Source organism: Malaya genurostris, chromosome 1 (assembly GCF_030247185.1).
Source record: "Malaya genurostris strain Urasoe2022 chromosome 1, Malgen_1.1, whole genome shotgun sequence".
Lineage (NCBI taxonomy): Eukaryota > Metazoa > Arthropoda > Insecta > Diptera > Culicidae > Malaya > Malaya genurostris.
The window spans coordinates 65,613,476-65,757,654 of NC_080570.1; the positions used below are offsets into that span (position 1 = coordinate 65,613,476).

At 36.3% G+C, this 144,179-nt stretch overlaps 7 protein-coding genes across 12 annotated transcripts in view; 3 read left to right on the forward strand and 4 right to left on the reverse strand.

Annotated features, from left to right (window-relative positions):
* Window positions 1-263: 263 nt before the first annotated feature.
* On the reverse strand, window positions 264-47,532 carry LOC131440331 (V-type proton ATPase 116 kDa subunit a 1). Of its 4 annotated transcripts, XM_058611509.1 has the most exons (10): window positions 47,376-47,532; window positions 36,393-36,561; window positions 36,018-36,323; window positions 16,049-16,143; window positions 15,663-15,704; window positions 2,744-2,870; window positions 1,307-2,677; window positions 1,004-1,247; window positions 764-935; window positions 264-696 (listed from the first exon to the last, which is right to left on the reverse strand). In XM_058611509.1, the coding sequence occupies exons 2-10, from the start codon at window positions 36,507-36,509 to the stop codon at window positions 594-596; spliced, it is 2,577 nt and encodes an 858-aa protein (XP_058467492.1). In that variant the 5' UTR covers window positions 36,510-36,561; window positions 47,376-47,532; the 3' UTR covers window positions 264-593. The 4 variants fall into 4 exon arrangements, with proteins under 4 accessions (XP_058467492.1, XP_058467494.1, XP_058467493.1 ...); XM_058611511.1 differs by lacking the exon at window positions 15,663-15,704; XM_058611510.1 differs by lacking the exons at window positions 15,663-15,704; window positions 16,049-16,143 and adding an exon at window positions 25,152-25,252.
* Window positions 47,533-53,753: 6,221 nt separating this feature from the next.
* LOC131440334 (zinc finger protein 593 homolog) lies at window positions 53,754-54,556 on the forward strand. The gene has a single exon (XM_058611514.1). The coding sequence runs from the start codon at window positions 53,911-53,913 to the stop codon at window positions 54,415-54,417; it is 507 nt and encodes a 168-aa protein (XP_058467497.1). The 5' UTR covers window positions 53,754-53,910; the 3' UTR covers window positions 54,418-54,556.
* On the reverse strand, window positions 54,415-56,293 carry LOC131440333 (methionine aminopeptidase 1). Of its 2 annotated transcripts, none has more exons than XM_058611512.1 (5): window positions 56,150-56,293; window positions 55,851-56,071; window positions 55,168-55,756; window positions 54,972-55,111; window positions 54,415-54,899 (listed from the first exon to the last, which is right to left on the reverse strand). In XM_058611512.1, exons 2-5 carry the CDS (start codon window positions 56,017-56,019, stop codon window positions 54,667-54,669), a joined length of 1,131 nt encoding a protein of 376 aa, XP_058467495.1. In that variant the 5' UTR covers window positions 56,020-56,071; window positions 56,150-56,293; the 3' UTR covers window positions 54,415-54,666. The 2 variants fall into 2 exon arrangements, with proteins under 2 accessions (XP_058467495.1, XP_058467496.1); XM_058611513.1 differs by having other exon boundaries at window positions 55,851-56,049; window positions 56,117-56,287.
* Window positions 56,294-61,410: 5,117 nt separating this feature from the next.
* LOC131440335 (putative mediator of RNA polymerase II transcription subunit 12) lies at window positions 61,411-84,308 on the reverse strand. Its single transcript, XM_058611516.1, has 7 exons — window positions 83,976-84,308; window positions 69,756-69,985; window positions 69,494-69,680; window positions 69,215-69,433; window positions 68,572-68,991; window positions 67,568-68,503; window positions 61,411-61,849 (listed from the first exon to the last, which is right to left on the reverse strand). The coding sequence occupies exons 1-7, from the start codon at window positions 84,069-84,071 to the stop codon at window positions 61,613-61,615; spliced, it is 2,325 nt and encodes a 774-aa protein (XP_058467499.1). The 5' UTR covers window positions 84,072-84,308; the 3' UTR covers window positions 61,411-61,612.
* Window positions 84,309-113,481: 29,173 nt separating this feature from the next.
* On the reverse strand, window positions 113,482-122,699 carry LOC131440336 (protoporphyrinogen oxidase). The gene is made up of 2 exons (XM_058611517.1): window positions 122,575-122,699; window positions 113,482-114,989 (listed from the first exon to the last, which is right to left on the reverse strand). Exon 2 carries the CDS (start codon window positions 114,935-114,937, stop codon window positions 113,501-113,503), a length of 1,437 nt encoding a protein of 478 aa, XP_058467500.1. The 5' UTR covers window positions 114,938-114,989; window positions 122,575-122,699; the 3' UTR covers window positions 113,482-113,500.
* Window positions 122,700-124,041: 1,342 nt separating this feature from the next.
* On the forward strand, window positions 124,042-125,592 carry LOC131437471 (uncharacterized). The gene has a single exon (XM_058606883.1). The coding sequence runs from the start codon at window positions 124,172-124,174 to the stop codon at window positions 125,366-125,368; it is 1,197 nt and encodes a 398-aa protein (XP_058462866.1). The 5' UTR covers window positions 124,042-124,171; the 3' UTR covers window positions 125,369-125,592.
* A 9,550-nt stretch (window positions 125,593-135,142) lies between these two features.
* The window catches only part of LOC131440337 (calcium-activated potassium channel slowpoke), a 190,524-nt gene continuing 181,487 nt past the window's right edge, over window positions 135,143-144,179 (forward strand). The window contains exon 1 of one of the 2 annotated variants that reach the window (XM_058611524.1): window positions 135,143-135,210. The gene's annotated coding sequence lies outside the window, so the exon portion shown is untranslated. Of the gene's footprint in view, window positions 135,223-144,179 lie in introns of both variants that reach the window. The other variant, XM_058611525.1, reaches the window with a different exon arrangement.

The following is a 144,179-nucleotide window of genomic DNA, read 5'->3' on the forward strand; positions in this document are numbered from 1 at the left end:
CAGCGACACCTACAATTCAGCTTCTAACGATATTTCCACCAACTACGAAAGCAGTCATTGCGTCGACAAATGCCTCGTTCGATGGTAAAAAGACTGAATTATAGCGGAATTACAAAAGCCTTGTATTTATCCTTTATCGCCTGGCGAATGACCGTAACTGTTTAAACCGGGGTTAAACTAAACCTATAACTCAACAGTTAAAATTTAAAAAAAATCGGAATCAAGACCTGTAAGACATTTCGAAAGAATTAACAAGTAGTCTCTTTGCAGTGCTGCTAAACTACATATATTTTGCTAGAATAGTTCGCCAAATATGTTGCTAATTTAGATGCTTTCACAAGTGAAGGTAGTTCTAATAGATTATAACCATACAATAAGCAGAGCTATGGAGGAATATTGTTTATAATAATTTAACATTTTGTCACATTTAACACTTTATCACGAATAACAGTTTAAGTTATTTTCAGGTGAACATGAATTTTTGAACGAACTACACTACATAAAAGCATTGTTATATTATTTGTTATTATTTCGAGTTGAAGTATCATGAGTCAATATATCAATTCAATCTATCATTTAGAACCATCATAAATTTATTCATCCGATGAACTAGAACTGGATTCCAGAATCTGCTCGAACGAGAAAGGTTGGAATGCATAACCGAGACCAGCATAAAACTTGCTCTGAAATTCAACCCTAAAAGAAGAAAACAAAAGAAATTGTTACACGCAAGATCCTCTGACGAACTTATTATTGTTAGTACCAGTGCAAACGAAGAGTATGCAGGAATGCGGATAATCCTTCCATAAGTACTAGAATACCAACAGTCAATACAGCCCAAACAGCAAAAATCAACCAGAGAGCGATTCCACCGATCCAGCCTCCTTGTTGAAGACCGTTTTTCAGCACCATGTTCCACAACACTTCTGCCAGTTCTGCAATTAAATTAAACCGAAAAATAAACCAAAGTATTCTCAAGTTGCAATAAATTAATGGTACATACGAGCATGAGCAAGTGACAAGGCCCACAGACGCAGGTACGAAGCCGTGTGGGAAACTGATCCGAGAACATACTCGATGGTGTGAATACCCTGGTGAATGAAAATTTCCGACATTTCTTCGTTCTCGTGTCCATGGGATGCACCAGCAGCTGGTTGAGCTTCTCCTGCTGACTGAGCCACATTGTTCTGAGTAAGCCCACCTTCGGCATCACCGTTCTCATTACTATAGGGAGCTATTGGTTGATGCTGAAAGGAGGAATATTGCATTAATATGATCCAACATAACTACAGTTCGCTCCACTTACTGCAGCTTCCTTGCGGCTACGCATAATCATGATCGGCTTGGCCAACAGCATCCATGGTACGCACAGTAATGCTATGATAACCAAAAACTTTTGCAAGCCAGCTTGACCAGCAAACATATACGGACTGCAATCCTTTGTTTCGTTCGGAGCTTTGAAAAGTACCATGTTGATGAAGGTAATTAAAATGGACGGTGCACAACCAGGCTTAAATTCGGGTTTCTCGCTATCAGCCGAATATTTGACCCATTTGATAAACATCATCAATGTCATATAGAAGAACAAAAACACCAGGAAGATAACTTGCGGTATGAATTCGCAGTATACGGCTAGTTTATTCTTGAAGTAGCGGTGATTGAACAGACCGACAAAAACACCGAACAGCATATGAATAACGCCGAAAATGATCGAAATCTTCATCTTGTACGCATTGAGAAAGATAATTTTGTTGTCCGAAACCTGCCAGACGGGATCCAAGCCGATGGGGTACGGCGTACCGGAATAATCCTTTCCCGGATCCAATTGCAGCGCTTTGTTTGTCATCACAGTGCTAACGTTGTAGTTGATAGTCCAAGCCGAACCAAACACGTTCAATGATTTGGAGAATATGTCATTATACACGAATCCCGTGTACATTGAAAAGACACCCATCAGGAAAATAATATAGCGCCCACCGAAAAAGATATTCCAAATTTCGTTGTCGGTTTTCTTGGCCGCAAGAGGTTTCTCCTTCAGCACCATCCATAAACCAAAGAGAGCCATAATTGCACCGTGTCCCAAATCACCAAACATGACCGAGAACAAGAAGGGGAACGTAATGATTGTGTATGGAGCCGGGTTCATTTCTCGATAACTGGCAACACCATAGGCGTTGATCAAAGCCTGAAAGGCGCTGGTAAACTTGTTCGTCCGATTGTACGTCGGTGGATCTTCGAACGTTTCCATTCGGTTCAAAATCGGAGGAACCGATGACCCGGAACGTTCCGTTCCCCGACGCAATGCGATCTGAATAGTTTCCATGTCCAACAACGGGACCCAGCACTCGGCAATCAAACATTTCTGGGTCACATCCAGATTGAACAGATTCAACGTATGATAGATGGCTTTGATTTTGCGTACTTTGACGAACCAGTTCATCAGATTCTTAGCCGCCGCAACCAGAACGCGATGACGGTGATCTTGCGTCTGGCCGAGAACGGTGTTCAAATCCTCTATGCGGGTCATAACACCCATCGCCATTTCGCGCCGGTCAGTGGGAGCCTCCGGGCAAGGATAGAGCGTTGCACGGAATCCCTCACATATTTTCTTGACGCGTGTCTTCAGCTGGTCACCTTGGAAGAAGATGATGAACACCGACTTGTAGACCTTGTCGCCCTGTGAACGAGAAATCGAATGTTAGATAATGCTGTTTGGTGCTGGCTTCCTGCAGCCAATACTTACATTTGATGGATCCTCCAGGGGCGATTCGATCATGGCCTGACGGAGAAAGACATTGCCACGGCAAGCACGCCACAGCATCCGCTCAAAAGCCGGGAGACGCTCTCGCAGAATGACACCGGCTACGAAACTGTTCGAGTAAGGCACCCATGGTAACGCACACACATACACATAAACAGGACGGAAACGAATTAGAATCGTTTAAAGAAAAACAGTGTATGATTGTTTTAACATAAGTAAACAAACTGTTACAATCTAGTTATGAATCATATCAACGATTAGCAGCGACCAAGTTTCAGGTTTAAAACTTATAACTCAATAATGGAATCTTGCGAAGCGCTGCAGCAAACTGAAACTGGTCATTCGATTGGTTGTATGGAACTGTTAGATGATTTATGTAAATATAATAATGAATCCAAACCAAGAAGTAGAAATGGGAACGGATAAATAACAGTTACGTCGTTTTAACGGGCGATGTCTAACTCGCAATTGTTGCAGAGTTGTCTAATACGAATGTGTACTACATTAAAATACTATTTTCGTGTTTTTAATCCTGTGTTTTTTCTCTTTTATCCTTTAAAAATGCACTTTCATAGAAGTTGAGTTTCTGAGTTAAGTATTGAGCACTGTATTTGTTGTAGAATGTAGAAATCATGGTAACACAATTATTTGTTTTTAAAGTTGAACGCATCACAAAAACAAATTCAAGCTCTAATAAAATTGTTCACCCAAAATCTATTGAAAATGAATGACAGTGCAGAAAATTTTCAAACAGTGCTGTGAGCGGTATTGCTAAAATACACTACGATAGAGGCTAATGACTACGAAAGTTACTATCTAAAATACTGCTAGAAAGACAATACGACTGAAAACATAAACGTTACACTATGAACAAGTAGGACAAACTTTCTTTAGTTTTATTTATCTTAAACAACTATTACATTATGAAACACGTAGGACGTAATACAATGATCCAATTTGTGGTTTGCGTTGAAATGTTTTTTTTTTCTTTTTTGGTTTCGTCGAGTGTGTGCATAAGACTGGCCAGAAATTTTAGTATTGAAATGTGGAATATTGCGAACTTTTTACCCGGTGTCAAATTTTACCCGTTCCAAACTTACAATTCCAAATGTGGAGATGGAGGTACACTGAAATTCTCCACACAGATAAAAATATTTTGTGAATTTACATCTATTTTCATGCACATATTTAGATCAGGTAATTAAACATAAATCTGCTTTACAATTCTGTAGGTTTCAATAGAATTTAATTGCAAATTAAGCGTTAATTGAAAGATACAGTTATATTCATTGAAAATTCAATGCAATCCAATTTAATTTTGCATCGATGAAGGTTTTCAATGAAAATCTCGATTCAACCCATGTCTATTACATGTTACTATTGATTTACATGTCGTGTAAATTTCATTATTTCTTTCTGTGCATGATATTTTTGCAAAAGATTGTATAACCAAGAGACAGTTTTTCTTGGTTAACTATCTCTTTTATTAATTACTAAGCCATTTCTAAAATTACGTCTCAATTCTTTATATGAAGTGATATCTGTCACCTTTAACTTTCAATCAGTAAGAGGAAAATTAATTGAAATCTTCATAATCGCATAATCACAATAATCGGAAGAAAAACTGTAACTTGCTTTACACGAACATGATATAACCTCACAAAATGAGGTTATTTAGGGATTTCAGTACCGCATGGGTACCGGTTTGTGCTAAGTGCACATAACTATTATGTTTTTGAACAGCCGTCACTTAGTTTCGTTCTTTTAGCACTTCAGTAAAGACATAAAAAAGTGTTAATTAACTTTACGTCTGCTTAGCGATTTATGTTAAACCGTTAGATGGCGCTAGCAGTTCAAAATACACTGCTAATGTACTGATGAGTCGAAGAGAAAACGTAAAAACAAGCTACAAGTGGTTTGTTTACATATTCTTTCCGATTTAAATGCGTGTAATAACCTATGTAAACAAACAACTGATTGTTTTCAACCATTCACTTTACTCATCACCAGTTCATTCGTAACGTCATCTTGTAAAACCTTAAACGGCCTTTTAAAAAATTACCGAGAATTATTCAACGTGGAAGTTAATTTTGTTCGTGGAGTTAATTTTGTTCAATTCGACTAATTTCTCAACCACACGGATAAAAATCTATTATCGGTACCATGATTTTTTAATCATGAAATCATGAACCATATCTTCTCATGAAATTTAATAAGCAAAATGATTGATATCATAAAAATTTTCATGAAAGATGTGTTGTTGTTCATGATTTCATGATTTTTATTCATGGTACCGGCAATGAATTTTTACCCGTGCAGCCGATCCCGATTCCTCTTAGCAAATAAACCAAATTTTGAAACGGTTAACTTACTTAAACCAAAAACTAAAATGACATGATTTTACAATTGATCTATCATTGCTTTTTATAAGTGCCAATTTGTTTTACTGCATGGTTAATAGAGGGTATGCAATTTCTTCAACCCAAACCTGACCCGTACCCGATCGAACATAAAAACTCTTTAACCGTACCCGACCCGAACTTGAGAATAAAGTTTTTTAGCAACCTGACTCGTACCCAATAAAAAAGTCTATTTCAGTCGGTGTTGAACAGTCGTTCGCACCGCACGCGTATAGCTCTTGGCTCCTGGAATTTTTTTTCTGGCTACCTAGAGTTTCATTGATTCAAGGCTTCAGTCTTTTTCAAGACTACCTGAATCACTAACTAAGTGACTAAGTGATACAAAGAGTGATATTAGAGTGACTAAGTGATACAAAGAGTGACTAAGAAATTAATCAGCCTTTTTTAAGGCTAGCTAGGAGTCTAATCGAAGACTAATTTAGCCTAGTTAATTTAATTTAAAATTTCATTCATTTCAAAAATGCCTGCGTCCAACCGGAAAGGCAACAAGCCTAAGGCTAAAAATAATTCAATACGGAATAAATCACAATCCGTTATTCAACATTTTTCTAATAACATTCACGATCTTATAGAATCTGAATGTAAAAATAAAAGACAACGGACGGATTTCCCTTCCGCTGATCCTATGCCGTCTAACAATATTTACGAGATTCTTCCTGAATCCGATTGTAGCGACATAGAAGAAAATTCTTCAAAAATTCCCAAAATGGACGCTTGTCGTTCTGGGAAGAAACATCAATCTATGCCACCAGTGACGGTGATGATTTCCGACTTCAAAGCATTCCGTACTGAGCTTTCTACTTTTCTTCCGGAAGTAAAAGTCTCATTTCAAATCGGACGAAGAGGAGAATGTCGAGTCTTGGTGGATGGATTGGAAGATTACGAACGTCTTATTCGATATTTGTCCGAGAAACTTCATAAATTTTATTCATATGATATAAAATCAGACAGACCCTTCAAGGCTGTCTTGAAAGGATTATCAAATGATCAAAGTATTGATGAAATTAAAAATGAACTAAAAGAATTGCTTGGTTTTGCCCCTTCCCAAGTAATACTTATGAAAAAAAGAGCGAATGGTACTTCTAAACCACGCTCTGGAATTTTCCATGAACTTTACCTAATACACTTCAATCGAAGTGATGTAAACAATTTGAAAACTTTAGAAAAAGTACGTTTCATTTCCCACATTAAAATTCATTGGGAACATTATAAACGGCATAATCGTATTGCAAACTTAACGCAATGTCGTCGTTGCCAAGGCTTCGGTCATGGAACCAAAAATTGTCATATGGATATACGGTGTTTGAATTGTGGTAAATCACATTCGAAAGACGTTTGTCCAATGAATGAAACCACCGATAAATTTTCATGTTCAAATTGCAATGGAAATCATAAATCCAATTATTTGAAATGTCCTGTCAGGGAAAAAATTTTAAACGCTCGTTCGCTTAGACAACAAGTCAAATCAACGACCTTAAATTTACAGAACATACCTGAAAATCAAAATACCGTTACAAATGCCACGCCTAATTCTTCTAAGGCACTGATTTCTTCGAATTTGAAACAAAAAACAGGTACTCCTGCAAATTCGTCTTCTAACGAAAACAATTTATTGACAGGTAGATCGACCTCGTCATCATCTTCTTCTAATGTCAGTTATGCTGGTAAATTAGGTAGAAAACTACCTCCTATTTCTTCTAATGTAAATAATTCTAACGAAAACAATTTATTAATAGGTAGACCGGCCAAATCACCTTCTTCTAATGGCAGTCTACCTACCAATATTCCTTCAATGCCATTCGCTTCTTTAAATGAAGTCGATTTAGGCGATATAACTGAAAATAAAATGATCTACCTACAAGATCAACTTTTTCAAATGATCATCCAAATGAATTCGACTTCATCTCTTTTTGAAGCATTTCAAATCGGATGGCAATTTGCAAATAATATTATAATGAATTTAAAATTTAACAGTGATGTTAAATAAATATTTGAATATTTTAAATTGGAATGCTCGATCTTTGAAATCGAGTGAAGATGAATTTTATAATTTTCTCGAAGTTCAAAAAATCCATATTGCCATTGTGACAGAAACTTTTCTTAAACCAAATGTCAAATTGGAAAGTAATCCACATTATGTGGTTCATCGATTTGACAGGTTTACTGGAATGGGTGGTGGAATTGCCATTTTTGTCCAACGGCAAATTAAACATCGAATTTTACCTTCTTTCAATACTAAAGTTATTGAAAGCTTGGGAATCGAAGTTGAAACCATTCATGGAATTTATTTCATCGCTGGAGCATATTTGCCATTCCAATGCACCGGCGAACAATTAAATTTCTTTAAAGGCGATTTGCAAAAACTTACAAGATATCGATCGATTTTTTTCGTAATAGGGGACTTAAATGCTAAGCATGTCCAGTGGAATTGTAGGCAAAATAACAGTAATGGTAAAATACTTCATAATCAACTCTTAGCTGGTTACTTCACAGTTCTTCATCCCAGTAATCCGACTTGTTTCTCTTCAGTGAAAAACCCGTCTACAATTGATTTGGTTCTAACAGATAAAAGTCACATTTTTAGTGAACCGATTACACATGCTGACTTTGACTCAGATCATCTTCCAGTAACATTCAGACTTTCCAACGAAGCTATAATTAATCCAATTAGTTCTATTTTCAACTATCATAGAGCTAATTGGTTGGATTACAGATCTCACATTGAAAATCATGTGGATCATGAAACTATTTTAGAAAATTCTGCGGACATCGACACAGCAATTGATCATTTGAATCATTATATTATCGAAGCTAGAAATCTTTCAGTTCCCAAAGCTCAAACTAAATTAAATTCTCCTATCATCGATGACAATCTTCAACTGCTCATTCGGTTGAAGAATGTTCGTCGACGACAATATCAACGTTCTCGTGATCCTGCTATGAAAAATATAGTTAAGGATTTACAAAAAGAAATTAAACATAGATTTACTCTTTTGCGAAATGAAAATTTCGCTAAAGAAGTTGAACAAATTAAACCATATTCTAAACCTTTCTGGAAACTTTCTAAGGTTCTTAAGAAACCTCAGAAACCAATTCCTGCTCTCAAGGAAGGACATCAAATACTTCTTACAAATGGCGAAAAAGCTCAAAAACTTGCTCAGCAGTTCGAGAGTGTCCACAATTTTAATTTGAACGTTGTGAGTCCTATTGAAAATGAAGTCTCACTGAAATATGATCATATTTCAACCCAAGTGTTATCACACGATGACATTATTGAGACGAATTTTGATGAAATTAAATCAATTATTAGAAAACTTAAAAACATGAAGGCTCCTGGTAATGATGGAATTTTTAATATTCTTATTAAAAATCTTCCCGATGTTGCCTTGAGACTCCTGGTTAAAATTTTCAACAAGTGTTTTTCATTAGCTTACTTCCCAAAAAGATGGAAAAACGCTAAAGTAATTCCTATCCTCAAACCTGATAAAAACCCAGCAGAAACATCAAGTTATCGACCAATTAGCTTACTTTCTTCTATCAGTAAACTTTTTGAAAAAATTATCTTGTTGAGAATGATGACTCATATAAATGAGAATTCAATTTTTTTACCAGAGCAGTTTGGATTTCGTCATGAACATTCAACTACTCATCAACTTGTCAGAGTTACGAACATGATAAAAGCAAATAAATCTTCTGGGTTATCCACTGGAGTTGCTCTTCTAGACATAGAAAAAGCATTCGACAGCACAAAGGTTTAATAGAAAAAATGTCTGATTTCCAGTTTCCTATTTATTTGATCAAAATGATTCAAAATTATTTAACTGATCGTACTCTTCAGGTTAGCTATCAGAATTGTAAATCTGAATTGCTACCCGTACGAGCCGGTGTTCCGCAGGGTTCGAGTGTAGCTCCAATCTTGTATAATATTTTCACTTCTGATCTTCCAAATCTACCCGTTGGTTGTCAGAAATCGCTATTCTGTGATGACACAAGTCTGTTAGCCACGGGTAGAAATCTAAGAGTGATCTGCAGTCGCCTACAAAGAAGTTTAAATATTTTCAGTGATTATCTGTCAAAATGGAAAATTAAACCAAATGCAGCAAAAACGCAATTAATTATCTTTCCTCATAAGCCAAGAGCTTCTTTTCTTAAACCAAACAATAATCACATTCTAAAATTGAATGGCTTGGAATTGACATGGTCTGATCAAGCGAAATACTTAGGTTTAACGTATGACAAAAAACTCACTTTCAAGGATCACATTGAAGGAATCCAGGCAAAGTGTAATAAATATATTAAATGTTTATATCCTCTTATAAACAGAAATTCTAAGCTCTGTCTAAAAAACAAATTGTTAATTTATAAACAAATTTTCAGACCAGCCATGCTTTATGCGGTACCAATTTGGTCAAGCTGCTGTTCCACCAGGAAAATATTCTGAAAATGGTTTTGAAGCGTCCTCCCTGGTTTAGTACAAATGAGTTACACAGACTCACAAATATAGAACCATTAGATGTAATGTCACATAATATTATAAGCAAATTCCGACAAAAATCGATGCAATCTTCAATTGAATCGATTCGCTCTCTGTATTAGTTAGTAAGTTAGTATATAAGTTCCTTTTCCCCATTACACAATACAAGTAGGTTTAGAATTTTCCCTACACAAAAATCTCAGAATTGCGGAAGCAAATAATGTCCTCATGGTAATAACCAAATCATATATATAATAGGGCTGAAAAGTCACCACTTGTGGCTGAACACCCAATTTAAATCTTAATAATTTAATTTTAACTCATATTCCAATAAATAGTTATTAAAAAAAAAAAAAGTCTATTTTCGTACCCAACCCGAACCCGACAATTTTTTTTCTAAGCCCGACCTGAGCCTGCCGGGATTATTTTTCGGGTCGGATATCGGGTTCAAATACCTGAAACCCGACCAAAATTGAACCCGAAATTTGACCATCTCGTATAAAATCTTATATCATTTATGTTTAATAGTGCACGGAACAGGAAAACCATTTTATTTTGAGTACTTTCCACCTAACTTCAGAGTTCTAATTGTTAGTAAAATGGTTCTAAGTAGTATCCATAAAGAGGTTATTATTGTATCTTTTCCGCCGATGAGGTACAAAAGAAATACAAACATTTATCAACAAATAGCATGCATAATCAATATTTGCATGTGCGTACACTAAGGTCAGATTTTTTCAATGCGACTTTTTAGACGAACGAATCCCGCTATTTTTTGTGTCACACTATTTTTCTGAAATTTTATTGTTCTGTTTCAACCCAGGGTATCATGAGCTCACAATTTTTACTCTAGCCATATTTTTGAATAGATCTTAAAAAAAAAGTCCTAGCAAATTTCAAAACAAATACTATATAAGAAATGGTTTGTTCGGTTTTTTAATATTGTTTTCAAAACAATACTTGAAATCAATTTTCTCAAAATGGAACATCTATTTTTTTAATTTGTTTATATGTTGTAGCTAACCGTTGATGAATTTTGTTCCACTGTTGACCAAGCTTAAGAAATGATGGAGCAAAAAGGCACAATACCTCAAGAATGGTGATATTCTGAAATTTATTGGAATTTTTTTATGTTCCTCGATACTATTTTTTAAAACAACGAATATTTTCAATAAAGAAGAAATACCTCAAAATTTTACTGAATGATACCGTATGCAAGAACTTGCAATTGCAAGATAAATAAATTTCATTGAGATCCCCATTTTTCGATTGTTTTTGAATCATTTTCGAGCAATTTTGCTGTTAGAATAGATAATTTTTAATTTAAATTCTACATGAACTTTCTGATACGGTAATTTGTTAAGACATAACGTAGTGTATAAATTAATATACATTGTATCAAATCTAATCTGTTCTTTCTTTCTGAAAACCGTGTCAAAAACAAAATAAAAATATCTGCATTGATCAAAAATCTAGTTTCCTTGAAAAAACGTACACTGAGGTCTCTTTTTACGCGGGGGATACGTACCGCGTGAAAAAACCGCGTAAAAAATGTGTAACTTCGGAAATCCGCGTAAAAATACCGCGTAACTTCGGAAATCGCCGCGTAAAAAAACCCGCGTAACTTCGGAAATCCGCGTAAAAAAATCCGCGTAAAAAAACCGCGCAAAAAATGTGTAACTTCGGAAATCCGCGTAAAAAAACCTTCAAACTAAAGAAAAAATTGTTTGATGCCAAATATCTTAGAAATGCATGAAACGTCCAGATCTGGTGTAATCTAAAAAAAATATTTGTGAAAATCGATGTGAATGTGAAAAATTTTGAGACTTCCAAAATCGAAATTTTTTTTTTGATGCCGAAAAAAAACCGCGTAACTTTGGAAATCCGCGTTAAAAAACGCGTAACTTCGGAAATCCGCGTAACTTCGGATATCCGCGTAAAAAAAACCGCATAACTTCGGTAATCCGCGTAAAAAAACCGCGTAACTTCGGAAATCCGCGTAAAAAAAGACCCCTGTGTAACTTCGTTGTTAGTCATATTCTCAATCTTCTCTAAAGGTGTAATAAGCTTCACAAGTTTTTAACTACTACGGGTCTAAAGATATTTTTACATAATGCCGATAATTACCTAAAATATGGCCTAAGACATCAACTCAATTAAAAATTTTCAACGAATTTTTGCTTAGGTCCTTCTCAAAAATAAAGCTAGAATGGTTCTTGTCGTGAAAAATACCTACGCTTTGAGAAATAATGAAGTATACAAAAGGCGTAATTTAAAAACACATTGTCATTTCCGCTCAAGTGAAACTTATCCCCTGGGTACAAAACTACAAAGGACAGCCTTATGGGGTTGGGGTTGGGTTCGAACTTTTGACGTAGAACTACACAACTATTGTAAAAATCAATACTTAAATTTGTTTTCATATAAAATTATTAATATCTTCAACTGTTTCTGTTTCTATATAGAAGTGCGAATTGAAAATACCAAAAAATACCAGTACAAACAGTGGTCAGGCGTTGAACATTCGAAGCTTAACTAATTTTCGATGACATTTCACCTACTGTTCTAAATACGAACACACATATTGAAAATCATTGCATCTCGTGCAAGGCGAACGGCGCATACAATAAATCCGTAGAAGATCCACTTGCTGATGTGCACAGTAATCTTTTCCCACGGCTTTAACGAATCGCAAGTCGGTTCGATACTGATTCATGTTTTGTGGAGGGGATTTCTTAAATTGAAGAGTGGAATCTCTATGAAAACCGAGAACTTATACGAAACTGTCGTCGGGAGGAAAACAGGTTTATGGCTAGGGAAAATTGAGAAAATGAGACATTGTTCGCTATTGATTGAAGTTTCGACCAATGATCTCAAATATAAAGTTTCATCTACTCGAATTGGTGCGTAGAAATATTTCCATGCAGTAAGTGCAATTATATCGAAAATCTGTTTAAAATTGATTGAACTGTAGATGTTTAAAATCTGACCACTCTTTATATGGTTTTATTTTCTGTATTTCAAATTCGCACCCTGATAGCAAAACAAATATGTAATCTGAAAATGATTATCGTTATCGTGAAGATAGAAAATTGACATACTGAGCGATTAAAATTTTATTCTCGAAATTTCTGGTATTTTGTATTGGAGAAAGATAGCGAAAAAAAATTTTACTCTCGAAATTTCTGGTTTTGATTTTGCAATCAAAGCCATTTTGCCAATTTTTTCACTAGATGCCAATATTGGCCTTCATGCCGATTGAAAATCCTTAACTTCCCGCGTTAAATTTTGTTATTATAATTTTGAGCGCTCATATGTCTGTTCTCGCCTAAAAACATGTACCCCTTCCTGCCTAAAATATATTTCATCGTCGCCTCTGGAATATAACAGCACTTGCAGATTTTTGTGTTAATCGCTTAAGGTATTCGGATCCACCAATAAAACGGTTCTCCCACTTTGTTAGGGAATTTTTTCCTTATATAAATCTTAATAACCATCGCTGAGTTCAAATAAATAACTGACCCCCCTGGACATGAACTCTTACTAACCCTCCAACAAATACCCCTAAAAGTACCTCTGAAATGCAAGAAATGTCAACACCAAGACTGGTGCCATTAATTTAATTCGTAATTGTATACTACTCATCTCCACATTTCAAGAATAGTTGGCAAAATGGGTGTAAAATTTGACTACTTGTGATTTATCGTGATCGTGTTTTTTTTAATACCAATATACAGGGTGCTCCATCGTTTATGTCGGTATGTAAACATTGAATAACTTTTAGAAAAAACAACCGATTTCAATAAGTGATGTATTTTCATTCAGTTTGGTTCCTTACAACTTTTTTGCACTAGATTTTGAAATCAATATCAATTAAGTGACCACCTTTATAAACAATTCAAAATGACAACTGTTTCTGCGTTTGCCATTACCTTTTCGAGCATCTCGGGTGTTATAGCGTCGATTTCAGCACGAATGTTTGCTTTGAGCTCGTCAATAGTTTGAGGCTGGTTGGCGTAAACCTTGCATTGAGTTATGACAAAAATTGTATTGAATTGACGTTTCCAAAACATATCCGATGCAATCGCTCGGTTGGTAAATGTGAGAGTTATTCAGCGTACACCTACCGACATAAAAGATGAAGCACCCTGTATCGACAAAAACAATCCCAGTTGCCTTACAAATGAATGAAACATCGAGATTTTGTATCCCTGTGGGACTTGAAATTGTGAACAACCCAGTGGCACATGTTCATGTCAATTTTTTGGTTATGTACGAACAGACAAACATACACACTTAATACCAATTCGCGAGCTCGGCCTAACGAAAGCCTTAAGAGCTGAAGACAGTACCGTAAAGTGGTAGTTCTCTGCTATTTTCCCGTTTCAAATTTAATTTTCTTGGAAATGGTGCAGAATGTAGAAAAACCCACCTGACAATGTCTTCGAAATTTAGTTGAGAATATTCTGTGAAATTTTCAGAATGATTCATTGAGTTTAGCGGTCGTGTTGTATTTTTTTCTGACTGAAGACCTGCTGAAAATTGGAACGCTCGGAAATGCATACCTCTACTTGTTCATCGAATATCTCGGCTTTGAAGGCTTGTATCATAAATCTACCGTGACAAAGTCTAGATAATTTAGTTTAGATGCGATTAGTACATAAAAACATATATGTTATCGCGATAAAAATAAAGTCTTGTATTTTTCTATGAAACAAAATCAGTTTCAATGCATCCGCCATTTTTTTCGCTTTGGTTTCCTGATAGCATTCTGAAAAAGGAGAGAAATAAAATTGACTCGACAAGGCTGCCAAACACACAGACATTCTATCTTTGTGAAAGTTGAATATTTTTTCATTGTTCATTGGAATCCATGTAATGTCCAACCCATACGATAGAATAATGTGGTTATACGCAACCTACTGGCCTCAGCCCTTAAGTAAAACGGCAACACGAATTGTGCGGATTGTCCAGTAATCCAAATGCTCTTTTCCTTCAAAATAACATTCGAATATGCTGCTTTTACCGAAATTCGATGAGGCATTTGTCATCAAATGTCACTTGTCAATTTCGCATGGGATTACGTCGACTTTTTTGTGGAACGGAAAAATATACAGAAATTTCACACATATCTTCAGATATTTGCTTATTTGCAGCTAGAAGCGTTGGAGAGTACTAAAAACAAATGTTTTCGACTGTGTTTTTTTGGGTTTGTTTATTTTTTTATTTTCAATTGAAATTAGGATCACTAAAAATTTTCTTCCTTTCAATCATACCTTTTAAGTTGTTCATTATTTTGTATAACAATAAAGCTCAATTATTTATTCATGATTTATTTCAGAACATCTTTGCTGGGCTTACAGTAAAATTTTTGCTAACAATTTCGGCTATTATTGACAGACACTCAGCGGTGCAAATATCGGCAATTTTTACACTGAGATTCGACAATAAAATTTAAGTGTGTACATTAACAAATAGTGTAAAAGTACTCAGGGCAAAAATGAGCTTCGGAAATCAATTAGGTTGTGTAGCAAAATGTAATTCTATATCCTTTTTGCTAAAAATAGAATAGAATAAAGATTGAATTTTTGTTTCAGCTAAAAACTAGTAGCATTCGATCGTCTCAAAAGTTTCCATATCATGCTCCCATGGTAGCCAATGATACCATTTTCCAAGAACTGAATTAATCGACTAATGAAACTTAGAAAATTGTTCGATTTAAATATGATTTGTGCTTCCTAATATGTATACAAATAGCAATAATAAACATTCCCTGAATACGAAAATTTTTCACAACCTATTCTGTCGATTCTATTTTTCTTATAATCTCGAACTCCAATCCGATATTCATTCATTCCTATTCTTACGACAGTTGAATGGATTTTGTGTTGGCAAAAACCAACATTTCCACACTCGTTTCTGGCCAGTCTATGTGTGAGGGGAGGTGTGTACGTGAACATAATTCTAGAACGATTATTAGTATTTGGTTTAGTGTTTGGCTACTGACCATGGGAGGTATTCTTCTGGTTCTTGTGACTTTTCCAGAAAACTGCGGTTGAAAATTAGTGTTTTGTTAATGAAAAGGCTTTTCTCCTTAATAGCATAGCGAAATAGAACGATAGTTATATATAAAAATAAATAAAAAAGAGAAACAGTAGTAAGAAGTCGAGAAAAAGGTGATCTTCCGATATTTATCAGCATCGAAATTTTCCATCCTTCTCCGGGATGATCGCACAATTCGTTTCGACCGTGATAGATTAGCGCTGATAAATGATGCGAAAGTCAAAAAAACCGTATGCCAATACAGAATGAATAGAGTGGAAAGAATTAGGGGAAAAATGCTAAAAATAACAGTTTCATCACTGAAACCGAGAACCAAACTAACAAACCTACCCCAATTGAACGGGACCCATCGCTTTGCCAGTGCGTGATTCGTCGGTGATCAACGCTCGGGTCATCGATTCAGTGGTATGCATGCCACCCTCTTGCTGCTCGTGTTTGTCGATTTTGTTCGTTTGTTAGGATATCATTCGATTTTTTGTTTTTGGTTTTCGTTTTGGTTTTCGATGAGCACGGAATGTATAGAACAGAAAATTAGGACACAAAGTCAAAAAAATAGCAATACACTACACTCTTGATAGGGAAAGTTATCGATAGTTAGGGGGGCGATCACTACCGAAAACAAAAGGATGGAACGATTGTCGTACGATTATACATCGAAAAAGGATGGTACTAATGTTTGTTTTTTTTCTTCTCTTCTCTGTTGCATTCGATGAGTCAACTAATTCCGAAATAGTGATGAATCAGATGTAAACAAAAATGACCAAAAGAAAGTCCAGAGCGAGTATGCGACGTTAAATACATACCATTATTTAAAACTAAAATGCTGATCATTGGACCCAAAATGTCCTGGCAAACGAACCCAGCGGTTTAGTTCAATCACCGGTATTTAGTTTGTCGTTCAGTTTTGTTAGTTTGTGTTAATTTGATTAGCTTTGTCCACAGTCCATCTCGCACTGTATGATTTTTTTTATCTCGTTTCAATTTAAATATTAAATACACTAAACTGCGTGTGGTTCATGCAAACAATGAAGTTCGTGCTAGAGTTTGGAAAACGAGGGCGTGTGCTCAATTGAAAGTAAAAGAAAAACCTCTGTGCAGAATGTTAAATGATAAAACAGCGAACTATTTGATACAGCCAAAATAATTAGATTTACAACATCAAACCACCTTCGTAGTCAGAATCAACTTATGGAAGAAATCTTGGAAAATAACATGCTTAGCAACTTTCGCCGAGACTAAAATTATCTTCGTAAACATCGCAAAATTTTCGGATTGAATGCTATCACAACCAGTGGGATAGCAATGGGGACGAACCCAACAAATGTATGTGAACAGTGAATAATAGAAATAATATGAGCAAAAAAAAATAACACAGCTTCCAATATTCATTCGTAACAGTTTTTTTTCTGAATTATTACTACTCAAATATTTTAATATTTTAACAACGAATGCTTTTGCACTGTCCTAGAAATGCATAGAAAATCAAAATTTCATGTTACTTCGAAAAAAAAATTGTCTCCGGGAGCTGCTATTTCAAACTCCAGTCTCAACTCAATCATGCATTTCAAAGACATTTCGATTTGGGCGATTTCACTTACCTCACCATTTGGTAACTTTTCAAGTATTAAACTTTCACCGCAGAGTGACACCACTTATCAATGTCCGAATGTTTTTGTGCACTACAGTGTAACAAAATTTCCGATATATGGGAAATTATCGTCGTATTTGAAAACAAAATGCAGTCACATTCTTAGTTGATTTTAAAAACTACAAGTAGAGTTGCAATTTGTCAGTCATGTCAAATGACCTTGACAGACTAATTAAAACCATCGTCAACTGTAATCGGTACAGTGAAAGTGACTATCAAATGAGATACTCGATAGTTCTATGACCAAGTAGAAGTACAAAGACAGGCGATTTTTTGTTTTCTCTCTTATTCTCCTATTCCCTGTTTTTCGGCTGCTCGGCCATCCATGGAAGTTGACCATCAATGTCAACTTCCCTCTCTGAGCAGCCAAGATAGCTGTGTAGTGTCGGTAGCGGTTTCCCAACTGACTAAGAATAACGCTACGGTCCACCTGTACCGGTGGTATAAGTCCACCAAACAGGTAAGCCGTGTGGCATCCGGCGGAATTATTTTTTACCAAGAATTGATCCACTGGTTTCCTGTTCCATGTCGTAAAAGGCCACAAAAATAGGAACTCCTAAGCCAAGGTGTATTTCCGTGCCGATGGCTGAATGGCTGAATGGCTGCAGGAGGTTAAACAATGCAGTCGTGAACGGAATATCTTGGGGTTTTTCCTTACTGTGTTAAGCGAAGCTCTGACACAGTGGACGACTTCTTTCTTCGCAACTCGTGGGATGTCTGAGTGTCTGTGGGTGTCCTCAAGGTGGTGTACTATCCCAACTTTTATGGAACCTAGTCGCTGATGGTTTGTTAAGGAAACTTAATAACCTTGGATTTCCGACTTATGGTTTTGCCGACGATTATCATATATTGATGACCGGTATAAGCATTAACACTCTCTTTGATTTAATGCAGCAAGCCCTGCGATCTGTTGAACAATGGTGTTGTCAGGTTGGATTATCTGTAAATCCAGGCAAAACACCAATGGTGCTTTTCACTCATCGTAGGATAATCACAGGAGCTCGTCCGTTACAGTTCTTTCTTTCAGAGGTTATTGTGATTGATCAAGTTAAATACGTCGGGGTTATTCTTGGCTCAAAACTGAATTGGTCTGCTCACATTGACTTAAGGATTAAAAGAGCTTGCATGGCTTTCGGCCAATGCAGACGGGCTTTTGGAAAATCATGGGGACTCAAACTCAGATACATTCATTGGATCTACACAACTATTGTTAGACCAATTTTAGCATATGGATGTCTTGTATGGTGACAGAAAGGAGAAGTTGCGACAGTGCAGTCAAAGCTAAATCATCTCCAAAGGATGGTCCTAATGGCGATGACAGGAGCATTCACGACAACTCCTACTGCTGCTCTAGAGGCGCTACTGTGTATTAAACCACTACATGTGTTCCTAAAACATAAAGCATTATCTTGTGCATACAGTCTTAGGGTTACAGGGCTTTGGAACAGTAACCCATTAGATTATGCTACCAGCCACACTCGCTTGTGGTCTCAAATGGTTACGTGGGATGAGTATTTACTCGCTCCTAGTGACCTAACTCTCACATGCAGTTTTCCTTTCAAAACATTCAATGTGAGCTATCCTCTTCGTGAGGAATGGTTGTCTGGTTGTCTGGAACGACAACTTGATGAACACATAGTTTGTTATACGGACGGTTCTCTGTTGAATGGTCGTGCTGGTGCTGGTGTCTACTGCCGTGAAATGAGGCTGGAGCAGTCTCATTCACTTGGTAGATACTGTACTGTGTTTCAAGCAGAAATCTACGCGATTCTGTGTGGAGTACAATCGGCACATCAGCAGAGGATCTGTGGTAAGCGAATTTATTTTTGTTCCGACAGTCAGGCAGCCTTAAAAGCACTCAGTTCGAATGACTCACGGTCGAATCTAGTGATCGCATGTCGAACTCAAATTGAAGACCTCAGCATTTCAAATGCTGTTTACTTCTTATGGGTACCCGGCCATTCTGGTATTACTGGAAATGAATGGGCTGATGAGTTGGCTTGAGCTGGTGCAACGAATGATTTCGTTGGTCCTGAACCAGCTTTACCACTTTCAACTAGTTGGATAGAGCAAAGAGTCGCTCTTGGGCTGCATCCAAACATGCCAGCTACTGGCGCAGCTTGCAAACTTGCGCTCAGACAAAAGCATTTCTACCAGATTTAAATCTGAAAATGTCAAAGTGTCTACTGCATTTCTCCAAGCATCATTGCAGTATTCTGGTCTGAGCTCTGACTGGACATTGCAACACATGGCTACTATTCAACGTGCTGAGTATTATTCGTGTGATTTGTGTGAATGCGAATATGGTACTTCATATCATCTGATATGTAACTGTCCCGCATTGACGCAGCTACGTATCCGGGTTTTTGGTTCTCCATACATGGTTGAGTCTGTGTATGCGGAGCTAAAATTGAAGGATATTCTCTCGTTTCTCACCCAATGTGGTAAGGAGCTATAGTCAGAAGGGTTCATCGTTCTTCCTGGAGTGAATGAATCCCTTATGTATTCACCTTAAATAGGGTTTATCAGATTGTTTGGCATCCTTTAGGGGGTACCGAATTTACTTCTGCTCGTACATACTGCGAATCGTTCTGCATTCTTTCGGGAGTGCAGAATGGTGTCGCTTTTGTAAGATCTCTAAATCCTCTCGGGGGTTGGAGGTTTTATTAACAGCAGATTGTTCGGGACCTCGTAGAGGTTCAGAATTTACTTCTGCTTCCACTAAATGTGATCCTCAGCAGATTGTTCAGCATCCCTTAGGGGTGCAGAATTTACTTCTGCTTTTATGTGTTTTTTGTGTCGTCAATTTTTCCCATCCTCCTAGTCCAACCCTTACCATTTCCTTTCAATCCTTCCCTCTTATATATCGGGAAAATGATGCTAAAAACATATTGATGGCCAGGCACAAATCTCCAAATATCACGGGGAACGTGCCATTTGAGCCAATTTGTTCTGATTCCTGATTCCATGTCAAATGACCTTGACCTTAAAACCATCGTCAACTGTAATCGGTACAGTGAAAGTGACTATCAAATGAGATACTCGATAGTTCTATGACCAAGTAGAAGTACAAAGACAGGCGATTGATTTGAAAAAAATCAATGAGAGTCCTAACATAAACATAAAATGATAAAGTTCATTGTAAATGAATATAATTCAATGTTAATATTAAGTCACATCGTAATCAAGCAGTGACAGGAGAAATGAAGATAATATCAATCGCATCGGCAATCAATGAGCGTCCTGGTGAGTGAAATATGAAGAGAATTTAACACAACATGTTTTACTTTTGCGTTATTTCATATTCAGAAACGTCACATTAAAACATGTTTTCCCGAAAAAACATGATATAATTGTCAGTAAAGCACAACCCTGCTAGCATTTTCCTTCACTTTTCGACTATGTCAATTGACAAGCTGTTCAACAACAGCAATTTTCCATCAAAGTAGCCATGTAATCATAATAAAACAAAACTGGAAACTGGTACCAACGTTGCCAGGTATCACTTCCGGTGAAACCCTCAACGAGTGAACAAGTCGTATCGTGTTGATGCGGTGAAAATTCGAGTATTTCGCGAGAAAGAAAGGATTTTCATCCGTACTTCGGTGACTCCTCGTTGTCACATAGCGAGGGTTTCACTTGTAGTCCAGTGAAAAGAAAGTCCATTGGACTATAAACGAAAACTAACTGGTAATATAGTTAAATCGCTGTGCCATCAATCGGCGTCATCTCAAGTGAGGTGACGCCACCAGAAGTGAAGAAGAAGAAGTTGCCAGGTATGCCGATTTCTCGGTATTTATACAGATTTTTGCCGTCTATACCGCAATACAGATATGTACTCCCAAAATACCGATAACTCACGAATCATACAGATAAGTACCGATTTTGGTTTTTAGCTTGAATAGACATGAGAAAAGGTTGTCGCTGGACCTTTTTTTGCTCACCTCTTGGTGACATTTTCTACTACTTATGTAGAAGAAACTCTGATACCGATATGGTACAGATAGATTAATACATAACACATTGGTTAAAAAGTCCCGGGATTAAGCTTCATTGCAGTCACCTTTTTTCAGTTGATACTAACCTTTGAAAGACAGCTGCTAAAATTTCATGATATTCTATCCATTTATTTGTAGAACAATGGATAAAAAACAATTTCGTGTTTCAATTTTACACTGCTTCACTGAAAAAACCCGTTCTAGTGAAGCAACGGCTCGAAAAGTGTTATGGAGACTCCGCTCCATCAGAAATAACAATAAAACGTTGGTTTGCTAACTTCAAACGTAGAGACACCGATGATACAGAACGCAGTAAACGTCCAAATGAGGCGGTAACACCAGAAATCATTAAAAAAATCCATAACATCGTTTGAAGGATCGAAAAGTGAAGTGACATAGTAAAGATATCGAAAGAACGTGTTGGCTATATAGTGCATTTTACTATGAGAAAGCTCTGTTCAAAGTGGGTGTCGTGTTTGCTCACTGTTGACCAAACACAAGAACGTGTTGATGAACCAGAGCAGTGTTTGGCCATGTCGCAAACGGTTTTTGCGTCGATAAGTGACAATGGATGAAACATGGATTCATCATTTCACTTCCGGAATCAAAACGATCGTCACCTGAGTGGACAGCAACTGGTGAACCTCGTCCAAAGCGCCCGAAAGTACAACGATCGACTGGAAAGTTTATGGCCTCGGCATTTCAGGATGTGCGTAGTGTAATATTTATGGACTATCTTCAGAAAGGAAATATCATTAACAGTGAATATTTTATTTTATCAAGACAACGCACAAGTTAATCAAAACAATGGCAAAACTACATAAACTTCGAATTGCTCACACATCCACCGTATTCGCCAGATTTGGCTCCCAGCGACTATTAGCTGTTCGCAAACCTGAAAAAATGCTCACCGGTAAGAGATTCCGCACGAATGAAGAGATTATCGCTGAAAATTAGGCCTATTTTGAGGCAAAAGATAAATCATTTCACAAAAGTGGTATTGAAATGTTAGAGCGGCGCAGGAAAGATTGCGTTGCTATTGATGGAGATTACGTTGATTTTATTCATCGTGATCTCTTTATTAGGCCCGGGACTTTTCAGGCCATGTGTTATGTTTGTTTGGTATGTATGCAGAGTCAAAAAAGGTATTTACCTTTTCGGGATCACGGTGTTCGATAATTTAATCCCAGTTATTCGAGGACTCTTCAACAATTTTAGAGTGATTTTCCCATACTAGTGCAGCGGACAAACCATCCCGACTTGACACTTCATGACATAACCAAAACTACGTCTTCGCAAACTGCAATACGGACGTGAAGCAAAAGTGCTATTACACGATACAAAATAAAATCCATCCCTACGTTTCATGTTCCATGTACAAATTCGGTGGACAAATTACAAACGGAATTGTGACATTGCCAACCTAACACAATGTCGTCGTTGCTAGGGCTTCGACCAGACAGAAAATGTCATATGAATATACGCTATGTAAATTGCGATAATTCGCATTTAAGACTTATGTGCATTGAATGAAAACACAGAAAAATTATTATGGTTTAATTGTTGGCCATGCCCTGTTCTTTTCGACGATTAAATTAAATATATTTAAATTTACAAAATATTCCTAGAATTCAGCGAAACCGTTCTGTTTATACGATTTCTACCTGCTAGACTATAAACAATAGACACCACCACATCATCTTCTTCGTTTGTTGTGACATATCATTCATGCACAGATAAACATATTTTCCAAATTCACATCTTATTTCTCAATATACTTGACCAGCAAAACTAAGAGATAATTTGAAAATACAGGCCCATTAATTGAAAAGTCAATGCATTCCAATTTAGTTTTACACCGTTATTGGTTTGCTATCAAATTTCCGGTTCAACTGATATCTATTTGATATTATTATTGAACTACAAGGCGTAAAAATTTCATTATTTTTACTGTGTTGCATTTTTTTTTTCTGCGGCTTATTCACTATTTCAATGCACTTTTCTTTATGAAGGTGTGCTAACCATTTGTCGTGAAATAACAGTCAAAGTAACATTAATAGCCGAGTGCTTCATAATTGTCTCTCTGATGGTTACTAGTCAGTTTTATTTCCTAATAGCCTCATTTGATTTTCTACCTGAGAAACCCATCTACAATCGATCTGGTTCTATATTAGGATATATTGGAAATAATGTGAATCATAAATTATTTTACATTTTGCATTCAGCTCATCAGTGCATCAGCAGAATGTGAATCATGATTTTTTTTTAAATGATGGCATAATTTGATTTTTATTCCAGTGTTTTACCTTCCAAAAAAGTGTTGGAAAGCTACTGCCGTACAGTTTGAGAATCAGCATGTGTCATTTAGCTGAATAGTAAACAACAATACTTCTTTTTACTATGAAAGTGTCGAGTTTTGTGGCGAATAAAGTGTTTTTGCGGGGAGTAGTCATCGTATTTTGGTGGAAGTGTATGGTGAGCATACTCTAACTGAGGGAACGCGCCGGCACTCGTGTGCACAGTTTAAAAGTGACAAATTTTTATTTAGAAGACGAAAAACGAACCCGAGCGCCACCAAAGTTGGAAGATGAAAAATTGGAGGAATTGCTCAATCAAGAGCCGTCGCAAACGAAAAAAGAACTTGCAAAACTGCTTGGAATTAATCAGCCAGTCATCCGTCAACATTTAGAATCAATAGGAATCATCCGAATGGTAGGTAATTGGGTACCGTATGAATTGAAACCGCGGGACGTCGAACGCCGTTTCTTCACACGCGAACAACTGCTCCAACGGCACAAAATAAAAGGTTTTTTGCGTCTAATTGTTACTGGCGCTGAAAAGTAGATCCTTCACAATATTCCAGAATTGCAAAAAGAATTGTTATTCTCGTATCCAATATATAATCATTTTTTTATTAATGTTTTAAATTTATACATAATTTAATGTTTATTTTCTCTTTTTTTCATACAATGTTGACGAGATATATTTATTCTCCGGAAGAAGCGAAAAGTGAAGTATAAAACAATGAAGGTGCAGTAGAACACAAATACGTACAAATGAAACACAAACGAAGCATTGTGTTGGTGGGTGCATCTTTAATAGGTTTTCATTCATTGCTGGTATCTATCATGATCTGGTCTAGTATATCAATAAATACACAAAATTATGTTAACAAAATCACTCTCACACAAAACCAACTAAGTATCATTTTCGAATTTTTACACCGGTGCTACACTGGTATAGGACAGCAAAGGATGCTCTGGTGGCAGCCAAATTCAAGCGAGTTCTATACCGGTGTAGCATAGCATAAACATTAAACAAAAATGCTTAAAATCAAAAACAAAATCCATACAGAAATCAAGTTCACTGAAAGCAAAATAAAAGCTTGCCTGAGCTGTCGGCTGTAGTTAGGATTGAAGTCCGGAAAACGTTCATAGCGTTTCTTCGAAACAATAGAGAATAGCAAAGCAAAATAAACAGACTTTGGAAAATAAGATAATCGCAGTTTTGTATTTGATATACATTTACACTCAATGTACAGGTAAACCAATCGACAATCAACCCAAAAGAAAAACCAAACAAACAAACAAAAAACAAAATAATTCATTATTAGAGTTACATAAATCAGAACCGGCTCCATTAGATATTCGAAAGAACTGCTAGCGACTTGTTATAATGCGCTGTACTTGTTATAATGCGCTTATGATTAGAGAACAACAATTTGAAAAAAAAATAAAAACAAAAAGTGAAACGAATAAGTGTAATTAACAAGGTGGTTCATATTTACCCTAGTTTTAGGTTTTGTCCCTGTGCCCCGGCACCACCAGCTCGAATGCCCTCCTCACCGAGTAGGTTAACCTGTTCCTCTTCCCTGTGCGAATCCGCCATCTGTTGATAGCGGGTTCGTGACTTATTACGTACACTGATTGCGGGCGCTGCCTGTAGCTCGAGTGTTTGCATACATGGATGATTTGGTTTTAGGTTTGTTTTGTTTTTTTTTTAGTTGTTCGAATTTATGTTTCAATGCAACACAACAACCGACGGGAAAGCATGAACGGGTTCCGTTTTGTATAACGGATAAGAATCGGCAGCCGCCAACCGCCACCGGAAACGAATTCAGAAAAATTAGTTACCGCATCATAATGGAATTATTAGCTTGCATTTGGCAGTGAATGCGAAGTAGACTAGATGTACTTTGACTTTCCCAGTAAATGTAAATGTAACGAGAAGCGATTGTGTTCATAATCATAGCGAAGCGTGAAAAAAAGCAATGTAAGAAAAACAAATAACGATTATTTATGGTTACACTAAAAGCCGTAATAATATTGCAATAAATAGTTTTCCTGTCAGGCAATTGAACAACCACCCGTAAGTTACTGACGGTCAGATAAAATTGTCTACGTGATGGGATTGGCATCATTTATTTATTTATTTATTCATTAACCGACTCCGACCAATCCCGAACGTAGATAAGCTAAGGATTAGCCAAGAATGTTAGTGCAACACTTCGATCGTCACACAACAAAAGAGCCTAACTGCAAAAGAGAGCCTCGCTTTGCTTACTTTCTCTTTCGATTATTACGAAATCAAATATAGATATATTTTAATTTACAAAGTTAGTCGAAAGATTGTGGTTTTGGCTTGAAAATTATGCGATGAATTACGCATTAAGAAAGAAAAAGTAAACAAAGAGGAACTGTCTTTTGCAGATAAGCCCTTTTGTCGTGGGACGATAGACTGTTGTTGTTACTAAAATCTACTACTGTACACTTCACAAATGTCGCTCGAGAAGTATAGTTGCTAGCAGCGAAATAAAATTTCGTTCCACTACAGTCACGCATTTCACATACACCGCACGCACTGAATGAACAACACACACAGTTCAACAGTTGTACTTCCAAGTAAAACACAGATCATTAATCGAACTGTCAATTGATCTCATAGACAAAGAAATAGGGTAAGGGCTCCCTATTTCATCTCATTTGTAAGGACATTACCTTAAAAACCTGATTTAGCCACCAAAATCACTACGATTTTCTTCATATTTCTGCTTAATTCGCCTTGCTCCACATTGGGAATTGATTCACATTCCTTGGAAATTAAAATAATTATTTAAAAATCAGCTAAAAACACTTCTGATATGTTTACTACTGTGCTCCTAATTTCATCTCAAAAGTTTTGTATGCATCCTATCGTTGGTCCTTTATTCATCCCATAAATTAGCAATGGCGATATCAATCAAAACCAAAATATTGCACTATTACACTCTCAGGTTCAAAATGTCAGAATTTTCGTTAAAAAGGGCCTTATGCCAGCTATGGCACAACACACGATATTTAAAAAAAACAGCTAGGAATCAGTTCGACGTTTAAAATTTTTTTGATCGTTTTTATTACCCTTCGTTTCAAATTTAAAATTTTACTCTGCAGTTAATTTGGAGAACCTAAAAAAAAACAAAAAAAGAATTGTTACTATTTAGGCATTAGCCCTTCTAAAAACAAAACGTAGAACCAGAGATGCAATTCATACAGATTTATCTTTATTGTATAGATTTTTGCGTTCGCGTTCGTTAAATCAGATTATAGATTTTCTAAATTTAATACAGATTTGTAAAGGTTCATAAAAAGTGAGAAGTAAAACGTCAGACTTTTCTTTCTGAGTATCTATTAGTATTTCATTACAGTACTTCTTTAAAAGTTTATTAATCAACGGACAAATCACATGTTAAAATGGAAATCTTTTGTGCAAATATTTGATGATAAATATCAATGATATAATTAAATTAATGTCACGAATACCAAAAAATACTTGTTGATGATAATTTACAGAAGAAAAAATAAATTTTTTTATTTAACATTATGAGAAAACTTGGCAACCTTGCGATACGAAATGAGATGAAAACAAAGCGCAAACAAGTGAATTAAGTGCAATTTTTCATTGCTTTTATTGTTTATCAGGAAATTTCAGGAGTATTTAATCGTTGAATAAACAAGTGGCAAGAGAACAATACTAACTATAAAGTCATCCAACATTGAATAGTGGTGTAACTATGTGAAATAGTGATCATGTTTCGAGACGAACCGATTAGTAAATATTCAGGAACATGATGAATTGTGAAACTTCAGACGAAAGTGGTTTCTAAATCAAAAAGTGAGTTTATTTTAAATGAAAAAAGCGATCGTTGAAGGTTTTTTAACTATTTTTTTCAATTGGAAAGTGTGGCAAAACCTAGAATAAATGATTTAAAACGTTCCACAGTTTTGATTAATGTTCAAAGTTATGAAGTGAAGGAATGAGATGGAAATTGGAGCTGAGATGAAATAGGGAGCCCTTACCCTACAAGAATTGAGTTTTACATTAACATAATGAACAGAATCAACATCATTTGACAGATATCAGTGAACTTTTTTGATCCCACTCGCATAACATTGAAAGCTTATGCTTATGCGTACATCTACACACATCTTGCATAGAAGCAAAAGCATTGCTTTTCCTAGAATTTTTTTTAAATTCGCCAACAATTAACAACTCAGATCTGATGGACAAATGGTGTCACAAATTAAAAATACCTCTAAAGTTTAATTGATACATCTTCCAGATATCATCTGTCAAAATTTTATGACATTCGATTCATTGGTGTATAATTTAGTTTGCTTCCAGTGGTGCTATTTACGACATTAAAAATGCCTTACTCTTTACTAGACGGAGCCGGATGTGAATTAAAAGTTTCAAAAACAGGCGCGTAACTTTTTCCTGTCACAATTTTGAACGATAATAACTCAGTCATTTGTTGATGGATTGATATAATTCAACAACCAATCGATTCGGAAACATTTAACTTAAACATGTATGGCAATGTCGTTTCAGTATTTCCATAGTATACCATTGAAAAATTGGTTTGGTTTGAATTGACCTATGTTTTCACGAACCAATCACAGTCGCAGTCTCAGTGCCTCAATGATGTCATCCTCTCGTCCGATTTGCGCAGTATAAACTATCACACAAAAGGGAATCTATAAATATATGCTAGAACACATTTCTGCTTCAGTTAACCTCTGGCTGCCAGCGAAAAAGGTGTTTGAGTAGTGAGTGGATGTCAAAACTGAAAGTTACATACATTCGCTCGCTGGATAACCGCTTTTGTATGTGTGCGGTGACATTTTGATTCTCCGGTAACTAACAGGTCAATTCAGAAGTAGCTGCGATAGATTTTTCGGACCTAATTTGAAGCGCTTGTATCTCGGTATCTTGGATTTGTGGATGGATTTGGATTTAATCATTTAACTTGATTCGAAAGCTTCAATATTGCACGTTTAAAAATCTTCCATTTGTCAAAGGGTCGTGTGCATACTGAAATCTCCATTTACATACGAACAAAACAGTGGCGCGCAAATGGATCCAGTACAAAATTGTGTTATGATGATAATCATAGATACTTCTTTTTCATTAAATGTGGCTAAACACAATGAACTATCTCTCAGCATAATCCCTCTGACTCTATTATTGAACCAAACAATAATTGTGTACCCTAATTGAATAGTTAAAAATGGATCGTTCATGTATTAATAATATCAAGTTATAATATAAACAAAATTTATGCATTTGGTTGCGTATGCATTGGTTTCTAGTATGCAAAAGTGGAAATCAATGAAAGTAACAAATTATTTTGTGCGAACTGTTTAACATGTTTTCTTCCTTATTTTGTTGCCATTGTATTTTCAGACACTTTCCGAATGATTAATAAAACTACACTTTTACAGAGTTTATTGATTCACGATTAGCGATTTAACATTTTTCGATCAAAATATATAAAACCTTCTCTTGAATCGCATCAATACAATCGCATACAAATTAATAATTTTGTACGATCTCTTTCTTGAAAATAATCATTATGATATAAAATCGTTTCATTTGTCAAGGTTTATATCTTGAGGTTGTTCGTATCCAAAAATGATCTTTTAAGTAACTTTGAAATCATCATAATTGACTTTTATTTAAAGGATATTTTTAAAAATCTTCACAATGTAATAATTTGTGGAAGGCATCAAAATGGAATAGAATCAATTGTTCTGAAAGAATCTAATTGTCAATTTTATCATACGCAAATAATCTAAGCGCTTAAAGTAGAGTAAGTTTATAATTTGTCACAGTTTAATGCATCTACAATTATTTCTTTTTCATTGTAATCGTGCTCGGTCGTGTCTAGCATTCAACCATCTATTTTTTTTTTTCAAATTAGAAACAATGGAGAAAAAAGAAATTCGCATGTGCTGATAAAAAAAAAACTGTTTATTAATGGAAATTAATAGATACTGTGCAAGCAAAAAAATAGTATTATGCGGACTCTGCTCCAAGCAATTCAACCATTATTGACTGGTATGCTAAATTTAAACGTGTTCGTGCAAACACCGATGATGCAATCATACTCATTACTCCGGTCGCCCAAATGAGATGAGGCTGTTGTTCCGAGAATCGTCTCAAAAATATATTTTATCGATATGAAAAGTCGAAATGTCTAGTTGCAGAGGATAGCTGATATTGTAATGTAAAACATGGGCTGAAAAGTCCCAGGCCTAACACATAGATGGCGCTAGTTTTATTGCAGTCACATTTTTTCAGTTTTCCTGATATTCTTTTAATTAGTGTATTATTGTTATTGTGCAGTGGATGAAAAACAATTTCTTGTTTTAATTTTACATTGTTTCTTGATGGGAATAAATACCGTTCAAGCAAAGCATTGGATTGGAAAGTGTTGACCAAAAACGAGAATGTGTTGACGATTCTGAGCAGTGTTTGGCTTTGTTTAAACGTAAAAAAGCGCTCCCACGCCAGATTTGGCTTCCAGCGACTAATGGCTGTTCGCAGACCTGAAAAAACGCTCGCCGGTAAAAAATCGCACGAATGAAAATGTTATCGCTCAAACTGAGGCCTATTTTGATGCAAAATATAAATCGATCTGCAAAAGTGGCATTGAAATGTTAGAGCGGCGCTGGAATGATTGCGTTGCTCTTGATGGAAATTACGTTGATGAATAACGTTAATTTTGAACCAAAAATTCGTGCTCTCTTTGTTAGGCTCGGGACTTTTCAACCCATGTGTTATTCATAATTTTGTATTAGCATTTGAATACGAAAAAACTGTTTTCAAAGTTAATGCCGCATATTTTCATAGCGATCAAAAACAACTAATCGTTACGATGGCTACATTTGAATTGTTACCGCATTCTCCATGTCAGTGGCGTCTCGTCCTTATGTGCACCTCGTGCACTGCACAACCGGTCTAATTGAAAGAATTAACTGCATCCCCGTCTGCATTCTATTACTTTTTAGATTCTCTATTTATTAGATCAAATTGCGTGTATTTATACACATCTCATATGCATGCAACTTAAAATTTCAAGTATCTCTTGTCGCAGTATCTCTTTTCCGTGCACATAAGTTACTGCACAGATTCAAGCCGGGAGAGAATTATTTAGCTCAGCTCTGAACTTTAATGTTCTCTCTGTCACATTTGGCTCTGTGAAAACTTGTATGCACATCTTCAGGTTGGGAGCTTCAGTGGCTGATACCATGTTCACAGATTAATCTGAGTTTCTGAATATGCTGCACAGATTTGAAAAATGACACACAGATTTTTGAAATCAATCAGACTAACAACGAGCTCCTAAAAGTCTTCAAATTGCTTGGAAAAACAATGTCCTAGCGTTTAAAAGTGGTGGGAGCTGTTTTTCGCTCAGACTGATTTTTGATTCGAACAGATTTGAAAAAATTACCTGGCATCCTAGGCTGTCTCAGTCGAAGCGGTTTAATGATGACATCGAAGCGGTTTTAATGATGACATCATTGACAGATTTGTTCGAAGTGCAGCGTACGGATTTTTTTCTATTGTATCGATGATACGAAATAAGCATAATAAAAATCCCACCCATCCAAAAGTATATCGATAATTCATTCGAAACCCAAGCGAATATCAACTTCTAAACTTTTAGTTTTCACTTACAACGAACTGTTACATCTGATATAATCAGTGCACAACCCGTAAATTTTGCCACGAGACGCCACTGCTCCATATTGACCAGAATTAGCTCCCAACGACTATCTGTTCGACTGTTCTCAAGTTAAAAAAAAAAGCTTTCTACTACACAAAAGTGCTGTGGAAATATTGGCCGCCGCTGGAACACTTGCATTGTTGTACAAGGAGAATACATTGATGAATAAAATCGTAATTAGGAAAAAGTGTTGCTTTCTTTGTCAGTTTGGAGACTTTTGAACCGATGCGACTCGGTTGCTCAGTTGATTAACGTACGCACTTTTAGATCTAATAAAGTTCGGTTCAAGACGCAGTCATTACCAATATTTTGTTTCTATGTTCCGTTAAATTTCAAGCCATGTAATGCCTATATAGAATAATTTCACATGTATTTTAATGTGAATTTTACACAATATTTCATTCCGTTTGTAATGTCTAAATAAAGGGGCTAAACCGGACACGAGGTTAAATCGGACAGCTTAAATATCTTACAAACCAGCAATTATTCGATCCATGAATTGACTTTGTAAACGCGCTGTTATGTGACCGACAAACGTCAGTTAGTTGGATGACGCTGAGTCAATTCAGAATCAGAGCTTGTTGGCTCAAGTGTCACGTTCCCCACGTTTGATTTTTGTACGACGGTCTTATTACTGCTTTTAAAAGTGATTATTGAGAGCTTTCGATTACGTGGTATAATTATTATTGCATCTCACAAAAGAATTTTCTGTGCGGAGCTAATCCGGACAAAAAAGTGGGGCTGAACTGGACACATAATTTTCGACTTGAAGCTCCGAACGTATTCTCGAAATATATCTTAAGATTGATATCTATAATTCAGTTCTATTTTTTATTACTTGTTAAAACTAGGATTTTCTAAAAATGTAAGCAAACGAACATTATATGTAGCGAAACAATCAAATTTTCTTCAAAAAAGCCCAAGACAGTTTCGGAATTAATTATTTGGTACAGCAGGGCGTCAAGTTTCGAAACAGTACCTATATTTTCGACGAGCACGATTATGTCTCACGAAAAGTTGAAACCTACAAAGAATCCATTCGAACATGGTTTCATTTTCTTCGCCCTTATTACGGTATTGATACACTTATCTTGAGATTTTGCGCCCTTCTGTATTCGTTCTTAATTTTTGTGTGAAACTTTTTAGTCCGGTTTAGCCCGCGGTTCCTGAAATATTAGATTTTGGCAGACTCTGTCAGCTTGGAGTGAAATCAATCTTCAGTTCAGTAATGCCATCGCACGGCAACACATTCAACACATCATGTCAATTTTGGCATTTCTCTCCTCTATTTCTATGTACGAGATTCGATGCGGACTCGCCTGATGGCGCCATGCTCGCAAAAAAGGATGTTGCCAATGATTTGTTGGAAAAATGTGAGAGCTGGATATCTTGTTAATATGATGTCTTTGATTTTTGATTGGTCACTTCATTGCGACTTGATGCGATAGCTAATGCATATATTCCCAAATACCAATTTGGGAATTGTTGCTGAAGGTTGAAGTTTCACAAAGGTATGCATAACTTGAGTAAAAACTTAATTGCAATGGATGTTTTTTTACGATTTCCAAAAATTGTTCGGTTTAGCCCCGGTCTCCCCTACCATATGATGCAGGACTCGATTCCTTCAGACTTTCTCAAATGAATAAAAAGGGTCTCCCAAATAAACCATTCGGGATGTGATGGTACACATCTCAAAATTCCGTCTAAATACATATTTTGCACCTCTATACTTCATCGGGTAAAGACATGTGAGATTAGAATATACACACTAAACTTCGGTAAAGTTCGGTAAATTTGCATTTTTTGACGAGTTTTGAACAGTCGAACTACCGAACATTTTCATTCTACAGATATATCAGCACAAATAAACCTTTGATGACAGCAGTACCTCAAGGTACCGCTGCTGTGATGAAACGTTATTTTTACTGAAAAAGTTTCCTACCGAGATTTGAACAGATGAAATTGATAGTTCAATTCAAGTGTGTATACCAATTGGTTTATCGGTTTTTCGGACAATAGTTCATTCACGTTTAACAAGTATTATCGTGATTTCAATATCCAAACTTTCAAATTACTGAGACGTCGAAGATTGTATGAAAAAAGTTAAGATTAAACGATCACATCCTTTACTTAGAGCGATTGCCATAGCTAATATCCATTCTAATCCTTTATGGAAGATGACTCGTCGTCGTTCGAAAAAAAAATTCACTCATAATTGTTTTTTACTATTCATTCGTCAATGATCGCGTCCAAAACAAACGAAGAAAGACGAAACATTTTAGTATTTCCAAAGAGAGTATCAATGGTAACGTCTCTCGTATCTCTACGACAACACGAAACCAAAATATCATATGGAAATTCAGTCTAATTCAAATCATCATTCTTTCTTCGATATTTTCTGTGAAGCTTGACTATAAAGAGAACCTAAATATGATAAATTAAAACTATTTCACTCTAGAACCTTTTTGAAAACTAAAAACTACCGTAAATACCAACAGGTAAAAATCATTGTGTATTGTTTTCGGGCCTTATCGATTCTCGAAGCTACCTATATTTTCGACGTATACGATTTTCTGCGCAGTATACGATTTTCACTGAAATAGTAAGAAAGAACACAGTTTCGAAACTTCTGTTCCACTTTTATCGTTGAATGGACATGAATCTGGTTCTGAAAATTTAGAAGCGGAGCTGAAAGCATATATTTTTTATTTTCGTCTATTCTGAATAAATGAAAATGACTTTTATTAGCACTGTTTCGCACTCTCTTTCGTGTTATTTCGTATGATCATTCAAGTTGTCAAGTTGAATTTGATTCTGTTTAGCCTTAGTGTTTTGTTGTTACATGGCAAAGGAGCAAGTGAAAAATCCATCATTAAAAAGAAAGTTTCATTTGGTTTCGATGAAGGGGCATTCTCGATCCAAACAAATGATCAGAAGTTCATCAAGCTCCGCACATTGCAAATGCCTCTAATTACATTTGGAGAATCTCTTTTATGTTTGATAGTTCTTCAGCTGCACTGTAAAATAGAGATTATCTCATCGAAAAAAATAGCCATTGAAAGATACGATCGCTGAGAAGAGCGGTCATTCCGCAGTCAACAACATGGAAAACATTTCAACTTCAACTGTGGTCATTAAAAAACTCTTTAGAGGATCAGAAATGTTGAAGATGGAAAAGATCCAATCCACCATGTTAGTGCAACAAGTCCACCATCTGGCAAGTTCTCTAGACTTTAGGGGAAATTTTTGAAATCTAATATTTGAGGACTCCGAGATAGAAAACTTTTAAGAAAATCTTAAATAAATTGATAAAGTTTCTGAATACTAAGAAATCCGTGAAAAAAACTCAATAATTAGGACCATTTGTTATTGTCAACAATTATTTGTACAACATATGAACATATTGTTTACCATAGGCAAAGGGGATTCAAAATATCAGAAACACGTTTTTTTCCCACGCCCCACATCCAAGACGCCGACGAGACAGATTGTTCCACAACAAATCAAAATCATCGCCCACTTAACTTAACCTGACAGGACAAGACATACTATAACACCTGTGCGTAGAACAATTAACACGACACTGATAAAATGATAATTGCAACCCAATAAATAACATCCTCCGTTTAACAAGCGAGCGCTAAAATGACTGAACAAACAGAAAACAAGACGAAAAATAAACACAAACTAGGGAGACTGATCGGCATCTCCGCATCATCTAACACAAACTCGAGGAGGTGATAACAAAACGGCAGCGAACTTAAAAGCGCTATGATTCATGAAACACCTTCTTTTCAATGTACAAATGATGGAACAGTAACTGCCAGATGGACAGTAATCCAACCTCACGGATGTGTCAATGTGTCGGTTGACGATGATTGAATGATTTACCTGGACGAATAGCGGTCTTTCCAAAGGGACAGTACACAATACACTACCTTTTTTAAGTTGTCTTGTTATGGGAATGTGCATGGACCGTCATTTTTTTTATTATTTATAGCTCAGTGTTAGTTCAAAGTGTTAATCGCTCGGTTTGTGTTGCTTAAATATACTTTAACCACGTGCAAACATTCGCAGGCAATCGTCAGGCAACTCAGCAGCGAGGGTAAGTAGATATATCGATATTATTGTTATGGATTAAAATATCATATATGATTATTATAGCGTTAGGAAAAGCATTTCACATATTTCAGTATTAGAAATCAGAATTATTAGTTCGTTTCATCTATTGTAAATGATTGCTTTCCACTTCTAGTCATTGTTTCTGTACAGTTTTTCCAAAGTCGTTCGATTTTAAGTAGAAAACAACCATTTCTCAAACGTGTTAATACTCAAACATAAAAATGGCATGCATTATAACGTCTCAGAGAATCGTATTTTCGCACGGATTGTACTTTTTACAAAAATTTGTTTAAATAATGGTTGTACTTGTTTTTTTGTAGCGAAATAATAAATGAATATAAGTCGACTAACACAATCGAGGTGGAAAATCAATGATAAATGACTTGTTTTTTTCAGAAATCACACGTACAATCGGTTCATTTTTATATACAAGGACGGGTATTCAATCGATAACAAAACTACCAAGGTAACGATCCGACTTACCTCGTCGAAGAAAACTTGAGTCTTACGTAGAATGTGCTTCAGCTCGGTCAGCTCCAGAAAGTTGCGCTTGAGCGCCTCGGCGTTCTGGTTAACCTCGCGCAACTCGTTCTCCAGCTTCTCGAAGGTAGCCTCAAGATCGATCATTTCCCTCGGTTGGGGAGCTTCCGGGCTTTCGCCAGTATCCAGCATCGGAATGCCATCCTTCTTGATCTCCTTCTCCAAGTAGCGTAACTTACGTTCCATTTCGTCACACCGGCGCACCTCGTTCACAAATTTTCGCTGGAAGGCGTTCACATCCGGATTGAGCTGTGTGGCGATGAAATAATTAGTCAACGAGTTAGATGAATATTAACACAACACGACAGAGCTACTCACATCTCGAAATTGAACCAATCCAAGTTCTCCCAGTTCCGAAACGCAAGCGTACGCAGCTTCACTTTGTAGGAAGAGTTGACACAAGGTCATCTCTTCGCTGCGAAACAGCGAACCCATGGTTGTGTAGTGTCGTTTCCCTTAGGTCGACGTTGTCAATCAATTAGCCAAGCTGAAATGTAAACAAAGCATAATTCAATTGTAAAGAAATGTAGTAGATTGAAAAAAACAAAACTACAGATTTGTATACGAGACACGACCGATCACGATGACATTGAAAATGTAATTTTCAAACTCACTGATCAATAGATTTGAATTTGAAAAATAGGCTATAAATAGTAGCATATTATCTAGAATTCTGAAGTTTATTTTATGATTCACACACATAAACCCGATTCACGAGCTCGGCACAATGAAATGCCGAATTATATCGGCAACACAAAATTTTACTGATTGTTTTGTAACCTACATGCTCTTTTCCGAAATTTGATCAAATCAAATTTCAAAGAATAAATCAAATAAAAAACTATCTACTCTTCGTGAATGTTTCTAAATGTTTGTTTATTTACAGGTAGAGGCGTTGAGGAACACTAGAAACGAATATTTTTTTTGTCCTGTCCTTGCAAAAAAAAGATGAATTCAAACGATTTTTTCATTGCAAAACCTGTATTCGGATGTGACCGGCGTCGATATTTATTAGCATGCAGGGATCAATGCAGCTTACACATTGAAAAACTACGTGCTATGCACAATCAAAGATTCATATGAAAGGCCACTGATCCACTTTTTTGAAATTAAATTTTCATTCAGGCCTATTCTCGTACAACCTTTACGTGGCCGATTGAGCCATACTTTTGTTAGATATACATAATTTTTTATTGTTGAATCTCGTTGTCAGCCTCTTCTTTGGGGATGAGGAGCTTCCTTTTTTATCTAGCGAGAATTGAGGGGCACTTTATCCGTGGCTCATGTTATCATCCATTGTCGCATCGTCGGTGTTGTGGGTGGTTTCCGTTTTGCTTTCGTTTTTTTGTTATTCGCAGTCTTGGTCTCGTTGCTACTTGCTGTAGATGCGCCTTGTACATTGATTGCAAATTTGATGCTGAAAGTGTTTTTGAAGCAGAAGTACTGGGTTCACTAGTTCCTGTTGCTGAACGGTTGTCCTTGTCTTTGGTTGAAGATGTCCTTTTTGCAGTTTTAGTGCGCAGGTTTTTCACAAAACTGACATGGTATCAGCTGATTCTCATAAGTAACCAGTGATTTACAAGGAGGCCTCCACCCTGACCACAAATTACATAAGATGGAATGGTTATATGCAGTCGCATACGTACCAGTTGCACGCCATTGCGGATACCGAGGAAAAAAATCAAATAAGTTATAACCACACTTCCCGGTTCCGGAAGCACCAGTTAAAAAAATCAAAGCAGAGCTCATTTAATTTTTACAGTGATGACCGTACGGAATTCCAAATTCTTAGCTCTACATACTGCTATTGAATTTCATCCGGATCCTACCTCCGGTTACGAAGCTACAGGGTGAAATGTGTTCAAAATTTCATATCAACATCCCAAGTAGCAAGTTAAGTTGCTGTCCTGTTTTTTTCTACAGATTGTGCAATTTATCAAACTAGTTCATATCACTATTGTAGTAACTGTTGTGTTATGAAAAAAGCGCAATTTTTCTGTGTTGTGCAACATATCTTTAAGTTTCATCCGTTGTCACGAACAATTATTGTGCAACTGATACAAAAACTCATGCATCGATCTCATTACAAATGCAGCAATTAAATCAGCGAAAAAACAATTGTTAAACTCATGGGAACTACTACGTAATGTAAACAAGAATGGAATTGATGTTTACAAATACATAGCAAACATAATTTCTAATGAATAAGTTTCACATTTGATTTTCAATCCAACTGCCCGTAACACAAACATGGAACTTTAAAAATATTCTGCACATAAATAAATGATAATACTACATATTGTAGAAATGATCTTTTATGATTTAGTAAATAGAAAATCGACAACGAACTGCATTTTTATGGTGAAACATGTCTTCGTACGCCTTGTTTTGATGATTGCACATCAATTTCTATGAAAATAACAATCTATTCTTTTCAATGAATATGACCGGGAGAGTGTTTAAAATATATATTAGAAAGTTATCAAACATTCATACACATTTTCAGACGATTTTAATCATATTGATGTTTCAATTAGCTGAAAAATCTTGAAATGAATTTTACTTCAATATTTCCAATATGGCATCGAGGGCAACAGTGAGTTGAAAGGAAAATTGGTCACCCAACGTAATGATTTATTTTACCTAAATAAAAGGAAATATAAACATGTAAATATTGAAAAGAAAAATTTTTGTTTTTATTTTTATCAAAATAGTTGTTATTATTTTTATCAAACTAGTTGACTTAAACAACAATAAAGTTAAGTCATTTATGAACCCGACATTTGTGATACGCACTGTAAGTATTATTTTGGTGAGCCCATGTGCTTTAGTTGCAAAAACAAGTACAAGTAACAAGTAACTATGAGATTAACTATGATTAACTTAACTTTTCGTTCAATATCCTTGAAAAGTGATGTCAGGTCTGTTCATTTTTTCGCGATATGAAAACCGAATACGCGAGATGAAAACCGAATGATTTTTGTTTTCATTGCATATGTAATGTTGTATTTCTGAAACTTTTATCATAATATTCTCGGCAAGTTTTTCGTTCATTTCAAGCAGATAAATCTGACACAATTTATTTGCAAGTTTCGAATCGTGTTTCTAAAAATGAAAAAACTTCACACACTGACCTAAAATTTCATGAGGCAGTCAAGACAATGCGGACTCGGCAGCAAAATAGATTTTACTGCGAGGTTTTCAATTCGGCTTATCAGATTTTGCCTTGCGGAGAGCATAATTTTACTATGTTTTTCTTCACAACAGATATACAGCCTTTTCGGCATACATTGAAGTCTTTTTTATGCGAATTTACGTACCGCATAACTCTGAAAACTCGCATAAAAAAACCGCATAACTCTGAAACTTCGCATAAAAAAACCGCAGAAGGGAAACCGCATAACTCTGAAAATTCGCATAAAAAACGCATAACTCTGAAACTTCGCATAAAAAAACCGCATAACTCTGAAAATTTGCATAAAAAAGTCGCGTAAAAAAACGCATAAAAAAGGACCGCATAAAAAAAGACCTCAGTGTATATTGGCCCGATACAATTATGACAGCCATTTGGAAAATTTTTGATAAGTTGAACAATTGTTTTAGTCACTTCGTTTTCACATGACGAAGTGAAAATTTTGGCATAGGTTCTATAACTACTAGTGCAACGTGGGCAAGTTGGTGAATTTGCTGCACAATTATTTTGGATATACTTAAAATTGTTCTATAGCGATTTTTTCGGTAATATTGTAAAACTTAACAGTGATAAGTTGCACAACCGATTTTAATATATTTAAAAATCTTTTTGAACATATCTAACATAAAAAACAGTTCTAAATCAATTGTAGAACCTCTTGAAATTTTAATAAGTTACATTTGCTACTTGGGTATTTTGAGCGACAATGAAGAATTCGGGAGATATTCTTTTTTTCCGTGTAGTATCGAATTGAAGCGTAGTGCTGAAATTTTGTGAACCTTTTTTACGTTTTTTGAAAGTGTTATTTTTATTAAGACGACACCGAACTGTATTGGTTGTTTTCGGCAACCCATTCGTCGTTACTAGTTCTTGGAGTTTACATAAATAATTTGTTCGTTTGCTGGTTTTTTTGCTGTTTTTTGGTCGGCCGATCTCAAGTGTTTTTGGCGCTATAAGACTGCTAGCACCAACCACTACTAAAGTCCTTTATTGCCTTGCCAAGCGAGTTCCGTCAGTTCTGATTTGCGAATATTTGACCAAAACAAAGATGAATTCAAAACAATGTGGAGAATGCCATCATGATATAAACGACTTGGAGCCAGTGCGCTGTGGCTTATGTGAAACTCCTTTCCACATCAGCCAAAACTGCTGTGGCTTCAATCTCCGTTCCTGTAAGGATGTTTTTGCCCAAGGTAAAGCAGTATTTATTTGCACAAAATGCAAGAACGAGATGAACGGCAGAAGTATTCGTGCGTTTATTGAGGACCAAAATCAAAAAGCTGAATGTTCCGACTCTAGCAACAACAATATCAATACACAGATCCAGCAGCTATCTGGTATTGTTGAGGTGCTTCGTAAAAAAGTGGATTGCATTGTTAGTGCTTCCACTCAAAACTCCCGTGACGGAAGAATGCCAGTATGGCCTGCATTGAACGCTAAACGTCGTCGGGGCGAAGACGGTCTATCAGTGCGCCCAGCTTTTGACCGTGGCACAAATGATATCGATTTTGGAGATCTCTCTGTTCCATTCATCATGCCTGCTTCAGCACCTCCTAAGTTTTGGCTGTACTTGTCTGGATTTCAACCACTAATCAGCAATAATGACGTGCAGAAGATAGTGGCACAGACTAACAGACAGGACACTCAAATTAGATTCTTCAATCATTTTAACGGTCATTTCGAATATTCCTTTAGTTGGGACAGTACACGCATATGTCATGATGTCGCCACGTTACCCTATCAAAAACATCCTGTCTGTCATCTAGACTGTGTTTATTTTTTTCACTTACCAACAGAGTTGCCATTTATACAGAATTACCTGTAGTGTAATGCTAAAACTAGAGTGACTATAATCAGAGTGGCGACAGCTGTTCGTTTGGAATGACAGCTCCCAGTTCCAAACGAGCAAACGACCTGTCAATTCAATGTAAAGCTAATGGAATGTTTTGAATTGTTGCCAGCATTACGGATGAGATGTCGTCACTCTGGTTATAGGCACTCTAGCTAAAACTATATACATAATTGTGCTACTTCTCATCCTCCAACGCAATACAAAATCGAACCCGTTTTGTTACAATATTTACTTGCTTCTGGTCTACCGCCACTTAATTTCGGATGAAGAATACCAACACAATAAAAAATAATCTAGATGAGCAACGTTGAGAAAAACAAATGGTTACCTTCCAACATCGCTAAAAAAGTTAAATATATTATCAACGTAATCCAATAATTTATTGTGATGATTCATTTTCAAATATTATGATGAAATCAGGCATCCCTGCAAGCAGCTGATCGGTGTTGACAAACGAGGGGAAACCAACTAGTAAAAAAACTTTCACATAACACAAGGGGTGTACCGATAGTAAATAGTTCGCGCAGTTAAATATAGGTGGAACTAGTGCATCACGAAAAATTATTTTTATAAGAATTTACTCATACTGTCATGTCTGTTAGTCTGTGATAGTGGCTCGCTGCCTAAATTTGACTGGTTGTTTTGTGTCGCTGTATTTCAACTTTAGCTGAACCATTGAGCAATCGTTTGAGGATATGGAAACTCTCGTTCCCTCGTATATGGAAACAGTCGTTTATTTGTCCCATTTATAAAAGTGGTGATCGACGTAATGTAGCGAATTATCGTGGAATAACAAGCCTCTCGGCATCGTCGAAATTATTCGAGATAATTGTGAGTGTTGCAATTTTGGATCGCGCAAAGAATTATATCTCATTCGATCAGCATGGTTTTATGCCGGGGAGATCAGTTACAACGAATTTGTTGGCCTTCACATCCCAGTGCATAACTAGTATTATAGCTAAAACACCAATGGATGTTATCTATACCGATCTCAAAGCTGCTTTTGACAAAATAGATCATAAAATACTTCTTTGCAAATTATCTCGCCTTGGATTATCTTCGCAACTCGTATCTTGGTTGGACTCATATCTTTCCGATAGGAAATTACGCGTGAAAATAGACCACAGCACATCATCCGAGTTTTCGAATAAATCAGGTGTCCCACAAGGTAGTAACTTAGGACCCCTGTTGTTCGTATTATTCTTCAACGATGTGGCGTTGCTTTTGGGAGCTGGATGTAAATTAGTCTACGCAGATGATTTAAAACTGTATCTCACTGTTCGTAGTGTAGATGATTGCCAGCGACTACAATGTCTGCTTACATTGTTCAGCGATTGGTGCAGGAAAAACAAACTCATGATAAGTGTAGGCCAAGTGCCAAGTCATCACATTTCATAGGATTTCATCTCCAGTCATATTTGACTATAACATTGATGGTACAATTATCTCTAGAGTGGATCAAGTGTGTGATCTTGGTGTACAGTTGGATGCTAAACTGACGATCGATGCTCATCGTTCTCAAATCGTTTCGAAAGCAACACGTCAATTGGGTTTCATCGCTAAGATTGAAAAGGACTTTAAAGACCCGCATTGCCTTAAGGCTTTGTATTGCTCACTCGTTCGCCCAATTCTCGAAAACGCGTCGGTAATCTGGACTCCGTATCAAGTATCGTGGAGCCTTAGAATTGAACGAGTGCAGAAACGATTTGTTCGTATGGCATTACGAAATTTACCGTGGAGAGATCCAGTAAACTTGCCACCATATTCAGACATATGCCAATTGTTAGGAATCGACACGTTACAGCGACGTAGAAAAATTCAACAGGCGTTGATAATTGCTAAGTTGATCAACGGAGAGATTGATGCTCCTGAACTGCTTTATGACCTTAATTTTCGAATACCGAATAGATCACTGCGTAACACAAACCTGCTTCAGAACAGATTCCATAGGACTGTATTCGGATACAACGAGCCAATTACTGCATGCATAAGATCATTCACTACAGTAGAAGAGTTGTTTGAGTTTGGAGAGCCTTCCCGCCGCTTCATTGAAAAAATCAAGCGTTCTGAAATAATCTGACTATGGATAATTTAATTTGTTATAAGTTGTTTGTAATAGCTTTTAAGTAGTTGTGTAGATGTCATGTAATTTTTGTGATTGTTTTAAAAGATAGGAAGTATTTTTTTAAAAGGCTTTAGTAATATTTGTGAAAGTATGAGTAAAATGAGAAAGGTGTACCATCACACCACTAGCCGAATTAAAACAGGTTGTGTGGAATTTGCAGTATTTTTCAACGTCACTTGTAAAAAAACTTATAAAACTGAGAACTTATCACCCAGCAATTACGGAACAAGAAGTCGGGCTCGGATAGTATACACTGAGGTCTTTTTTACGTGGTTTTTATGCGATTTTTTTACACGGATTGGAAAATATAGATTTTTAATGGGATGAGAAAGAAGGTTTTGGGGGAATCTCGTACCTCGAGGAATACGATATACCAGGGAGGACGAAATTGAATTCGATCGAATAAAACTTTCGTAAATTAAAATCGACGAAAGTAAGGCTGATGCTACATTTATAATAGTGAACAGCATACAATGAATAAGAGCAAATCGCAGAACTACCCCACGGTCTAAAGGAATGTCTGAAAGGAAGGGTCTTTGCAATCCCGAATCGAAAGTTATGGGGGTTGATTTTGAACGGTTCCAAGAAATCTTTAACAGATACGCACGTACTTTTGGGAGGGCTAATGGATGCTTTTACAAACTTAAAAACATCCAAATCATTTCGTTCAGGAACTTGAAAAGAGCTCCTGAGTCCACGGCATTAGGGTTAGACTGGAGGATGAAACCGGGGTAAATAAATGACAGTAATAGTAATACATTAAATTTTACTGGACGACCGGAAAGAGAAAGTGCGCAAGCATGCCTAAGTTAAGTTAGATTCTGCAGATGAGAAAGGTATCCTGCTCCTGGATCCCGCACATACTTATTTAGGGCTAGAAAGACGAACGCAAGTGCACTTCGAGTACATGTTTGGCTGAATCACGACGTGGACCGAAGTCAGCACGAGTGTTTCGAAGCGGCACGAGTGCCTCGAACGGCGTCTTAATGGGACGGATAGATCATGGCGTCTTAATGGGACGGATAGATGTTGGTTTTCTGAGATCGACATAGTACACGTTTGGAAGACCCACGCTCACCTGATCTGTGCTCAAACGTTAATTTATCTCTAAAAAATTTATGTGAGTTTCGTTTTGAAATTTCAGATCACTACTTTCGGAGCCTGAATCTTAAACCAGTACAGCCAAAGTCAATTTTTATAACCATCTACTAATATGACCTATAAATACAGAAGATGTTTTCCATTCTCCACGAATCGGCTGTGCTACTCTATGCAGTGAACTGTCGTCATTTAAAGTAGGAATGTAAATGATTTCAGAATATACGGCATCATCACAAGTCTTGTGGATTGTTGTGCTATATAAATATTTAGAAGGTCTTAGACATGTGTTACAAAAATAACATGACAGTAAACGTAAAGAAATGTAATATAATAACCTTCTCTCAAGCACAGACACAAAATTTAATTTGAATGCTCCATAATGACAGTTGATTCTAGTGGAAAAGTTTAAAGTGTATGTTAAAAATGCCGGCAAAAGGCACACCGATCCACACATAGTGGATGACTTGACAAGCGTTACATTGACCGTGTTACATGGGGACGTTCGCTAGATACAGGAAGGAATACAAGAGTCTGTTCAAAAAACGATTCTTACAGCATTAGCATTGTCATTCTATATGAGAAAACCTGTTTCAATCCACTAGGTAGTGTAAGCTATCTTTCTCATGTTCATTATCTCGTATATATTACAGCATAATTTTCCCGTAATACAATTTAAAAAAGTTTAGAAAATAGTTTTGAAAATTTCTGTTGCATAATACTACTACATTGATTTACTACATTTGAGTTGAGTTAGTGAAAATCTACTCAATCATATGTGAGAAAGTGAAGTGAGCTCCATTTTATCACATTTGATAAATGACATAATGACATTCAGTTCATTCAATACCAATAAGACATACAATTTTTTTTTAATTCTCTATGGCGATTCGAATTTTGAAAAAAAGTGCCGGTAGTCGGACTTGGTTAAATTTAGCAAAACATTTGTGGTCATGATCTGCAAACTAGAGAAAATCGCTAGTCGATACAAAGAGGTAGCTTACGAAAAATAGATTCTTGAAACTGACATTTTTACACTAAGCACCCTACCTCCTGAACCAGGGGTTTGGTCCGAATGAAAATTGGAATATTCTTATAACATCTTAAGACCTTTAAGTAGAATCTAAGATGGTGAAAATCGGTTCAGCCATCTCCGAGAAAAATGAGTGACATTATTTTCACTTTTTGGTTGAAAATTACGGAACCTGAAGTCAGATCCAAATGAAATTCCACAAACACACAGACATTTGCTCGTAGAGCTGAGTCGAATGGTATATGACATCCGGCCCTCGGTTCAAATGTCGGTTTTCATAGTGATTGTATAACTTTTCTATATGATTAAGGAAATAGTAATTTTACGGTTTATTGACACTGATATCTCACAATTTCCTGAAGTGCCACTCTATTATTACTTGAAAAATTGACTACCTACAAGATTTACTAGAACACTATCACGCACCTATCTGGCGGTATTTGTGTAATGGTCCAATCTATTGACCATTTGTCACCAGTTTGATCTGAAACAATATCTATTATTGCAGTAAATAACCCTGATATTACTCAATCCAATGACAATCAACTATGGAAGGCTGAGATACGGGGTACAGAATGAAGTGTACAGGTAGCAAGGTATGTCTCTGATGTTTGCGTATCGTGTCATGCAAACACTCATCTCACCGACAAAGTATCTTATCTTAGGGAAAGCATGTCTGCTCCAATGTCAATGCTTTCCGGAATCGCAGAATCCACGAGAAATACTTTACATTGCATACACAACGTAGAGAACAATTATAGTTTTGTTATGAATCATAGCACAATAAACTTCTTGGTTTTTCAAACATTGAATTGGTTATGACGGTAAAAGAAATCCACAAACCGGCTAGTGACACAACTCAGTAATGAAACAGTGACTACAAAATTACTTGCTTCACAAGTGTGGGAATTTACCCTTTCCTTTCAGCCACGGTCAACGTCACCTGACCGTTCAAACAAGTCCAGGCGGATTAGGCATTCTTAATGTATTAGTCGATAACATTTCTTTGCTTTACGAGGTATAATTATGTTCTAAACGTTATCATTTGAAGACCGAAAAATCACTGCGTAACACTTAGCACTTACTGCTCTGGATATAGATAAAGCACGAGAGATACTGAACATTGATTTATTGGTAATCCCTTCCGTAATGCTTCGAGCTAATGATCATGTGGTGCACCTGGATGTATTTATATAACATACAATTGATTCCACAGAAACCAATACATTCTATAGCCTTGAAGTGAATATGAATTGTGCATCCCAATTAAGTCAACAGATGCCGTTGATTATCTACAATGCTAATTGTAATTTCAATCGCTTTAACGAATACATGTTCAGACTCATAGTTATAGCCGAAGCTAGAATATGTTTTCCAAAATATCTACAATCGAGTTACTCCCCAAAACCCTATCAATCGCGATGAGCAATCAAATATACAGCTTTTTTCAAGTTGACCTAGTCAGTACATTGACGCCAGATGCGCTAATCGAAATGCATGCGATTTTAATTTACCTCAGTAACACAGTCCTTATTGATTCAACAGCTCAAACTAAAATTTCCCCAAAGTTGTATAATCCGAAAAATGCGAAAGTACGATTCCGCAATTCATTTCGTGAAATTTAAACAACTTTACTAACCCTTCTGCATTGCCTTTATCGAAACAGGCCACACTGTTTCAGACAGTCAGACAACTTCCATAGCCCCTAGGGTGTCATCGTTTCCTTTAATTAGCGTTACGCCCCACCACTATCATTAGTCATAACTCGTCCATAGCCGTCAATTAGTATTTCAATTGATCGTATTTTTCTTCTATTCTAAATGATTCAATTGTTACGGGATCCAGATCAAATTTTCTTCTTAGCTGTTCATCGATTTAAGATCGAATTTTTTTCAATATGGCATATCAAAATATAAAACCTTATCTTTCAATGGTGATCGGGACCGAATTCCAATACAAAATGATTTCGTTAGAATTTACTAAACGCACTGATCACATACCTTAATAAAAGCCGAAGCTATAATCAAATCTTACTTCCTAAGAAGATATTCACGGATTATATAAATTGCACCAAATAACATCTAATGCACTGATGTACTGGCGAACGAAGACTGAAAAATTTTAAAGCACCATCAGCGCAAAGATCAATTTTCCACACGCTAATTCGCCGTTGCTAAATTTGGAGAGAGTTTTTACTCAAATTCAGACTATTTATTTCACACACTTCTTAAAAACTATGCAAAATAAGAAATTGTGAAATAAACGGCTACGTACTGGAAGTAGATTTTCACTATACCATTATTGTAATTTTTACTAGCGATCAACAAAGATTGCGATGCGACAAGATAGCGACAAAATGCCGCAAAGATAGAGAAACTGTCATTTGAATCGGTTCAATCGCTTCGAGACCACAAACCAGCCAAATATTTTTTAATTGACCGTTAAATGACAATGTTTTCATAACCAGAATAATTACACTATGATACGTGATATTAATCAACGTCTTTGTCTTCAAAACCTAGTGCTTCACTCGAAACATTATCAATACTAACTATAAAAATAAACTACACGCTCTTTGAACATAACTCATGGTTTGAGTTGCGATTACCCAAATTCATAAACTGGAACAATATGTCAAAATTTGAGTATGAATTTGAGTATGAATTTGAGTGAAGTAAAATCGTTGCCATGAGTTCTCTCGCATTTATCCATACATTAGAGTAAGAGTTGAGTTTTTGAACATTTGAGTGAAAAAAATACTTCTTCAGGTCAGAGCGTTTTCATTATCGGAATATTTTTATCGAAGTAAATAATGCAAGAATACGTCGTTTTCCGTTGCCGTTTCTAGATCCGGTTTTGAAAACATGAATCAACGTCAATCATCGATGTTTTGTGGTTTCAGTTATGCTTAGTGAAAAGCCCAACATAAGGATATCAAAATAATTCAATTTTTACTAAAATCCGTTCAAAGGGAAACGGTTTTGAATCACTATTTTGCGCATTCAAAAGAAAGAAGAATTACGAAAATAACGAAGAAAAGTTTCTTCATTTTGAGAGCAAGGAACTCAAATTTTGAGTTGAACTTACTCAAATTTTGAACAAAATATTGTTTACTTATTTTGAGTAGAAATTACTCAAGTTTTGACAATTTCGCCCCTTAACTCAAAAATGAGTAGATAGGTGGTAACTCAAGTTTAGAGTACGTGCACTTTTAATGTATTTGAGTGATGTGTCACTCATTTTTGAGTTATGTTCAATGAGGGTGTAGTATAAAAAAATTTAAATCATCCACTCTAAAAATTCAGTCGTCTTTGACAGAAACATATTTGTTGATGCTTTCAGTTCAAACAAATAATTCTTGTCGCTGGAGAAAAATACCGACGACACGACCAGGCACTCCGAAGAAAAATCTGAACAAAAAGTGTTCGTGAGTGATTTACCGCCAGTTACCATAAATATAGCGACCCCTCGATAATCATGAAAATAAACTTCTTGAGCAACACTGTTTAAGTTGCTATGAACTAGTAACCAAGGAGCGCTAAAATAAATAAACAAATCATTTGAGAAAGTTGTGAAACTTTTATATAAATTTAAATTTTGTTTCAACTTTCTTTTTAGATTTGCGCCGACCACAATAGTACAATAACCAAATCTGGTACTAGAAGTAGTGTTGCGACAGAAATGCGTCATCCTATCAAAGATAAGCTCAAGATTACATAGCCCCATACGATCCATCGAAAAATATTGGACCAGTAATCGTGAACCAGTGAACTTAGTAATAGTTTAATTTTGTTGACCCTTCGTAAATAAGCGTCGATAAACATTTGAAAACGACAGTAAAATTCCATAGCAGCAATACAAGTTTGGAGAGAAGTAAACATATGTAAACATACCGCACAAAATATGTTGTAACATCCATTCACTTTAATGCTTCGTAAAATAAGAATATTGCAAATTGAACAGATTCTTAGCAATAATTCTAATTGATTTTTGTTTTCCTGTTTCAAAATCCACTCGATATGCACAAAATACTACGATTTCTATCATATTGCAATTTAAGATTAATTCCACATAAACAAAAATTGTCATAGTTACGACGCATGTAGCTATTCGACGCTTGTTGTTTTGTTTTAAATAAGAATTGTACTGCAACTGACGGTGAACCGATTTCATCGAGGGGTCCTATTTGAATGCTATATGAAAAATCATAGAGTATTCCATCTTGAGTTTATCTTTGATCCTATATCATCCACAGCTACCCATTAGCTCTATCTTCAGTGTAGTCATCTAACTCATCCATGATTATGGTCTTTCTTTTTAGAAATAACCAGTCGAGTTTCCGAAACACGTCACTTTTACTTAACATACTGTCAACCAACCCGGAAGTTAGTACCAGTCTTCACGAAATGAAAATGAGACTTCATTGTTAAATTGTATCCGACACTGTTTACATTCGACTACTTCAACAAGTTCCAGCAGCCTTACGGTAGACCTTAGTTATAGTCTGTTTTCTGTTTGAGACACAAATAATCAAATTATTTGGAGGAGACCTGTTTGCACTCTCCAGCTTCCGATGTGCACTTCAAAACCTATAATTTCGATCAGATCTAATATACTGAGAAATTTGATTCCCGTGCTGTTCAAGTGCCTTTCATATTCATCAAAGTATACACGCACTTTGTGAAGACCTCAAATCACTGAGAGTAGAAGTAGAGGAGTTTCCAAAATATGACAGCGCATTGTTTCACAACATGTATGCTGATTAGCAACGAGGGTTGAACGATTTGGAACAAAGGGGGAATTGAAATGGTTTTACTTTAGAAAGTCATTAGAAAATAACAATGATGCTTTTAATACCAAATTCTCATGATAGGACTGATTAAAAAATTTGGCAATGACGGATTGAATGACTGCAAAACTTAACACCATTTATAAACTCATTTACATAACAGAGAGTCATTATAGATCTAAGTATGGTTACGTTGAACTATTTAACAAACATCCATGAATATTGAATTGTCTGGAAGTCATTTTTAATATGTTCGAGCACCAGCAAGCCTTAACGAAGACCTCTATCCGATTAAACTAAATAATAATTCCACTCGAGACAGTTTGTTTTGTTTACATTTCCCATGTCTCCAATATGCAGTAACCAAGGTTATGGTAACTGTTATTTAAAATCAATAATCTATCAACTTGTGTTGCCAGTTTCAATAGTTTTTCAGGCATTTTCGTTTTGACATTATCAGTTACTGAGGGGTAGTTAAATTTGCGATACAGTTTCGATAGACGAGTGGCAGGTCGTGTCGTCGAAAATACCTTTTAAATCTGTAGTTGCCTTTAATTCACCAGGCGATTCACTTCTTATTCCTTCTAATGTTTGATAAGACAAATGCTGTAAACTTGAGAACAATATGCAGTTTTTTAAAACCCTATAAAAAGTCTGCAAATGGCATCTGTGATTCTGGCGCTCATTATTTTGCTATTCTGCTGCGATTCCGTCGCATTCTATGCCCCGCTGAAAACTACAACATTGGTAACCTAACTCAAAGCTAATTTTACCTGACACGCCATCTAAGTTTCATTATTTGAACTTTTCTTAGGATGACGATTGAATTTTACACTGGCTGCTATGAAGAACTCATTTAATTTCAATTATATTGTAAAATTGTAGGATCTGTTACAAGAGCTGTTCATTTGAAAATGTGAGGAAATTAATTTTCTTTTTATTTCGTGTAATCATTTTTGATGATATCTAGACAAGAATCTAGATCCAGAATTTGTTTCGGTTCGGTTGAAGATATTATAATCGTCGTGGTCTTTTTGTCCTCGCTAAAGCAATTTAATGTTCAATTCTTTCCAGTACACATGAGACCGCACATGGTTAACATGATATATTTATTACCAAGTTTTATATGTGAGGACGAATCGAGAACGGGTAGAAAATTACCCATTTCAAAATTATTCAGAAATCAAACATGATGTATTTTTGGATTTCTTAGGAATTGACCAAGGAATAAAAGTTACTTGAAAAATTCATTGGAATATTTACCTATATAAAGCCTTTTATGATATCAGACCCTGTCAGCTTGGAGTGAAATCAATCTTCAGTTCAACAACGCCATCGCACCACAGACTAACAGACATGAGAGTATGAGTAAATTCTTATAAAAAATAATTTTTCGTGATGCACTAGCTCCACCTATATTGTACTGCGAGAACTATTTACTATCTGTACACCCCTTGTGTTATGTAAAAGTTTTTTTACTAGTTGGTTTCCCCTCGTTTGTCAACACCGATCAGCTGCTTGCATGGATGCCTGATTTCATCAAAATATTTGAAAATGAATCGTCACAATAAATTATTGGATTACGTTGATAAAATATTTAACTTTTTCGCGATGTTGGAAGGTAATCATTTATTTGACTCAACGTTGTTCATCTAGACTATTTTTTATTGTGTTGGTAGTTTTCACCAGAAATTAAGTGGCGGCAGACCAGAAGCAAGTAAATATTGTAACAGAACGGGATCGATTTTGTTTTGCGTTGGAGGATGAGAAATAGGCACAATTATGTATATAGTTTTGTATGTATTAAATCTGTATCCTGCATGAAATTCGCATGAACGTATACAAATCAATACATTACAGGTAATTCTGTATGAATGGCAACTCTGTTGGTAAATGAAAAAAATAAACACAGTCTAGATGACAGACAGGATGTTTTTGATAGGGTAACGTGGCGCCATCATGACACATGTGAGTACTGTCCCAAATTAAGGAATATTCGAAATGACCGTTAAAATGATTGAAGAATCTAATGTGAGTGTCCTGTCTGTTAGTCTGTGATCGCACGACATTATATTGAACATATCATGTCAATTGTATAGGTGCGCCGTGCTGCTCTTTTGGCGCGTACGAATTTAAAATTTATCTTCCTTACTTCTATGTATGTACGAGATTCGATGCAAACTCACCTGAGATGTTGCCAATGATTTGTTCGGGAGATGTGAGAGTTGGATATCTTGTAAATATGATGTCTTTGATGATATCAAATGTACAAGTAGTTAGGGCATATGCAGTAGTGTTTTAGTTCTAGATGCATAATTTACGTCAGTTACAAAATTTGAATCTGGACTTTATAACAAGAAAAAGTGGCAGCCCCAGCAGTGTTTTACTCGCGTTTCAAATATACAAAAAATAGAACGGCACCGTAACCAGATTTAAATTTGACAGAAGAACTGGTCGAATAAATAAAACTAGAACGGCTTGCTGGGGATATGTTTGTTCCAGTTTCTGTTTTATTATAGATCTTCCATATAGAACTTCTAGCTGCTGAGTTTACTCTTAGTAGATGCTAAATCCAAACGTACCCTGACCAGAGATGCCAGATATTTTCAGAGAAAATCTGTATTACCCTGAATAAAAAATCTGTATTTATCTGTATTCACTAATAAAATGAATTTTTACAATGAAATGATGTTGAACGCTTTCTCAGATTATGGTTGAAGAATGAGATTTTAAATGAGCTTTTATTTTTCATATCTTCGTAGTTCACAAAAATATGTAAGGACGAAATTTAATATGAATGTTTTTTCAACCACAATCAAATTTCAATTCCCTATACTTTTCTAGATTTACAAGTTGACTTAATATGCAACTTCAAGTCAGGTCTTACAACTCTCAGGCTGCAGACAGAATAAACACGAAAAACTGAATCGAGCTGATGGATGACATTAGCAGACCAAAAGAGGGGTATGCTTCCCTTTTTTGGTCTGCTAATTCAGCAAGCCAAAGGGGCCTTGTTAGAGTTCAAGCGATAAATCTGCTCAGCTTTCCTTCTGACAAGGTCCTTTTAATTTACTGTAAATGCATTACTCGCTTTGGTCAGTACCAAGTTTGGCTCTGCTTTCTCGTGCTCACTCTGTCTAAATGTTTTTTTTGTGTTGATCATCAAATATCTGCACACCAATTTTTACTTTAATTTGTGATTTGTCCGCTGATGTATTAACTTTCATCTCATCGGAATGCAAACAAATACTAAAAGCTAGCTCAGACGAAAACAGTTTAATTTTTCTTTATAACTTCTTGTGAAATCTGTTTAAATCTGTATTAAATTTAGGGAATCTGTATAAAATCTGTATTCTGTATTAGATCTGTATGAGGTTGTAAAAATCTGTATAATACAGATAAATCTGTATAAATGGCATCTCTGACCCTGACGTTTGACAGCTCCAATTAAAATAAAACGTGTATTTGTGAAACTCATAGATGGGTATTTTACTGTAAGCGTGCAAACTTTTTTCGAGTATACCGACTTTTTCAACCCTGATTGAAAATATTTGAAATTTTCGACCTGGCATCTCTGGTGTCACTTCAAAATTGTAGTCTGAAATTTTTGTAGCACATGTTTTGTTTGTTCACGAATCTGTGGTGGAGATTACTTGTTCTCCTGAACAACTGATTCGGAAACCTCGGTGCAATTTGTATGAAGTGAATTTTTTGCTGCGGTTCGTTTTCGGCTAAAATCGTCCATAATGCCGTACGCGCGTAAGAAAATGCACAGTGGTGACACACATTTACGCCGACGATGGAGACTTCGAAGTCGTAAGAAGGATTTAGATGAAATAGACGACGATTTAAAAACTAATTCTGAACAACTGTTGAATCAGGATGTAGACTTGGATAAGCCAGGTTTTGCTCAGTACTACTGCATTCATTGTGCTACTTATTACATCAACGAACGTGCCCTACAGGATCACTTTCGAACAAAAGTTCATAAACGTCGACTGAAAGCTCTTGAAATTGAACCCTACACCGTCGAAGATTCGTTGCGAGCAGCCGGACAGGGTAGTTTTGCCCAGCCACTTAAACGGAAAACAGAGACCCAGCCATCTAAGCGCGAGTACACCGAAGGAAAACGCATCAAGGTAGATGAGGTAATCGAAGAGGAAAAACCGGCGAAACAAAACTTATCAAAAGTGCCGAAATATGATGGGCAGTACGGGAAAATTTTGGGAGACCTTAAAACACCGGCATCGTAAGAGAACGTGAGAAAGCTATCAACAATTCTGGTTTATTAGTTTTACAAACATTTTGTACATTACAAAACAATGTTTCAAACAAAACAGTTGAAAAGAGTTTTATTCGCTGCGGATGTTGTGCAGCTAAACACGATGAAAATATTGATTCTATTATTTATCTGTAGAACGAAAAGAAACTACTAAAAAAATAAACTATGAAAAGTACGACGCAATTTCTCCAATTATTTTTTGGACTGCCAATAAAACAAGTTACAACTTATCCATGAAATGCGGTAATCCGTCGGCGTTCCTTCGTTTTGTGAGTATATCGCATCCCGTTTCGGTAACCAACAATGTTTGTTCGAACTGGGCAGAGAACAGTCCGTCGGCAGTAACAGCTGTCCAATCGTCCGGCCATGAAACATCGCGCCACGTGCCTTCCGATATCATCGGTTCGATAGTAAAGCAGTGGCCTGGCTTCATAACTCCAACCGCATTGTTTTCTGCAAAATGAATGCATGAATATTTCTCATTTATCTGTTTAACGGACCATTAGTAACGCTGCTATCACTTACTGGCATAATGGGGTACATTCGGTGCAGTATGGAATAATCGATGGATTCCGTGGCCGCAATAACTCTTAACAACGCTATAACCATGGGCATGAACATGCTTTTGAATAACGTTGCCGATTTCACGGTATCGTTCACCGGGTCTACAAAAACGAAAAACTTTAAAGAGCCATTATAAATCAATATTACCCATACGCACTTCACGATGGCGATCGCTTTCATTAGTGCCTCATAAGTGACCTGCACTAGTTTCTTGTGTTGATCCTTAACGTTGCCTACGAAAAATGTCTCGTTCAAATCCCCATGGAATTCTCTGAAATACACCGTTACATCCACATTGCAAATATCGCCGTCCTCCAAGGGGCGCATGTCCGGAATTCCATGACAAATAACCTCGTTCACTGAGGTACAGCATGACTTCGGGAAATTGTAATAATTTAGAGGGCTCGGATAGCACTCTCGTTCTATGCAAGCTTCGTGTACGATCCGATCGATTTCATCCGTAGTTACACCAACATCGCAAACCCTAGCCGCTTCATCCAAAACTTCTCGCCCTAACCGACATGCTACCCGCATGCCTTCCTTCTCTTCATCATCCAGTATTTTAATCGTGGTATTTCCACGCAACGCTTCTTCCGATTTGGATCGACCTTCCTTGTGATCGGCATAATCCGGACGTGGAATCTTTAAGGGCACTGCTCTTATTTCAGATTGCGGAAATGGTCGTAACTTGCCCGTAAATGTGTAATAAGGCCACGGATTGTAGGCGTTCTTATCGTTGTTTCCCTCTGAGGAAAAAAAACAAGTGATAATTGGATTATGTCACGACGCAAAATGCCGGCATATATTGGCATGCATCCAAAACCGTAGAACATGTCTCACTTGCTAACAGATGAATCACCTTGTGCGACTTCCAAGATCCCTTAAAACAGTCTTGACTGCAAAAATACGATCCTTGAATGCCCATTTTGAGACACACTGGGCATTGGAGGGTGGCCGCTTTTGTGCAATTCTCCGTCTCACAGCTATGCGCTACTTTTGCGTCGGTCATCGTGATGCCACAATGTATAACCTAATTTGTCTAAAAAACAGTTCAGTCAGACCTGAAACGATTGTAATACTCAACACAGTGTTCTATCTTTTCGTACATTTAAAACAACAAAATTGTTATTGAAACTAACGAAATCGAGCTGGAACACTGAATAATAAAAACTACGCAATGTGCCACAATAATGCGAAAAACTGATTACAACCACACAAGGAACTGTTTTGATTGGAAGAAGAAACAAAAATTCAGCTGCAAAAAGCTCCTCGCTCAGCTAAATGTCAAATCCAAAACCAACACGCCTAGAAAAAGTTATTTAAAACTGAATAAGCTCCTACTCATATTCAAAAATAGTATAACAACTCAAAAAAATCTTAATTACTCAAATTTGGCTTCTAGAATTGAAAATCTACTCAAGTTTAGAGTAGATGCACAGCAAACAGATATACAGGCTCACATATGAACCACAGAAAACAGATATACAGGCTCACATATGAACTGTGCGTAAAATTTAGCTCAATTTGCATGTTGAACACTTGCAGATGTCACCACGATCGACACGAGTTGCGACCACGATTTGGGTGCTGCTTTCACATGAGACACAATGTTGGAGGCAGGAGGATTTTGTTATCATTCTGGAACGTAGTGGAACGATATGAAATATCGCGGCGAATAGTCGAGTAGGTGGTGGTAATGTTTCCAACGTATAGCGAATTTAAAATTTACACAGGGTTTTGAAAAATTTAGTTGGAGCTGTATATCTGTTATCTGTGTTTTAACCAACAGCAAAACAAACATCTAGCGTGAAGCAAATCTAGCAGACGAGTCCGCATCGAATCTAGTACATTGAAGTAGGGGAGAGAAATGTCAAATTCGTGCGCGCAAAAATAGAAGCACTGCGCACTGACATGATATGTTGAACGTGATGCCGTGCGATGGCGTTACCAAGCTGAAGATTGTTTCCGCTTCAAGCTGACAGGGTCTGCGTGAAGTGAATGTTGCACCCAAAATTGTGTTTCGTGTGAAAGCAGCACCCAAATCGTGGTGGCACCTCGTGTCGATCGTGGTGACATCTGCAAGTGTTCACCATGCAGATTGAGCAAATTTTACACACAGTTCGTTTGTGAGCCTCTATATCTGTTTTCTGTAGTAAAATTATCTTCATATAACCAAACTTCTGTGAAAACTGTCAAACAGTTTTTAAAACTTTCAGTAAGTGTCTTTTTATTAACCAAACGAAAAAAATTGAAAGAAATTTACTCCTAATCATTAATGGCTGAGTAAAGATGTGGAGACGGCGTAGGAACCACGAATTGTAAAAGCTGTATAGTTAACCACCTGTCGTACGTATTATGAAAGTTTACGTAGTATTAAGGGCTGAGGCCAGTAGGTCGCGTATGACCACGTGACTCGCTCTGCGTATTATATTTTTCTCAATACTCTCTCTCGCAAATGTGCAAAATGACTCTCGATGTGGCCGAGTGGCCAAGAAAGTTTTGATATTTTCGGTTACAAGTTTGACTACATCACATAAAATCCAATGAAACCACCGCTTGTTTGGCAACCTTTTTGATCCGATTTTATTTCTCTCTCATGTTTTGTTACGTTACCAGGGAACTAAAATGGCGCCGACATAGAAATCGACTAACCTCCACAAAAATAACCTTCACATCATTTTTATCGCGACAACATATATGTTTTTATGCACTAGTCGCATCTAAATTAAATTATCTAGACATTGTCAGGTTAGATTTTTGATCCATGCTGTTGAAGGCGAGATATTCAATGAACACGTTGAAAGACGGCGTTTTCAGCTATGCAATTCTTCCTTCAGAAAAAAGATTTTCTCGTCAAGTCAAGGAATCATTCTGAAATTTTAACAGAATAATCTAATCTAATTTTCTAAGAGATTGTCGGTTGGGTTTTTGATATTCGTAACCGTTTCTGAGAAAATCAGACTTGAAGCGTGAAAACACCCTAAAACACACTGGCCTCAGCCCTTAATCGTCTAATCCACCCTGGTGGCACGACTGTCATCTGCATACAATTGGCTTGAAGCCGAAAATTTTGGTTCTTTGGTTCTAGTTCGCTGTCAAATGCTGTGTTCAAGCACATTTTTCTTCATGCGGTTGCACCAATATAAGGAAATATAATCAAACTATAATAAACCACAATTTCTTTTTCTTATTCAAAAGAGGTCAAATTACTTGTTTTTTTTAGAGAATACTAGAGTTATATTTATATAGGGTTTGAAGAAATTAACTTTTGACACCAGTGTGGTTTGATTGTATGGTATGAACGTAGCTTAACATATTGTGGATTAGACCACCCTTCTGCTATGGAAGCTGGTTCTTGAAACCGACGCATTTTGTTTTGGTGGCGTTGTTGTCAACAATATGTTAAGCAACGTTCATACCATTTTGATGCGCATAGTTATAGAAACTCGGCCTTATACTGAAAATCATAAAATTTTCAATACGGAACAGAGTAATCAAAAGTCGAAGAATTTTTATCGGCAACCGTTCGGTTATATTATGTTATTGTTTAGTATAAATTGTAAAATAAGAGTTTAGTTGCACTTATATCGTATAAATAGAAGTAAATTATGTCTCAAATCATCAGTCATTCCAATAAAGTTCCTGTTGTGCTTCGTTTGTATTTTTATCAAGTATAAGTGAATATAGAAAGAATGGAAAGAATATCAGGAAATAATTTTTAGGGCTTAAATATTTCAAAAACAAATGAATTATCCATTTCCATCTTGCTTCGAGAAGATTATCAATTTTCAAACTGTTTTCTTACATATGCATAGTAGTCATCTAATTAGTGTGTTATTTTGGGTATTACTCGACTTCCAATCAACGAATTGTGATGGAATCTAATAAAGTATCTTCTCTTCGGCACTAAGAAGCAATACCACAGAAAAAACAGTTCGACAATTGTGCAATACTACTGTTATAGCATTGCAAAAACTTGAATCGAACGCATCTATTTTCATCCTTCTCTTGGCTAGAATGGATTGAACAGAGACAGATGAGATGGTAAGTGAAGCTGAGATGAATTGTGTTATTGTTACTCAGAACGGTTCAAGAGATTCAAGAGATTAAACATTAGTGAAATAGTAACGATCAGTGTTGGAAAAAAATCAAATTTTCGGCAAGTGACTTTCAGACAAAAAAATTATCGATCAAAAAACTCACTAAAGAAAAGTTCACTACTGATTTTTTTGCAAACAAGATTTTCACTGAAACTGATCTCATCTGTCTCAGAATCAGTTGTGAAAAGTTCACTAGCGAACATTTTTCTAGATGATGTTTAAAAAATCGTTCGCACATTAAATCTAATCTTCTAATTTTGCATCATCACGAAACCTTCAAAATATTAATTTTATAGAGATTTTAATTTCAAACAATACTTTACAAAAAATGTGAACTATTTGAAACATTGAGACCAGTTTTGGAGCTATCACCTTAGCTAGGGAATAAAAGCTCGAGTTGTTCTCTGTCAATGTTCTCTAACGATTAGCAAGCGCCTTATGTTAATATCGACTAAAACATATGTTTCACAAGGATTCGTTTTAGAAAAAAACACTAGTATGGAATCATGACCAAACTTAGTTGATTTCCAACTACATTCTACCACAGACTAACAGACATGACAGTATGAGTAAATTCTTATAAAAAAATTTTTCGTTATGCACTAGCTCCACCTATATTGTACTGCGCGAACTATTTACTATTTGTACACCCCTTGTGTTATGTAAAAGTTTTTTTTACTAGTTGGTTTCCCCTCGTTTGTCAACACCGATCAGCTGCTTGCAGGGATGCATGATTTCATCAAAATATTTGAAAATGAATCGTCACAATAAATTATTGGATTACGTTGATAATATATTTAACTTTTTCGCGATGTTGGAAGGTAACCATTTATTTGACTCATTTTTATTTATTGTTGTGTTGGTAGTTATCACCCGAAATTAAGTGGCGGCAGACCAGAAGCAAGTAAATATTGTAACAAAACGGGTTCGATTTTGTCTTGCGTTGGAGGATGAGAAGTAGGCACAATTATGTATATAGTTTTGGCAATATGTATTAAACCTGTATCCTGCATGAAATTCACATGGACGTATACAAATCAATACATTATAGGTAATTCTGTATGAATGGCAACTCTGTTGGTAAATGAAAAAAATAAACACAGTCTAGATGACAGACAGGATGTTTTTGATAGGGTAACGTGGCGCCATCATGACACATGTGAGTACTGTCCCAAATAAAGGAATATTCGAAATGAACGTTAAAATGATTGAAGAATCTAATTTGAGTGTCCTGTCTGTTAGTCTGTGATTCTACTACATACTACTCTCACAAATCCTTCGTTTTGTATTGTTTGACCCGTAAATATTTGAATGGAGATTAACCATTTTTCCAACTCGCTTTGCTAGCAGAAATGGTTTGTTTATATTTACCTGTGGCTGGAAACGCCACATTTTGATTCAGGCTTCGAAAAATTTGCATCTCAACAGGCAATAAAACATTTCAATTTAGAAAATATTTGAACTGTCACTCTCAGCAATACTGTTATATCACTGGTATTCAGTACCATAATCACTGGAAACTCAGTTTTACCACACTTTCACTGACAATTCAAGCAAGAGGAAAAAAAACTCAAAGCAATCAAACCACACTGGTGTCAAAAGTGAATTTCGTTAAACCCATATATATGTATAACTCTAGTCTTGTATTTTCTATGAAACCAGTAATTTGAATTCTTTTTGAATAAGAAAATAAATTTATGGTTTATTACAGTTTGTTTATATTCCTTCGAAATCGTTTCCTGATGTTGGTGCAACCGTATGAAAAATGATATAAACACTGCTTAAACACAGCATTTGACAGCGAACTAGAATCAAAGAGCCAAAAATTTCGGCTTCAAGCCAATTGTATGCAGATGACAATCGTGTCACCTGTGGTCTAATCCATAGTTTTTTCGCATACTCCACATTTTCAATGACCTTCTTAATCCTCGGTTGATATTTCATTAGGGCGTATAAGCAAGTGACAGTTTCTCTTTGATCAGTTTCAAGAATCAGAATTAAAGAGAGTTTCGATTATTGTGATGTGATTAAAAAGATTTTCTTTGATATCACTATTCTGTTTGAAAGTCGAAAGTTTCGGGTATCATTTCACGCAAAGGGTTGAGTGATAAACGTGGAAGCCGCTTGGTAATTAATAGAAGAGAAAGTAAACAAAGAGAAACTGTCATTTGCTTATAAGCCCTTTTGAAAAGACAAGCGCGGAAGTTCTGGTCAATGGTTCGGATTGATAAAAACAAAGTCTAAAAAGTCAAGGTTTTATTTGGAGCAAAAAGTTTAGAATCGAAAATTTTTCACTTCATCCTCAATTAATAAATAAAATAAATAAATATAATAAAAATCATACATCAAAGTGGATGTCATCATTCGGAAAAGAATAAATGTTCCCTTTCCATAAAATTGTTTTGAGGCAGCCCGATTTTCACATCACCGTCAACCAGTCATCGCCAGAATTCTACTTAAAATTAAGTATGCTAGCACCTTAAAGGATCAATGCGATAGCCTTCAATATAACCTATGATTGCTGTAATGCTGATGTGCTTGACTATCGCCGTGTTCTTCTTCTAGACTACTTCCGGTTGATTCGATTTTGTCTTTCGATGAATCCCGTTCTTGTTCACTATCTACTTGTTTGTTACTTTCCTGTTGTTTGGCACTAGATTCCGTTGGATATACTTTAGTCCTCTCTTCACCGTCTGCATACTCGTAGTTCAGTTCATCCATGCGCGTTTGGGGATTAACCTGTTGGATTACAGAGCAATAGTAACGCCATTAAGTTTAATGTTATTAATGGTATGCATGTACCTATATAAATTTATTTCTACCTCGGTGTTAATTATTAAGTCTTTCGCCGATGGCAGATATTATTAAACATGTCATTAAATGAAGTTGTCACAAGTCATGAGGAAATCTCATGAGAAGATGAGACAAATCAGTCTCCTTCTTCGAATTCATACTAAGATCTAAAAGCGCTCCACACACGTTCAGTTTACCGGACAGTTTCATGTGTGTGACGTCATGACTGAACGATTAACTCAAGTTACTCAAGAGTTCATCCAGCTAAACGTCAAGTTTTCTGACTGAAGCTCTCGAGCTCAGTTTTATCAGATTAACTGACAGTTCATCAGTTAACCCACAGATAACAGATACACAGGCTCACATATAAACTGTGTGTAAAATTTTCTGAATCTGCATAGCAAAGACTTGCATATGTCATCACGATCGACACGAGGTGCCACCACGATTTGGGTGTCGCGTTCACATGAGACACAATTTTGGGTGCAACATTCACTTCACGCCAGATTTTTGTTTTGCTGTTGGTTAAAATTACAAGTTTGTTTTTGTTTTATTCCGATCGAACTTTCATGTGATTTATGCGACATGGGAAAAAGTTGTCTTTAACGTTTAGGAAAATCGTGTGACAGGTGTTAAAATTGTTGTAGTTGGAATATTTTTATAACAGGCAAGAGGATTTTGTTATCTTTCCGGAACGCACACACTTAAAACAGATTCTCGAGCTCGGCATATTGAAATGACGACCTACATCGGCAACACGACATTTTACTGATTTTTCAGTAGCCCATATGCTCTTTTTCGAAATTTATCGAAGTAATATTCGGATATCTCGGTGAAGCACCTTTTTAACTGTAGTTTTGCATAATATAAAGCTGAATTTGGCAGCAATCAACAAATATACCGAGATCTGCAAATCCGTTTGCCAAGTTTCGAACAGTATGTTAGCCTCTAATGAAACTCAGTAAGACACTTGTCATCTAATGTCTCTTGTCGGTTTCGCAAAGCACCACGTCCCCATTGTTCGTGGAGTTTGGAGGTGGAAAACATATAAATTGGAAAAAGATTTTTATATTTCATGAAAAGGTGAGTGAAATAAAAAACTCTTTTTATATATACTCACAAATATCTGCTTATTTCCAGGTACAGGTGTTGAGAAGCACTAAAAATAATGGTCTTTAGTCGTCATTTTATTAATGTCAATTAATAAAACACCAGCTCTCTGCAACTTAAGTTTTTGTGATATTAATGTCATTCAATAATAAAGAATAATCCTTTGTATGTTTAATTACTGATGACTCGGCAATTCATGATTCAATCCTGATCGCCTTTGCCGAGCTAACAGTAAAATTTCTGCTGACAAGCTCGGCAATAATTGACAGTTAACAAATTCAGAATTGCCGAGACTCTCAGTAATTATACATTTTGCCGAGACGATTACCGAGCACTCGGCTGTGCAAATCTCGGCATTTTTTTGCAGAGATTCAGCAATAAAATTTAAGTGTGTAGTGGAACGTTTTGAAATATCGCGGCAAATAGTGTAGTAGGTGGCAGTAGTGTTTCCGACATATAGCAAATTTGAAATTTACACAGGATTTTGAAAAAAATAGTTCGAGACTGTTTATCTGTTATCTGTGATCCAAGTAATTACTTTTGTCTCTAAAGCGGCTTCCGTAATAAAGACCTAAATTCACTTCTCTCGATTTTCACCGTTAAGTGATTAAAAATAATTCGAAATTAATGATTTCTGAAATGTACATTTTCAACGAAGACATGACACATAACAGGTGTTAAACGGAAAGACCAAAATCAGCATTTTGGCCAAAAAAATTAGTTGATTTTCTGATTTTAGTAAATTATTCTTGAGACAACTAAAAAAATCTTACTGTTGTTAATTTATAATTGTTAATTCTCATTATCCGAATAATGATAAAATATTAGTTGAAATGGAATTTTTTAGTTGAATTCACCGTGCTCATTTCTTAGCTAAGGAACACTTCATTTTCATTCATCCTGTTTTTTAGTTGAGTTAGAAAAATAAAATGTTGTTTTCAAGCAACATGAATGGTTGAATTGGTTTCTGCAATCTGCAGCTATATAGCGTACTGTCAGCGAGAATACGGTAACCCTGTAATGACCACTAGCCACTAGATGGCACACTACTACCGAAAAGAATTTTGCAGTCGCGGTTGTCTTTTAGATATTGCCAGGTTTAAATACGAAAGCGACTTCTCGTGTTGTATTTACGGAAAAGACATAAACGAAACATAAACTTCTTTTTCATATTTTTTTTTGTTCTGAATGACTGTTTTCTACATTCGACTCAGCGAAATCGATTCCCTCACTGAATACTTTGAGCACTCGGAAAGCAAAAACCGAATACAAGTAGTAAAATTTCATTTTCAATCGAATAATATAAGATGAAAATGAAATTTATGGCCGCTGACCGTCAGCATATCCCTACTAATTCATTTGACTTTTGCTGCCATTTTCAAGTGAAGCTCCCGGAATTCATCGTCAGTTGAATAATCGTACCTAGTCATTTGAAGTTTTGCTGGCTCATTTTCAAGTGCCAAGTAGTCTAGCTCTTTCATTGCCTTCGCTCTTGGTAGTAAGCAAGTTCGAACGAATAGAATTATAAATGGAGTAAAGTATCAAAAATGAAAACTGTAGGAGGAAACAATTAATTTATGTGTATTCTATGATTGATATTTCAGCTATCTGGTTTGTCTTTCATCTATTATCTCGAACCAATTCGAATGTTTACATGAACCTTATTTGAAGGCCGCTCTCACACTATTGAAAGAGATATTTTGTTACTTCAAGAGATCAACTGACGGTGGTTAAACTGAGCCTCGATTGAAGAGAAACGAGTGATGAACTGAATGCTGCCCGTTCGGGCCGTCAGCAAACATTGTGTGTGTCAGAGAGTGAAGTTTACTGCATTAGAGAGATCGTCAATGTGTTCTACATTCAGTTTCAATCGAATTGAATGAAGTTTTACAGCACTGACAAGTAGTACTCTGGACAGCGTAGTCCGAGCGAAACACACCATGAAATAACGAGAAGCCATAGAGAAGAGCAACCGCCTACTACGAGTATTCTGTACAAACTGTGAAGGATCTTATACCGTTTTCGTTTTTGAACCTACACGCGGGAGACTCTGACTCCGAGTAAAAATAACACGTGGTACGCGCTCCAAACAACAAATTATAAAAAAAAACAAACTCGCATTGATGCGTGGTGTGACCCGAGAAAATTTTCAAAGCGAAACTACGCGATTGGAGTCCGATCTAGAGCGTCCTCAGGTTGCTAAAACAAATATATCAAACGTTGTTTGGGCGACTCTGGGTAAGCTTTTGGGCTGCTCTGATCTATAAACGAAAACGGTATTAGTTTCTTGATTAAAACTATGTTTTGAACAAATATTAACCGACCTTTTTTTTTGTTTCGATATTGCCTTTAGCTGAAAAAACTCCAACCAGTTGCAATATAGGTTGGAAGATATAACGAACATCCTTTGACATACAATATAGACATTATTACGCACAATCGCATCAAATGCGCACAAATTATGAATATATACTTTCCACTAAGATTGCGTCATTTTTACATATCGGTTTAGAAATTCAAATGCGAAAAACATCATAAAAATTTGCAAGCAGTTTTTTAATGGATTGTTTTGCTTTGACACTTCTCATGAGTTTTTGGCTAAAAAACTTGTTAATAAAACCAATTTCATTTTTGTTTTCTTTGTGCTGTCTTTCAGCAGTGATGGTGACAGATAGATAGAGTTTTGACTCTGTTTTTTCTGATTTTATTCACAAAATTAGTTGCCAATAAGAATTTTGTGTTGGACTAAAATTTTGCTGGTTATTCATCAACTAAACACATTCTCCAAGAACAAGAGTTTTTGTTTCGGCAGTACATTCTGAATTTCAACTAATTTAACAGTTATTTTGGAAATTTTGTGGTTAAAATCAATTAATTCAAGAACATTAATGCGAATTAGGCGAAAAGTTAAGTTCGGTAGTTCCGTGTAGTGTTTCTCGTACCCGCGAATACGATTAAGAGGTAGTAAGCGACATTTCATTTCTGAGCTACCTACTGGGTATATATAAATTACAAAGATAATTTCTTCCTTTGGTATTAGTAAATCAATATTTTGCATATTGGTTTTGTATGTCATTCGCAGGGCTCGCTCTGGTGTGGGAAGAAATTACGGCGGGATTTATTTTATACGCCATTCATAGTGTGAGTTTCGCTTCAAATACGGGCAATTACATTAGCATTCAGCTGCTGATTGTTTGCATTGGAGCAAAATACACCCTAGGACAGGACCAGACAACTGGCTTCTTTTTCTAGAAAAATATTTCTCTTCTTTTTCCGGTTGCTCCCTGCTGTAAATAATAAATGCCTCGCGATCACTGTTGCCAATAGAGATAATTATTCATTCTGAAAACTTTCTCCCCTTATAACATGCAATTATTTATCATTTGAAAACACTTAGACAAATGTTATATCGGTCAAAAATATAGCTCTGGATTCATTTTGATCAGATGTTTGTTTTGAGCTTAATAAAAATTTTCTAAAACACTCAATTTTGGGTAATTAATTCTTGCAGCTTTATTAACTAAAGTATCCAAAGATTCGGTGCTATTCTCAACCAACATAATCAATATTCTCGTCCATATCACACTTCGTGATTTCAGGCTTTCTCTTTGTATCATCCAGTGATTGTTAAATGTACTCGTATACTTTCCGCATTGACAGGACTTAAAAACAAATTGAACTTAAATCCAATTGAAATTAATAATTTTGAAAAGATGACCCGAAAAATAAAATATCCAATATCAAGCTACATTGTTACCGACGATACTGACAACACTTTTTCTACCACACTGCAGTAATATTGATTTCAACAACTTGTACTTGCTTATGTCAATTTCAACCAATCACGAGCTGGTCCGAAATTGGTCCTAAAAGTGGATTAACAATTGTCAGGTCCTGTCCTAGAATACACCGAAAAATGAACAACGGTGAAAAAAATTCTTCAAATCAGCACTTTTAAGAGCTAAATATGTTTACCATGAAGAAACTGCTAGAATTATTCAACTGTTGAAATATGCCAATGTTTGGTGAAACGTTCGCAGTGCGTACTTCCCATCAAACGAGTACAAATAAAACTAACATTCAGCTGCATTGCTTTGGAGAAAAATATATTGTGCGTTTTGGTTCGAATGCGTTTTAGTGACTACTGGATATGCAAGTGGTGTCAGATTTCATCAAATTAAAGGAAATTATCCTTATTCACGACAATCCGTTTATGTTTCTGACATAACATAACTCACCTTTTCTGGTCTCAGATTTGAAAAAAGATGCTTGTTGGAAAGACTCGGGCAAAAGTTTTGAATACAAAAAAAATCGGATAAAATCATCTGTTATGGAAAAACCGGATAGATTTTTATCCGGTTATTGCATTCAAAATTTTTTGTCCAATTCTTACAACAAAATATGTTTATAAACGATTTTTACATTTCTAAACCCGTGTCCGGTTCTTGTTCTCAATGCTTTTATACGTTTTTGCGTTTGAAAAACAAAATAAACTTATACTTAATCATAATACTTAGTTGTTTTTTGTTACAAGTTTGTTGAAGTAATACTTACACTGTTGGGATAGTCGCTCTCGCTGTCTGGCACGAATATTCGAAGGGGGACGTGGGTAGTTTCGGGCTCTAACGTTGCTCGTTTGCTATTCTGGGAGTCGGTTCCAAGTTCGAGTGCATTGGCAACAGCTTGCTGATGTTGTTGGTAGGCTAGTAGGTAATCTGTACTTTGTGTCGCCTGTGTGGGCGGAAGCTGTTGCTGTTGTGGAGCTAACGTGTTTGCCTGGTAGGAAAGTTGTTGTTGTTGTTGTTGTTGTAGTAGATCCTGTTGGGCTTGTGCTAGGATTCGTTCGTTTTCCTGCTGGCGCTGGGAGAGTTCGTAAAGGGACTGTGGCTCTTCTTGTTGTTGATGTTGTAGGCGGTGGTGATGATGTGGGTACTGGTAAATATCTTGTTGTTGTTGCTGTTGTTGTTGTTGTTCCTGATCCACCTGGTAGTGGTAGTAGTCGTTGGGCGATAGCTGATTATGCAGATTTATGGTGCCGTAGTTTAGTAAGTTGGCAATTTCATTTTCTGTAAGTTGATGCGATGATTTTTCCTGCTGTTGGATGAGCTGCTGCTGCAACTGCTGCTCAAGCTGGTTCTGTTGTGGGATTTGTTGCTGATGAAGAGCCAGTTGTTCGTGTCCTACCAGTTGAGCGTATGTCGGAGCGTCATGCGAGTGCTGTTGTTGAAGATCGTTCAGCTGAATCTGACTAACAGCGGACTGCAGCTCGTGTAGTTGGTCCTGGGTGGCGGCAAGAATCTGACCGGCACTAGCGGCCGGTTCATGCTTATATGTGTACGAATTGAAAACCACATTTCCATCCGCAGGTTGAGGACTTGGGACGGTGCCGAGGAAGCTCGTCTCCGGCTTGAAAAGAGTCGTTTGTTGCTGATGTTGGTGATTGTTGAAGAGGTTATTGGACTGGGTCACGAGATAGGTTGGATTGTAGAGCTGTAATTAATAGGAACGGTGTTAGTAATTCGAGGGAAAATTTATCCGGCCGTCGTTGAAACACTAACAGGCATGCCCTGGAGCATAGATGTTTGCTGTAGAATGTGTTGTTGAAGCTGAGGCTGGACAGCCAGTGGTATGCCATAGCCCGGCTGTGGTGCTGTGTTCACGATTCCGTAGATTGGCTTCTGGTTCAACGGCATAGTACTGTGCTGGGGTAGATAATGAGTTTGGGCTTGCGTTTGAGCTTGAATCAATAGGTCATTGGGTGGATATTTCCCGTTGCTTGGTTCGCTCAGAGGATCTTGGGTGGGTGAAACACTCTTGCTCGGTAGAGATGGATCAGGATCCGGTGCGAAGTAGGTTTTCTGTCCCGAATATGGATTTTTAAGTGTTACGTCGTTAGTATGTTCCTCGGTTACTTGATACTGGTGTGCCCTCGCGGGCGGGTATGGTGCCTTATGAATGTATGGCGCAATCGGTTGTGGCTAAAAATAAGTAGTAAAAGTTGAGAGACAAAAGAGAACGAAGAGAAGTGTTTGAAAAATTCAATTATTTACTGCAACATAATGTTTCACTTTCATTGCCGCTGTCGGAGGCGCACGCTAAGCAAATCGTTAAGTGTGCTTATGAGTGTGATTTCATGCACCACTGAAGAGACTAATGCTCCTTTCTACCATTATATAGCAGCACATTCAAATCGCTACTTACCGTCGATGGAGCGACATATGTGGGTTTAGGGGCAAACGTGCTTTTGGCTGGCTTAGTCGTTTTATGAATATCGATTTCCAAATGATTATTGTTGTCAAATGAGGATATTTGTAGTTGGTGAGCTGCCTTTCCTGCTGTGCCGGCTAGGTTCGGAGCGGGAATAGTGTGGATCGCGCCATCTTTGGCAGAAGTTAGCTGTCCGTTAGACTGCGGAACTATCTGAAATTTGCAAACCATTATTAATGGTATAGTGGCTACAGCACAGTGAACCCCACTTACAGGTTTTAATTTCTCGAAAACAATTCCACCCGTTTTCAGCCCTGCAGGTGAACTCGGGAATTTGTGTTTCAAATTCAGGTTCAATACAAATGGCGTGTGGGATGATCCCAGGATGGGTCGTTTAAGGTACTGCTGCTTCAGTAGTGGATACGCTGGAGAATAGACTGACTTCACGGGGCGTTTAAGGCTATAATTAATCGGCCAAAACGGAATGGTCCTGAAAAGTTGGTTTATGAGGTAGAAAAAAAAACAACAAACAAACCTCATCATGATTGCCGGTGCCGGCCGGACTGCCACTGGAGCTAGTCGGCTACCACTGTGCAGCTGGACCATGTACTGCTTCAAAGCCGTCGATCCAAAGCCGTGTTTCGGTGGCCAATGGGTGTGCACCAAAGGTGGTTTACCATAGGCGCTAGCCATCAATGGCTTCAATTGTGCTGCGTAATCGCCGTATGCTGCAGTAACGACGAGGAACAACACACATATTGGGAGCTGGAAAGATTTTTCGTAGCCAACAGGACATGGAATACTACTTTTCATTATTGAATTTAATTGCATTTTGGGAAACTATGTGAATTAGAAAGCAGAGAGATGCATTTTTCATATTAACACGAATTAATTGATACTTTCAATGCCAAGGTAGAGTGAAACAGCAACTCGTTTTCACTGGCCATATCTAATATGTTAGTTAAACTACAGTTGCTTGACGGATCATAACACAAACCAAAACAAAGCTCAAAGTGAACATAATTTCTATTAGCATGATATTCTAAAATTCAAATTCCTTCGGAATTTGTCCAGCTTAGGAATTAACGCATAAAAAGCTTCTTTTATTGCATTTATTGTCAAGCAAATGTAGACTATATTGGTATTTACAATATTCATTGCGAATTAATTTAATTCCGCTCCAGATAAAATTGGAACAAATACAATTGCCTGTATTTCAGTTATTTATTATTGAATTCAAAATCTTATTTATACAAATGTAGCGTTTTCTTCATACTTTTGAGAAAAACTACGGATAAAATTATTCGCACGGTTTCGAAGGAATTCTCTATCTTATTCCACCAGGTCATCATCTGATTGATGTCTTTGACAACCTTTCCCTTTGCCTTGAGTCTCCTCTTCATGATTGCCCAGTATTTCTCAATAGGGCGGAACTGGGGGCAGTTGGGTGGGTTAAGGTTTTTCGGGACAAACTGGACCTCTTTCTCTGCATACCATTCATGAACGACTTTGCTGTAATGACAGCTTGCCAAATTTGGCCAAAACATTACGGGGTGGTTGTGGGATCGAATGAACGTAACGAAAATTCGTTTTTTTTGCCACAGCTGCAAATGCCCTGCCAAATCATAAATTTTCTTGCAAATTTGTCGGCAAAAACAAATTTAAATTTGGCTGGAACATCCCCCCGAGCCGTTGCCAAGTAAAATTGTTGACCTGGGATTTGCCCGAAGTCAGCCTTGACATGGGTTTCATCGTCCATCAGAAGACACCCGTCGAACTTGGTCAGCACCTGGTCATATAGTTTCCGAGCACGAATTTTGCCCACACTATTCTGTTTTATGGTACGATTTGGCTGTTTGCTAGCTCGATACGACTTGATTCCTCCCCGGAGTCGAGTTCTCCTCACGGTACTATTTGCAGCACCGAATTTTCTGGCCAAATCACGGTCCGACAGATTAGGATTCCTCTTAATCGTCTTCAAAATCTTACCACGCAGTTTTCGGTCGACAGTTCCACTCCGGCTTGGCTTGAGGCTTCCGAATCGTCGTCAATGTTTCCTTATACCGTTTGATAACGCGCCATACGGTATTTCTGGGCGATTTCAACTGTTTAGCTAGCCTAGATTCAGACCACAATGGATTTTCCAAATAACTGTGCACAATTTTTTCCCTTCTTTCGGCTACCATGTTGATTGTTTACAAAGTACAGTCGATTTGCGGAATGTCAAAAATCATACGTGAAGCTGACAAAATTCCCGACACGTGGGCGCCAAGAACTACCAATTCTAAATGATGCAAGCTTTGGTAAGGTTAGGATGTTCGCAGCATTGAACATAGTGACGAATTGTTTCATTGACCGGACTGTTTTCGTATAATTTCTACTAGTACGATTTTCTGAAAATAGTTTTCGTATTCGTAATTGATTGCAAGGCATTATTTCGGTTTTGATAAAGACGATTCAAGGCGTTGCGAAAAAATATTGGTAATAAAATATAGAAAACGTTTTGCCTTTCCCTACAGAAAGGAGATAAAATTGAAGAAGAAAACAATTTTTGATCGGAGCTCCGGGTACCCCGCATAATTTTCTCGGAGATGGCTGGGCCGGTTTCAATAACCTTAAACTCGTTTGAAAGTTACTATTGGTTTGTGAATCGAGTTCGAATAACAAGTAGCTGTCACTTCTGGCTCCGGGAATACACTGGCTTAAGGGGCAGGTAGGGTCTCACACTTTTGAAAAATCATTTAGTTTTTTGTTTGTATTTTCTTATAGTAAGAATATTCTGTAAAATTTTCAAACCTATCGGAATAAAACTCAGCAAGTTATGAGCCTTTATCATTGCTTATCTCATACTCCGAAGAAGTAAGAGCTCGGCGCACAGACCCAAGATTCCTGCTTCGATTGACATAAAAGCTGGACAAAACATTTTTGAAATGTATCATTATAACAAAATACAAAAGAAAAAATATGATTTTTTGAATATGTTAGACCGTACGGGCTCCCTAGAGTAATACATTGTTTTCTTCGATTTTATAGACAAGCCCTTTAAACCTTATACGCGTTTTCCTCGAAAGCAGGTTTTAAAAGCTCGCATCCATCTTCATTAAAAAACTACTGTTCCAATTTTTTTTGAAATTTTGCACATACTTTCTACGTGTTAAATATCACACCCCAACGTTTTCCTTTTCGCTGTTTTTTACTTTGGGGAGGTATTACAGTTTTTTTTTGAGAAAAATCGTAGCTTTGACTTTAAACATCCACCAAAAATTCAAAAAAAAAATCAAACAGAAATAAAAAAAAAAACCTGTTTTAATCCACCTAGTGGTGTAATGATGCCTTTCTCATATCAATCATACTATCATATATAATACTGTGGTATTCTTCAAAATAATTTTCTTCGATTCTTGAAAGAATAACCGAAATCGGTTTGTTTGACCGTCTACTGATAAAAACTATCAATTGGAAAAGATTTGAGGTAGATTTAAAATTTTTTTTAAGGTTTTTCTCCATTTTCAGTGATGGTATACAATTTTTAACCCACTTTACCCTATATTTCCGGATCCGGAAGTCGGATCCGCATGAAATACAGAAATTACGCATGGGACCACAGGACCTTTCATTTGAACCTAAGTTTATGAAAATCGTTCGCGCCATCTGTGAGAAAAGTTAGAACCCATATTTTCTTTTGTCGTGAATACGACTTACTTTACTATGGGGTGCCTTTTCAAAATTTACCCTCTGAGAGAGTGATAAGTTTTTGATCGTGAATATCTCTTGTTGTATCTAACGAATCAACATAATTTTTGCTACATGCCATCGGAAATATGATCACAATTTTATGATAAAATTTTCAGTTGTGTGACATAATCTCAAATAGTTCAAAATTAAACTTTTCTGAAATGTTTGGTATAAACGAGTATCGAAGAGGATAATTCATATGGCGCGTTTGCCTTTCTCGTATTTTTAAAGCTCATAGCTCAGTGGTCTGTGAAAGGATTTATAAAATCTAACTACCAATAGAATCGAAATTTTTCAACTTAAACGTGTATAGCAAGAGCATTGAAGTATTTCAATAGTACACTATTGAAAAACCTATCTCATTTGACCCATGTCAACACCAGCCAATCAGAACGCGTTCTGAGGAAGAGAAGAAAATAGCTGCTGCTGTACAACAAATCGTTCAAGAAAAATGTTTCCAAAAGTGGTGAATATCGTAGTGAGTTCCTCAATTTGGTCCTTCTGAATGCTAGAAACGAATCCCTACAGCATATTGATAGTCTCTTTCAATAAATTATGCAAATCCGAAATGAAATAATCGACATTGAAATTCTATATGCGGCTATTTTTATAGCCGTTAGGACCGCCCATTAGTGAAAAAGCTACAAACGAAATCACATAAAAGGAAATCTCTTAACAAAAATTGAATCAGTTTGGATTCTATCGCCACTGCGAGCAGATGTGTTTTGTGTCGTCTGCACAGCTAGTTTCGCTTTCGACAAGAGCGATTACGTCACAGCTGCCAGTCATTTCGATGGATGAAAAAGCAACGTTGGAGAGCATTATAAAAAATCAGCCGTTCTAATGGCTCTAAAATTTTGTCGTGAATACGACTTACTTTACTATGGGGTGCCTTTTCAAAATTTACCCTCTGAGAGAGTGATAAGTTTTTGATCGTGAATATCTCTTGTTGTATCTAACGAATCAACATAATTTTTGCTACATGCCATCGGAAATATGATCACAATTTTATGATAAAATTTTCAGTTGTGTGACATAATCTCAAATAGTTCAAAATTAAACTTTTCTGAAATGTTTGGTATAAACGAGTATCAAAGAGGATAATTCATATGGCGCGTTTGCCTTTCTCGTATTTTGAAAGCTCATAGCTCAGTGATCTGTGGAAGGATTTATATAATCTAACTACCAATAGAATCGAAATTTTTCAACTTAAACGTGTATAGCAAGAGCATTGAAGTATTTCAATAGTACACTATTGAAAAACCTATCTCATTTGACCCATGTCAACACCAGCCAATCAGAACGCGTTCTGAGGAAGAGAAGAAAATAGCTGCTGCTGTACAACAAATCGTTCAAGAAAAATGTTTCCAAAAGTGGTGAATATCGTAGTGAGTTCCTCAATTTGGTCCTTCTGAATGCTAGAAACGAATCCCTACAGCATATTGATAGTCTCTTTCAATAAATTATGCAAATCCGAAATGAAATAATCGACATTGAAATTCTATATGCGGCTATTTTTATAGCCGTTAGGACCGCCCATTAGTAAAAAAGCTACAAACGAAATCACATAAAAGGAAATCTCTTAACAAAAATTGAATCAGTTTGGATTCTATCGCCACTGCGAGCAGATGTGTTTTGTGTCGTCTGCACAGCTAGTTTCGCTTTCGACAAGAGCGATTACGTCACAGCTGCCAGTCATTTCGATGGATGAAAAAGCAACGTTGGAGAGCATTATAAAAAATCAGCCGTTCTAATGGCTCTAAAATTTTGTCGTGAATACGACTTACTTTACTATGGGGTGCCTTTTCAAAATTTACCCTCTGAGAGAGTGATAAGTTTTTGATCGTGAATATCTCTTGTTGTATCTAACGAATCAACATAATTTTTGCTACATGCCATCGGAAATATGATCACAATTTTATGATAAAATTTTCAGTTGTGTGACATAATCTCAAATAGTTCAAAATTAAACTTTTCTGAAATGTTTGGTATAAACGAGTATCAAAGAGGATAATTCATATGGCGCGTTTGCCTTTCTCGTATTTTGAAAGCTCATAGCTCAGTGATCTGTGGAAGGATTTATATAATCTAACTACCAATAGAATCGAAATTTTTCAACTTAAACGTGTATAGCAAGAGCATTGAAGTATTTCAATAGTACACTATTGAAAAACCTATCTCATTTGACCCATGTCAACACCAGCCAATCAGAACGCGTTCTGAGGAAGAGAAGAAAATAGCTGCTGCTGTACAACAAATCGTTCAAGAAAAATGTTTCCAAAAGTGGTGAATATCGTAGTGAGTTCCTCAATTTGGTCCTTCTGAATGCTAGAAACGAATCCCTACAGCATATTGATAGTCTCTTTCAATAAATTATGCAAATCCGAAATGAAATAATCGACATTGAAATTCTATATGCGGCTATTTTTATAGCCGTTAGGACCGCCCATTAGTAAAAAAGCTACAAACGAAATCACATAAAAGGAAATCTCTTAACAAAAATTGAATCAGTTTGGATTCTATCGCCACTGCGAGCAGATGTGTTTTGTGTCGTCTGCACAGCTAGTTTCGCTTTCGACAAGAGCGATTACGTCACAGCTGCCAGTCATTTCGATGGATGAAAAAGCAACGTTGGAGAGCATTATAAAAAATCAGCCGTTCTAATGGCTCTAAAATTTTTCTGAAGAACTATTAGGATGTGTTGTTCGCAAATCGAAAGAAAATATCCTCAGTTTAGTGCAAATGTAGAACAGTTTGGTTAGATTCTTGCACTTTTCGCTGTGTGAAATTCACAGTAATCGAGATCAAGTGAAGCCTTCTTTGTTTTTGCGAAAAATGTGGAAAAGGGGAATGCTTGCATAATTCATACAATTGATCAACTATTTGATATTCGGAAGTGTTAAGGAACATGTCATTTGTTTTCGTATTCACGACATCCAGTTATGTCTCTGACATTACCCACCCGCCTTTTTTTTTTGCACATTTTACCCCATAACTCCCGAACCGGAAGTCGGATCCAAATAATATTCAGGAATGTGCACTGGCAATAATTTCATCTAAAGAATTAATATTAGAATTTTCATTGCAAGATTTTTTTTCAGTGTCGGAAAATAACCATCGATCTGTCAAACATAACCATGCTTTCGAGCAGGGTTATTTTTGACAACATCAAATTAATTGAAAATCAGCTTGAAGAAGACGCCGACGGGGGGCTGTCAAAGATAAGTATTATGTGGACAAGCCAGAGACAATTCAAGCCTTGAAGGACAACATTCGTGCAGCCATAGCTGAAATAAAGCTGCATACAATCGAAAATGTACTAAAAAACTGGACGTATGGCGTACTGCAAGGCCAGCCGAGGCAGCCATTTAAATGAAATTATATTCCACAATTAACCGGAAGGGTTGTACTTTAATATGAAAAAATAAATTTTGAAATCGGATGAACCGTTTGTGTTTTATTGCATGTTTTAAAAAAAATTACATGGCGGACCCTGTATGTGCAAAATACTTGATTCGATCAACCATGTTTCAATTGAAATCTATATGGAAAACAATGTGACATTCGTATGCAATTCATATAAAATCTAAAGGTAACGATATATCTTATCGTTTTGATGTGCATTTAAAATAAATGTAGGATGAACACCCATTTTATGAGGTTAGTATATATTTTCATGAAGGTCATGTGTTCTACATGTAGTGATAGTTGAAATGCTTTGCGCATGATGCTAGCGTGCAAATTATTTTCAGTGTACTGTTGAGTTGTGAATCAAGTTCAAAGATCAATTGGCTGTCTTTTTCAGTTCCGGAGATATAACGGTATAAGCAACGTAACCGTCAATATATTCGCACTGTTTTTTTCAGAAAGTTATCAATGATCAAGTTCAAAAGTATTATTACTGATACTTTTGGTTTTCATGATGTAGTCAAGTATGCGACGTAAGCGTTAAGTCACACTTTTCTGAACTGACCGAAACAATCTGAATGAATGGCATACAGCGCCGCATTGGAAACATGTTAAGTTTAGCAAATTCATAAACAAATTACCGAGATACAAGCGCTTTAAATTAGGTTCAAAATATATACCACCATTCTGAATTGGCCTACTAGTTCCCGTAGAATCAACAAATTCATATACTCGAGCGAACACGGTGCGCAGCAGATGGAAGAAAATGACACATCACAAATCGCAGCAAGCATCTTGCGAACGACAAGCTGCCTACTTCGTTGGCGGTGCCGAATAAAGTTGGGTACCGAATAAAGTTAAAATTGTTTGCACGAACGTTAATGTGGTGCATAAGGGAGCGATACTTTTTCTTGCATGACGTATACCGAACGAAGCAGATCTACTACTATATGAAAATTCTAGGCGCAGACCAACGATCGAAACCGTCGGCCGTGCACGAAAAATCAACAGGATGACATCATTTGCTCTGCTGTGAACTTTTAAATGAAAACATATGTCGATTCTAACCAATTTTTAAATAGTATGCTATTGAAATACTGAAATGACGTTGCCATACATGTTCAAGTAAAATGTTTCCGAATCGATCAGAAGTCAAATTATTTAAATCCATCCACAGATCTCTGATTTATTAGCGTTATGTTTTAGGTGGATCTGATACCGCAAACCCGGTAATGGAGTGGTGTGAAGCTAACGAAGTCTTAGAAATAGATAGTTTCAAGATATAGGATAGATAATTTGAAAAATGTGCTTCATGGAACTTACTAATTTTTTAGTATTTACTTAAAAACACTGACATGTCTTCCCGTTCAATAATATTCAAACCGTTTCTCTAGTTGATAACCAAATTCTTAATTACACTTTTCTCGAAAATGTTAAAAAGGGAAAGGAATAATAGATCAGGATAAAGTTTCTGAAAGATTGATATTCTCTAAAATATTGATATTCTCGCTTAAACAGTGTATCATCATGATAAGATCAACTTTATAAACTCGTAAATTTGACTCTACCAAATTCACAAACGAACTAAGAACAAAGACAAGGGATAGTGGAGACCGGGGCGACAATTGACACGAGGCGAAAATGGCCAAAGATATTTTATTTTGAATCAGTGCTTATTTTCATTTTCTTCTGATATTTACTTCAAAGCAAATAGTTTTTATTCCTACGCGCACAGGAATAAACAAAATGAGCATTACATTCAAGTATATTCCGCTTTGAATTCAAATATGTTTAATTCCCACCTGGATCTAATTTCATTTCACTTGGAATCAAATACAATTGTTATTTGATTCAAAGCAAATTAGTTTTGTTTTTACAATCAGGCTTTCGTGCGATTGTATGTAAATTCTTTAAAAAGAATTTTCAACTAATTATTGTAAATTAAATTTTTAATAATTATTGAATGAATTTTGTGCGCTCAGTTCGGTTGCGATATTGACTCCTCTACTTCCTTTCGTTCAATAATTTTCAAAAGCTCTACAATCTGTGAAACCGTTATCTGGAATGAATACAAATGTAAGTTCTCTGTACATACATAATTCATAACCTACCTATCATATGAAAGCACTCACTACGGTATCGCACAATTCGAACGATTTCAATAGTGCAGATAGTTTAAATTCGTCAACTGCTCCGAAAGTTATTACTTCCTCGAACGACGTTTTCCGTTTGAATGATGTAACAAAATGAAATCTTAGCAAAAGTTGTGTTAAACATCACAAAATCAACTAGTACCAATATTTGATTCAATGAATATATTTTAAAATCAGTAATCTCTGGCATTTGATTCAATGACGAAAAATTTTAATCAACATCCATGAATCTGAAGCTAAGACTTAGTATTTTTGATTCTGTTTAATTCAAGAGTCTCAGATCTCAACTAATAAATTCTTTGCGTACCCAAGGTAGACCATCCAATGTTCCAGTTTGAGACATTCTTGATTGTCGTGACCTTTCTTACATGAAACTTCTTTATCATTTCATAAAGACAATTGAAGTTTCAACTTAATAATTGACCCTTTTGAGTTTTAGTTCTGACTCCTACTGCGTTCTTTAGTTCATCCAATAGCAATTTTTTTTATAAAAAAAATGTGCTGATAAAAACAAACTCGAAATAGGTTTTAAATCAACAACAAATTTTCAGCTTATTTTATAATTTATAGCAGTTAATTGTTTGGTTCTAATAATATGATATTTAAACAATAAGAGTTTGTTTTATTAACCTCAAATCGTTGTGACTATATTAGGATAAGAATTCTATGTAAAAGTGATGCTACGGCGAAGAAAAACTTATGTAAATTGCCTTAAGAAATAAACGTATTTATGGAAAAAAAATTCAAGAGTTAACATAATTTTTTATTTGAATCTATCCAACGACATTTTCGGTTCAAATACATTTTTGATTTGTTTCAATAAAATTTTGAAATTTGCATCTATATTTCAATATATTCGAATCTAATATACATTATCACGCTAAATTTGATTCAAAAAGAGTTTGTTTTATTCAAATTTTCATTCAATAATAGTTTTATTTGATTTGATTCAATATATTAGAATTTAATGTTTTCTATTTCTCTGCGTGAATGAATTCTGTACGTTAAGAATCGGTTGCGAGGTCTGTTGAAACAGAAAGGCCAAATTCTATAGAAGGAATGTAATGCCAGAACTTCGCTTTGCCCAAACATGCTAGGTATACTGTTTTGCATTTAACATTATCCATTCATGCCTAGTTTGGCAGTAACTATTTGATGGTTAATTTTATCAAAAGTAACCGACTAGTCAGTATATATTGAGCCAACCTGCAGTCGCTTAATTTTGGAAAAAAGATGCACTTAGTCGAAAAATTAGTACATCTACTAAACTAATCTCGAAAAATAGTACAAACTTTGAACAGATTCTCGAGCTCGGTATATTGAAACACCGAATTAGATCGGTAACACATTTTAATGTAATCCACACGTTCTTTTCCGAAATTCGTTAAAGTAATATTCGGATATCTAGGCGAAATGCGTTTTTTTGTCGAAGTTTGGCATAATATTATGCTGAACTTGTCAGTAAACATTATCCCAAGTAGCAAATGTAACTTTCAAGATGTTCTACAATTGTTTTAGAATTGTTATTTATGTTAGATATGTTCAGAAAGATTTTTAAGTATCCTAAAATCGGTTGTGCAACTTGTCACTGTTAAGTTTCACAATACTATCGAAAAAATCACTGCAGAACAACTTAAAGTACATCTAAAACAATTGGGCATCAAATCATCAACTTGTTCATGTTTTACTAGCAGTTATAGAAATTCTGCAGAAAAATTTCACATCGTCATGTAAAACGGGAGTAACTATAACAATTGTGCAACTTATCAAAAAAATTTCCAAACGGCTGTCATAATTGTATCGGCTACAATATACGTCGAAATTGATACAAATCTCTTGTTGAAGAAATATTAGCGAGATGATGCTCTTCGCAAAGCAAAAAATGATAAGCCGAATTGAGAACCTAGCTGTAACAAATATATTTCAGCTGAGTCCGCATAGTTTTGTCTGCCTCATGAGTTTTTAGGTCAGTGTGTGCAGTTTTCTTCAGTTTTAGAAAAAAACAATTATATAAAATTCAAAACTTGCGAAAAAGTAGTGCAAGATTTATCTGTTTGAAATGAACGCGAAACTTGCCGATATGAGAATATTATCATACAAGTTTCAGAAATACAGCTTAACATACGCAATGAAAACAAAAATCAATCAGATAATTTGTATTCGGTTTTCGTCTCGTGAAAAAAATGAGCAGACCTGACATCACTTTTTAAAGATATTGAACGAAAAGTTAAGTTCATCATAGTTACTCTCATAGTTATATATGTATTACCGTTTGAGCAACTTGTTTTTTCAACTCCAGCACATGGGCTCACCATAATAATACCTACAGTGCGTATCACAAAAGTCGGGCCCGCTAAGATAAATGACTACATACTCTATTGTTGTTTAATACAACTAGAAGATTTAAACTGATAAAAAAAAACAAAACATAGAGCATTTCTTTCCGAAATATTAACATGTTAATTTTTCCTGTTATTTTGATAATCACTACGTTGCGTGAACCATTTTCTATGCAACTCAATGTTACCATCGATGCCATATTGGAAAATATTCAAGAAAAACTCATTTCGAGATTTTTCAGGTTCAATAAAACTTTAGTTTGATTAAAATCGTCAGGAAATTTTAAGTATATTTGAATACACATATTTCAAACACTATTGTTATGATTCTCATTAAAAATAATAGACTGTTATTTTCTCAGAAAATGGTGTAAAATCATCAAAACACGTTAATTCAAAGGCGCTTGAAAATTTCGGGCGTACAAATACATGTTTCACCATAAAGATGCAGTTCGTTGTCGATTTTTCATTTACAAAAACACAGAAGAACAATTCTACAATATGTTGCATTATCATTTTTCATGTGCAGATTATTTTACAGGTTCTATGTTTGTGTTAAGAGCAGTTGTATTGAAAATCAAACGTGAAACTTATTCACTAGAAATTAAGTTTTTTATGTTTTTTTAAACGTCATTCCATTTCTTGGTTACATTACGCAGTAGTTTTCACGAGTTTCACAATTGTTTTTAGCTGATTTTATTACTGCCTTTGTGATAAGATCGACGCATGAGTTTTTGTATCAGTTGCACAATCGTTGTGAAAAATATTCGTAATAACGGAAGAACTTAGCGATATGTTGCACAACACAGAAAAATTGCGCTTTTTCCATAACACAGCAGTTACTAGAATAGTAATATAAACTAATTTGATAAATGGCACAATCAGTAGAAAAATACAGGACATCAACTTAACATGCTACTTGGATAAATATACCGAAATCAACAAATCCGTTTGTCGAGATTTTTGTGTTAGCTTAAACTGGAACTCGACAAGACACTTGTCATGTTATGTATCTCGCCAGTTTTGCAAAGCACCACGCCGCCATTGCTTGTGGAGCTAGAAAACGTATAAATTGGATGAAGCAAAGAGATTCTTATATTTCGTAAAAAGTGAATGAAATGCGATTAAGTAGGTCTTTCAACAGAAGATCAAATGCTGCATCGAGATGCAATATTTTGACTATGCTCTATTGTCAATGTTGCATATGAAAAGTTTTAATTCAAATAATAGTAATTTGCGAGAAATGCGGTTGTCGCTGCTAATAGCAAGTGCAAGTGATCTTCTCATCCATGGAGGTTCTAGCAAGTGCGCTGCATAACCCAATTCGCAATTCGAAGATTTAGGAGGAGAAAATATTCTTACTGGAATGCACAGTAGTGTGTAGAGTGTCCTCTCTATAAAAACCTGCTTGAATTCACCTGGTGCTTAAATGAAGCCCTTTCTCATATTATTCCTTATCTCCTATCAATTATAGCATAACTCATCAAAATACTACAAATTAAAAAAGTTCAGCAACAGTTTTGAAGATTTCTTTTGCATAATACTGCTACATTTGAAATATTTTGACGACTATTTCCGGTACTTCCGGAACCAAAAACTAGATACCGGTGTATCGAATTTCGGTGCTATCAAACTAGTATGAACTACGTATTGAAACAGTTTTGAGCTCAACTTAGAAGATTTTTTGCGATTTTCCATGACCAGGTTTGAAATTTTAAAAACGTATATCGCCTTGTTTATACACGGAAATATCGAAATCAGCATTTTAGCAAAAAAATAGTTGATTTATTGATTAGTTATGTTTTGAAACAACTATAACTATCTTACTTTTTCTAATTTAGATTTTTTAATTCTAATTCAATTGACTAATTTAATAGTTATTTTGGAAACTTTATTGTTAAAATCAACTAATTCAAAAATAGCAATACGAATTAGGCACAAAGTTAATATCGGTCGTTCCGTGTAGAACCGGAAGTCGGACTTTGATAAATTCAGCACTTAAAGCAGCACTTAAAGGAACTATCAGTTCTTTCGATTGAGTTTGATTTTATGAATCCCTGACATTAGATTATTATTAGATTAAATTAGATAAAATATTAGCAAATTTAAAGAATTCGTTACTCATCATATGTCAACTTATGAATCACATTTTTACTCTAAGAAATCCTATCTCCGGAACCAGAAGTTGGATCTAGATAAAAATCGGGATATTCCTATGGTATCTGACCTGTCAGCTGAATCTAAGATGGCAAAAAATGGTTGAGCAATCTTCGAGAAAAGTTGTTTTTAGCACACATCACCCCGTAATTCTGGAACTGGAAATCGGACCCGGATGAAATTCAGGAGCCTTGCACAATGGGGTTCCGTGTTAAAAACAGGCAGAACTTCCTGCATTTTTGGTAGTGGCTATTTCTGTGCATCCAAGAGGGTTTATCCAAAAAGTTAGGTATTTAAAGGTTATCCAAAAGGAAAGAAATTGGGTATCATACGAGATTTCTCTGTAAAATGGATCTATGGATCTATCCCAGTTTCGAATTAACGGATTGCTGAATGTGATCAGCTTAAAAATGTGCACATGAGTCTCGTAATAAACATGGGTAGAAACGAAACTGAATCTATGTTTGTTTATCCCGGTATTCAGTTTTCCCGGTATTCAGTTTTTTTCCCTCATCATCATCGAAATTACCAACCACCCAACCGGATCCTGAAAAAGTTCGGTATATCAACCTGAGAAAATGAAGTGATCTTTTCAGGCACACAGTCACATACACGTACGTACACATATTCACTCATACATAGGCACGTATAAAAGGAGGGAGAGAATGGCTAAATCACTGATCACTGAAAATGAGTATAATTTTATCGTCATTAAACTAATACTTTCTGTTGCTGTTTAAATATCTAAGAAAATGATGATTCGAGTATAATGTATCACGTCTTCATACACTGAACACTATCTGACCCCATTATGCATAATCTTTGAAATGTTCTCTGTAATATTTCCAAAATATCTTCGAGTAAAATAGTATCAGTTCCTCGTAGAGAATTTACAAAACGCAGATACTCCCCATGGATTTTTTTTTCAAACATATAATTTACAGTCCATCCATACGGTATTACCTTCAACATTTTATATTTTTTAAAATCTCGAGTAAAATCACCGAACTGAATAATTTCTTCGATATTCTTCTCCTTCACTAATTTTCCAAATTTCATTCAACTTTTAAAACAGCACCTTCGTTTCAAACATTTCATTCGAACTATTTGAAATTTTTTCTTTCCAATCACCAACTTCACATGTCACACTGATTGGTTTGACCCGGGAAAACAGATTAAAGTAGCCAATTATTTTGCACTGCTATCGCGTATCTGTTTGAACCATTTCCAACAAATTAACACCGAATTACTGGCAATCGAAGGTCCGCGATCGGACCGTTTCAACCGTATAACGACGCGCTCGATAGCAGACTAAACCTGCATAAACGATCGCAGTTGGCATTGCGCGGCTGGTGCTGAACTTGAAATCTTTCTCTCCACGGAATCACGCGACGGCGACGTTGCGAAGAAAGCAATCAAGCAGCCAGTGGAAACCATGCAAGAAAATCAAAGCCAACCTGGTCTGTTTAGTAGTTAGTACTTATGAACGGCCAACTAGAGCTCGAAAAGTACATGAGAGTGGCTTTTGATGGTAACGATTTATGGATCATGGCGGAATCGAAGCCGGAAGTTACGAGTAGTGTCATTTATTGGATTTTGAATCTAAGAAAATCTCATTTCAAAACTTATTAGTCTATATGTCAATAAATGCTTATTAAGTCAAATTGGTCGGTTGAAGTGAAGCCGGCGAAATTATTTTCTGTTATGTTTAAAATACCATAGCAAGCGTGACGTCATACCAGTCCGGCACAAAATGCTCGTTATCGAAGTAGACACTAGCATTCACTGGAAAGGAAAACCCATCACCGAAGATCATTCACCGCATGAACGGTCCGCTTCGATTTGGATAACCCTCTCTCGTTTTGAACGACAACCGATTATCGGCTGATCGTGTGGAAACATGAGGATCAGGTAACAGTTTGTACAGTCCATTTGATGACGGATATTGGCGAAGTGTGGTGTCGAACGTGTGTAGTGTAATAACGACGGTAAAAACGCATCCTGTACTTAGGATCACACCGATTACGATGCTAAGAATATTTGTGATATATTAAATTCAATTGACGTTCAAAGTCTGTTTGAGATCACAACACAACACAAATTACTCGATCCAAGAAATGTCTTGCAATAAAAACTCCCAAACGTATGTGTTCATGCGAAACATAAATAACAAAAATGTGGAATCCACACACATCATTAATACAGTCTCAAATTGGTAAACCCATCATGGATAATTGGTATAATCATTCGATGTTTATGTATGTCATTTATCTATGTAGTAAAATATTTCGAATATACAATTAAGCAGCCGCCATGATTAATTGCAAGTGATCTTCTTATTCATGGAAATATTAGCGAGAGCGCTGAATTGGATGATTTCGAAGATTTAGCCAGAGAAAATATTCTTACTGAAATGCACAGTAGTGTGTACAGTGTCCTCTCTAGAAGAACCTATTTGAATCCACCTGTTGGTGTAATGAAGCTCTTTTTCATATTATTTCTTATCCTCTATTTATTATAGCAGAACTCATCAAAATACTACACATTTGAAAAGTACAGGACATAGTTTTTAAGATTTCTTTTGCATAATACTGTTACATTTGAAATATTTTGAACACTATATCCGGTACTTCCGGAATCAAAAACTGGATACCGGTGTAGTGAAACTCGGTACATTCAAACTAGTATGAACTACAAATTGAAACAGTTTGAGCCCAACTTAGACATTTTTTATGAAGGGCTGAGGTCCACTAGGAGATTGATAGTAACTATTATCTTTCTCCGGACAGTACCAGCGTAGATACCGTGTAGAATCCGGCGGAAAAAAATGAGCCAAAAATAGATCCACTGGGTTCCTGCTTCCATGTATTAAAAGTCGGCAATTGCAGGAGTTTCTTTTTGCTTTCAGTTATGAGATATTTTTAATGTTTCACCTTTGATTACACTATTTTACTAATTCATCTCTTCATTCAACTTATCAATTTGCGGCTAGCTTCGGATAGAAGGTTTTTTCATCATTAATACGTTTATTTCATAGGTAAGTATTTTTTCGCTGTGGCATCTACAGCGTATCTTGTATCAGTTCATCACTTTTATTCAATATAATATAGCTGGCTGTTGGTTGAACTCATGGAAGAGAAAGAAGTCTAAAATAAAATAAAGTTTTAATGAAATCATAAAGAAGTTTCATGTAAGGAAGGAGACGACGAACAAGAACTTCGCGAACTGGGACATTGGATAGTCTACACACTAAGATTTGATTCCGTTGTTCGGTAATTTTTTGACGAAAACTGTCGGTAATCAATAGAAATTACCGATATTTCGGTACATGAATTTCATTTTACAATAATTGTGCAAATTTTCATCGGACGATCAGTTTTACGCAAGATTTCATCACAGAATTCTGTAAATAGATATACTGTTCATACGGTAAATCTGAATAAACGCCGAGTACGGTACAACCATACCGTCCGTATGGTAAAATTGTCTCCCAATAACCGAACTTCTGTAAATACTGGTTGTCGTAAGAAATAACTTTTTATTAACCAAACATAAACAAATCTTGAAGGGTTCGTCGAATGGAATGAGGTACAAGTGCACAAGTTTTTAAAACATTAGAACTACTCAAAGCTTTTTGTTAACTTACAGGCAGACAATAATTTCATATCGAACCACTTGCTGCCAATATATTTCGTTCGAGAGTAATTTCTGGTGGACTTGACAGGTTGTGCAATGCTTCGAAAGGCGCTCATAATTCCGGTCAATCGGAAAATTAAAAATTACATTTTTCCTAGACATTTTTGATATTTTTTTCGTGGCTCGAATTTTCTTGTTTCTAAGAAAAATATCCAAATCCGAAAAACCTAATCGTATGTTTAAAATGTATTTTGTTTTATGAAATCCGAAAATCTATTCAAATTCAGAATTTTAACCAAAAGTAAACAAACACAAAAAAATACCGAGCCATTCGTTGGATTCATTTTGTTTACAGTTTACGGCAGTTGCTTGACAATTCGGAAATAACGGAAGTAATCAATTCAATTACCGAACTAATTACCGAACGATCAGCTGTTGAAAATTCGGTTAAAAATTACCGAATTATGCGAAATTTTCTAAGTGTGTACCTTGAGTTTTGAGGAATTTATTAGATGAGATCTGACATCACGATACTCCACGCATGTCCAAATGATCATGATCAATATCGCGATAACCTTCGTCACAAGCACAATAATTAGTCTCGGATAGTCCAATTCGAAGGAGATGTGCATCGGACAGAAGTTTTGTTTGGTATGTTTTCTTTGTTCATGTTATTGCTTGTCTCTCAAGATTATAAATTGAATGATAAAAATCAACTATTGCGCAAATCCGTTAATATTACAAAGTTAAAAACAGAGATAACATATATCGGTATATTGAATAAATAGTAAAAAAACTTGTTCGTTTGATAAATTAATAGTTTTCCCTGGTTAGCCGGTTGCCCAGATCAACCAATATAACCAATTATCCATTTTAATAAACAAATAATAATTATGTGGAAATAATAAACAATCAAGTCGCGCGTGAAATCTGTTAACCATTGTTTGACGATTTAAAATGATTTTATAAACATTTTTAGAATTTGTCACTACAATAAATCAACTATTTTGTCTAAATCCTATTCACTCGTTTATTTTGTAGTGAGTAATTTCATTTAGAAAAACCTGTTTTAATCCACCTAGTGTTGTAATGATGCTTTTCTCATATAAATCATACTATCATATATAATACTGTGGTATTCTTTTCTGTAATGGTACAAAATTTTTAACAAACTTTAACCTATATTTCCGGCTGCCATCATCTAGTTTACATGTGTCATATTTCAATAATTATGTTGCCAAAACGAACCGTGCTAAAATCGGTCCTAGGCAAAATTGCATGAAAAAGTATGCTGTACACAGTCTTTTTGGTACTTTGAAACAATTGTATAAAAAATCGTGTTCCACGTTGCTCCCAAACATTACTTTGTCATTCAGCGCTCAAAACTCTTACTACTGGAATAAGGCGAAAAGTCGCTTACACAATAATATCGATATCTCCGTTAAAAATGGACGGACGGGATCTATGGCTTGTTGGATAGCTATTACCGGGCGGAATCTAAGTCTAAAATAATACTCTGTTTTCAAGGTCTGTCTGTGACAAGGTCTGCCTTTGACATATATTGTCAAAAATCTGAAAATTTTGACGTAAAACTTCGTATAACTCAAAAAGTAAACACGGGGAGACCTTTCATTTGCGACTAGTTTGTTCAAAATCGGTCCAGTCATCTCTGAGATCTCGACCTCTTTGTTGACAACACACATACAGACCCACACACATGGATATTTGCTCAGTTTGTAGAGCTGAATCGATTGGTATATAACACTCGGCCCTTCGGACCCCGGAAATTTTTTCTAAAGTTTGAGCGAATTCTATACTTATTTTTTATATATATATAAAAAAGCCTATGAAGCCTAGAATTTACTGGAGTATTGACGTATATGTAGTAAGAAATATAATGGAAATCACATTTTGTTCGTTTTAATTCACTAGATCAGATTTTAAATCATAAGAGTCAAAACAACTATGCCGTAATCGTTTGTTTATCATTTGGCTTAATATCCAAAGTCTTTTTCTGTGGAAATAGTATGCATTTTCTAAGCTTAGTCTTGCTTCATAATAAAGAAAAATAGGGTAAAATTATCCCTTATGGAATACAAACGAACAAATGAAAATCATGAGAGTTTTTGGATGATATCAAACAGTAATGTTTTTCATGAAAATAAACAGAGGAGCACAACTTAACACATGGATCAATAAGTCCCGAGACTAACAATGGAAACAACATTTTTTTTGCAAAATTTTTTTTTATTCATCAACATGATCACCTTTTAGGGTGATACAATGTTTCCAACGTTTTTCCAATTTTTCAATACCATGTTTATAAAAAAAATATCTTTCGCTTCAAAATAAGCTTCAGTTTCAGCGATGACCTCCGCATTTGAGCCAAATCTTTTTCCCTGGAGCATTTTTTAAGATCAGCAAAGAGCCAGTAGTCACTGGAGGCTAAATCTGGCGAGTATGGGGGGTGGGAAAGCAGATCAAAGCCCAATTCGTTCAATTTCGCCATTGTTTTCATCGACTTGTGGCAGGGTGCATTTTGTTCCATCGAAAGCAATCGCGGCACCCACTTGGAAAAAACCTTTATCATTCTCAATTATTCATGAAGGATAGTAAATACACTTTCATATGATATCTGTGTCATCTCAGCAATCTCACGGAGCTTCACTTTACGATCTTTCATTATAATTTTTGTCACTTCACTCACATTTTCCGGTGTAACGGCTTCCACAGGTCTACCCGAGCGTTCCGCGTCATTTGTGTCGGTACGACCACGTTTAAACTCGGCGAACCCCCGACAGATCGTTGCTTTTGATGGACAAGAGTCCGGATAACATTTTTCAATCCATTGTTTCGCTTGCACGGTGTTTTTACCCATTAAAAAACAATGTTTTATCAAAACACGAAACTCGGTTTTTTCCATTTTTTTTAACAAACTACAAAACGACTTTACTCCAACCTCGATAACTCTGCTGTTTCTGGTCGGATCTACTTAAAATTTTGACCCGTTTCAAGCAAAGGATAGTACTCTAGAAAGACGTAGTTACTGGTTTACTACGAGCGCCATCTCTGCTTTGCTTTAAAATCATACCAAATAAAATCATAGAACTGTCGCATAAAACAAATATTTCACCTATTTTTGAAGTGAAATTATAACTTATCTAAAAATTGCACAGGAGTAATTATTGAGTTATTTCTGTTGACAAGCTTGATGCATTAGTAGCTTAAGCCTACGATGAGATTATATTAATTTAAAATTATTAATAGCATTTCCAAAGAGCAAGCGTTTTCTTCCCCCAATGGAGCTTCATTCGCTACCTTCTCTTATAACATTTAGTTCTTAAAAATGTCTGCGCCATAATAAGGCACACAAAGTGTTTCATTCAAGTCTTATTCTCTGATCAAGCATAAAATACCCCAGATTGGAAATTCGACGTTCATTGACTTTATATATCATTTTACGACTACTTCCGTACACCTACGGTAAGCAGTTGCGGATATCAATCGACTTGTACGACAAGGTACAGGAACATCGACAATAATCAAAACAAATAGCCGCACTATAAGGTTGCAAATGCGAACTTCCAACTCGTGTCCATCGAAGAATTGCGGTTCGCGAGGGCCTGCTTGACAGCTTTCCTTTTGCTCGGTTTTTATTATTATTGCCATCCATTTATGAATGCATGCTCGCCTCTCGGACATCTATATAACCGTAACATAAGCGTAATCTTCGAGCGTTCCGAGATTTTCACTTTTCTTTCGTTTAAGCTGTTGCAAATATTTAGAAATAGTACGTAACTCCCCCGAGCATCGATCACCGCGGCAATGTACTCACGAACATACCGGACACGTGATTCAACAAGAGCGTTTGGAGGATCACGAAATGCATCATAGGTTCCGTGATTTGCAATTGCAACCAACTACTCCTCCCGTCATGCCACGCCATGTTATCAAACAATCAACAACAAAACGATGATGAATGAAGCCAGATATACTGGTTCAACTTTGATTACAGTGCAACAAGTGCATACAGGTACGAGACACTACAGTGGAATGATTTCTTATGCATTTGGGAATTACGTGTCCAAAACATCAGGCTGCAACAAGGTAAAGTCTGAACTCTTTCCTCGTTGTTTTACAAAATGATTTATCGAAGTCTCCACCACAAAGCAAATTGGCTAAATGCGGTAATAATACGCTCGTTACCATACATTATCGCTCACATAATTCTCATCAAGCGTGCGAATCATCCGAACCCTCTCGACATAAGCAGCCCAGATCAACCGACGGATATTCGCCGTAGATGGTGAAAAGTAGGCCGTTGCATCGCTAGCAGTCGCAAACGAGGATAGCCCATTTCGCTTCGGCCTGATGCATCCCGCTTCAATCGAAGGTTTCATGTTTATTTGCTAGTAATAGATCGGACCCAGCTCACCAGAAAGAGGCGGTAGTTTTGCGCATCCGAAGACCAGTTTTTGCTTGGAATTTGTGTGAGAGTCAGGGGCAAGAAATTACTTGTTTCCCACAGATGAAATGTAGACTGTACCAGATCTTCTTCTAGCACAACGCAGTGCCACTTTATGATAGGGTCAGAACATTTAAGTGTAACTGTTTCGTTCACAGTTCCGACTGTAACAACTAATTGTAAGGAATCGAAACCTGAAACAAGAATTACCATTATATAGTGTTATTATATATAAGCGGTCTTGGTGCTTCAATCTGCAACAATTTCCGGGGTGACATCTCCACCGTGCCGACACTCAAATCGACAGAAACAAGAGAAATTTGTTACATCGGAAATGAAGAATAGATGTCTATAGTCATCGCATTTGTGGAGCTGCCACGATGTTATACTGAATGTTCGGGGTTTCTTTGGAAACTATTTTGTCAGTTACAATCAACAAAATAATCACTAAGGGGTTAGCCAAATTTTGTGCTTGGGCACATAACCGATTTTGATATGTTTACGTTTCGTCTTTGACTCATCAGTGCATAGCAGTTCAAATTGAAAAAACAAAACACTTGTTTTCTTTGCATTGAAACGCAATGTCTATACTGACGTGCCGGACGAAAACGTGTTTTCGACTTTTTCTGGCCGATGGAGGTTTGGTCATTAAGGGGTTAGCCAAATTTTGTGCTAGGGCACATAACCGATTTTCATATGTTTACGTTTCATCTTTGACTCATCAGTGCATAGCAGTTCAAACTGAACTGCTATGCACTGATGAGTCAAAGACGAAACGTAAACATATCAAAATAATCACATCATAACTACGTGAAAAGTTATGTGAATATTTTCCACCCTACTTTTCACGTAGGTTTCGATGGACTTGCATTTAGAAGCTGTTGAATGCATACCCAAGTAACCATGACGCATTATAACTTTACATTAATTCAGCTTTAAAAATTTGCGTAAAATTTGATTGAATGCAACGGAGTTACACATGTATTTACAATGCTATTATAAAGCTGAAAAGGGCGATTATTAAACTCTTAAAGGATTATTACTCTTATAGTTTCGTTGCTCCAAAATATAGCATTGAATGTCGATATATAGTACGGTGGAAGTTTGTTGTTAAATAATGCTCAGTTACGTTTTGAATGCAAATTTGATGCACATTGCTTAAAAGTATGTAGGATCAGTGTAATTATACATTAACAATGTAAAAATAGAGTTGTAAATGTGCAGTGATATAATGCATATGGTTACTTGGGTAATCCAGTGAAAGTTACGTGATTCATAGATAAAATGTAGTGTAGTGTTCATATAACATTTACCTACCAGTTCATATCACATTTAGATACCAGAGAATTGTTACTTTAAATGTTAGTTGAAGTCACATGGATATTTTCTCAGATTTTCATTTAAATCTATAGGATGCTTACCATGAAAAACTATACATTTATTTCAGAAAAACAGCATAGAATCAGAATAGTTCAATGGCTGGAAAAAACCACCAGCAACCGATATCATCGTGGGAGTGGGTTTGTAAGGCTGACAAAATATGTCGGTTTTGACTAGACCTGTGCGCCGATCAAAATTGTCAACATCGGCGGCTAAAGCGTCTTTTTGACCAGCGGCGGCGGCGGCGAATCGGCGTTACGCCATTTCCTGAAAATATCGGCGGAGGAGGCGGCGCAATTCGGCGTAATGTCATATAACATATTACACAGCACAGCACAATTTCTCTATTTTATTTTTTTCTCGATCTACAATCAACGATCCTAATGTTTATGTGATCCATTAAAGCCAACCTAGTGTATAGAGATGAATATAAATGCAATTATTTGGAGATGGTTGACTATTATTTAAATAAATATATCATTCATATACAAAATGTTATCATGAGCAAGAAATATAAAGTTTTCAGTTTGCTTTCACATCTCATCCAAGTCAGTCGATATAACAAAACCGCTTACGTTCGGGACGGAAGAATCCAATACAGCATTGTGTAGTGAACAATAGAACGACCTCGAAATGAGTGAACCAAACGAACAAAAGCTACCGCCGACACGAAAGAATACAATTGTTGTTGACTTCAGGCAGTGCAAAATTCGACCTTCGATACGAGTACTTGAAGGTTTGCTTAAGGAGCAAATGCATCTTGACATTAAACGTGTGCATTTACTTCAATGCAATAAGACGAATAATGTTGTTTACATCCAGTTTTATAAAGAGTTGGATGTAATTAAGCCATGTGATAAACTGGTCAAGGAGACAACCACACCAAAGGACAACGGTGCTTCCTTCACACCAACCCCTAAAAACCCCAGTACATCTGTGATAGCCACCAACAATAATGAAGCATCCTCTTCAACGAAACCATCAGTATCCCCTATAGAACAAAGTACACAAGCTGCAGTTAACAACTTACCCTCCAACCAACCAGCAACTGCAACCAATGTACAGCAAGGCGTATCTACAGCAACTCTCAACGAGCCCAAGACTACGATCAACAAGGAAAACGAAAAGAAAACGGAAATCACACACATCACCCGTCGGTGCAATGACGCAATGGATGATGAGATAAGCCACGGACGAAGTGACCCCCGATCCTCGTTGGATGGAAATGGAAACTGATCTCCCCCTAGAAAAAGGGTGACAACGAGATCCAATAGCAAAAAAAATTTAAGGTAACAAAAATGTAAGCCAATCGGCCACGTAAAGCTTCTACGCAAAAAGGCCAGAATAAAAATTATATTATAAAAAAAATATAAAGTTTTATTTGGAACTATTTTTCAAATCGCTCGCGTTTTTAGATAAGACTGCTGAGGCTTCTGTTTAAATTGAAGGCTATTGAATGGAAAAAATAAATAAAATAATATCAAATTAACACCCGATATCAATGAGAATACTGTACAATTCATTTCATACAAACATACCAATCTGATTAGAAAACAGTTATATCAAAAGCCTGCGTTACAGTTATTAGAAATGTATTTCTCACCTAATAAGTAAGTAATCTGGAATTTTCGCAGACAGGCATTATTATACTATGCGTATTTTACTCATACTGTGTGGTATAATGAAAAACAAAAAAATTTTCCAATATTCTGTCTAACATCAATCTACTTTAAAACAAACTTTCTATAACATGACAACATTTAAATATATTTTTTAGAGGCGAACCGGCTCATTGACACAATGACGCCAAAATGAAATGTAGAAGCGCTGCTTATCGGCAGGAAAATTTTTAATTACTTCACATTTTCATCAATTTGTTATCAAAACGGGTAAATTCATTTGAAAAATCATAGTAGAAGTAGAAGAAAATATTTTTACTCTGAGTTGGTAACGTTGATCTTAATTTATTGTGCGAAAACTAACGTTTATTTAGAATGGAGCCTTAAACTTGATTCAATACCATTTTTCAAATGCCCGGAAATAACAAACAAAGTATCCAAAATAAATGATACTCGATCGCTATACATCCTAGCAACTGTTACTATATAGAGGGCCAATCCTGGTAACTGTTACTATATAGAGGGCCAACTTGACCATGAGCATATAGTGGTTTTTCAGCCGACTATGAAATCAGATGATTTCAACAATAGTCAAGTTCATGTTTACTATGAATGGTATCGGCTCTAGAATAGTAATATTGAACAGTGTATTGTATGAATAACTAATACGATTGAGATGGTTAGCCTAACCATGACCGAATATTTTTTTTACATTGTAGTTTTTGCTATAACCAGAGTCATGGTATTTTTGACATTTCACTTCTAGTTATTTTGAAACTAAAAGGAGTGGTTGATACAACAATACTGAAGATCTGCAAAACATGAGCTAATGTTAAAATTTTTTATGAATTTAAATTCTAAAATAAGAACAACAAAATAATTTCATTAAACTCTTTTTTATTTTCGCATCAAATCAAATGATAATATACCTGGTGAAATATTGCTTAGCATTGCTTGATAGCATCAGTTGATCCAAGGCTCTGTCCGGTGGAGTTTTTCTTGAAGTAGGAATTGGCAGCAGGAAAGAAACTATTAGCCAAGTCCAGATGCAAACCTTGATACCCACCTGCGATTTTCCGTCGGATTCGAGCGAATTGAATCCGGGAATCAAATGATAATCTTTCTTTTCATCAATCGCTTGATGTTGTTTCTACAGCGACCGATAATGAATAATAAACCGTATACGAGATGTTGATTTCACTGGAAAACATAACCGTTGCCGGAAAAATGGTTGAAAAATTGAATTTCTACGACGGAAACTAGTAAGGCTACAAACTTTACCTACCTGCAAGACCTACCAAAGTACACAGTCACAATATAGAATATTTTGTTCAAATCCATCACTGATGTGTTACCCATGTACGAAATTTTCTGCTAAATTGTAACTTTATGTGACAATAACAGCACACCCGTTCATTGACAATTTGTATAGTCAGGACAAATGTAATACATAGTAGGTTGAAAAACACTATACGATAATGTACTTACTACATGAATTCTGTTGATATGGACTACATGAATAGTGTTTTCAAACTTCATAATCGTCTTTTAAACCATGTATCTATTTATGGTAACATTATTATATTGTAAACATATTTACTAGTAGCAATAACTATTTCGCTTCTCATATATATCAAGCCTCGAGAGCAATTTCACCTTACTAGAAATTGTAATTTTAACTATTTGTTCTTATATTTGAGATGACTACCATTGTCAGGATGACCATGCCAGAAAAGTCATAAATACAAATAGTTTAGTCAAGTCGTAGTCTTTGTTGTCTAGTAATTTATACAATACAAATGGTGAATAGTCATATATCATGATTGTTGACACTTTTTAAGCGTATAGTTGAAATGACAATGAAAAACAGGTTACTGTTACTATGGTTCTTTTCTTAGTGTAGTTTACACACAAAAAGTAGTAGTAATCACTTCGAAATCGATTTTCTTCTACTCCGAGTTTACTTTTATTGCTGATATCTGTTTGTACTATTGAATCAACGAAAAAATGTTTCAAATGACTACTGCCGATATGAAAATTTTCGGAGGAAACCCCCTTTTCTAGGTTTCATATCTCATTTGCAGGTGTCGTTATAATGTGCCAATTGCTCAAAACCTTTTTATTAAAGACAGAAAAATAGGCTTTGAATTAAATGGTGTTGGCTTCGGTTTACGTCGGTAGCACTGATTTTCAGTATAAGTTGGCAAAAAATGCTTTAGTGATAAGGTTTCATGAAAACCGTAAACAATTTTCTATAAAATCATGTTTTCGGCTGATGTAATATAATCGGCGGTATGATTAAAATGTAATAACCGGCGCACTGATCATCTTTTTCTTAAATTGGCGGCGTGTCGAAATTATCGGCGGCGCACAGGTCTAGTTTTGACATATTAATTTGAATCAAAATCACAATTCTTTTTGCATTGGTAACTAAAAAAAATCTCGCGAATTTTCTAATATTCTTTTTCGTCACATCAAATATTCAATTTGATATTTGAAAGCTACTTACGTGATTTTTCAAGTTTGTTGTTTTTTCTCTTGCAAAAGTAGTGTGAAAATTAGGTGTTACCTTCATATAGAAAGAAGATTTGTTGTTATTCTACGTGAAGTATGACTATTGCACAGGTATGCAGTGTTAGTTTAAAAAAATAACTGGAGAAAACTTCGAAAATTCGCCGGGTTTGTTGAACGAAAAAAATGGCATTCGGTTCAATGGTCTGTTTCAAAATCGGCAAACGAAGGTCCCGTGTTGGCCTCCCGTTGAACGATTGTTTGGACATTCATTCATTGAGAAAAAAATGAATTTATTCCGCCGATTCCGAGTGTTGAAAATTTTATTTTTTACCTTTTTTCCGTTTGATCAATTTCTGCGATTGTTTTCAAACTCAAGACAAAAATGTTCCAATATATCGTAAAGAAATGGGTTACCAGTTCTATAATATGTTTAATAATTGTTTTTGTAGTTCTATCATTGGTTCAATTCAAAGTAAAAAAATCAGCCGAATGTATACAGTCTGCTTCACATGAAAGTAGACGCGAATATGAAAAAATGAAAGTAATTATTCCAACCAATTGCACGGCCCTTTCTTGAAAGAGTCGAGCCTTCACACTCTCATAGTAACGGACAGTTTTTGCTTCTCACACGATTCATGCAGTGTTGCTTTTGCGAGATTTGCTATGCATGGTCAGAACACTTTGTCGTTCGAGATTTGAGTTATTTATGAGTTGCAAAAATTTGGTTCGAAGGAAAATGAAATAATCTCCAGCCAATCGAATAATGCGTCAGTATTGAGTATTCAAACCGCGGTGCTTCAAAATATGTAAATGACATCATGACGGACGTCTGGATCTTTGGACTGTACCAATAGTCATCTCATTAATGGAGTCGCCATGTTATTTTGCCGATTACTCTACTTTCAATCAACGAATTGTGAGAAAATCGGATACATATTCTCATCTTACCTTCAAAATCAATCTTTCGAACAGAAGCAGCAGATTGCAGACAGAACCAATGGCAGACCCTGTCAGCTTGGAGCGAAATCAATCTTCAGTTCAGCAACGCCATCGCACGGCATCACATTCAACATATCATGTCAATTGTATGCTGCTATTTTGGCGCGAACGAATTTGACATTTCTCTCCCCTTCTTCTATGTACGAGATTGGAAGCGGACTCGCTTGAGGACGCCATGCTCGCAAAAAATGATGTTGCAAATGATTTGTTCGGGTAATGTGAGAGCTGGATATCTTGTTAATATGATGTCTTTGCCAATGGTTTTCATATATGAGATGACTACTGGAACTCAGATGAATAGGGGTACCGTTACCCTATGTGCATGAAATTATATGTAAAATTAGGTACAGTTGTCAATTGTTTAGTAAATAGTAATCCTAAAAATTCATATGATAAAACCGAATACTTCTTTTCATTGAAACTTATTTCGCCATGTAATAACGAGTAGAAGTTCCTAAGCCGCTGCTTGTCCCAGAGCCAGTCTTCGTGTTACATTTCTTTCATGAAAGTCGATGATTGGCATCCAGATTCTAGGTTGGCACTCGGACATGGACCAGCGCTGGTGCCAGAGCACCAGTAGAAGGAAGTCGCTTGGTACTCACTTCTCAGTTGCTGTAGTTGTCAAAGTAAGTGTTATCAGTAGTGCAGTAAAACTTCATTCAATTCAATTGAAACCGGATGTGAAACACACTTACGATCTCTCTACTGCAATAAACTTCACACTCTGACACACACAGCGTTCGCTGACGTGCCGAATGGGCAGCATTCAGTTCTTCAATCGATTCTCTTCAAAACGAAGCTCAGTTTAACCATCGTCAGTTGATCTCTTATTCATTCGAAATTGCTCACTACCAACAGCGAAGACAATGAAGCAGCTAGACTACTTGGCACTTGAAACTAAGTCAGAAAAACTTCAAATGACTAGGTACGATTATTCAACTGATATTGAATTCTGAGAGCTTCACTTGTAAATGGTAGCAAAAGTCAAATGAATTTGTATCGATATGCTGACGGTCAGTGTCCAATTGATGTAACGTTTCACTCGATATTATCGTGAGATGGGAAGCGTTACGTTAAGTTAAAGAAGCTAGAAAGCGTTGCACACGAAGATTTTCTTAATTAATGCGTTACTTTTTTATAAGTTATAGGCGTTACAAAGCGTTACATGCATTACTTTTTTGTAAACTATAGGCGTTACGAAGCAATACATGCGTTACTTTTTCGTGAGGTATAGGCGTTACTAAGCGATACATGCGTTACTTTTTTGTGAGTCATAGGCGTTACAAAGCGTTACATGCGTTGCTTTGATGTAAGTTATAGGCGTTACGAAGGGTTATATGTTTTATTTTTTGTGAGTTACTACGTTTCGAAGCGTTACAAGCGTTACTCGCTTGTAAGTTACGATGTGTTACATGCGTTATTTTTTCGTGAGTTATAGGTGTTACGAAACCTTACATGCGTTACTTTTTGGAATCATTGACGTTACGAAGCGATACATGCGTTACTTTTGTGTAATTTATAGGAGTTACGACGCGTTACATGCGTTATTTTTTCGTGAGTTATGGGCGTAGACCAGCGCTGGCACCACAGCGTTACTTTTTTGTGAATCATAGACGTTACGAAGCTTTACATACGTTACTTTGTTGTAAGTTATAGACGTTACGAAGCGTTACATGCTTTCATTTTCTGTGAGTTATGACGTTATGAAGCGTTACAAGCGTTATTCGTTTGTGAGTTAAAAGCGTTACATGCGTTATTTTTTGTGAAATTGGCGTTACGGAGCGTTAAATGAGTTGTAGAAGTTACGTTTTTTGTGAGTTGTAGGCGATAGGCATTTTTTATTAGTTGTTGGCGTTATGTGCATTACTCTTTTGTGAGTTACAGGCGTTGCGAAGTGTTACATGCGTTACTTTTTTGTAAGTTAAAGGCTTTACGAAGCGTTATGATCGATACTTAAAGTAAAGTTTAGACGTCACGAAGCATTACATGCGTTATTCTTGTTGAGATCTCTAACAAAAAACCTTTTTTATAGCAGCTTAAAACTGTAATTATTTATTTATTAACAAAATAATTAACTATATTTCAAAAACATCTTACAACGTTTGGTTTCCTTTTTTGTGCCTCGTGCTAGCCCTAGCTTCCACTCGCAATGACGCGAACAATCTTCCGTCTACGTTGAATTTAATTTTAAGTTTAGGTTTAGTTATAGCTCAATTCAAGTTATACTAACCATATGAAATATAGCAAATCCAATTTTCAATTCCACTCAGATTAATATAAAGTGTAAATTCCGGCTAAATGTAACATATTTAAATCAATTCAAATGTGTTTATAGGTGTTTGTATCATATATTCACTGTACTAATTACTTTTTCGTATTTCGTACGTATCGCAATAAACCGATATTATCTGTGATAGATTAACAAAAAACTGTAATAAACCTCTGTGAGACATTAGATTATAAGTTTTAATTTATATTAAGTTGCACAACTGCTGATCTGCCATCAATTATGTCAGCTATCTCTTTTCTGCCTCTCTTTCCAACTGTCAACTCACTCATTGGTCACTGCCGCATACCCAGTGAGTGTGGGTACACTGGTAGAACTCAACAATTATTTTGTAAATTATAGGCGTTACAAATCGATGCATGCGTAACTTTTTTGTAAGTTTTAGGTATTTCAAAACGTTACATGTGTTACATTTTTAAAAGGTACAAGCATCACGAGACGTTACATCCGTTACACTTGTGTAAATTTTGAGTATTAGAAAGCGTTGCCTGTGTTACTTTTTGTAAGTTATAGGTTTAAGAAAGCGTTACAAGAGTTATGTCATCCCAATTTTAACATAATGAAGAGTCACTTATTTCCAAAATCTACTGGAAACGTCAAAATTATGAAATGAATACAAATGATCCTACAACAACATGAAATACTTTGATCAAAATTAGCACGATGACATCTTACCGAAACGAAAACTCGTATCTAATTTTGAAGCAAAAAGAGCCTAAATATAATTCAAGTGAATTAACTGTTTTATTATATTCATGAAGAAATCATTCCAATTTCACAAAATTCAACGGTTTCAATATTCCAAATGTTACCGACAGTCATGTTTCAATTACTTGGGCATCACTCTCGTTCACCTGATTTGGCTTCCTCGTTCTATTAGCTGTGCTTAAACGTTAACCTGAGGACCCCTCCCGAAACGAAATTTTGAGTACGGGCCTGTCATGTAGTATTCTTGGCAAGAAAATTGAAGATTCAAGTTCATATAATTCTGTTTGATTTTTGGAATAAGTTCATTTTACAATGCCATTAGATCATTATTGATAACTAAAGCATTATCGAGCTGTTGAAAAGAAATACTCCATAAATTTTCTTCTGTGGGGATTAAAAAAGACATTGCTGTCACAAAATTTTGATCGAGATGTTATAAGATTTTTGCCTTGTTGATTCAATACTTATATTACCGACTCTGAAAATAATACATATCAAATAGCAAGTAACGAAAAACAGTCTATCGTCTATGTTTTCGAAAAACAAACCTTTTTCGCTCGTTAAATAATTCGGCCAAGTGAGTCAGTACGGCCGTAACAATGGCAACTGACACTTTCCCTTAGCTATCTCTTTTGAGTGGCAAAGAAATATCCTATCACCAACCGAGTAGTATCCGTTTATCCAAATTCCAGCTCCGGCTCACTGAAATTCTCGAACATGTTTCGTTAAGGCAGCTTATCCATAGTTTTGATACATAAACCTAATAGTCCGAAGGTAATGCGGTATAAAATGATCATTTTCTCGATAGTATTTACAGCCCGCCAGCAAATACATCTAAAAAATTTTTTAAAGAAAACTGTATTGCATAAATCAGATCGATTTGAATCAGTCTCGAATAGAGATTCACAATAAAGTTTTGATTATTAAATAGCAAACTTGCGATATAGGAATTAGTGTTTCATTGTCGACCTTGGTCAAACTCGACGATGCGTTTTTTGCACCATTCTCCCCAAGTGGAATGCTTATGGCCAACAAAAAAATTCACGGGCGGGATGTGGCGCTACGTGAGTGCATTTAATCGTGCGACTTGTCAACCTACCGACCGGTTCATTGTACTCGTTTTCACTAAGTACCCATTAGACTTTGTGTTTTCGCTTTTCACCGGAGCTCTTCCGAAGACCGTCCATAAAATTTGTTTCACTGGCAAGTGTCATGTGGCCGCTACTATTGAGTGCTTCCAATGCTGAAGCCAGTGCCGGCGGTTATTAGTTATTCGGTGTTTCGAGCAGCTATTTGGATTGCAGTCACATGCGTGTCAACCTGGTTGGTCGTCATCGGAATCAATTTGTATGTATGATATCAATTGAAATCTCATGATCGCGTCAGCGAGAGTGGCAGATTGTGAACGATCTTATCGTTCGTGTTTTCCTGATCGCTATATGTTCCGAAGTGTTATGCATGCTTTTCTTTGGTTTGTCCACGAAAGTGGCACTTGTAATTGTGAAGCTGTTTCGAAACAGCAGACGACTACTTCGCAGCAAAGAGATGTTGTTTTTTCCATATCCGGACATCTGGGTTAAATGTATTATAAAATACCATGCTGTTAGTTATCTGGGGCCATGTAATAGAATATACTTATACTTTACCGTTTATCATAGTATTTCCTGTAACTCGTTATCAATTGTCGATAAGAGTGCTACTTGATAAGTTTTTCAAAGTATTCTTCCTTAAATTCATACACTTTCCCAAGCGATTTCTGAAGCAGTTTCCCATTATTAAGAAAATATCTCTAAAACATGTGTTTTGGACACATCAACCGCTTCTTCAGACGTCCAGGAACGATGACCACGTGTGGAAATACGAAGTAGACATCGGGGTCTATATTCGGTGGAGGACTCATCAATTCGTTGCTTCGAACGTTCAGAAAGCCTTTTGTATAAAGCGACGTGTTCGCATTGTCGTGATTGAAATTTTTTTTTATCTTGTGAAAGGAAAACCGAGTTCCTCCAGTTCCTTGACTTCTGGCAATCTAGGTTACTTTAATGTAACGGTGGTGATATATCCGTTCTCCTAAACCGTTTCCGTTGAACCTTTTTTATTATTATTTGTCAAATTATACTGCATCCAAAGCGAACAAGTCATGTCGATCTTTAGAAATAAGGTCAGGCACAGCATCAGTGGCATTTCTGGCAAACCCACAAGTAAAAGCCTGTTCGCACTATACCGGGACGACCGAGACGGGACCATCCGGGACTATCCGGGACGTTTTTTCCTCATCGGCGATGACTGAGCTGCCGGCGTGTGTATGTATAGGAATCCCGGATCCGGGAAAAATCTACTTTTGTTGTATTCAGAACAATGGATCAAAAACAATTTCGTGTTTTAATTTTACACTACTTCTTGATGGAAAAAATACCGTTCGAAGGTTTGAAAAGTTACATAGATTCCGCTCCATCAGAAGAAACAATAAAACTTTGGTTTGCTGACTTCAAACGTGGTCGTAGAAAAAACGGCGATGATGCAGAATGCAGTGGACGACCAAATGAGGCAGTAACACCAGAAAACATAAAAAAAAAATGCACAAAATCGTTTTTAATGATCGAAAAGTGAAGTTGCTGACATCGTAAAGATATCAAAACAACGCTGCTACATTCACCTTATTCACCAGATTTGACTCCCAGCAACTACTGGTTGTTCGCAGACCTGAAAAAAATGCTCGCCTGTAAGAAATTACGCACGAATGAAGAGGTTATCGCTGAAACTGAGGCCTATATTTAGGCAAAAGTTAAATCGTTCTAAAAATGGTATTGAAATGTTAGAGCAGCGCTGGAGTGAATGCGTTGCTCTTGATGGGGATTACGTTGATGAATTTTGAACCAAAAAAATCGTGTTCTCTTTGTTAGACCCGGAACTTTTCAGCCCATGTGTTAATTTGTCAATTGATGGAAAATTCCATAATGTTAGTTTTGAATGAATTTGACATGCTTAAACTATAATTTGCATTCGTCTAGTAAGTGCGACTGTATGAGTTTATATGCACCATTATGTGCTTCTATGTGCTTCTGTGGCTTAGTCGAATAATGGACGTACACTGAAGTCTTTTTTATTCGAATTTACTTACCGCATAACTCTGAAACTTCGCATAAAAAAACCGCACAACTCTGAAATTTCGCATAAAAAAAAACCGCAGAAGGGAAACCGCATAACTCTGAAAATTCGTATAAAAAAGACGCGTAAAAAACCGCATAAAAAAGGCCTCAGTGTACTTTGTGATGCAATGATTCTCGGTTCAAGTCACAGTCGCTGATTTTATTTTGTTTTTCAGTTATAGAATTTCAAGGTTGGTAATTTTCAAATCACACGGTATTTTCGAACTGTGAAGAAGTAAATTTAGTACGTTCTTGAAAATGCACGCAAAGAAAACGTATTGTAAATTTATTACAGCGTCAAATCATGTTTCAGTTGATTTAACTCATATTTCATGCATCCGGATATGTTTTCTAAATGCTGAAAACTTGTAATTTTGCATGCAAAAGGATGGGTTTTATACACAGATTTGAGTTTTTTTTGTAAAATTAATTCATTCGAATTATGTTAGTTTAAACACGTGTACACATTTGTGTCATCTGGAAAGGCTATAGCAGGATAAGCATGTAAAATCTGCCCCCAAAGGGAATTCATATTGTTATACCACATTCGAAAGGTCATAGACTGTAAACTATTTTCTCAAAGTTTCAACCCTTTAACTGCCATATTGACGGAACTAGGGTGGTTCTATTGATTTTTATTTTATTTGATTTTTGAAGAAACTGCTTCTCCGAAAAATTTGAAAAAAATCAGGCATGTTGAAGGCATTATGGGGATGCTTTACAATTTTTTTCAAAATTTTTGAAGATGTATTTCTTTTATTGAAAAATACTAGAAAATTTTGAAACATATTTTTTTCCTCTTCCAATTTTTGCACCACCCTGGATTTTTTAGTGATAAATAAAGAATTTTTGGACATGTTAAAGTGGTATGTTTCCATATTTTTTAAAAATGTGGACGACCAAAATATTAGATTTTTTCTAAAAAATTAATAACAGTCGACCATACGTTCCCATCAAATTCTGAGAGAAGGAAACGCATGGTGCTTTATCTTAGCAGTTTCTAGTAGTAGTCGACCATGCGTTCCCATAAAGTTCTCTTAAAAGGAAAACGCATGGTGCTTTGTTCTAGTAGTTTATGATGCAACTCAAGCGCAAGGCTTAGAAATCAAAGTAACGAAAAGAAGGAAATGAGTATCAACCTTTGCATAATACATACACGATCATACTTCGGGTACAACCTAGAAAGCTACAAAGCAAGAACTTACTGGTATGTGGTTTATATATGAATGGTAGTAATATATGAACGTTGCGAGTATCACACATATGCAGTTCGGTTATTGCAGTCAAGAACTAGAGCGAGTGTCAGTTTTTTACGTGTTGCTGATGGATGTAAAGAAAGAATAATGAAAGAAAGAATGAAAATTTCATTACAGTGTCAAAAGTTATCATAAAGATATGTTATCGAGGGATGTGTACAGTTTTCTGGAAAAATGTATAATAAAGATAAAGTTGGAGTTTTGTGTTTGAAAACTTCAATCGAATATCTTTATGATGGTTTTCATGGTTTGTAGACTGAGAGCGCTGTATATTTTTATATTTATTCTAAAATTTGAAACAACAACAGATATAAAAAAAATAGTGATGCGTTATTTTTCATTTCTGAGTTATAACCTTTGCATAATTTCAAATCAAGCATTTATCGACCATGTCTATTAAAAAACTTGATTCGCTGAATCGATCTCTTCAATTTTTGGGTACATTGTGTAGAAAGCTCCATATTTTCCAGAAAATATCAAAGAATACATAATTAACTCAGTAAGTGATTTTCACTCTCAGAGGAACGCTTCCAGGTTTTTACAGGTTTAATATGGTCAAATATCATTGAGCTTCGTGATATGCTGGTGTAAATGAGAAAGATTTATTCGTATTTTTGTTCAAATTGCGAACGGGAAGTTCTAATAAGATAATATTATCAATCCTTGGATTGGAACGAGTGCAACAAGTATCGGAATATAGTAGCTCTGGAACAGAAGCTTTTGAAAAGGATGTTCTGCCAAGTAATTTTGGATTTAAAGCTTTATCACGAGATGACCCAATTGAGACACACAGATCACAAAAAAGCTATTCGGGCCGGTAATAAGTCTCATTTTTAAAAGCTTACAAGTACTATATCGAGTACACTACAAATTCGACTGGATATTTGGGAATCCAGCGCCGTTGCTGTGAATGCGTTATTGGCAATAGAACTGTTGGTTCCTGTTCACATGAGGCCGCCATTATTCACTACCTTTCCTTATGCTCGGTTTTGTCGTGAATACGACTTACTTTACTATGGGGCGCCTTTTCAAAATTTACCCTCTGAGAGAGTGATAAGTTTTTGATCGTGAATATCTCCTGTTATATCTAACGAATCAACATAATTCTTGCTACATGCCATCGGAAATATGATCACAATTTTATGATAAAACTTTCAGTTGTGTGACATATTCTTAAATAGTTCACAATTAAACTTTTCTGAAATGTTTGGTATAAACGAGTATCAAAGAGGATAATTCATATGGCGCGTTTGCCTTTATCGTATTTTGAAAGCTCATAGCTCAGTGATCTGTAGAAGGATTTATATAATCTAACTACCAATAGAATCGAAAATATTCAACTTGAACGTGTATTACAACAATATTGAAGTTTTTCAATAGTACACTATTGAAAAACCTGTTTGATTTAACCCATGACAGCACCAGCCAATCAGAACGCGAGATGTCTGTACCTATACAAGAGCATCCATATAAAAGTTGAATGGTTCACTTTTCCTATCATTTGCTGAGCAACTCTCCCCGAAACGAGACACACGACAGCAACATCGAGGACCTGTCGTCTCATTGTTTCCCGATATGAATGCACGAGACACCGTCAGCACAATGAAACCGAAAAAGGCAGCCAAAAAGTCCAGCAAGGCCCATTGCCGAAACAAGACACACACGAGAACCATCTCAGATCTCAATATTTCCTACCAAAAGATTCATCAAGATGGGAGTTAAAATAATTTGCACCGTCACTAACACATTCAATTACGAACGGCAATGCGAAAGCGAAAGTGATGATTTTGAACACATCTTTACACTAGTTTACAAATATGCCGTGCGAAACAAAGTTGCCACAGATCAATATGTATTGTCACAAAACTACCACCGCTGATAGTGAAGTCGATTCCCCTGATGAAATTGCAGCTGGATCTCCAGTCGAAAGGCATCAGTGCGCAGTTTAAACTTACCAGAGTTGGTATAAAAGTGATGGTACAGTCAAAGGACGAATATTTGAAAAATAAATCATATCTGAATGAACAAAAAGCACAGTATTTTACCCTCGACATGCCGTCGGAAAAACCGTTTAAATCAGTGTTGAGAGGTTTACCGATAATGCAAACAGCCGACATCAAGGCCGAGCTGGAGGAAAAATACAAATTAAATCCTCTGGCAGTTTTTGTCATCGCCAGGAAGCAACAAGTGCACCAGCAGTTTAGAGACTCTCTCTACCTCGTACATTTCCGGAAGGGAACAGTAACCCTTGGTGCTTTAAAAGCCATGAAAGCTATCTGCAACGTCGTTATTTCGTGGGAACCGTATCGTGGAATGCATCGTGATGTCACGCAGTGTATGCGGTGCTTGCATTTCGGGCATGGCACTCGAAACTGTAACCTGAAGCCAAGGTGTAATAACTGTGCTTCTGATCACGAAACCAGTGCTTGTCCAGCCAATGAAGCTACTCAGTTTAAGTGTGCCAACTGCAGTGAGCAACATTGTGCTACCGACCGAACGTGCGGGGCACGTGAATCATATAAACGCATCCGTAAGGAAGCATCAAAGAAAAACCAGCCAGGACGTCGACCAAACAATCTTCCGGCGCTTACACAGGAAAATTTTCCAGAGCTACCGCCAGGTGGGCCGGAGAATCGCACTCAAGGGCCCGAGTCTTCCGACCCGCTTCCCCCAGGATTCCAAGGAGGTAATGCTTGGCATATTCCTGGAAAACCAAACCCCAACCCTCAAGAAGGTAACAATTCGACCCCCAAATATACCGCAGCAGAGCTTCTGCCGATATTCACAGCTATGTGGACCCAGCTACAGCAATGCAACACGCGTGCTGAGCAAATACTGGTATTGGGAGAATTCGTCATCAAACATGGATGCTAGACCTTTAAAAATTTTACTGTGGAACGCCCATGCCATCAAGCCTAAGTGCATGGAACTGCTCGAATTATGCTCGCGTGAAGATGCTGACATCATTGCGATTACTGAATCATTCCTGAAACCGGATATCAACATTCATCTACCTGGATATAGTTTGGTACGGCTTGATCGCACGCACTCCCAAGGGGGTGGGGTTGCCATCGCGATTAAAAAGCCAATCAAATTTACCGTTCAACCGCATTACACAACCTCAGTCATCGAAGCACTAGGTGTGGAGATCTCTACAAGCAACGGTGCCCTGCTCGTGATAGCAGCGTACTGTCCTCATCAATGCTATAATGGCAACGGCATGGCCAGGAAGTTCCGGAATGACATGGTTAAATTAACACGTCACCGTAGGAAGTTCATAGTCGCCTGTGACCTCAATGCTCGGCATGAGTTGTGGGGCAATCACATCCGCAATCAAAATGGCCGTATGACCTTCGACGAAGCGCAGCTTGGATACTTCATCGTCAACGCTCCCGAACGTCCCACCTACCTATCACCAGCTGGAGTGCCCTCCACTCTTGATGTGTTCCTGACCAACATGGATCTACCGAAGCCTGTAATCTTCCAAGAATTAAGTTCCGACCACTACCCGGTCATCCAGCAAATCCACGAAACGGCGACTCGTGGCCCGGTTCAAACTCGAAAGGACTACCATCGAGTGAACTGGGTTGAGTTTCGTCGCAGAGTGGATCGCAGGATTGATTTCGACGCTCAGCTCAATTCTACAGAAGATATCGACAGATCAATACAACAATTCCAACTCGCCATCCAAACGGCAGAAGAGGAGTGTATTCGCAAAGTTCCTGTTCATGGTAAGCTACTACAATTAGATCAACTTACACAAAGTATTATTAGGGCGAGGAATGTATTTAGACGTCAATTTCAACGATCCGGTGATTTATGTAAAAAATATGCTTCACAATATCTAACTAAACTTATAGCATTTCATATACAAAAGCTCAAAAATGTTAAATTTAGTTCCGATATCTCGAAATTAGATCCTCACTCTAAGCCATTTTGGAAAGTGTCCAAAATATTAAAAGCTAAACCGAAGCAGGTACCTCCCTTGAAAGTAGGAAATACAATTCTAGTAACGTCTGAGGAAAAAGCTAGCGCCATAGGTAACCACATAATAAGCTCTCACAACTTAGGAAACTCGATCAATAGTCCAATGGAAAATATTGTCCAAGATACAATTGATACACTAGATAGAACTGCTTGTTATGTCCCAGCCAACAAGAAAATAACAACCGAACAAGTCGTAACCGCCATAAAACGCTGTAAAAACATGAAGGCCCCAGGTTTCGATGGCATATTTAACCTCGTTTTGAAAAAATTAAGCACCGAAGCGTACTCTCATATTACCAAACTATTCAACCGTTGTCTCGATTTTTTGTACTTTCCTACATGCTGGAAGTCAGCAAAAGTTGTGCCGCTACCTAAACCAGGCAAAGATCCCTCGATTCCGACTTCCTACCGGCCAATCAGTTTATTATCTGCTATAAGCAAGCTCTTCGAAAGGATGCTTCTCGATAGAATTCTCGATCACACCAACTTGAATAATATAATTCCCCCCGTCCAGTTTGGATTCAGAGCCGGACACTCCACTACTCAACAGCTGTATAGAGTAATGAAAATTATCCGCTCAAATAAGGCAGTGTCCAAGTCTACGGCGAAGGTCTTATTAGACATCGAGAAAGCTTTTGACAATGTCTGGCACAAAGGACTAATCTACAAGCTCTACCGTTATAACTTTCCCATTTACTTAGTTAAAATGATACAAAATTACCTCTCAGAACGATCATTCAAAATCTCACTAAATGAAACATATTCCGAAGAATTTCGAATTCCAGCAGGCGTCCCTCAGGGGAGCTTACTGGGTCCAGTGTTATACAACATCTACACGGCAGATATCCCTCAGATGCCCAACGACTGCTACCTCTCAGTCTTCGCAGATGACACTGCCATCCTTTGTAAGGGAAGAATTACTCGTTATATTACTAAAAAGCTTCAGAACTGTTTAGATAATTACTGTAACTACTTGAACACCTGGAAAATCAAGGTGAATTCTAGTAAAACACAAACTATATTTTTCCCGTACCGCCCATCCCCTAGGCTTATTCCCCAAGATAATTGCAAAATCATACTTCACGGCACATCCATCGAATGGTCAAATGAAGCAGTCTATTTAGGTCTAACAACTGATTCAAAACTTTTATTTAGAAGTCACACAGAAAAGATCTTGAATAAATGTTCACTTTTAATTAAAAAATTGTACCCGCTAATAAATAGGCAATCTAAACTGAATGAACAAAACAAGATAGCTATCTATAAACAAATTATCGCTCCGGTAATATATTATGCTATACCAATCTGGTCCACTTGTGCAAATAGCCATAAAAACAAATTGCAAGTCTTACAAAACAGATGCTTGAAAATGATTTTAAACTTAAACTGGCGTACCAGAACAGTGTATGTCCATAGATTAGCTAATGTCGAGACAATCGAAGAGAAAATAAGAAACACATGCGAAAAATTCGTTACAAAATGCCAAAACTCCGAATATGAAACAATTCAAAATTTAATTTAATTAATTAAATTAGGTAAAAATAGGTTAAGTTAGTATTAGGTCATAAAAACAAACCATGCAGTGAAAGCTGAAAACTACCAATTAGGCAATGCGAAAATGTGAACAAAACAAAAAATGTCTGTAAGAAAGATGCAAAAATGTACCATTTGAATCACTTAAATTGTAAACCATACAGCAATGTAACAAAAAGGAATAATAAAAATTGAATGGAAAAAAAAAATAGAAATAGCGTCATTTAAGTTAAAGCAGCTACTCTGTACGTACGAGACACCGTCAGAACGATGGCTCCGAAGACAGGTAGAAAAGCAGATTTGTACCGTCACTAACACATTCAATTACGAACGGCAATGCGAAAGCGAAAATGATGATGTTGAACACATCTTTATACTAGTATGGGGTCGTGTGAAAATATGCCTTGCGAAACAGGGTTGCCATATATACAGATTAATCTGTATTATCATTATTATTATTTTATTATTATCATTATTATTATTATTATTATTATTATTATTATTATTATTATTATCATTATTATTATTATTATTATTAGAATCACTCTTGCATACCGAAGATCGTAGATACATTTCAGACCAGGTCATTGCAATTGTCTCGTACTGAAATTTCGAGAAGAATCAGATATCTTCGAACTTCATAGCTTCAATAAAAATAAACTACAAATTTGTCGTACCTAGCTTCCTATATTAGCAAATTAAAAAGGAATTGTTTCAAGTTTGGAATATATAGTTGTAGAATAGTAGCTGTTTAATGTAACTAAACTGTACTTTAATGTAGGTGTATCGCTTCAAATTCTATTAGTGAAAAAGAGGAAAGCTTGCACAATTCATACAATCAATCAACTAACTGATATTCGGAAAAGTGATGGGAGCGTGTCAGTTTTTTCGTATTCACGACATCCAGTTATGTCTCTGACATTACTCACCCGCCTTTTTATCCAGAATTGTGAGACCGGCGAAAATATTGTCAGAAATGCTTAAATCAGAACAGCTACCAAGTGACGATGATAATTCTATAGAATACACGAAAAGAATCAGAGAGAAAATGTGTGCATTGAAACAGCAATGTATTTTTATAACATTTTTATCCCATTTCCTATTTAAATGAAAAATACAGTCAATTATTTTTAAAAAATTTTTTCGTGACCTTTCTTACATGAAACTTCTTAATCATTTCATAAAGACAATTGAAGTTTCAATTTAATAATTGACCCTTTTGAGTCTTAGTTCTGACTCCTACTGCGTCCATTAGTTCATCCAATAGCAAAATTCTATTAAAAATGATGTGCTGATAAAAAAAAACTCCAAGTGCGTTATGAAATCAACCACAAAATGTATAAAAATTTCAGCTTATTTTAAAATTTATAGCAGTTCATCGTTTGGTTAAAATAATATGATATTTAAAAAATAAGAGGAATATGCTTTATTAAACTCAAACTGATGTGACTATATTAGTATTATATTAGGATGAGAATTCTATGTAAAAGTGATGCTACGGCGAAGAACAACTTATGTAAATTGCCTTAAGAAATAAACGTATTTATGGAAAAACAATTCTAAGAAATCGATTCCAACCTTCATCAGTGGCCACTTTTGTTTGACACCAATATAAAAAAGAAAAAATTAAATTCACTGCTGTTTCAACTCGCTATGTATTTAGTGAAATGTACAGAGCTGGCAAAAAGAAAACCGCGTTGTACGAGACCCAACAGTGCAAAACGATTTGACCATTTCATGAAAAACTATCGAATCATCGAATTTTATACAGTCATCCGCTCTAGTTCTTGACTGCCGTAACCGAACTGCATATGTGTGATACTCGCAACGTTCATATATTACTACCATTCATATATAAACCACATACCAGTAAGTTCTTGCTTTGTAGCTTTCTAGGTTGTAGCCGAAGTATGATCGTGTATGTATTATGCAAAGGTTGATACTCATTTCCTTCTTTTCGTTACTTTGATTTCTAAGCCCTGCGCTTGAGTTGCATCATAAACTACTAGAACAAAGCACCATGCGTTTCCGTTTTAAGAGAACTTTATGGGAACGCATGGTCGACTACTACTAGAAACTGCTAAGATAAAGCACCATGCGTTTCCTTCTTTCAGAATTTGATGGGAACGCATGGTCGACTGTTATTGATTTTTTAGAAAAAATTAAATATTTTGGTCGTCCACATTTTTAAAAAGTATGAAAACATACCATTTTAACATGTCCAAAAATTCTTTATTTATCACTAAAAAATCCAGGGTGGTCCAAAAATTGGAAGAGGGAAAAAATATGTTTCAAAATTTTCTAGTATTTTTTAATAAAAGAAATACATCTTCAAAAATTTTGAAAAAAATTGTAAAGCATCCCCATAATGCCTTAAATATGCCGGATTTTTTTAAAATTTTTCGGAAAAGCAGTTTCTTCAAAAATCAAATAAAATAAGAATCAATAGAACCACCCTAGCTCCGTCAATATGGCAGTTAAAGGGTTGAAACTTTGAGAAAATTGTTTCCAGTCTATGACCTTTCGAATGTGGTATAACAATATGAATTCCCTTTGGGGCAGATTTCACATGCTTATCCTGCTATAGCCTTTAATATTGTATTGCTGAGTATGATTGGAACGCTAAGTTCTCTCACGAAAGTTTTCAGTTAAACCAAATCTTTAATACTAGCATTACCATCATATCACCCAATCAAAATCATAAGAAAAACATACGAAAATATTTAAAAGAAATAGCTAGACTGATAATGGTTTCCTATGATATGTATGATAAAAAGAATATATGATGAAGCATTTCACAGCAAGATTCTTCAGGAAAGTTCTCGATTTATTGAGCACTGTAAGGCTTCATTTCCGAATCCTCCCATTTATGTAATCCAATTTCCATCATAATCAGGAATTTCGAAATATTGAATAATTTAAAGTCAAAACGAAAATAATAAACAAAATCACCATTTATTTAAAACCATTTCCTATCAAACCATCAACGCATTCCCTGGCCGAAAGTATTACGTCATTCACGCCTACCCCATCGTACGAAGATCCGCAAAGAGCTAGCGGTATCTTGTGCTCTCGGATATATTGTCTGATTGCATCCACCCGCTTGTGGTGCCCTACCACGTACTGAGGAATGCATTTCCTTAGAATGTTGACCTTATACGAATCGGGAGGTTCTCGAATACCGAGAATTTTACGCAACTGTTCCAGGGCGACGGTCAATAGTTGCTCTTCCTTGGGATTAGTTCCGAACCATTTCTCGAACCAAGATCCTCCCATCATCACGGTCAGCACCGTATTGTTCTCCATGTCGAAACAGCAGCTATCGAAAATTACCCCCAATATGGGAAGATTCTCAATAGGAGGTACCAGAAACCCGAAAGCTTCGTACTTCTGTAGATTAGGGGTTTTGTAACGAATATTGATAACGGCTACATCCACAAACGGGATCGCTGCTAGCTCTTTCGACAAAGATGGGTGTTGTTTTTCCACATGCTTGGCTAACTTATAACTTGGGATGCTACTGATCAAACGATCAACGACTCGTTCCTTTCCATCAACTTTGAGCAGGATCTGGTTCCCATCGAAAACAATCTCTTCGAACGTCACATCTGTTCGAATATCAACCATTTGTTCTTTCAGAATTAGACCTATCCTAATAGGTAATGTTTGAAGTCCCCCGTAAATCGAATAAATGCTCCAATTTTCAGCTTTGGCTCGTTTCGCTAGTTCGCTAGAATCTTGAGCTTTGGTATCTTGCTGTTTCTTTCTAAAAAGAGCGTCCTTCAGAAACCCTTTGATGACACCACCGTGAGCTTGTTCCATTTCAAACATGCGTTTCATCAAAAACTTGACACTTATTTGTTTTGCATCTCCAGCACATATTCCACACAACATCGCACTAATCGCGTAGTCTGCAATCTCTCGTCCGAAGCGCCTGTTCACGAAGCTGTAAATCGTTTCATCCTCTAATCGTACGCTTGATCGCCCCGTGAAAAGATCCTTGAAGCCTGCCATAAACAATGGTTTTGTGAATGGAGGTTTTGTTTTTAACACGCCGACCACATCCGATGGCAGCATATTCAGCTTCCCTTTAGCGTAAATCATTCGATTCCTGGCAGCAACGTGATTGGAAAATATCGGATAGACCTGATCGGCCAGACCGACATCTTCGATTAAGTCGAGTGTGTTGCTGGCTGCCAATCCCTTCGGACGAATCGTTCTCGGACCGGATTCGAACACATAGCCCTCCGAATCGAACCGTTCACTGCGAATCCAACCGCCAACTCGATTGCTTGTTTCGAGTATCAAAACGGAAGATGGCGTTAGGCCTTTTCTCAGTAGGTAGTAGCCGGCCGAGAGGCCACTAATTCCAGCGCCTAATATTGCGGTCATAATAGGCGCGAACGTACTACACGTTACTGCTTCAGCATCTTATGGTGATGAGCTGAGAAAAAGAATAGAAAATATCCAAGGCGTACTTATGAATCAATCTTCTATTAGCGTATACATTTTTACCTTATCGGATTTAGGAACATATATGAGGTAGAAAAAAATGACGTGAATTTAGCCGTTCATGATTCATGTTTTATATTTTATGTGAGAAATTAAGAACGTGCACACTAAGATTTAATACCTTTGCTCGGTAATTCTTTTGACGGAAACTTTCGGTAATCAATACAAATAGCCGATATTTCAGCACATGAATTTTATTTTACAAATATGCAATTTTTTAAATAGATATACAATTAATTCGGTAAATCTGAATAGCCTGGTAAAATTACCTTCCAATAACCGAACTTCCGTAAATACCGATTGTCGTAAAAACTAACAAATAGCTATTCAAATTTTCAGTGTCTTTTTATTACCCAAATGAAAAAAATCTTGAAGGTCGAATGAATTGAGGTACAGGTGCGCAAGTTTTTAAAACACTAGAACGACTCAAAACTTTTTGTTTACTTATAGGCAGAACTACTTGCTGCCAACACATACCGTTCGAGGGCAATTTGCGGTGGAACATTAAAAAAAATATTCAAAAAAAAATCAATTCTTGGACTTGAAAAATTATCGATTTGGGATGAAACTGGAATCAAAAATAAAATATCCAATACCAAATGTAAATCAGGTCGAGATGATCTTGGAGAGCAGTAATTTGTTTGCACGCAGAGAAATAGAACACATTAGATTCTAATATATTGAGTCTTTAAGACAACTTCAAACAATTGTTTGAATCAAATAAAATTATTTTTGATTTAAAATTTGAGTCAAATAAAACTCTTTTTGAATCAAATTTAGTGTGGCAATGTATATTAGATTCAAATATGTTGAGATATGGATTCAAATTTCAAAATTTTATTGAAACAAATCAAAAATTTATTTGATTCAAATGCTTATTACAGTACATTAAATGTATTTGTTGTTGGATAGATTTAAATAAAAAATTATATTGACTCTTGAATTAAACTGAATCAAATATACTGAGTCTCAGCTTCAAATTTCTGGGTGTTGATTAAAAATTTTCGTCCTTGAATCAAATGCCAGAGATTATTGATTCTAAAACATTTTCATTGAATCAAACATTGGTAATAGTTGATTTTTTGATAATTAACACAACTTTTGCTAAGATTTCATTTTGTTACGTCATTCAAACGGAAAATGTACGGAAGTAATAACTTTCGAAGCAATAGACAAATTCAAACTATCTGCACTATTGAAATCGTTCGAATTATGCGATACTATTAGGTTTTTTACCGTCCCTGCTAACCTCAATCGGATGAACACATTTTGACAGTTCAGCAGTACTATTTGTAAACAGAAATTTTTTTGTTTGTTTATTGACAAATTGAATCAAACCATTTACGGTCCATATCGCCTAAAAAAAGTTTTAAAACATTTGTTCACGATTGAATACGGTTTGTTTTTGAGATTTATTAAATAAAAGTGACTAGTTGCAAAGTGTAAAGATGATTGTTTAACATGTGTTCTTCGATTTTTGTTTAGGCTTATTTGTAAACAGTACCGCCGAACTGTCAAGGATGAATACTTGTTCATTTGTGTCGTCACGATAAAAAATCTAATAGTGAGTGCTTTCAAATGATAGGTAGGTCATGAATTATGTATGTAAAGCGAAATTACATTTGTATTGATTCCAGAGAACGTTTTCTCAATAGAGCTTTTGTAAATTATTGAACGAAAGAAAGAAGAGGAATCCCAACCGCTACCGTGCTCAACTGCAGCGATGTCCATCTCCTCTGTGTGACGAAGAGCAAGCAAAATTTCTCCCCTCGCACTGACAACTTCAAGGAGAGCTCTTCTCTTTCACATATATACACCACTGTTGTATAAAGTGTGCACGCATCATGAGCGCGTTTGTTTATTTCCTTTTACCTCCTCCACTGAATCGCACCTAAGTGCTAGAGCATTAGCTAATAAATTCTCTGAGGTGGATGCAGATACTTTCACAGAGGTGTACACGCCGGTGAGCACTCTGCTGTATGGTTTGCGTAGAAGAAGCGTCGACACGCAAAATCAGCAAAATAAAACAATTTATCGTAAAATTTTCGGTTTTCCTTGCAATTTTTCCATAGCAAGGCCAGATCTACTCTCTATTAATTGAAGTTCACAGGAGTGTTCGCTCACCATCACGCGCCAGTGATCACTTGGGTGTATTTAGACAAGAGCGCGTGAGAGCGATTCATGCGAAGAGAATGTCTTTTACTCGCGCCAGCTGCTTTAAGCCCTGTCCGCATTAAGTACGATTCAGACGGTCAGGCTTCTTCCGTCACCGTCACCGGAACGTCAACGTCCGTCAACGTCATTCTGATTCACACGATCCGGTTTCCTATCCGTGTCTGTCATGTCATTTTCTTACACGCAGAATTTGGAGAACTTAGTTTCGCACAATTTTATTCCACTAATACAAAATCTGGGAGCTTTTGAAACCAATCGATCTGTTGTTTTCCTACATTTTAATCGAATAAATAACTTTCAAAATTAACTAGAAAGAGGAAAAAACAAAACAATCAGTTCCACTCAAAAACGTAACGTACTTTGCAAATCTACTGATAAGTTTAATTACTTATATATGGTATATTTTGTTTAAGAGTGGGATCTTGACACCGAATACATACATAACAAACGTCAGCTCAATACCGTAATCATATGAATCGTGCATGTGTGCAATAATCACAGTCCGTCAAATATTCTTTCGGAGAAATGTTGACGGAGCTTGCCGTTGACGTTCCGGATCTCTGCTGAATCGTGTGAATGCGCAAAGGGAAAACTCATTTGACTAATTTTGACGGAGGCTGACGTTCCGGTGACGGTGACGGAAGAAGCCGGATCGTCTATGGCTATGGCTGATCTGCACATGCAGCTGTGTGCATGTGCACCTCAGCCATTGCCGAAGCAGAGAAAAAGTAAACGCCGGAGAGCTCGGATCGGTCAGATCGGCCTAATGCGGATAGCCGTTTAACCACAAGCACACACTCAAATGCTGTCTATTCGACACTGAGAAGTGCGCTTTCCTTTTTGTGCGATGTTTCGTTTTTGTGATCCTCGGTGTGGACAAGAATCTGACGCCAGCGTGTATCACTCTGGTGAAATGCCATCTCTGCTCAGTTGAGCGCACAAAATGCATTCAATAATAAATAAAAGTTTAATTCACAATTAGTCAAAAATTCTTTTTAAATAACAATTTATTGAATTTAAAAACAAAATCCTTCATTGAATCTACACACAGCCGCACGAAAGCCTGATTTCAGAAACTAAACTAATATTCTTTGAATCAAATAAAAATTATATTTGATTCCAAGTGAAATGAAATTCAGGTGGAAATTTGAATTCAAAGCACGATATATTTGCGAATTTAATGTTTCTTTCATTTATTTCTAATAACAATTTGCTTTGATGTAAATATCAAATGTATTTGAATCAAAGGAAAATGAAAATAAGCGCTGATTCAAAATAAAACATCTTTGAATTCAAAGTGTAATATATTAAAATTTAAAATAAGTTTTTCTGTGTGTGGAACTGTAATTTCAAACTTCAGTCCCATATCAAATAAAAAATATCGATAACCGCTTATTTCCCATACAACCTATTGACAAGTTCTTTCGTTTGGATAGCATTTGAAAGAATGAAATGCCGTTCTTTAAAAAAAAATTAGAGGGTTGTATTCAAGACACGACCGAGCACAATAACATTAAAAATGAAACGTTTCTAGGGTCTTCATAATTAATACAAAAATAAAGATGATAATGATGATGATACACTAGACTAAAAACATATTCAATTGACTAATTACAAACTTGCTCTAGTTTAAGCGCTGAGACTGTTAGCGAATGATAAAATTGACAATTAGAATCTTTCTTGATTATTGATTCTATTCAATTTTGATCCCTTTCCACAAATTTTTACACTGTTAAGTTTTTGAATAACGTCCTTTAACTAGAAGTCAATTATGATGAATTCAAAGTTACTCGAAAGCTCAATTTTAGATACAAACAACCTAAACATTTAAACCTGAACAAATAAAACTTTTATTTTATGATAATAATTTTCGAGAAACGTACAAACTTATTAATTTTATAAACAGTTAATCGATCCAAGAAAAGATTTTATTTATTTTAACGAAAGATGTTGTACCGGTACACTCAGTAATAGCGTAATTTTATTAATCCTTCTTCAAAATCGTCAATAATCTTCGGAAAATGTCGGTAAATAATATGGCAACAATACGAGGAAGAAAGCATGTGAAACAGTCCTCATAAAATATTTAGTTACTTACATTGATTTTCGCTTTGGCATATTAGGAATATACGGAATGGATACGCAACAAAATTCCGAAATTTTGTTAATATTGTAACTTGATGTTATTAACATATGAATGAACATTGTTATAGTTACAACGCGTGTAGTCATCAGACGTTTATTGTTTTGCAGCAAATAATAATTAAACTGAAACTGGCGGTTAACCAAATTCTACGAGGGTTCCTATTCAAAGGATACATGTAAAACCGCAGGTAAACTTACTTTGAGTTTATCTTTGATAGTATATGATATTGCATCTAATTGAACTGTATATGTGAGCCTGTGGAACTCATTTATACTACTAAACCGAGGAGGCCGCTTTTAGATAAGTTTCAGAATTTAATTTTGAATCTTTTGAAGCGTTCAATTCCTGGTGGGACAACAACTTCTGCAGTAACATTGTCTCGTTTTGTTCGTATGGGAATTGAAAACACCGATCCATCAACAAATTAAAACATTTTTAGACAAATTAAAATATTTTTAAGCTTACAATATTGAAGCTTTGGAATAATTTAAATTAGGAAAATCCATTAACAAATCATCGAGCAACAAGCGCTGCAAATTAGATCCGCAAAAAATCTATCGCCGATAATTCTAAATTGGCCTGATAGTTACCAGAGAATTAAAATGAAATACTCAATTCAAACCAATTTTTCAATGGTATGCAATTGAAATATTCAAATAACGTCATCTCATAAGTTTAAGTTAAATGTTTCCGAATCGATTGGTTGTTGAATTATATAAACCCATCAACAAATGACTGAGTTATAAGCGTTCAAAATTATGACAGAAAAATGTTACGCGATTAGTTTTGCATGTTTTAAATTGACACCCAGCCTCGGGAAGCGAAGTGTAAGGCATTTTTAATGGCAAAATCGACCAAAAATTTGCTAAATACAAGGGATATTTCAAAAGAATCGGTAATCACGCTGATTCGGTTCTTCAATAGCTAGATGATATATAAGATATTCAAGCGAACACGGTGTTGCGCAGACAACAGGAAATTTCACCAACACATAATGCAAAAGCGACAATCCAGCGAGCGAACGCATACACAATCCAGTAATCAGCTCACTGGACGAGCTACTTGTTTCATTCGCAGTCAAGCATCGACTAGGCAAAGAAATATTGTGCAGCCTATATTTATAGATTTCTCTTCATACTACGCATAACGTTGCGGTGTTTTTTTATGCATGACGCAAAGCCTCCTATGCCGAACAAGAAGTTGACGTCATTTTGCACAACGGGGATTGGTGGATGAAAACATAGGTCGATTCTAACCATTTTTTCAATAGTATGCTATTGAAATACTGAAACGACGTCGTCATACATGTTTAAGTTAAAAGTTTCCGAATCGATTGGTTGTTAAATTATAACAATCCATCAACAAATGACCGAGTTATTAACGTTCAAAATTATGACACAAAAAGGTTACGCGACTATTTTTGAAACTTTTAATTGACACCCGGCCCCATATAGTGAAGAGTAAGGCATTTTTAATGCCAAAATCACTGTTCACTTAGTATAGATTGTAGCGTTCCTCATGCTCAGATTCAGGTCCGTACCCAGGATTTCGTTTCGGGAGGGGCCCAAAGATTAAAAAAAAATAATGTTACTGAAGATTGCTTATGTACCTACTTCTCGATGTGGCTTTTACGGGTGTTTTTAACAGACACTTTAAACTTTCCTACTGGAACTGTTATTGTATCCCATTTCTTCACGTTTACTGTCTTTTTATTTCTGTAACACATGTCTGAGACCTTCTAAATAATTATGTATTTGTTTTTAATTTCGGGAGGGGCCCCCCTCTGGGTACGTGACTGATCAGATTACATATAAAGTAATCAAGTATGTTATCACTGGATGTTGTTTGTGCAGTAAATCCGTTTTACCATTTTGTTTCAACAGACTTCGCTGCCAAATCTTAGCGTACAGAGCCATAGCATGGTTAGCGCTACGATTCTATTGACCGTAATATTCCAGGCCAACTTAATATGCACTAAGCTGCAAATCAGGAACTGCGTTATGCCAGACTAATATTATTGTTTAGGTTTGTTAGCACATTCACATTTCGCACTATAAAACAGAGTTTGTTTTCCTTACTGTATCTAGAATATCATGAAATCTTGATGAATCAAAGGAAGCCACATATATGACATCATAAAAATGCCCATTAACCATAATCTCGACATGGATAGTATTAGATCTATCACAGACAACAGATCAACATGCTCGCATATGAATTGTTTTGTAAAATTTGCCGCGTAGCGAATACTTGCAGATGTCACCACGATTGGGTGCAGCATTCACATCACGGTACTATTTTGGGTGCAACTTGACGTAAAATTTTTGTTTTACTGATGATGAAAATGACAAGTTTATTTGTATTCTACTTCGTTTGAACTCACGTGCGATTTGAACGGTATAGAAAAAAATACGCCTTTTGCACTTAGATAAATCGTGTGAGAACTGTTCAAATTTTCGTAGTTGCAATGCAATATTTATATAACAGGTAGCAGAACTTTATTATAATTCTGGAACGAAGTGGAACGTTTTAAAAGATCGCGGCGAATATTCGAATAGGTGGCAGTTGTGAACATCTTATTTCCACCGTATAGCTAATTGGAAAATTAAACACGATTTTTAAAAAATGTTGTTCAAGCTTGTTTACATGTCATCTGTTGATCGATAAGTTTGTTCATTTCGTACTATTCTTTGCCCTGTCTTATAGTCGATGTAAAGAGCTAACCGTCAATAAAAAGTTTCTCGACTAGAAAATTTGTCTGTATTAAGTTAAACATTGATAAAAATAAACTCTTGTTCTTTCTAAAAAAAAGGAGGAACCTTATGCCCCGCTTACACTTCTGCTGACTGCCAGCATGCTGGTGCCAGTGTACTGCCCTCTTAGGAAAAAACGTTCAATTGTGATCCAATGATCCAAAGTATTAGACCAACGAAGGATCACCGATGAACGTTTTTTTTCCTAAGAGGGCAGTACACTGACACCAGCATGCTGGCAGCCAGCAGAAGTGTAAACGGGGCATTAGCGTTGGTAAAATTCATAAATAATATCAACCAAGCATCAACGGAACATTTTTTCGTCATATCTTTCATTTCGTTATAAATGTCAACAGTATCAATTCGTTATGTTGGAGTACGAATAATTTATTTTACTTATTTTACACTCTCTCTGACTATTCTTACTTGGTAAAACCACTTACAACTTTTACTCCCGTAGTATTGCTGATGGATCTCGAATTTTCACAAGTTAAGGTGATAAAACCAGATATTTACGGATTTCAAAATAACTAACCGGCTTATTTACATCAAGAAACTGACATTACAGCAACACGTAATATAAAATCAAAACAGTTAGAAGCCCCTGCTGCCAGTTTTTTGGTCCAATACCGTACCTCCAAGGAAACACAATTGAGTATTCTGACAGCTCACTTACAACCACAAATGCAAATGAGATTGGTTTGTTTTCATCAGGAAACGCATGCATTAAACACGATTCAGACGATCAATCATCTTCGGTCGACGTCAAGATTAATTTATTAATATTTTTAGCCGAATATTGCTCACGTACCCGACGATAAAATGTTCCGTGAACTTGACGTAGTGTTTCTTCATATGAATTACTTACAATTAATATTTATGTTCCGTAACCGTTCCATGCCGGCGATAGTCGCATGATGCTACGTGTAAATCGCTTTTACATATTGTTTTGTTTTCATCAGGAAACGTATTGGCCACCCATTTTTCACTAGGGCCGCCGTTCGTTTTTCACCGGGCATAGAAACCTCAATTAGAAACGATTTTGAAATTGAATTCGAAGATTTTTTTACGAGCATTTCAGTATTCTTTACCAAACAGAAATTTCTACTAACGATACAACGATAATAATAGTACAGTAAATTACCAATAATTTACAATAAAATCTAATTTAGTGAAACATTACCAAACAATCTAACTTTAAACTTTCGACAATAAATTGACATGTAAATTTGCATTTCATAACAACAACGAAGAAAGTTGTGTATTTAAAAAAAAGTATTTGAAGTTTGTCATACACTTTGTTTCTGATATTTTATTAGTAATTAATCATTCTGTGAAACGTCAACTGAAAAATATTTTTCATGCCTAAAGTACGCAAGCTCTTTTACTCGACTTTGTATCAGGAAACGAAATCTAATTTTTTACCACAGTTCCATGTTCCATTTAATATTGAAAAAATTTCGGCTGTGAATTTTCTCGAAAAATAACGCGTCATTTTGTAGTCACTTACAATCTACCATTGAATAAATTGCGTATCTCGGAAATACCTGGCAGCACTTCTAAAACATCGCATTCATTCATTGAATTCAGCAGGTTGTGATATCGGCTAGTTGTTGTATTCAACTCACGTTTAAAAGCGATTGAGGTGGTAACGGAATATTTATACTGAATAAAGCCTTTAGCCATCTGGCACAGCAAAAATAACACTTATTCAAAATGGTTGTGCATATTAAAACAAATTGTGTCGAAAAGCTTGAATTAAATTAAAATTTGGCTCCAGCATAACTAAAACTTGATTCCAAGAAAAATATACTTGCACACAACAATTGAGTGCTATCAGTTTCAGGATATGAAGAAAACTGTATACCGGAAAACTATGTAGCCCCTAGTAGTGCTTGTTTTGTTGTGGTCACCAGCGATGGGCAAATAAACAAACCAAGAGAAAATTTGCAACTCGAGCCATAGTTAGCTAGTACATTTTTGAATAAAGATTCCTTTAAAAAATGTAACAATATTTGCAAAATAGTCTAACAGTTTAGAATGACTACTCGTTGGGATTTTTTGCAATCAGCGAATAACGAGCATGGTCACAGTGGCGCTGGGGACATCAGTGTAGGCGGTGAAGAAGATGATGATTCTGATACATTGACGGAGCTCTCCTTCTCGAGATCTCCCACCAGCAGTTTAGGAAGAAGCAGTACGAGCTCTATTCCTTGGGCGGAAGATGCCATCAAGCAGAATCAACTAGAATGGGAACGGATTGAGCGAATGTTTTATGGTGAAGAAGAACTACCTAAAGAAAGTAAGATTCGCGAAGAATTTTTGGAGTGGATGACTGCTTTCCCGCATTTAAGGATAAATGGATGTGCCATTCGAATTCAAGAAAATCCTGCAGCAAAACCTACCGATCCCTTTTACGAAGAAGTGCTAGCTATAGATCCCCCATTCATGAACCGAGTGCGGTCATCGAGGAGTGGAAATATTTCGAAGCCTATCAAAGAGTGCGAATTTCAGTTTGTTCCTAATGATATTGAAAGATATCTGCACATAAGTTCTGGTCAAATCAAGCGAAACAATCACAGAAATGCCAAAGATTTAGTTAAGAATAATAGTGATCCCCTAATTACGTTTGTAGACACTGTTGAGAAGCCGCCCAAAGCCAGAAATGCAAGCAATCAATCTTTCGGAATATTGATAAGCAATAGTTACAATTATTTGACGAACATGGACCTGCCTAACAGTAGAAACAGCAGTGCACAATCTGTCAAGCACTTCAACAATAGTATCATGCACAAGAAACTTGCTCCTCTAGGGCAGAGACCTCAGCCAAGGCTCGTTCAATTGGAGAAGCCCATTTTAAGTTCGTCTGCCTCCGCTACAAACAGTCGAATCCCTCCTCTTGGATCCAACATAAAATTCATTGTTCGAAATTCACACGCTATTCCGTCGGTGCTGGCAACTGAACTCGTTCAACGAAATACAAAATTTAGCATGATTAAATCCGCTACTTCTTCCCGGTATCCACTATCTCCGACAAAAAACGTCGTTACGCTGCCATCGCTTGCGGTTTTGGAATCTCGAGAACGAACCGGAACAAATCAACGAAGTTCACGAAAGCCATCCTTCAACTCTGAAATTGTGGGAAGATCTATTTCGGCCGCTGTTACACAGAAAAATTTACCCAAACATAACGGCAACGTTAACACTCCCAAATGGAACGTCGTTCATTATCCGTGAGTGCTATTACTGATCAATATTATATAGAGTGTGGCTTGGAAAATCCGTCCAGAACTGCTTCTGTTACACTGTATGTGCATGAAATTTGACAAACTAGTCACAGAGTCTAACCTATAAGCTGTAGGATAGGTATTATATGTTGAACAGTTAAAAACTATAGATATTGCTTTGATATCCATATCGCTATATGTTACTAGAGGCTATATAAGAAAAAAATAAAATCACCTGAACCGCTAAAGCGTGCTCAAATTATTTGTTTTAATTAACTAAAGAAAGAATAACTTCAACTTCGAATGCATTAGTATCGCTAGATGTATTGACGTTACAATAGTATTTAGAGGTAAGTAAAAAGTATGAGAAGACAATTTGATGATGAATAAACATCTCCTAATTGTCTCGTTTTTATTTAGTGACAGCTTGAGACTCACGAGAGATTTTTGATTTTGCGATCAAGTGACTCTCCGTGTTCTTTGCAATGAAATACATGAAAACAAAATACTGTGATTCCAAAACACGAAAAATCTGGACCCACTGAAAAATTATCTTGTTGAAAATTATGTACCAGTATTTTAGTGTAATGTGACGACAGCCGCCCATTTGGGAGACATATTATCTGCTAGTGTCATTCAAAACAAACAATCTACCTTGTCAAATCCGAATGATGACAGCTAACGGTGGGTTGTTTAACGTGGTCATTCTAATTTGAATACGTGTTATTGGAAATGTAAACAAATCACCGTTACATGAACTTTATTCATCACTAGCTTATTTGTGATGCAACCGTGCAAAACCTAATAACACTGAAGAAAAATCGATGCAGGCTTTACCACGCAGTAAATTTGGTTCGGAAGAGCTATCGTCACTTTGTTTGCATGTACCCTGATTAAAGTCATTAGTTATGTCGATTTCGCTTGAAGCCAAAACTAACCCAGTTCCAACCCCAACTGCTGTCAAATCCGTATATTTGACAGCAGTTGGGGTCGAAACTGGGTTGAGTTTTACATCAAGCGAAAACGCCATTAGAGTGAGATTATTTCTGTACAATGCATTGACTCCAAGGATAAGCTGAAAATTGGTCAACTGAACCATCCCCCATTTGGAGGGATATTACTTGAGGTTATTCAAAAACTTATACAGAAATCTACGTTTGTCTACAGGAGGAGGATGGGAGCGATTTGTTTGTCCAAAGTCTACGTAGTTTAATAATTATTGTTAGAATAACAAGAAAAAAATTAACAGTTAGAATAACAAGAAGAAATTTAAAGGTTTAGTTCGACCCAGCAAACTTTCTCATTCTCGTAAAATTTGAGACACTCTACGAGGAAACACATTTTTCTTCATCTCGTTCATCCGGTACCGACATTTGAGATTTATTATATTTATTGTATCACTTTGTCTTGAATAACTGAGAATTCGTGACAACGTTTCAAGATAGTCAGGTTATCATTACTAGAGAACAGATGATATGGTTCTAGAATTCCTTAAAGATAATCATTATCAGAGCCGGAAATTGTCACGAACTTTCGATGAAAGAATCCAATACAACAGCCTTATCTTAGTTTTTGTTACTGTCTCATTCGTCTTTTTCACATCCAAAACAAATGAACGAAGACGGACCATTTTTGTTTTTCAGTTCAACAAAAAAGAGTATCAATACCAACGTCACTCGTTTCTTCGCGACAAGACGAAATCAAAATATCACTTGCAGGGAAAGTTAGTCGAATTTCGATTTTAATTCTTTACTTAATATAATGAAAACTCGTCAACTTTGGCCATAAAGATGACCAAAATATCATTAACTAAATTTACTCACCACAAATTTTATAAATACAAACACCAACAGCTAAAATCATTGTGAATCCTTTTCTGTTATAATGTCATTATTGATTCTCGAATTGCATGAAATAGTAATCTGGGGAGGGGTATAGGGTGATGGGTAAGTTGATGCCTTTCACGCAGCCCACCTGGCCTCGATTCCCAACCCCGCAAATAGGGTCGGAAGGTTTTTCTTGCCCGAAGAGAAGGATGACCTCAAAGTTAAAACCTCTATAATCGAAACAAAAAATATGTTCATCTGTTTTAAATGTGTACGTCAAGTGTAAGTTTCATTTTTCTTTTATGAGTGTAGACACAGCAAAGAACACTACATACTAATAGCACAGATATCAGATATACAGGCTCACATATGAAATGTGTAAAATTGGCTCAATCAGCGTGGCGAGCACTTGCAGATGTCACCACGATCGAGGTGCCACCACGATTTGGGTGCCGCTTTCACATGAGACACATTTTTGGATGCAACATTCACGTCACGCTGGATTTTTGTTTTGCTGTTGGTTAAAATGACAAATTTGTTTTTGTTTTATTCCGATCGCATTCTCGTGTGATTTACGCGACATGGAAAAAGTTGCCTTTAAAACTTAAGGAAATCGTGTGATAAGTGTTTAAATTGTTGTAGTTGGAATATTTCTTTAACAGGCAGGAGGATTTTGTTATCATTCCGAAACGTAGTGGAACGTTTTGAAAGATGTTTGATATTATTTGTTTCCGTCTTTTCTTTTCGTTGATTTCAAGTTGAGCACGATGAGTGCCACCCTCTAAGAATACACTAAAGCTTTGATCATTGTAGACTAGAATGCAGTAAAAGTCAGATCAAGATCTTACCATTACATTCCTTTTATGGAATTTGGCCTTTCTGTTTCAACAGACTCCGTAGCGTACAGAATCATTGTATGGCTAGTACTGCGATCCTACTGACACTAAGAATATGACAACTGGCTTGTAAGACCAGGATCCTATGCATTGAACTGCCAACCCCGGCCAACTTCTAATTCTCTGCAGTAATCTGCAATAAAATAAGATTGCGAATAGATTATACTTAATGAAGGGTTTGATAAATCCATTCGTAGGTTATGATGATATAATTTTAGCTTCATTAAGCACTTATGAGCCGAAGGCGAAACGTGAAGAAATCGGAAACTACTATAACAATAGATTCTCAGTTTTGCTTCTGAGCAGTTCGGTCTTTAGAAAATTTGATTGAATTAACCTTTTATTCTATATAGGGGAGCGAGGGCAAAGCAGGGACATTTTGGTTTAACGATCATTTTCACTAGTTAAATAAGATATTTATCGTGTATAAAAAATTTCAGTGTTTTTAGTAACTAATAATATCACTAGGATAATTACAAAAAATATTCATTACAATAAGTAATTATCGCTAGGGCACGTACCCTCGCTTGATGAATGGGCATGGGAGATTAACACTTCTAAAAAAGTATGACACAGTCGGACCATACCGACATTGTTCATTTGCTTAAAATTTACAAAATGAAAATTGTCATGCTCTCTAGATTTATCACGGAGTGGATATGACTAATAGTGCTTGTAATAGTCAACAGGTCATTAGGTGATTTCAAGCATTCTTATGTCTAGAATTGGTCACCAATTTAGATTAACTTGATGCAGTTGGGGTGAATATTAATATATCTCATTCGTCCTGAGTGAATTTAATTCGAAAAGGAGGAATAGATCGAGGCGAAGAACTGAAAACAACGGATGGTAACATCAGTGTAATTGCCCCGCATACTGTCTCAAGCAAACAATAGACGGGATGGTAGTTTTAGAACGTTGAAACGGGACCTGACCAGACTCACCCGTGGACAGTCGATCTGAACGCTGGTAATGAATTCTGGGACAACAGGAGGCTAAACCATAATGGACTGGTCCTTGCTGAAAACTTTGAAGATGGTCAATACAACATCATCGCACCAGACTGCCCAACACGACTGTCACGTTCAGGGGTCCATTCCATAGTGGACATCCTTATCTCTGACAGGAAGTATGTTGATACATTAAGGCGTTTAAGAGTTATGCAACGTTTTTGAGTTTTTTAAGGTATTTTTAAAACTAATTTAAATAAGTTGAGAAACTAACACTCTTCCAATTTTCTCCTTAATTTTTATTTATATTATGACCTTTCAGGAACCGCATAGGATACATTTTCATCGATCTGGCATCTAATGAATATTGATATTTGAAGCTTCACTAGTTTTTTTTATGAAAAATCAATCATAACTTTTTACTGGTAGCTCATATGAAAAAGCTTGGTTGAGCAAAATTGTGCGCAATAATTAGTTCAACAACTCTTCTCAAGACAACTTTTCTGTAGAACGTTTCACAAAAAAGTTAGAACACAAAAAGTGATTTTTTAGACGCCACCCTACTTTTACTCAGGAAAATCGATGTAACTCGATCAAATAAAAAGCTAGAGAGGTAAAATCAAAATAATTTTTGAGTTCAATTAAGAAAGTTAGATATCAAATTTCAATCTAAATGAAGACCATCCTAGTAACTTTTTCCATCAAAAGGAGCGCCATTTGATTGCAAACAACTTTTGTGAAGACATCAACTACAACAAACTAATATTTAATAGTGAAAATATTTTTGTCACGCTAATTTTCCGTTTCGGACCACTGTGCGCTGTGTTCTACGGTGGAAATAGACTCGGCGCTTTCATCAGTTCAACAAGCGATTGGACGGTTCGTTGGAAAGTAGGGTAAGTACCTTTTCCAAACAGATAGTATAATTGAAAATATATCATCTGTTATCATCATTTAACCAGGGTAATCCAGGGGAGGATGAAACAAATGCGAAGCAAAGTTTCAGCGGACCCTTCACCAAATAACGCCCCTCTCCAAGCCCTTTTTTTGGCAATTAGAAAGCAAACGTGCTGGGGCAGCAGTTTGTGTTTCCCAGAATCTGCCGTTGCTGATAGCGTGGCCAAGGAAGATCGATCAAACAGCTTAGTACTAGAGGAAAGCAGAGTCATAGCCGATGAACTGATGGTTTATGTGAAAAAATCAAAGGATATGAAGACCCCTAGTATCGACAACACCTTTAACCTCGAGCTGAAGCATTTGAGCACTCGCTGATTTGCGTTGCAACTTGCAACTTGCAAGCTAAAATATTCAACCGGTGCTGGGAGCTTGGCTACTTCCCTTCAACGTGAAAGTTAGCTAAAGTTATCCCAGTACTGAACCGAGAGAAGACTCTTCTTTTTCCAAGAGCTATCGGCCCATCAGCTTACTCTCTGCCCTGTCTTAGCTGTTTGAGAAATCTATTAAAAGCCTCGAATCCTCGCATTCTCTGATCAACATGATGTCTTCTTCAGTTCGCTTTCACTGACATCCAAGTCAGTCGATAAAACAAAACCGCTTACGTTCGGGACGGAAGATAACAAGTACAGTATTTTGTAGTGAACAATAGAACGATCTCGAAATGAGTAAATCAAACGAACAAAAGCTACCGCCGGTACGAAAGAATACAATTGTTGTTGACAGTGCAAAATTCGACCTTCGATACAAGAACTTGAAGGTTTGCTTAAAGAGCAAATGCATCTTGACATTAAACGTGTGCATTTACTTCAATGCAATAAGACAAATAATGTTTTTACATCCAGTTTTTTGAAGAAAAATAAAAAAACGCATGAAAAAATCGCATAACTCTGAAAATTTGCATAAAAAACCGCATAACTATGAAAATTCGCATAAAAAACCGCATAACTCTGAAACTTCGCATTAAAAAACCGCATAAAAGAAAACCGCATAACTCTGAAAATTCACATAACTCTGAAAATTCGCATAACTCTGAAACTTCGCATCCCCGAAAATATGGGGAACGTGCCGTTATGAGCCAATTTATTCTAATAGTGCTATAGAAGTGCGTGTGCATGATCTTTCCTCAAGCGTCATCGATGGAAGAACTTTTTCCTCAGTATTCTAAATGGCGTACGTTTGTTACGCATGCGCTTGAAGAGGCCTATACATTCTTATGTGACTTTCGGTCAGGATACAAGAATTCCGTGCAAATCACTTGTTACCTATGACAATCAGATGGCCACATGTCAATATTGCCAAAAAGCTGTTCACTACGGTAAGCCATGTGATAAACTGGACAAGGAGACAACTACACCAAAGGACAACGGTGCTTCTTTCACACCAACTCCAAGCAACCCCAGTACACCTGTGACAGACACCAACAACAATGAAGCATCCCCTTCAACGAATCCATCATCATCCCCTATAGAACAAAGTACACCAGCTACAGTTAACAACTTACCCTCCAACCAACCAGCAGCTGCAACCAATGTACAACAAGGTGCATCTACAGCAACTAGCAACAAAAAGAAGACGGAAATCGACAACAATACCACCGATGCGGCAATGGATGACGAGACGAGCCACGAAAAAAGTGCCCCTCAATCCTCGCAGGGGATGGAAATGGAAGCTCCTCTTCCCCTAGAAAAAAGGTGACTACGAGATCCAATACATTTTTTTTTAAATCGGCACAATCGGTCACGTAAAGCTTGTACGTTAATAGGCCTGAATAATAATATCTTTCAAATTAAAAAAAATCATGATGTCATCCTGGAGGAACAGTTTGTGCTCTTCACAGGAAGATCTACAATTCATCAACTCACAAAAGTAACATATTTCGACGGAACAAGTCGATTTCCAAGACGACAGCAATAGCGATCATGGACATCGAAAAAGTGTTTGGCAACGTGTGGTACGATGACTTGGTGTTCAAGCTTCAATTTTCCGATGTATCTCACTAAGATCATCAAAAGTTATCTTTCATCAGACCTTGTCAGCTTGGAGCGAAATCAATCTTCAGTTCAGCAACGCCATCGCACGGTATCACATTCAGCATATCATGCCAATTGACATTTCTCTCCTCTACTTCTATGTACGAGATTCGATGCGAACTCGTCTGAGGGCAATGTGGTAGAAACAGGTGGGGTAAACACAACTCTTTGGTGTTAGTGAAATTAATTTTGCTTCAGCAAGCCAAGTAAAACTAAAAACCACGAACTTGCTTTCGTCACATCGTTCGGACTAGTTGGTATTGAATTAAAGCATGTTTATTTTTCATGTATGTCGTCATACCGAACTATTTACAACTTTTTGGTTACTACCGCAAGCAAGCCATGTGGTCTGCCCCACCTGTTTATATCACATTGGTCTGAGGGCGCCAAGCTCGCAAAATAGGATGTTACCAATGATTGATTCGGGAAATGTGAGAGCTGGATATCTTGTTAATATGATATATTTGCTTTCATATAGAGCTTTCCAGGTTTCTCTGCAAAATGTTCTATCGTATAAATTTTCCATCCCTGCCGGTGTGCCCCAGGGAAGTATCCTGGGACCCATTCTGTTTAGTATTTTACTTCAGACATTTCACCTTATCCGGGGGGTGGTATCTTATCACAGTTGGCTGACGATAGGGCCATCCTCTATGAAGACGAGTCGTAAACATTCTGAAGAATAAATTGCAGAACACTTAGGTCATCCTGTTTCCGCATTCGAGATCGACTAGACTTGTTCCATCTGACGAATGCAGAAATCGATTCGGTGGCGCAGACGTGCAATGGTCCAACGAAGTGGTCCATCTAGGACTAACATGTGACAGACAGCTGATCTTCAGGTCTCATATTGAAAAAATCATCACCAATTGTAACATACTCAGGTCTCTGTACCCGTTGATATGCAGAACATCAAAACTGTACCTCAAGAATCGGAACGCTGTCTATAAACAAATCACTTACCCCGCAATCGAATACGCAGTCCCCGTTTGGTGGGGTTGTGCACGAATACACACACTAAGAGCATATTCAGTAGTATTCTATGTTAGTTCTAGATGCATAATTTATGTCAGTAACAAAATTTAAATCTGAATTTTATAACAAGAAAAACTGGCAGCCCTAGCAGTGTTTTACTCGTGTTTGAAATATACAAAAAATAGAACGGTTTCATAGATCAGTTTTAAATTTGACAGAAGAACTGGGCGAATAAATAAAACTAGAACGGCTTGCTGTGGTAACGTTTGTTCCAGTTTCTGCTCTATTATAGATCTTCCATATAGAACTTCTAGCTGCTGAATTTGCTCTAAGAGCAAATTCAGCAGCTGCAAGATTCATATGGGTGGTCTATAATGTAAATTAAACTGAAACAAACGTATCCTCAGCAATCCGTTTTAGTTTTATTTATTCGACCAGTGCTACTGTCAAATTTGAAACTGGTATACATTGCCGTTCTATTTTTTCTATATTTGAAACATAGATAAAACGCTGTTGGGGCTGCCAGTTTATTTTGTTATAATTTCTTGATTTAAATTTTAAAACTGACATAAATTATGCATCTAGAACTAGAACACTCCTGAATATGCCCTAAAGCTCTAGCGAGTTCTAAATAAAATCTTAGAAATGATTCTGAATCTGCCCCCTTGGATGAGAACCAGTGAAGTGCATCCCTGGATATCCTAGAACAACGTTTCGAACATCAAACCATAAAATTTGGAGAGAGGTGCTCATCCTCAAAAATACAAATCATTCAAATGTTGAATGTTTTAGGTTAAGGTTAGATTAGGTTTAGGTATAAGTTGGTTGGAAATTTTAATTTATTAATTTTTCATTAACAATGTGTTAAGACACAAACTTCAATTTTCGCAAACTGACATAGTTACAAACAGCATTTATTTATTCATTTATTTATTTATTTATTTATTTATTTATTTATTTATTTATTTATTTATTTAAGCATTTAAACAAAACACGAGATGCAACAAAGATGTATGTGGCCAAAACACTTGAAATGTAGCAAACTTTGTATGAAACACAAAACAAATGATCAATAAAGAGCATTTGACGATATGACTATATATGCCAGTTCAAAACATTTTCGGTTACTTCCGCATGTAAAGGCTGAATTAAAGCATTCTATGAGATCTGGGATTATTATTTGTATTGGACATAACGCTGTCCATCAAATCCTACACAACACTTGCACCATATTCCTTACAAACCTTTATTGATATTCATTCCAAATCCTTATCTGTTTTGAATACTTTTCCTGTTATCCGGAGATTACCCTTCATACATTTTCGTATTGGGCGAAGTTCTAGCGATTTTTTTTTCGAATTTCCCTCTTTGGCCACGAGAGCAACATCATTGGCTTCGTACCACTTCGTCACCAGTTTTGCGTGATGGCACGTTGCTATAAAAAGAGTTTTACCTTTGTGGGACTAGAAGAAGGAATACTGGTGCTACTTCATGCATTATTTTTTGTACATTTGACCGTCGATGGTATGTCGGTCGTTATGTAAGGTTTGCACACACAGGTCGCCCGCCACTACTCAACTATGTTTCATCTCTGGAGGGATCGGTTTGGTGAGCAAAAAGGTCTCAAGGATTGATTTGAATGAGGAAGATTTGCATTTTTTTTTCGAGTACAGTCTTCAGATTTGAACTTCAAGGTTTGTTGTAACAGTTCTTTTTCAGCCATGAATAACTTGAAATCCACAGTAAAGTTTGTTGGACTGCTGTCTATGTGCAACTTACAATCATAGTAAAAACAGTTATTGTAATTTCATGAAAAAATTATCTTTGCTTTTGCAACAATGTATCAATTAAACTGATATTCTTTAATGAATTTTCACTCAACGGTAGCGAAGAAATCTCAGTAGAAAACATTGCCTCCGAAACCTTACATTTGAATACTATCCGTCGATTCGCACAGGGGGCCCTGCAGAGATGCCCGTCTAAAAATACCGTAACGCGTATACGCTGTTTCGTCGTGCTAAGCAACTCAATGTTTCGAAGAAAGCAGCCCAAAGGAAGAAAAATTCAAAAATAACCATCCCACAACCCTGTTCGGCGCGCAGCTTCAATTCATAGAGCCGTGCTATCCGCACGCATTCGCTCATTTCCCCATTCGAAAGCATAGAGGAAAATTGCTATCGACTCGAGCTCTTCAGAATAGTGTGTGATCTCGTCCGAAAAGGTACAATTTTCCGTAAGCTCCGTCTCGACTGCTCGGGTGGTACTCCAAATGGGAAAATTGTGTGTGTGTGAAATTTTCACTGGTCATTTTCGATCAGTTGTGGTTTGAGTTTCGACGTTATTTTATCGTTTTCGGGTGCCTTCCGGGCTGACGTATATGGATTCGTAATCAAAGTGCCAAAAATTTGACGATTTTCGAGAAAATCGCAGGAAAAATGGATTTTTCACTTCTTCTACCTCTTTCTGCCCTAGTGGTGGTCTTGTTCTTTTTCTTCGATTAATGGATGAAAAGTTATAACATCTAGACCCAAGCGGAGGGTGGTCGGCCTGGTGGAGAGGGTGAAACATGGACCCTTGAAGTGCCCAAAGAGCAGAAGCAAAGTTGGGGCCAGTAGCAGTAAAACTAGGAGCACAAGAGTACTAGAGAGAGAGTTCATCGAACACTGCGAGAGTGCTGCGAAAGGACCCGAGAGCAGTCAGAGATTGCGAGTGACAGATTCCTGCTCCACCACCTGCTGTCACCTTCCTGGGCGACGGCAGGAGGCAAGACAACACGTTATATTTTCCGAAACCAGCAATTTCGTTTACCGTGCGTTGTGTTCATAGTCGTAGAATATTGTCATGCTGCATGCTCCTGCTAGGATATCCCAACACGAATTATGTTTTGGTGGTATACCCGCTGACAAACAGGACAAGTGCGAGTCAGAAAATACTGGTTACCGCGGTGGCACAAAGAAAGCAAAGTGTGTTAGTAGTTGGTTAGTTAGTGGCACGGAAAGGGGGTCAAGCTAACAGCCATGCTGAAAATGTGTGTCGTACGGGTTTTCCCCCTCGTGGAAAGTGAAAATTGAAAGGGCGTTGTTTATGTTGCATCGAAATGGTAGCGCGTTGTTTGCAGTTTAATTCGCTGCAATGCATGAACAGAGACGGTGATGATTGGAGGGTTCATTTTTGTTTTACGGATGCTTACTCGGAACCGAGAATATCGCGAACCCAATTGTAATACGTGAGAAGACTTCCAATCATAATTTATTTTTAAACAAGTGTTTCAGGTACCTTGCGACATACGGTATTTATTTTAAAAGTGAAAAGCAGCGTTTGGTGCAATTAGTGCGATATTTTGGTAACGGTTTGAATAGTGGTGAAACATTAAGAATTTTAATTACGAAAACCTTTCATTCAGTACTATGACAGCACATATTTTTTTTCTGAAAAACATGCAATACTAAGTTTTCTTCTCAAGATATAAAATAGGCTCAATATTTTTACGCCGTGAAAGAAGTGGGTTTCGTTTCCCGTATGTGTTTGTGGTTTTTGGTGCGTAACTGGCTGACCTTATTCCTGAATTGTATTTTTGACTTCTCTCTTAATTATTATGTCTTTGGAAAAGGGCACTTATGCTTGTACGAGTTCTTGTTTCTGACGCTATTAGGTTCTTTAATTGCAGTGAAATCTACTCAACATCTCGATGAGTTTCCCAATAGTAATATGAAGCCACTCAAGTCTGCAGTTATAGAAAATATTTCACAATCGGTAATGGAAACGATTGAAAATGTATCAATTCATTTTTTTCAATGTTATTGTGCATCTGTGGCATGATCAATTGCACAATCTCTAAGAATTTGCATGATATCACTTTTCCATCGCATACAATAGCAGGAAAAACACATGCAATAATTTATAAACAAGTTGCAATCACTAATGGAGATATTGTGTAATATCAAAATTGGAATTAAAATAACTGGCAAGACACCAAATTTCTTGTCTAATTGGTCGCCTAATAATACAGGCGTCTGCAGCAAAAAAAAAGGTTCACTGTGCGTTTTTCTTCAATGTAACTTGTTCGCGTTGATTTCACTTTTTATATTTTTGTGAAGTTATTGAAAAGAGTCTTCGACTGCATCTTACACATAAATAATGTGTAAAGATGTGTAAAGTTCCAATGTTCAAAGCAATATTCGTAGTTCTCGAAGATGCATTGAACTGTTCAATGTTCACTTCACAAAAGTCCATTGCGGATTATATGAGCTTATCAAGTTTTGATAGTTGTCATATTTTGTAAACCATTTTCGTAATATAGATTCAATGGACACACTTTAAGTAACATATCCCATGTTCCATGTATGTCATTTATTTGACAGTTTCTTTTTGTTTACTCTCTCTAGCGATATTGACGGTACTATCAGCTTCAACCTTCGGTAGTAAAAAACAAGAATTTGTCGTCATAATTGAATGATAGAGTAAACAAAGGGAAACTGTGAACTTAGTACCAAAGACTTTTTTTTATCTTTTTCCATGTTCGATTTGTTCAATTTTAATAACATATCCAAATGCACGAACCTATATCTTAACATTACTTATAAGGTTTTGTACAATGTTTGGGTCCACCTTTTTGTTTTGCGTCCATTTTTTCTTCATATCTTTGTCCGATTTTACTTCCGAAGCTTGACGATGGGAGATTTTCAATTGGCCGTAGTTCCGGTACATTTGGGTGATTGAAGTCCTTCGGCACGAATTTGACATTGTACCACTACAAAACATCTTGCCAGTAATGACACGAAGCTAAAACCAGCCAGAAAAGGGTAGGACTATTGTGTAACCTTAAAGTAAGAAGTAGACGGTTTTAGATGCATTCCTTTATGTAAACGTGCCTATTGATCGTACCGGTTGTCACAAATGGATTGCTCCGCTTTCCACGTGATCAAATTGTTTGCTAAATCATGTAATGCGTCCTCTGGGATATTAAACTTAGGACGGTCAGTAAAAAACAGGAGTACCGGAAGCCGCCGAAAATCTGCTTTCACGAACGTCTCGTCATTCATAATGAGACAATGCGTTTTTTAACATCCGTGCACGTGATTTTCCCACCGTGCCTTTTAAACTTTGCACATGTGGAGTTCTTCACGTTTTTTCGCGTCTTGCACGAAAATTTTACCCGGGTTGACGAGTCCCAGTGTCAGTAAGACCGTAATTTTGGTCATGCAATGCTTCTGCGTATGCTACGAATCAGCTGCGAAACCTGTTGAAACAGAAAGGTCGAATTTCACTGAAGGAATATAGTTCCAGGACTTTTCTTTGACGAGAGTTTGACTAAAATGCACTGTTTTCGCCAAATCTCTTACAGAACTGTTTGGATTTCTTTTGAAAGTTTGAACTACCCGCTTGTGATCATTTTCACTATACGGAAATCCATTTTGACCACTTTTTCCCTTCCGATAAACAAGGAAACGTTCGTTGTACCAATTTAAAACACAATATACAAGAGATTGAGATTCGGATTTTGAAGGTACCTGCATAAAATTATTTTACGCCGTTGCTGTTCTTCCGACTACATCTTCGCAACGATTGCAAAACTACTACTGTTACTTACACAATGTAAACATTACACATTGAACTAGTTTTACCCAAAAATCAGAACATGTACGAAGCATTTAGCCTTTAAACCGAGGTTAAATAAACTATGGGATCTTTTTGCTGTCTAGCCTTTAAAAAAAATTTCCGAGCAACGCCGGGTAATTTCAGCGGGTAAGAGTGCGGAAATAAGGTGGTAAGGTGACATTTACAATGTCATTCACTGACAATCGGATCGATCGAACACTCAAAAACGATCAGTTCGGTAGAATTCATTACTCAGTCTGTCTGAGAGACAATGTGGCACCCCGGTTGTCGTTTAAAGACGTCAGAGATCTGCCAGAAAAGAGCAGTTGCATTTATGATCACACTTTTATTACAATTTTTGTCATACTATGCCGTTCAGTACGGCGTATACTGAATAATATAACATCAGCAATAATCGATATGAGCTGCTATACAGAGAAGAGAGCTAAATGAAGCTAGTAAGTCAAACCAAAGACATCATATTAACAAGATATCCAGCTCTCACATTTCCCGAACAAATCTTTGGCAACATTTTTTTTTGCGACAATGGCGCCCTCAAGCGAGTCCGCATCGAATCACGTACATAGAAGTACACGCTTAAAAATAGTTACTCAAAAATGAGTAAGATCTCACTCATCTACAGAAAAAGTGGAACAACTCTAATTTAGAGTAACTCCAAAGTTACTCAAATTTGAGTTCTTCCACTGGAAACGATATTTGGGTAAAATCTACTCATTTACTGAGTAATACTTAATTTGTACGTGTACCAAAAATCAAATCACTCAAATTTTGCGTGAAATTTTATTTCACATTTACCAAATTTGCAAAAAAATTGCTCCTTTTCTGAGTGTATTGTATTAAAATATTAGGTAATTGAACTCAATACTATATCAAGTGGTGGTCGCTTGGAGTTGTGTGTCAATCGCAAATTAACATACATGTCAGTTATGCTCAGGCACCAATCATACACTTATTCCTCACAAATGACATTTGAGCATATTCGTTTCCATTCTGAACCAAAACACGGATTTTATCATTCCGGTTTTTGCAGACACAACACCGTTTGTGTTAAGCGACTCACCCTCGAAACACGCGATCTCACTAACAAAAAATACAACCTGTTGCTACAAATGGTTTTTACAACTTTTAGACTGATCTTGCGAATAGTGACAAAAAAACGAGTTCTTGCGTTAAACTCAAATTTAGAGTAGAAGTTACTCAATATCATTGATGATAACTACTCAATTTTTGACGTTTCCATGTATCATTTGAAAATGAGTAACTAGTACTCAAACTCTGAGTAACTTTTTCTAAGCGTGTAGGGGAGAGAAATGTCAAACTCGTACGCGCCAAAATAGCAGCACTGCGCACCCATACAATTGACATGTTGATTGAGATGGCTCCAAGCTGACAGGGTCTGGTCAAACTGAATGATGATGTATGAAGTAATTTCGAAGACAGACTCAAAATGGAGAGGTCAGCCCATTTAGATAATGATCGATGAACTTGATACACCGTCAATTTCATTTCAATTATTATTTAAGGGGAAACAGTAACTATCGTATCTTTATTTGTGCCGTACCTATTACTTTTTTTTACTTTTTGATTTGGAGTGTAAGAATATTTCGTTGAGCCAACAACAAAAGAGACAAACATACGTGCGGAATTTTTCAAACATGTTAGTTTGATTCTGAAATTACGATATCAAATATTATGAAGAGCAACGGAAGTGTACGAAATAGCACGATTTATTTATTATACAAATGGTGGTTATAAAATGAACCTTCCATGTATGTCAGTGATGCTGGAGGTTAAAAAGATATTTGCGATATTCAGTGTTGCCATCGACGTCACCTATTATAATTATAATCTATCAAGAAAATCTTATACAGCACGATTGATCAATGACTGAATAGGTTAGTAATATGAAAAATACAATGTCTAAGTACGGGTTTCGACTAAGATGCTTTTAACAAATACGAGATCAAGGAATGTGTCTTTACCCAAGTAGCAAGAGTTAGACAAGTGGTTCCACGTGTTTTTGTTACAAAAGTGAAAATCATTCATATTACTGCTTGTGAATCCAAATCAAAAACCTGGAAGGATTATGTTCCAGATCAGATTTTATTAACTGACTGTACAATATGCTCATTTAAACAGTTCCATTTCCAGTTTTCTCTCAAAAATATTACTGCTGTGAAACATGTCAAATAAGAAACTTGTTTCACGTCATACAAGCAAAGTGCACTTTTCCAATCACATAATCGCTGCGGAAAGAGTTAAGAAATTCAATACCAGAACAATTCGATTTGTTCCAACGACTTTCCAATATTTCTGCACTTTTTACCTTTTTTTATAAATATAAAACGTGATTAATCCACCTAGCAGTGAGATGATACCTTTTTTTTATCAATCCGCATATGTTTTTGCATGGATATTGTCCGGTGTTTTAGTTCTGATGACATTATTTAAATTATCGTCGTTTTGAACGGCAAATTGCGATTTTAATTACTCATTACTCTGTAATGTCGAGACTGCAAATCGTATCGAATTTCAATCTTAACGTGTGACAATCGATTGAACATTCCATGAGATGTCGAAGTAAGTTCCACTTTAGAGTTTTTCGTCATTGTTTATGGTACTTCCAGAGTCGGTATTCAGGAACTAGCATAACCCAAAATGATTCGCATGGCCATAAATCAATATTAATGTAAATAGTTTAAATCGAAATAATAATGGAATTACTTTCAACTTGAAAATGCCGCCATCATCTAGTTCACATGTCATACTCGAACGATTATGTTGCCAAAAACGAACCGTGCTAAAATCGGCCCGAGGCAAAATGCCACGAAAAAAGATGCTGTACACAGTCTTTTTGGTACTTAGAAACAATTGTATGTAACAGCGCTTTATCATCAAACGCGTAAAACTCCTACTACTGGAATAAGGCGAAAAGTCGTTTACACAAGAATATCGATATCTCCGTTGAAAATGGACGGATTTTGACAGTCTATGACTTGTTGGATAGCTATTACCGTTCAGAATCTAAGTACACACACGGACATTTGCTCAGTTCGTCGAGCTGAATCGATTGGTATATGACATTCGGACCTCCGGGCATCGGAAAATTTTTCTAAAGTTCGAGCGCTATAGAATTCGCTCGTTTCCCTAGCTACTTGGAGATTTGTGCCTCAATCGTTTTCTCAAAAAAGGCCAAATCGAATTTCAAAAACAAAAATTAAAATACAGGATTCATTAAAATAGTGTCATGAGAAATAAAACACCGAAGAATATTAATGCAAAAAACACATGCGGATTGATATAAAAATGTCCACTGCTAGGTGGATTAAGAACGTTTTTCTACTACATTTCTCCTTTGTGTCTTAGAGATGACCTCATCATTCGATGCAAATCTGGTTATGGTAAACTTCTTGTTCATATTTGAGAGCAGTCGATTGGGGCTAAATTTACCCAATATGTTAGGTGAGGTTGCAATTCGACATATCAATTCATGTAATTTAACCTATATAATGATATTAATTTCGATCAACTGTGATAAAATCCGATATCCACGTTGCAAACATGTTTTTCATATTCCAAAATGGTGACTACAGTTCTTTTTGATATCTTTGCAATGTAAGTTATCTCTAGCAACTTCATTTTGTGACTAAGACTTCTATAATCGAAAGAAAGGCGAGGCCAACCAGAGCAAAAATGTTTCAAATACAAAACGGTTTTATGGTATTTTTGTCAAAAAGTAACTTTGAAAAGTAATATTCTTGTTTTATTTATGTTGCGTACACTTCATAATGTGCTAGCTGACCAAATTTTTCGTAACTGCATAGTATTATGTCTCGGTGTTCCTATAGTGGACCTGCGGTAGATACAATCGTGTAGAACGTGGAAGGTCCGGTGCATCCTAATCAGTACTATATAAAACCAAATGCCAAAGCTATAATAGAAGGTATCCGTTCGTCGGAAAATATTTGATCGCACGTTGGAATGTCAAACGAATTGCAATTTCATAGAACTGCATTCACTCCCTGTCCAGGATTACAACCATTGTGTAAAGTTTATTTGTTGTTGCATATCTAATATCTGTAGCATCAGAACTGTAAATTTCTATGATTACAACTGACAGGTGACACTGAAGTTTACCACGTGTTGCAACTAGAGATGGGCAATTCGCTCCTGAGCTGTTCCAGTGAATCGAATCATTGAAGTGAGCTGACAGCTCACAGCTCTTTTTAAAAGAACCGCAGCTCACCAGCTCACTCATTTGCTACCCAGTTCACTGCATTATGACGCAGGGAACACGCTACGAGCTGATCGGATCTTCGGCTCTTTAAGAGATTCAATTTAGTCGACATCAATTGAAGATAAATTATTTCGCATGGCATTCATTGCATCATTGCAAATCAATGATTCAATTTCGATCATGCATTTGAAAAAAAACCGGTGCATAAGAAAAACGGCGCACAAAATGAACCTTAAGTTCAAAATAAAAGAGCTGATGAGCTGATACATCGAATCGGTTCACTTTGGTGAGCTGATCGGTTCGGAGCTGTTCACCAAAATGAGCTGTTTTGCACGCCTCTAGTTGCAACCGCATAGTCACCGACGGCTAGTCACTGCTGGATTTCAGTGTCAAGGTAATCTGCAATAGTAAAAAAGGTTATTGCAGCAGCCTTTTGATCGCGTGTCGTGTCATGATTACACACAGTTTCAAATTTGAAAAAGAATAGACATTATAGCACTGTGATTTGGGACAGTTAAATCGTTAGTCTATTCATTAGCAACTGATGCTATAATTCAATATTTTCGAAGCCTTTAAAGAAAATAATCGTTACTTGATCACACTGCCTGCAACTAGGAATGGAAAAAAAGCGCAAGTTCGAAACCAGTTCAAGGGCATTTCTTGTAAATATTTCCAAAAACTTTTCTATTTCTAGCTATCAATGTTTCTGAATGCAAACTTGAAAGTTACGTTACTTGAAATACAGTACAATACAAATAATGGTCAAGCTAAACTGACAAGTACTCCTGCTGTCCGTCTGTTGATCCGACCATCTATGTGCGATAGAATTTGTTGTTTCTAACGGTACTGATATTCGATGGAAATCTCCTATTTAGTTCTGTACAGAAATTTTTATTATGATCTAATGACTTACTACACTTCATTTCTGAAACTTACAATCAATTGACAACACACGCTAATCGAAAAATATCTTTATTTGAGTGAAAACTCTTATCATGTTACCGAAACGATATTAGTGAAAAGGTGCATGTAATGTAATATAGCTAGCAAATCAAAAAATTACATGATATGTAATATGCTAGCAATAAAATAGCAACTCAAAATAGCTAGCAATACATTTTTACGAATAGGCCGATTTAAAAAAAAACTATCCTATAGACGAACCACATGTTTGTGAAGATCTGTAATGTTCAATGGCCGCGTACAGAGTGAGCGCGAAATTCGGAGCCGAGTTTGGTGCTTACCAAAGGCGGGAAATGTACTGTCAGAGTGAGAGCTGAGCAGATTTCTCGCTTGTACTCCGACAGCGTTCCTTTGATTTTCTGCAAGTATAG

What these genes read in the sequence shown, in the direction of transcription:
- LOC131440331 (XM_058611508.1), bottom strand. Translation starts at nt 36,509, where the DNA reads ATGGGTTCGCTGTTTCGCAGCGAAGAGATGACCTTGTGTCAACTCTTC. An exon ending in GATTGGTTCAATTTCGAGAT is followed by an intron (nt 36,324 to 36,392) that starts GTGAGTAGCTCT and finishes ATCGCCACACAG; the next exon opens with CTCAATCCGGATGTGAACGC. An exon ending in CATACTCTTCGTTTGCACTG is followed by an intron (nt 697 to 763) that starts GTACTAACAATA and finishes TTCTTCTTTTAG; the next exon opens with GGTTGAATTTCAGAGCAAGT.
- LOC131440334 (XM_058611514.1), top strand. Translation starts at nt 53,911, where the DNA reads ATGCCGTACGCGCGTAAGAAAATGCACAGTGGTGACACACATTTACGC.
- LOC131440333 (XM_058611512.1), bottom strand. Translation starts at nt 56,019, where the DNA reads ATGACCGACGCAAAAGTAGCGCATAGCTGTGAGACGGAGAATTGCACA. An exon ending in GGTGATTCATCTGTTAGCAA is followed by an intron (nt 55,757 to 55,850) that starts GTGAGACATGTT and finishes TTTTTTCCTCAG; the next exon opens with AGGGAAACAACGATAAGAAC. An exon ending in GAATGTACCCCATTATGCCA is followed by an intron (nt 54,900 to 54,971) that starts GTAAGTGATAGC and finishes TTCATTTTGCAG; the next exon opens with AAAACAATGCGGTTGGAGTT.
- LOC131440335 (XM_058611516.1), bottom strand. Translation starts at nt 84,071, where the DNA reads ATGAAATTTGGAAAATTAGTGAAGGAGAAGAATATCGAAGAAATTATT. An exon ending in CTATGCTCCAGGGCATGCCT is followed by an intron (nt 68,504 to 68,571) that starts GTTAGTGTTTCA and finishes TATTAATTACAG; the next exon opens with CTCTACAATCCAACCTATCT. An exon ending in AGAGCGACTATCCCAACAGT is followed by an intron (nt 61,850 to 67,567) that starts GTAAGTATTACT and finishes GTAATCCAACAG; the next exon opens with GTTAATCCCCAAACGCGCAT.
- LOC131440336 (XM_058611517.1), bottom strand. Translation starts at nt 114,937, where the DNA reads ATGACCGCAATATTAGGCGCTGGAATTAGTGGCCTCTCGGCCGGCTAC.
- LOC131437471 (XM_058606883.1), top strand. Translation starts at nt 124,172, where the DNA reads ATGACTACTCGTTGGGATTTTTTGCAATCAGCGAATAACGAGCATGGT.